Source organism: Salvelinus fontinalis, chromosome 35, assembly GCF_029448725.1.
Source record: "Salvelinus fontinalis isolate EN_2023a chromosome 35, ASM2944872v1, whole genome shotgun sequence".
In the NCBI taxonomy this organism is placed as follows: domain Eukaryota; kingdom Metazoa; phylum Chordata; class Actinopteri; order Salmoniformes; family Salmonidae; genus Salvelinus; species Salvelinus fontinalis.
The window spans coordinates 12079191-12223369 of NC_074699.1; positions in this window are offsets into that span (position 1 = coordinate 12079191).

The following is a 144179-nucleotide window of genomic DNA, read 5'->3' on the forward strand; positions in this document are numbered from 1 at the left end:
AGAGATAAAATGAATCACTAACCTTTGATGATCTTCATCAGATAACACTCATAAGACTTCATGTTACACAATACATATATGTTTTGTTCGATAAAGTTCATATTTATATCCAAAAACCTCAGTTTACATTGGCGCCATGTTCAGAAATGCCTCCAAAGTATCCGGATAAATTGGAGAGAGCCACGTCAAATAACAGAAAAACTCATCATATACTTTGATGAAAGATACATGATTTACATATAATTAAAGATAAACTTGTTCTTAATGCAACCGCTGTGTCAGATTTCAAAAAAGCTTTACGGAAAAAGCAAACCATGCAATAATCTGTGGTCGGCACTCAGAGCCCAATCAAGACAAAAATACATTCGCCATATTGTGCAGTCAACAGAAGTCAGAAATAACATTATAAATATTCCCTTACCTTTGATGATCTTCATCAGAATGCACTCCCAGGAATCCCAGTTCCACAATAAATGTTTGATTTGTTCGGTAATGTCCATCATTTATGTCCAAATAGCTACTTTTGTTAGCGCGTTTGGCAAACAAATCCAAAGTTACGAAGCGCGTTCATGAAAAGCAGACGAAATGTCAAAAAGTACAACATGATTGTCAGCAGTAGGCTACAGGACTGGAGGATTCTAAATTGTTTGCCTTCATTAGACAACTTTGTTGCAATATTTCTGCAAATCCGTGATATTTATTCCCATAGTAATTCATTATGGATCCATAACTAAATCAACATCTGCATTTTGAAAGAAGTTTTTTTATCGTTATTTTATTAACCAAATGTGGTTATTTGTTAATTAGGCTACTGTGTAGTCTACAGTACATACTGTAGTAAACATGGGAACGTGCCTAATTCCTTACATAAGGGAGAGCAGGCCACGTCTGTACTACAGAATGCAGAGCATGCGAGTTACGAGTTATTTCAAAGTTGTGATGTCTTCACTATTATTCTACAATGTAGAAAATAGTAAAAGAAAAATCCTGGAATGATTAGGTGTGTCCAAACTTTTGACTGGTAATTGCTTAATTCATTTGATTAATATTATGGTGTTTCTACTGCATGAAAAATGAAAAACCCTCTGGGTTTCTGTTAGGATGGAACAGAAAATATGGCGCTGTATAACGTGACGGTCATAAATTCAGAGTGTTGTCAGATTGTCAGTTTGTAAATTCAGACCGTTTCGCTCTAGGAGTACACACTGGATGTTCGGGCCGAGGAGTAGGGTTAATTTCAGCGTTCTGGCCTTACAACAGCAGTCAAGCAACCAAGCAAAAGTTGGCTAGCTACTTCCAGACACAAATGAGACCACTCTGACCCTTTTACTCGGCCTAGCATAGCTGGCAAGGCAGTTTTCGTGTTAACCAGAGCGTTGGTGACTGTAAATGTGCTGTTGGAAACAATTTAATTACACATTTTTTCCGTCATTTACTGACAATGGCCATATTCATTGGGTGTTGAGAGCTCGTAAAGTAATTAGTCTGCGCTCCGGTACACTCAGACGAGAGTGCTCTGAAATCCGTGTAGACACAGTTGAAGTTGGAAGTTTACATACACTTAGGTTGGAATCATTAAAACTAATTTCTTCAACCACTCCACAAATTTCTTGTTAACAAACAATAGTTTTGGCAAGTCGGTTAGGACATCTACATTGTGCATGACACAAGTAATTTTTCCAACAAATGTTAACAGACAGATTATTTCACTACATACACTAAATTGACTGTGCCTTCAAACAGCTTGGAAAATGCCAGAAAATTATGTCATGGCTTTAGAAGCTTCTGATAGGCTAATTGACATCATTTGAGTCAATTGGAGATGTACCTGTGGATGTATTTCAAGGCCTACCTTCAAACGCAGTGCCTCTTTGCTTGACATCATGGGAAAATCAAAAGAAATCAGTCAAGACCTCAGAATAAAAATTGTAGACCTCCACAAGTCTGATTCATCCTTGGGAGCAATTTCCAAGCGCCTGAAGGTACCACGTTCATCTGTACAGACAATACTACGCAAGTATAAATACCATGGGACCACGCATCCGTCATACCGCTCAGGAAGGAGACACATTCTGTCTCCTAGAGATGAACATACTTTGGTGCAAAAAGTGCAAATCAATCCCAGAACAACAGCAAAGGATCTTGTGAAGATAATGGAGGAAACAGGTACAAAAGTATCTATATCCACATTATAACGAGTCCTATATCGACATAACCTGAAAGGCCGCTCAGCAAGGAAAAAGCCACTGCTCCAAAACCACCATCAAAAAGCCAGACTACGGTTTGCAACTGCACATGGGGACAAAGATTGTACTTTTTGGAGAAATGTCCTCTGGTCTGATGAAACAAAAATACAACTGTTTGGCCATAATGACCATCATTATGTTTGGAGGAAAAAGGGGGAGGCTTGCAAGCCGAAAGAAAACACCATCCCAACCGTGAAGCACGGGGGTGGCAGCATCATGTTGTGGGGTGCTTTGCTACAGGAGGGACTGGTGCACTTCACAAAATAGATGGCATCATGAGGCAGGACAATTATGTGGGTGTATTGAAGCAACATCTCAAGACATCAGTCAGGAAGTTAAACCTTGGTCGCAAACGTACCATTACACGGGTGTGATCGTTCTACACTGGTCCCTGAAGCGTACGATCACACCCGTGTGATGAGAATGCTCAATTAGAACGCTTATTTAGAACGGCCAGTTTGGAATGACGCAACAATCAGCATTTGAGCTGGACACAGTTTTCAGAAACTATTTACACAAACACAGTCCTTACAAAGTTATGTCCAGAATGTGAGCAGTTTATTTTTGGATGCAATGTTCAGATATTCATAGAAGTATCTATAGCATAACACAATCATCCTAACCGGGAAAATGTAGGCTACATTTGTCCTAGCGCTAACTGAGGAAAGATTTACGCAACACAAGCGGTCAAATTTTCTAACTCTCGGCTGACATAAACTACAATATGAATTAGCTAATAGCAATTACTATGTATAATTAATCACATCACGGGTGAGCTCGCCGTTGATCAAAATAATTGAGTAAAACACTTTCTAGAAATCGTAAAAGTAAACCGACGATTAGTTTCAGAGCGCAGTCGTGCTGTTTTCCCTCACAGAAACCAAAGATAATAAGAGAAGACAACATGATTTTGGTCTGTTTATAGTATGCATGTTGAATGGGGTGTGTCACGCCCTGACCTTAGAGATCCTTTTTATGTCTCTATTTTGGTTTGGTCAGGGTGTGAGTTGGGGTGGGTATTCTATGTTCTATTATTTGTATTTCTATGTTTTGGCCGGGTAGGGTTCTCAATCAGGGACAGCTGTCTAAAGTTGTCTCTGATTGAGAACCATACTTAGGTAGCCCTTTTTCCCACCTGTCTTGGTGGGAAGTTGACTTTGTTTATGGCACATAGCCTTTAGCTTCACGGTTTGTTTTGTAGTGTTTATTGTTTTGTCAGCATCATTTTTTCAAATAAAAGAATATGTACGCTCACCACACTGCACCTTGGTCCTCTTCCTTCAACAGCCGTGACAGAGTGTGTCGTCTACCATCGTTCACATCCCACCATTCACTTCCTGAAGTTCTCAAAAAATGAGTAACCCTTACTCACCTCATTTTGTTATAGCATCTTTGATCCGACAGACGATCACCTGAAACCCAGAATGCATTGTATGTCAACAAACATGGCTCCATACACATAGCTGGAATTAGCTTAGCTCATCATAATCAGTACAAAAAAATATTTTACACACATACTATGTGCCCATTACAATCTATGCAAAAATCGGAATATATGATTTATCATCGGTAATTGAAAAAGGTGAATAAAATAGTAAATATATCAATAATACCACACAAAACATTTTCTGATAGTGATTTATTGATACAAATGTCACGTGCAGGCAGTCAATCACGTAACCTTTCACTCCAACTCTGAGACATTCAGTGTTGTTGTTTATGTATGTAGCTGGTGAGCATAGCTGTAGCATTAGTAATGTCTTTCAAAAGGAGACAACTCACAAATGTGGAAATTCTGGAGATTTAAAAAAATTCTGACAATGAGTCTGAGTCTGAAGGTCAGGAATCAGATTCTGACAGTGACAGTGAGGAGCTGCATTGAGAACCCTGAATCTGAGGACTCCTTGTCCACTGACAAAGTCCTAGTTCCATTTGAAGATGCTGGTGGTGATGGAGGCAGACCGATAGTGGATGAAGTACAGGAGTTCTGTGGTAGCTGGAAGGCTGCCAGCCATTTCACCCCTCCTGGCCCTGCTGTTTGCGTTGATGAGTCCCAGTCTGAGGTGCAACCGCCCGTGGGAGACATAGCAGAGACCAATCGCTATGCCTTGGAGCTACAGGAGAAGAGAGAGACGGGGGACAACCACAATTAGTGAAATGTATACCTTCCTGGTGACAGTTCTTCTCATGGGGATAGTAAAGAAGAACTCCCTAAGAGAACACTGGAACAGAGATCCTATGTTTGCAACTCCCTTCTTTGACACCCTCTTCTCCCAAGACTGCTTTCTAGTTCTGCTGCTATGACTGCATTTCATTAACAACGCTACTGCCATCCTAAATGACCCGTTATACAAAATAAATATGTCAACAGCTGGCAGTAAAGTGCCATGACAAACGAGACGTCCATGTCCTCTACACTGTCCATACAGCAACCACGTCGGCCACAGTGAAGGTGGACCACCTGGCGGGAGAGAGAAACATCAAACCAGACAGAGAGAAACATCAAACCAGACTGCGTGCTTGACTGTCACACCCTGATCTGTTTCACTTTTCTTTGTGCTTGTCTCCAGCCCCCTCCAAGTGTAGCCCATCTTCCCATTATCCCTTGTTTATTTATACATGTGTTCTCTGTTTGTCTGTTGCCAGTTTGTCTTGTCTTACCAGCGTACTTTCCCACCTTCCTTATTTCAAGTTCTGTTACCTAGTTTTCTCTGTTCTGATTATTCTGATTATTATTCTGATTATTCTGCCTGCCTGCCGTCCTGTACCTGCCTGACTCTGACCTGATCACGAACCCCTGCCTGTCCTTGAACTGCCCTTTGCCTGTCCCGTGTTTACAATAAATCATCTGAGAACTGTACTATCCAGCTGTGTCTGCGTTGTGATACATTATGATTTCCCTGGTGGTGTGTTTTCTGTTGTCCTTTGCTGAAGTTTGAATTTGTTACTGTGTGCGTTCGTTTCCTGAGTGAGTTTTCGAGACTTAGTGTTTGTTGTTTTTCAAGTGTACTGTGATCCTGTTGCTACCGTTTCTCAGTAAAGTATTCTGTTTATCCTTAACCACTGATTCCTCGTCTGGTCTCTTTTCTGCACCTGGGTCCAACCTTACCACATCACACTTTCTAACTCTGCCCATAACTTTTGGACTTTATAGCACTCCCAGAAGGCATGAATTATTGAGTCATTGTTAGTTTTACACTTAAGACATGACTCTGCCGTTGTGCTGTAGAATTTGGGAATTTTGTCTCTCGTATAATACATTTCATACATTATATTATGCTGGACTAAGCGTACATTTTAGTTACCTGTAATTTCGTTAGTTATGATCCAACACTCTCTCCATCTTGTGCCAATAGCAGTTATTTTTAAGTCTTGGTTCCAATAGTTCATACTTTTTGGTTCCAATTTTTTTCTAAGAGATTGTCAGTTGGCAAGGCTCTCTGAAAGGTTTTGTATATCTTATAGAGAAGAAGAAGAAGTAGAGGTAGAGTGATACATGGTGTCACGGCTTCAAAAAGTGGTGAGTGAAGGAGTCCGGCGCAGAGAGCAGGGTAGTTCCAAAAGACGTGGATTTTTAATATTCCAAATACAACCAGAAAGACGGTCACGCCACACACACAAGGGCGCGTAAAGTCCCAGTCCAACAAACAGGACAAAACTGAGCAGGAACAAGAAGACACCACAAGAATAAACGAACACCACAAACAGAAAAACAAGCCCGCACAAAAGCCGGCGGGCCAACTGGGTTGAAATAGCCCACAACCAAACCTAAACACGAAACAGGTGCAACAAATCAGACAAAACTAAATGAAACAGAAAAGGGGATCGGTGGCAGCTAGTAGGCCGGCGACGACGACCGCCGAGTGCCGCCCGAACAGGAAGAGGCACCATCTTCGGCGGGATTCGTGACACATGGCAGATATGTGAGAGCAGAACTAATAAACAGGCTCTGCCCTCTCACTAAAATGGCCACCCGATCAGAACTGCAGATCACTAAATGGCCGACCATCAAAAATACAATTCACAGAAGCAAGGGGAACGCTCAGAAGGTGGGGCCGACCCACAGATAAGGAGTCACGACAAACCAGGAAGAGAGAGAGGAGGGGCTGGAAGGATCTATGAACCATAGAGAAAGAGACAATATATATCGGCTAGATTTACCGTGTATGAGCTGGATTGTTTGAACATACATGTTGGCGTTTGGACCTGGACCTAGCGAGAACCCGATTCGTGTACCAAACCCTGCTATCCTTGACCTCGCCTGCGGCCTGCGTGGACCAGGACGGAGAAACAAACACACAGGTACTGTCCTGTTCGAAAGAACTCTCATTCTGGGGTGATTTTGGTGACGGTTTCCCACTTAATTTGCGACAAACTCTCCTAATCTTGAAGAGGTTTGTCACACTTACCAATCATATTATTTTCCTTTTCTAACTCAAATAGGATTCCCTTAACATTGTTTTGGTCTCCAAAAGATAAAAGCATTGACATTTTGTGATATGAAACTTTTAAGTTGCATGTATTTGTATTTCGTATTCATTCAAGTCATTCTATGCATTAGTTTTCTATGTGGATTAATTTAGGATTGCTCCATGGTGGTGTGGTTTTTTTGGAAGCGATATTGTTTTTTGTAGAATCCGTTTCATTTGATTCCATATTGTTATAGTGTTCTTAACTATGAAGTTGTTCATGTTGTTTGCTTTATTCTTCGAAAATGGACACGTGAAAATATTTCTGGGATGAGCATGTGCATCTTCAATATGTACCCATATGTCTCAAGTAAACTCGCCTTGGCTGGAGAGTGGATACAATTCCTAGTCTGGAAGGTTAAACCAACCCTCAGGCGTAGGGAGATTGAAACTTTCCTTTTTATTGTATGAGTTTTATTTGCCCATATAAAGCCTGTTGTGGCAGAGTACACATTTTTAAAGAATGTCTTCGGTGGGGTTATTGGTATTACTGAGGATAAATATAAAAACTTTCCGGGCCATACCATTCTGAAGATGTTTATTCTACCTGTAAGATTGATGGGAAGATGGTTCCATTTAATTAGATCTGCTTTCATATTGTTGAGTAATGGGATAAAGTTATATTTATAAATGTGTTTGTCACTTAAGCACTTCTATATTTTTTTTGTGGTCCACTTTAAAGGATTGCTGTAGATTAGTTATTGTTTTTACTTTCCTATTGCCATTATTTCTGGGGGGTAAATATTTTTATTCTTTCATTTACGTATTTGTGACCCACCACCTGGATTCGGTCCTATGTAGTTACATTTGGAATGGTGTTTTCTTTTACATTGGATAAAAGTAGAGACTCAGTGCTAGAAAATTGTATATCATACACTGCAGTTGAAGAACAATGGCAAAGTATGAACTTGTAACCCCACTTTTGAGAAAATAGCCTGTGAATGTTTTGGTACAGATACTGGAGAGCTCTTCTTTGTCTACACCCACTCAGCATCGTTCACACCCTTTTAAGCCTTCGCCCCACCCATGTCTTTCAGGATTCACATGTGAGGCCATGTGCTAAACAGTGAATAGGGTAGTGTAGCAAGCAACCAAAGATTTTCAAAACTAAAAGTGTTGAAAGTAGAAGCAAAAAAAACACTTAATCTTGTCCTTGGCCTATATCCCAATCTGACTTTGGTGTAAGCCATGTTGTTCTTCACATTACCGTCTCAGATAAACACTTTATATCAAATAAAATACAGAAGGTGTAAATAGTTTAGTCAAATGGTTACTTGCATAGTGGACTTTGTTTAGACGTGTAGCTCATACTACCATGCACCATGCATGAATCTGCAGGTAGGTAAAGCTAACCAACTAGGTTCATTATTAGCTAGCTAGTTAACATTAGGCTATAACTAGCAATGCAAATGGATTTCTGAGACACAAATAATATTACTACACAGATCAAACACGTAATGTTAGCTAGCGAGCCAGCCAGCCAGCTAACGCTAGCTAACTAGAGAACAGTACACTTTACCTTGCAATGAAAACAACTTTCTAACAAAATTAGTAACCTATAATATCTGAAAATATAGCTTGACTCTTACCGATATACATGGATGAACACTTCTCCCTCTCTATTGCAAGGTGTAATGGTTTCACTTAGTTTGAAGATGTAATCCGGAGACAGGTGTTTTATATATCAGCCTTCTGTGTTCTATTTTTGACTCTCTCCGCATTTGGCAATCATCTCTCTCCTTCCACCGGGCATTCCACTGATTTCAATTTCTTCCAAGACAACAACACTGTTGATCGCCATTTGTTCCCCATCCCTGTCATCAGAAGACTCTACAATATCTGGATCAATGAAAATGTTTTTACCTTAATCAGGAATTTCCTCATCGTCTGATACATTTTCAGAATCAAAGACAAGGGGCCGCAACCGGGAGTCCCATGGGGCGGCTTACATTTTGCCCAGCGTCATCCAGGTTAGGGGAGGGTTTGTCACGCAGGGATGTTCTTGTCCCATCACGCACTAGCGACTCCTGTGGCAGGCCGGATGCAGTGCACGGTGTCCGACACATTGGTGTGGCTGGCTTCTGGGTTAAGTGGGCCTTGTGTCAATAAGCAGTGCGGCTTGGTTGGGTTGTGTTTCGGAGGACGCACGGCTCTCGACCTTCGCCTCTCCCGAGTCCGTACGGGAGTTGCAGCGATGAGACAAGACTGAAACTACCAATTGGATACCACGAAATTGGGGAGAAAACGAGGTATAAAAAAAGATAAGGATGGCATGATCGTCCTCCAAAAAGTAGTCCATCACAGCATTTCCCACTGATCTTTGTCAATAGTGCCTATTAACATGGAAGACCAATCTGAACTCATCTCTCGGCATATCCAGCCTATCCATTATTTAAGTGGGAATGATCTTGTGTTTTTCCATGGCTAAACCAACTAGGCTCATAATTTAAATGTTATATTCATATTTACAGATGGCATACACGTTTGTTATTAAGGCACATGAAAGTTCACATGTTCCAGAAGGTATTTCAGCCCCCAAAAAAACACATTTTACATTCAAATGCCTCTCTTCTGCCCAAAAAAGCATTCAGGTGCCTCTCTTGTGAAGTAGTGACGTGTGACATTCGCCTAGCTTCTTGAAACGGGTTACATTTAATACATTCCGGGTCTTGAAGATGCGCCTTGATCAGTCTCTATATTCTGTCGCTAAGTGTATTTTCTGTTGGCGTAACTTTGAGAAAAAAAGGAGTAGTCTTTTGTAGTTGGGAGTAGTAATCTCCAGGTGTCCTGTAAATTGTTTGTAGATATGACATTTTTATGGAGGCTGCTTAAATTTGCCTTTTTTATTGATGTGTCTGTCTAACTTGTCGAATGTGTGATTAAGGTCACCTGCTAAAATAATAGTTCCTGTCTAGATTTGATCTAACATAGCCTGAATTCTATCTAAAAACACCAGATATGCCCCTGGGGGTATAAACAATAAAATCAATGTATATTTTTAACCTTGTAAGGTACAATTCCATATTAGAAAACAGCCTTCATGGTCCTTGTGCTGGGATATACGGGAACATGGTGTATTCTTATTTAGCAGGATGCCTACACCTCTTCTGTTACTACAGTGGGTGGCAGCATAGGCCTCTCCAACCCAGCTCCTCATTAAATATTATATTTCCAATTTTTTGAAATGTAACTCTTGCACGAAAACTACATATGCTGACAATCTCTTTAAAAACGTTATGCTTTTTTTGCGAACATGGAGCCATGCCCATTCCATGTAATATATTGGATTTTGTTGGTTTTTACTTTAAAGTTAACCTTATCTGTTCTGTCTATCATTGAAGAACCAGCTAAAACATTTTAGCAGACATGTCATGTGAAGGCTGTGGACACTCCATGGAATGAGTCATAGTATGAATACATTGTTATTATATTATTATATTACATATATAAAACTTGTGAACATGTTGGTTGAGCAGACATTTAACAGAGAACACACAAACATAAAGAAAATAACTTCTTTGTATTTCGAAGCGCTATGCCTTTTTAAGGCTTTTAATAATAAAGAAATAAAATAGTCTAGATAAATGCTTCCTTGCCTCTCTCCCAGTCCAAACGTATGCCTCTCCTTGCCCACCCTTAATGGCACTGCATGGTCAATCTGACATCTGAAGTGGCCATACAGCATTTACTCCGATGCAGCCTCTGCAGAAGAATGGGCTTTCATACTTCTTGCACTTAGCAGAGCAGAGCTATTGTTCAGGAAGTTGTCAAGGAAGTGAGTTTGTGTTTATACTGGACCTCCCGCCCCACCTACCGTTAACCTATCATGTCAATGCGGAGGTATACGGAGCCCTCCGCATTGTCACAACATTTTAGAGGTGCACGGTGATGCGGTACGGAGCTTGATTTGGACTCTGCATGCCTCCGGGGGGCTCCGAAATTGTGTCACCCTCTATATGAAGCCTCTGACCACATTTTCGGATCAATCAAAAATGGGCTTTTACCCAACCAAACCAAGTTTGTCCAAACCTCCCGTGTTTTTGCCACCCTCCCTTCCTCTGACACACCTACACCCATCCATCCATTGACTTACTCATCCGCTCTCATTATATTCCCACACAACATATACCCTATGTATCCACACACGCATTCTCTCCCACCCTCCTACACATAATCATATTCATACTCCCATTCATATACACAGACACACACACACACACTGGTTTAGCCTTTAACTGTTTATTACTCTCGTTTGCATCTCCAAGTTGCTCCTTGTCTATTCCTCTGGGGGAAGCCATGGCTTGTTGGATTTGTGTCCCTGCGCCGCTTTACCAACTGATTGATTCGCTGTTGTACATAACTGATCGCTCACAGTCTCCCAGTTCCTTGGGGTTATGCTGATTTATCAATTTTAGAGGCTTGATTTAAACTTTGTTGTCTAGTTTCTACATCTAACATATTCATCCAATCGGTACGCGCATGAGCCTCCCTCTCCAAACGTCACATCCCAAAACATACAGTATATTAACCTTCTCTGTCATTCTGTTTTGTGTGATGATGTAGGCTTGTCTTTATAGTTGCTAACATATCGTAGTTCCTGAAAAAAGAACACTACTTGACTGTCTGCCTGCCTGTCTGCCTCTTGGGCAACATCGCCAATGTTTGCAATGATGATGAAAAAATAACATGAAATAGCTAATTAAACTGCATGTCTGTGTCTTGCTACGTTCCACCTCTGGGCAGCCGAACGTTCTTGGCAGCCGAGCTTGTATCCAGACCGGTGAAAAGAGTCTGTCAATGGGTGAGTTTGTTTTTCCATAGCTATGCCATACAGTTCCTTCAGAAAGTATTTTGTTGTGTTACAGCCTGAATTCAATATTTTTTCTCTCTCACCCATCTACACACAATACCCCATAATGACAAAGTGAAAAGCAAAGTTATTGATCATGAAATACAGAAATATCTAATTTACATAAGTATTCACACCCCTAAGGCAATACTTTGTAGAAGCACCTTTGGCAACGATTACAGCTGTGAATCTTTCTGTAATCTTTCAGTAATTCTCTAAGAGCTTTCCAGACCTGGATTGTGCAAATTTTGCCTATTTTTCTTTTCAGAATTATTCAAGCTCTGTCAAATTGCTAGACAACCATTTTCAGCTCCTGACATAAATTTTCAAGCAGATTTAAATCAAAACTGTAACTCGGGCCATTCAGGAACATTCACTGTCTTCTTGGTAAACTACTCCAGTGTAGATTTGGGCTTGTGTTTAACATTTTTGAAAAAATACCCCAGTCCTTACTGATTACAAGCATAACCATAACATGATGCAGCCACCACTATGCTTGAAAATATGGTGAGTGGTGCTCAGTACTTTGCAGTATTACTTTAGTGCCTTGTTGCAAACAGGATGCATGTTTTGGAAATATTTTAATTCTGTACATGATTCATTTTTTTCACTCTGTCAATTAGGTTAATATTGTGGAGTATCTACAATGTTGTAGATCCATCCTCAGTTTTATCCTATCACAGCTATTAAACTCTGTAACTATTTTTAAGTCACCATTGGCATCATGGTGAAATCTCTGAGCGGTTTCCTGCCTCTCCGGCAACTGAGTTAGGAAGGATGCCTGTATCTTGGTATTGACTGGGTGTATTGATACACCATCCAAAGTGTAATTAATAGCTTTACCATGCTCAAAGGGATATTCAATGTCAGTTTTTTCCCCATCAATCTATCAATAGGTGCCCTTCTTTGCTGTCTTTGTGGTTGAATATGATTTTGAAATTCACTAATCAACTGAGGGACTGTACATATAATTGTATGTGTGGTACAGCGATGAGGCAGTCATTCAGAAATCATGTTATTATTGCACACAGAGTTCTTATGTGATTTGTTAAGCAATTCTTTACTCCTGAACTTATTTAGGCTTGTCATAACAAAACGGTTGAAACTTTGTAAAAAATCGAACATAATTCCACTTTGACATCTTGAAGTATTGTGCAGGCCAGTGACACAACATCTCAAATCTCTGCATTCAGGCTGTAACACAATAACATTTGGAAAAAGTCAAGGGCTGTGAATACTTTCTGAATACACCGTATGTGCTGAAATCGTGCTGAGAGTAAACAGCTGCATGTGTCTAAGCAATCTATGAAGAACATGACATGTCTAGACCGCCTGTTTGTGTCAAGCTTACGTTTGCAATAGTAACAACAAAGTTTGTACAAACATGGCGATAAAGTTTTTCGGGTAAAACATGTTAATAGCTGAATGTACCCTAACTAGACTTCTGAAGAATAACATGAAATCAAGCTCATGCTTAATAACCTACTGAGGCATAGAATGCAGTAGTTTGAACAGTTTTGTGTACAACAAGAAGTTTGTAGGCTACAGCATTGATCAGACAAAGGCGGTCTAGGAGGGGGGTGCGGCAGCAGAGCACTCAGCACAGCAGCTACTGTAGGCAACTGAGTGGGCACTCAACTACCTAAAAGAAAATCCAGAAACTTCGTATCAGTACCTATATTACTATACACTACCGGTCAAACGTTTTAGAACACCTATTCATTCAAGGGTTTTTCTTTATTTTGACGATTTTCTACATTGTAGAATAATAGTGAAGACGTCAAAACTGTTAAATAACACATATGGAATTATGTAGTAACCAAAAAAGTGTTAAACAAATCAAAATATATTTTATATTTGAGATTCTTCAAATAGCCACACTTTGCCTTGATGACAGCTTTGCACACTCTTGGCATTCTTTCAACCAGCTTCACCTGGAAGGCTTTTCCAACAGTCTTGAAGAAGTTCCCACATATGCTGAGCACTTCTTGGCTGCTTTTCCTTCACTCTGCGGTCCGACTCATCCCAGATGACTCAGGTCGGGGAATTGTGGAGGCCAGGTCATCTGATGCAGCACTCCATCACTCTCCCGAGCTGACAAGGTAAAAATCAGTTGTTCCGCCCCTGAGCAAGGCAGTTAACCCACTGTTCCCTGGGCACCGAAGACGTGGATGTTGATTAGGGCAGCCCCCGCACCTCTCTGATTCAAAGGGGTTGGTTTAAATGCAGAAGACACATTTCAGTTGAATGCATTCAGTTGTAAAACTGACTAGGTATCCCACATTCCCTTTCCTTCTTGGTAAAATAGCCCTTACACATCCTGGAGGTGTGTTGGGTCATTGTCCTGTTGAAAACAAATGATATTCCCACTAAGCCCAAACCCGGTGGCATGGCATACCGCTGCAGAATGCTGTGGTTGGTTAAGTGTGCCTTGAATTCTAAATAAATCACAGACAGTGTCACCAGCAAAGCACCCCCACACCATAACATCTCCTTCTCCATGATCCATGGTGGGAACCACACATGCAGAGATCATCAGTTCACCTACTCTGCATCTCACAAAGACACTGCGGTTGGAACCAAAAATCTCCAATTTGGACTCCAGACCAAAGGACACATTTCCACCGGTTTAATGTCCATTGCTCGTGCTTCTTGGCCCAAGCAAGTCTCTTCTTCTTTTTGGTGTCCTTTAGTAGTGGTTTCTTTGCAGCAATTCAACCATGAAGGCCTGATTCACACAGTCTCCTCTGAACAGTTGATGCTAGGATGTGTCTGTTACTAGAACTCTGTGAAGCATTTATTTGGGCTGCAATTTCTGAGGTGCAGTTAACTCTAATGAACGTATCCTCTGCAGCAGAGGTAACTCTGGGTCTTCCTTTCCTGTGGCGGTCCTCATGAGAGCCAGTTTCATCATAGCGCTAGATGGTTTTTGCAACTGCACTTGAAGAAACGTTCAAAGTTCTTGAACTTTTCCGTATTGACCTACGTGTCTTAAAGTAATGATGGACTGTTGTTTTTCTTTGCTTATTTGAGCTGTTCTTGCCATAATATGGACTTGGTATTTTACCAAATAGGGCTATCTTCTGTATACCACCCATACCTTGTCACAACACAACTGATTGGCTCAAACGCATTAGGAAGGAAAGAAATTCCACAAATTGAACTTTTAAGAAGGCACACCTGTTAATTGAAATGCATTCATGAAGCTGGTTGAGAGAATGCAAAGAGTGTGCAAAGCTGTCATCAAGGCAAAGGGTGACTATTTGAAGAATCTCAAATATAAAATATATTTGGATTTGTTTAACACTTTTTTGGTTACTACATGATTCCATATGTGTTATGTCATAGTTGTGATGTCTTCACAGTTATTCTACAATGTAGAAAATAGTAAAAATAAAGAAAAACCCTTGAATGAATGAGTGTTCTAAAACTTTTGACCGGTAGTGTAGGTGTTATGTTAAAGCAAAATTTGTACTTGCAGTGTCAAGTCATGAAGAGAAGTTACACACATACTTTAGCAGAGATTCTATACTGTAACTATTCAAGGTGATAGGAAAGTTGAGACAGTGACGAGGTTATAATTGGTGAGAGATACCACCTTTTGTCCCACTTACACCTTGTCATAAGTCTATCTGTATGTCCTTCCATTATGGGCACCTTTATGCTCTCAAATGACACCCAGATGAACTGTCTCACTGAAAATGTCTCTTTCCTGTATGTCATCCACTTTCTCCCAGCACTACTCATTCTGACCACATTGACCCTCTCGAACAATGAAACGTGGACGTCCTTGAATAATCAGCTTGACAATGCCTAGCAAGATGTGCAAATTCAAACACAAGCAAGGCAAAGGAAGACCTTTTATTTATCCACTTTTTATTTAACTACTGCCTGTCTCTCTTGTCCCTCCGTGTGTGCGCTGTGTTTAGATGCATAGCGCGGTTTTTCTTTCATCTTCTTTCTCTTATTCCCCCGGATTACCTATGTGGCCAGCTGTGTCGGATCAAAGCGCTCACCAGGCACACAGACTGAGGGCCATTAATGTCTCTACCAGATATAATATTGTGCTCATCAGGCTCGTCAGCTGTGACACACAGGCCATGCCAAAGCCAATGGACGGTAGATGAAAGGACAGTTGGAGAGGGGTGCAGGAGAGGAGAACCCTCCCTGGGTGTTTAAAGAGGGATGAGTTTATCATCCTTCGCCATGGTCTCTGAGTCAATGCGCCATTCAATCCCTCTACTTTCATTTCAGTGTGTGGCTCCTTTACCTCTATTAGACGTCCACATCTCAAAGTGTCATAGGCAGGAGAAGGAAACTGAAGAAAACAGAGGATGATTATTTATCTATGTCGTGAACTTGTTTTATACAGTATTTGTTTGCGTGCAATTATTGAACAATATCCTGAAACTGGCCCAACATAGTGTTGACATTCTGAACCACAACAAACCCAAGCTTCTGTTTTAGTTGATAGTCAAGGTATTCTTCGTTTTATAGATGATTTGCAATCTGTTAGCTGCTAGCTTCCACAACCTCACTTAATTGAAAGACATCTGGGGTTGTCATACTGCAAAGATGCACAGCCATTGAAAATGGCATGTTTATGCCTAATAATTTTACAGTTGCTTGAGTTTGCGACTTACCCATAACACTATGGATAATATCCACACAACAACAAAAAAGAAACGGCGTGATGTTAAGGAACAGTATATGGAGGAAACGTTGAATGCAGACAGTCTGCACACTGTCTCGTTTGCTCTGCCTGCCTCAACGCCTTAGTGACAAGAGGGGATTCAAAGTAATAAATAAAGATCCTTGACTTAAAGTGAGAGTCTTGAGAGTATGTAAAGTCACAATTGCCAAAAGATATGACAGATTGGCATGTTTCGGTCCTCCCACTCATGTCAGAATTGAAACCAATGAAAAGGTAAACAAAATAATTGGAATAAATAATGGTGGAGCAGAAGGGGAAAGAAAAGGAGAACTCGATATAAAGGTTTGTAGACAGCTATTACCCACATGCATCGCTACAATGGCCTAGAGAATGTCAGGCTTCTATTACTGTAGATGCATCTAAATGCTCTCCATTCATCTTAAGGATTTAAATGACCTACCAATGTCAGGATAACTCTCTCTTTATTTGTTGAAGAAAAAAGAGAATGTAAGAGGCGGAGTGGCCTTCTTGCCAAGTGTGTTTTATCTGACCCTGACCACTGTACTGCCAGCTGAGCAGCTCAGCTCACCTCCATTTATAAGGGTAGTAAGCTGTAATATATGCCATTTAGCAGAAGCCTTTATCCAAATAAATTTCAAACAGTCAAACGTGCATACATTTTACATATGGGTGGTCCCAGGAATTGAACACACCACCCTGGCATTACAAGCACCATACTCAACAAACTGCCCTACAAAGGACCACAAGATGTGATGCCTTAGCCAACCAACCCATCTTAGCTCTCTCACTCTAATCACCTCAGCCATGGACAAACATACTGCCGGAACTGCATAGCTCACGTGCCAGACCCAGCCTCCTTTATATGGAAGGCCCTCACTGTCCAAACTGAATTTGTCAGGCTATTGTTGCAACTCACTAAGGATATTTCCCTCCCTTTCACTCTGTCCGTGGGTGCATAGTTAGCTCTGGGACACATAGCAAAAACATTTCTAAGTGTATCTACAACCTAAAAGGTTCTTCAGCTGTCCCCATAGGAGAACCCTATGAAGAACTATTTTTGGTTCCAGGTAGAACCCTTTTGGTTCCAGGTAGAACCCTTTCGAGTTCAATGTAGAACCCTTGCCACAGAGGGTTCTACATGGAACCCAAAAAAGTTCTATCTGGAACCAAAAAGGGTTTTACCTGGAACCAAAAATAGTTATCCTATGGGGACAGCCTAAGAACCCTTTTGGAACCCTGTTTTTCTGAGAGTGTAGAGCTATTCCTTCTCAGGAAAGGGTTCTACGTGGAACTCAAAAAGGTTCTACCAGTGTTAAACCTGCAGTTAACTAAATGTATTCTGAAGAATCATAGACACCACATACACATTATTCAACAATCTGCAGAATGGGTTTTTTCTTTCTTTGGGGCAGTTATATCTGCCTGATGCAATATCCAGAACTTTTGCACAAGTAACACAATTTGAATGCACTTGTTTTTAGCTTTCGGTGCAAATCCATTGAGTCCAATTAGTTTTGGACTATGTTGAAATGCTTTAGTTGGGTCAATGTCAAAACAATTATTATATAGTGCCAAAGCTGATGTGGCAGCCCTGATAAGCACAGTGTGTATGTGGCGTCTATGACTCTTCAGCATCCATTTAATTCACTGCAGGTTTGACACCGATATGCGTGGAGATTGCCTTGCTGCACACCAGCTGACACTGAAAAATCTGCCATTAACCCATAATATACATGAGTGAAGTTCTGATGAGCACTTTAGAATGTAAATGAATGCTCATCAATTATGTCTGCCTCTCACTGTTGTTCTTTCCAATATATCTTACTTTAATATTGGTTATTGTATGATATATGATCGTATCAGATCTGGGCTTTCCTAGATTCTAGTATATCTGTAGATCACTCTTCCTATTCTCGTTCTTCCTGAGCACTGAGGCTGATGTCCTAGTAGGGACAGGGAGGTATTAGGGGATTTCCAGAGCAAGGAGAAACATATGGTTGGAGGTGTTCTGTTTTGGGCATTATACTGAGCTGATCCTGTAAGCTGCTTTCATCGTGGCCGAGGCTCAGCTGGAAGAAGCATCAGTGCTTTTCTAATGCGTGGTGTGCCCACAAAGGTGCCAGTCTTGTCTCAGCACAACTGCTGCTGGACGCACAGGACTTAGGACGGAGTCGAGCTGGACAGGAACCATAGCTGGCATTTAACTAAATGAAATGAGTTGTTGCCAGTGTCTGAGGGTTGTTGCCAGTGTCTGTATTTACTGAACAGGCTATTAAGTCCACTTGAGTCTTGAGGTGCTGTTGATTACGGTGAGAAGGAGCCATGATGACTAGTCTACTCATTGGCCATTTGGTGTGTGAAACATGGAGGCTTTGTCACCCACTAAATGTCAGTCAGTACCGATTCAATTATTGCACGTACACGATTGGAATATCTTGGCGATTAAATGCAATAAGAATCACTACATTAATATTCATTGATAGTTGCTGTTTACGTACGATTCCCATCAATCCATATTTTGAATCCACATTGAAGAAGTTTATAGTCTAAAAATGAAATGCTGATGTCTGACAGTGAGTGTCATTTCTGACAACCAGGCAACTGTCATAAATACTTCCTCTCCCCATAGAAGCTGTTAAAGAAAGACAACAGGGAGCAGATCCTTTCGGATCAAAGGGCAGAGACAGTGTTCCATCAAGCTTTCCACCTCCACATTCACCTTCCACTGTCTTCTCCATCATAGCAGTGAAAGCTAAAAAGAAGCTGTTACAGATAATGTACAGATATTACCCTTCCAACTGCAGATTCCTAATGATCAATACTTCCAGATAAAATATACAACTCATTTCTCTCAATATAAAGCTGCCAGTATGCACTTCCACCTATTCCTTACCATTGCATTATTCAACATTGATTGTTCCCGGACATGTCCATTTGTTGGCAATGGACACACACATCAATACAATAGTTTATCCAAGTAATTCCACCCACCTAAACTTTGATGAGTTTAGGCCATAAGAATGTCCTTCACTGTATGAGGGAGGGAACATTGCACAGCATCTGTACAATGTACAGTTTGGAGAACTGTAAGGTTACCTACAGGAAGTGATATTTCATTGCAGCCTCATATGTCAGATCTTGACCTCTTTCAACAAAAGTCGTCATGTTTCAACAAAAATACAAACCAATGGAGAAAACTAATGGAAGAATAAAAACTATTGCACGTGGCAGGTGCTTCTCACACGGCATTATTTTGTGAAATAAGAACACGTCTTGCCATTTAATCAACACTTAGCTGCCAATGAAACATAACACGGTTGTTCTTTCCCCACACTGCTGAGAGAGACACAAGAAAGCCTGATTGAACCTTGAACCTTGAACGCAAAAACCCCCACCTAAACAAGCCTAAATCCTGGGCAAATAATCAGTGCTATGTTCACAATCAAACATGAGGGAGGTTTGATAATGCTGTGGGATTGTTTTGCCTCCTTTGATACTGGGGGCCTTGAACGTGTATAAGGCATCATGAAATCAGCAGATGATCAGTGTATTTTGGAGTCCAATATTCAACCCAGTGTCAAAAAACTGGGTCTCTGTTAAAGGTCATGGTTCTTCAAGCAGGACAACGACCCCAAATATGAGTCAAAAAGCACCCAGGAATGGTTCAAGGAGAAACACTGGACTGTTCTGGAGTGGCCAGCAATGAGTCCAGATCTGAATCCCATCCAAAACCTACTGTATGACGAGATCTTAAAACAGCAGTTGATCGAAGGCATCCCTTAAACATTGAAGAATTGGAGCAGTTTGCAGCTGAATAATTTGCCAAATTGCCAGTCGAAAGGTGCAGCAAGCTCATTGTCTGCAGTTATCTTGGCCAAAGGCTCAGCAAGCCAAGTACTAGATCCAGGGTGCCAATAATGTTGTCAATACCATTGTTTTTATTTATTTAAAAAAATGTTTTACTTAAGTTTCCCCCATATTAAGTTTCAATAACAAAATGTGGAGATCTTTCTTTTTTCCCCAAAGTATTTTAGAAGAAATAAAAAGTGCAAGGGTGACAATATATATGGCCGTGACTGTCTTTGATGTCAAACAGGGAGAGATATACACCATAATAATTATACAGAATAAATTAATGCAATTTAGCTGACAGAAAAAGGAATCCCCCTTAACGAGATATAATCAATCCCCCCTATAGACTCGAGCCAAATGCAAATTATGTTTTTTCTATTGTACTTCAACCTATTAACTACAATATATATAGAATATACTAGAAAATAGAGGGAGAAAACAAATATACAAGACAGGCAGACACATCATACATTGTATTTTATTACCAGTATTTAGTCAAATTAAATCATCAACACTTATATAGACTGTGCCTTGTTTCACTTCTTTTTTTGTTGTGGGAATGTTGGTTCAAAGCTGTCTGTTTTCATTTGTTAGATGTGTTAGTGACCCTCTGTATCTACAGAGTGGTCTTCTCTACCCTGAACTCAAGATTGATTCTCAGCCTGACTAACCAGAGGTGTGATTCCTGAGGAGTTGTGGTAATTTCTCCTCCTCCATTTATCAGATGACCTCTCCCTGTCTCTAGCTGCTCCTCTGTGGGTCACTGCTCCACCCAGCCATGCCTGCTCTCACTTCTCTGGCTGTCTGCTCACCTTTGATATCCCCCACCGCCTCACTCCTGTGTTCACAGGCATCAAAGCTTCCACGCCGTTGCCCAGCTGTGATGGAACCTCTCAGAAGTGGGACCTGGTGCCATGGTCCTGGAGCCACAGGTACTGCAGCCCCAGAGCAGGCCAACCCAAACACCCACAACCCTCTCTGTCTCTGTGCTGTAGCTGAACGAATCTGACTCACTGACACTGAAGAACAACAACAGAAAAGTTTATGGAGTAAACAATTCCGCCAAAGTTTCTATAAAGAAGATCAAAATGGCTGTCATTGTGGGAGAGGAATGCTGTATTACCCTGTGAGGAATAGGGGCACAAAAACATTTAAATCAGATTCAGAATAAAATAGACTATTTGTTTACATTCACATCACACACCACCTCCTTAGTCCAATGAAAGGATAATTCATTTGGGTTTTGGAGTATTTTGTTAATCAGTGACTCAGGCGTAGCCACATTGCCAGTGACATTTATGTTGCAATGCGGAATGAGACCACCTTAGCTATAACTAATTAGCGCTTCAAAGTAGTGAGAGGATACACTGTGCTTCCAAAGGCAAAGGCCTTATTATCATCTTGTTTATTCTCAGTGGGACTTTGCAAATTACTTCTTGTCTTCCTCTATCACTCCACCTAGATAGCAGTGCCTTCATTGGAAAATTACAAGCCAACGGACAACCAGGTCACTAATGTATCAGATGCAATCCAATCGAGTTGTGTATATATACAAAAAAATATATATATATTCACAAGGAAACCATCTCAACGACATGCTGAGTTCACAACAGAGCTGTTGCTGTGTTTATGAGATGTTATTATCACCCGATGTTGCTGGTTAAATTCTTTGAAATGGTTCCCAGACCTTTTTCCCTCTAGATAATGTGCTGTTTATTTCCTGAGCTATAATGAACCTGTTTCTCTTCTCTCCCCACAATATATTCTCTTCCCCAGCACAGTGCTGTGAACTCTGTCTGGTATCAGCAGTGGCGAAGGCTGGGGTGAGCTCCATGACTGGTCTGAATCTGTCAGCGGGCATCTCCTTCACAGGGGACCAATGGGCCCACGCCCAGGCTCTCCCGCTGGTCCCTCTGTCTTTAGTAAATATACTGCCAGAGTTGGGCTGGGCCAATATTTTACACAACTGGGTGGGAGATCAGCTAGTGCCTTGTTCAATTTATTTTCTTTCTCCCAACAATGGCAATGCAGTGTTTTTGTGATGTGCCCAGTGTGGACATGAACATTATTGATGCTCTGCGCTTTGTGCTTTGTGGGGGGGCTTACAGCCCACAAAGTCATCATGCTGTCAGTGGTGTTGTCCTTGGTGGGACGTTAAGAGTTAATCTGGGATCCAGGATCAGGCTCCTGTGACAACAGCCATCCTTTACAGTACATCACACAGGGAGGCAGTGTTAGATACTGGTTACCGGGGCTCTATACATATCACTATTGAAGCTTACGCAATACTAAAAGATGACAGGAAAAGTCCAGTGTTTTAAAACTTGATCCCCAACAAGATGAGTTAATATACAGATTGATCTCAAATAGGCTACAATAAAGAGTACAGGGATTCTTCAACTTCATTTTAATCCATCTCTGTCTTCAATCCATCTTCAGAAATGTATCAAACATAGCATTGAAGCGGAGGTTATAGCTAACCAAAGGGGTTTTATGCAAGTTTCCAGCTACTGGTTCTGATTCAACTTTGCTAGCCTCTCAGGAGACCTAACTGAAAACCTGGCTATCACTCATTCTACCTGGGAAATAAACATCATAGGTTCCACATGTTCATCATCATTTGATGTATAAATGATTCCGTCTATGAGACAAGGTGTCCACTTTTGACGACAACTTTATATTATGCTCATGCAAAATAGGTTATTTTCTCTTCGCTTTTGTTATTTTCCTCCAAATAGCTGTGTGAGAAATAGTATGACCTTACCCCCAAAACAGACACAGTTTGTTTAACTCACATATCAGCTAGTTCCACACATAGCTTGTATAACACATGTACTGTAGCCCAGATAGTGTACACCAGAGGTGGGACCAAGTCATTGCTTTACAAGTCACAAGTGCGTCTCAAGTCTTAGCACTCAAGTCCCAAGTCAAGACAGGCAAGTCCGAGTCAAGTCTCAAGACAAGACCGTCAAGTATCAAGTCAAGTCTCAAGCCGTAAACTTATGAGTTTTGTGTCCTTAACAAGTCATAATGCCCTCTTCACCAAATGTAATACATTTCATATTTAACAGGAGTAATAGTATATTCAATTTACGCAAATCATGAATGATTTTAAAAATATATATATTTATTACTTTCCAAATAAACGTTATATTTCCATGTAAATACATGGGTAGCAATGAGAAAGACACATCAATATGACAACAAAAACTAAATTTTGTAGTGCTCTCTCCAGATATACTCTAGACACCTAAAACAATCCTGCCATAAAGTTACAATCATGTATTAAAAGGTACATCAAAACAACTGATACTGAACTTCTAGAAGACCTACAATTTTGAACACTGGCCTGAATGTCTGAGAAAAAAAATACAGATCCCAAAGATGGGAGATAAAACCTGAACATGGAGACTATGTGAGTGTGTGTGTAATGCATAAACAGTTTCATTTTTTCTCTTATCTCAGGGCCCTATGATGCATTGCATTTGCAAAAGACCAAATTCGATAAAAGTCTGTCAGTCATTTGTGCACGATGAGGCCGCAGTATGATGCCACCATGGCTGAAGACACGCTCCACCGGAGCACTGGAGGCACTGCCAAGACCCTGATGGCCACTCGGGACAGTGAAGGAAGAGCCTTCCTGTTCATTGCCCAGAACAAGAGGGCATTCTGTCCTTCGCATATGGCAAGGTAGTGACTTAGCTGTAGTGCTGGAGTGGTCCCAACAGCTTTCTTCTGCCTCTTACAGTATGCTGCAAACAGCCCTTCTTCTTGTCCAAGACTATGGTCCTCTCGCTCTTCCTCATCAACAAGAGGCACAGCTTGCTCAGTCCCTGTAGCATCTTGCAGAATCAGTTCTGGCAAAACATGTAAAGGCATAGCAGAAACAAAAAGGCCGGTATTGGCGATGCAGTGGGTTAAACTGAAAAAATATTATTGTTGCAGTCAATTGGATTAAATTATGAGAAGTCACATTAAACTCAATAATATTTACCTTTCACTCTTGGTGCCACCTCCTCCTTGAACTCCTCCTTGACCAGCACATGGTGCTCCACCCACATCAGAGAAAAAGCCTGATCCAAGGCAGCTGCTTTGAGGTAGACTGGATCTGAAAAGGGGGCAGTGATTGCATCTTGTGTCCTGGCCATTTTCACTGATGAAAATTCCAAGAAATCTTTTGTTCAGGGATGCCTGGAGACTTCTGACCAGGCCGCTCAGGAAATGGACTTGAGGCTTCTGCTGCTCCAGCTGGTGATTCAGGGACAGTACCGAGGGAACAACAGAACTGATTTGTGACTATCTTCTTCTCCTGTGTCATATCTGTTTCTTCTCCAAATGGCTTCAGGATGTTCACCAACTCCTTCAACTTATTCCACTCCCGTACTGTGAACAACAACTTCTTGTGCCCAGCCTTTTCTAGAACATGACTGAGCTTTAGATGGTCACGTTGGATAACTGCCTTCACTTGTCTCAGTGTTGAGTTCCATCTTGTGTTGACAGCAGCAGGGATGCCTCTTTCCCAAATTCAGCCTCAACCACCTCTTTGAATGTTGTGCTTGTATGCAGCAGGGAGGTGATTTTTGATAACTTTGAAAGAGAAGGAGTCATCCCTATTGTTTCTTTCAAGCCGTCTCCCACCAGCAGCTGGAGAGTGTGGGCAAAACACTGCAAGAGCTGCTTTTTTGCAATAGCAGCATCTACTGTTTGCTGGTCTTCCCGGGTTAGGTCATTCCAGAGCTCTGGGTCATCAAGGTGATCTTCATCATGTACTTCATCTTCTTGTTCAACGGGGAAGCACACCGTGAATGCTTTTCTCATGTTGGCAGCATTGTCACTAATGATATAGTCCAATTTATCTTTAATGCTGTACTCACCACATATGGCCTCAAATTACTCACAGATTCTTTCGGCCATGTGTGGGCCTTTGAAGCGGTCACAGGCCAAGAGATTGGACTTGAGCCTTATCCTCTCTCCATCTTTCTCCATACAGTGCACAGTTACACCAAGGAACCCCCTCATCTTTCGCTTGGACCAAATGTCCACTGTGACGGAAACATGGTCTGTGTTGCTCAACTGAGTTTTCAGTTTTGAACGTCTCTCTGTAGCGAGGTTCTCTACCTTTGATGTCAATGTTCTATGACACACTGGGCTGTACTTCCTGTCAACCACTGACAGAGAGTGACGAAAACTCTTGTTTTCCACAATAGACAGAGGCAAGTTGCAATTGATAACCAGGTCGGACAGTATTGCATTGTTGATAGCTTTCTGCTGTAGATGATTCATGCTGTACTGCCCTACACGGGTCTCCATGAACTGTGAGATTGGAGACTGTTGTGGTTCACTTGTGACACTTTTGTTAATCTGGTATTGTTCAAATCTGTAAACGTATAAAAAAAAATATTGAGCGGGGCAGTAGCACAATCTTGCCCGGTCTCAATCTTGGGTGTGATGATCACGTTCTCGCCCTGGCTGACTGTGTGGAGGCTCATTGATTTAACATTATGTTAGCCTACATGCTATACTAGCAAAGTTAAATATAGCTGTCGGCTATATTAGCCACAATTTACCGTTCTTTGGTGCAGCTTCAAATATCGAACAAAGTTGGAAGTTGTTGCGCCTCCGTCTGTAATTTTCTCCCTGCATGTTTTGCAAGTTGAAATCCGTTTTTTGTTGACTACAACATAGTCTGTCAATCCGAAAATAATTATTTTGGGTATAATCTTTCCGATGGCTCAATCTGAATTCACCCGCCGACGTTCCTCTGCACTGACGTTCCTCTGCACTGACGTTCCTCTGCACTGACGTTCCTCTGCACTGACGTTCCTCTGCACTGCCACGCGCAACTTTTTCTCCGCTGGCACAATTTGATTGGCTGCTGTCCAATTCAAACTTTAATCCGTTAAATGAAGAGTTGATGCGCTGCACACTTTTTTAATAGCATCATTTTTTATATTTGGGCTTGGGGAGGGTATCAAGTCAGGTCGAGTCATAAGGCTCAAGGTCAAGTCACGAGTCATTGTGTCACGTTCCTGATTTATTTCTGTTAGTTTGTTGTATGTGTTAGTTGGTCAGGACGTGAGTTTGGGTGGGCATTCTATGTTGTCTGTTTCTATGTTGGTTTAGGGTTGCCTGGTATGGCTCTCAATTAGAGGCAGGTGCTTGGCGTTCCTCTAATTGAGAGTCATATTTAGGCAGGTTGTTTCACAGTGTTCGTTGTGGGTGGTTGTCTCCTGTGTCAGTGTTTGTCGCACCATACGGGACTGTTCGGTTTGTTTTGTACATCGTTCTTTTGTGTAGTCTATTTTCCCTGTTCGTGCGTTCTTCGTGTTTTATGTAAGTTCGTAATATTCAGGTCTGTCTACACATTCGTTTTGTTATTTTGTTAGTTAATTCAAGTATAGTTCGTTTTCTGTCTTCGTTGTTTTGTCGTGTCTTTATTAAATATGTCATTTCACAACGCTGCGCCTTGGTTCCATCAATACTCCTCCTCTTCGGATGAAGAGGAAGAGGATTACCGTCACACATTGGTGTTAAAGTCAAAGTTGAGTTGCAAGTCATCATATTTGTGACTCGAGTCTGACTTGAGTCCAAATCATGTGACTCGAGTCCACACCTCTGGTGTACACACTCCAACACATAAGAGTGTAGGAGTTAATATAATCAGAGAAAATGGAGTATAGAAGGATTATTGTGGATTTTATTAGTGTGGTTTTATCTATGCCTACTTAGGTATCTACTGTACTAAACAGTATTATTTGATATGGACACATCTCTATTATTTGAAAACCCACTTGATATTTGTATGAACAAATAGCACATATTCAATTTGTTTCGCATTATTTCCTTATCCTTGCTTTGAGAGAGAGTGAAGATAAGTGCCACAAGAACCAAATGGGAGAAAAGCCTTTAAAATCTTTAAAGTCACATGAGTATCCTGTTGAATGTCTGAGTGCGCCCTCTTCTTTCGCCATCTCTCCAGCTCCAGCCTTGATGGTCGTTTTATATTCATGCTCAGTTTCAGATGTACATAATTGAGGAGCATGCGTCTTGGGGGAAAGGTTTTGCCCATCTACAAAACACAAATGGATGAATATTACAGGACTATACAGGTTCCGGCTGAATACACAAAACATCCTGTTCCATCCCACTTTTTGCCGCCTTCTCTCCTGCAATAAAACATAGCAAGTGCACGCGACTGCAGTCACAACCTCACAGTCAACACTACACCTACTACACCTTTCACTATGTGCAGTGAGAGCATATGCATCCAAGTCTTCTTTGCCAATATGTGTTATGAGTAGGGTGGCAAAAGGTCGGAAACTTAATTTTTTCTGATATTTTCCATGGGAAGTTAAGCCCTGGCATTTGGGGAATTTTGCTTAAGTTCATCAAAAAGGTTAGCTTATAACAGTGAACCTTTTTTGTGGGATACACATAAGGCAATTCTAGGTTTTGTGGCATATTTTGGTTACATTTTCCCCAATTCAATGGAATTGCAACCCTCTACATGCACAGTGCATTCTTCCATCACATGTACAGCTGATTCTCAAGATCTTGCACACTAATGAGATGCTATTGAACCCACACTACTACAGTGTCTGAGCCAAAGACTACATGCTTTCTGGTAAGTTTTGATTACAATACTGGGTGTGGTGAATATATTTTATATGACATGCATGATTTTTTGTTAACTAGTAAATAGTAGCCTACAGCAAAGTATGTTTAAATAATTTCTAAAGTGTTAACAATTTCTGCAAGTTAGTTTTTGCTACCATGTGGGTTTTAGCTTAATTGAGCCTGCTAACTGAGGAGTGTTAATACATCTGTCTCCATACATGTTTAATTAAAAAAATATATATCTTAGAAAGGAGTTGTTTATTCTATCTGCTTAACTATTTATCTGTATATGTAATTGTTTTTTGTTTTTTTACAGGAATATGCCACGGGCACTATCTGGTATGTAGAGACATTTCACTGCAGCTAATGTAGAATGAAAAGTTGTGTGAGTTTGTGAACAATGTGCCAAATCATATGTGAAGAATGCAACAAAGATGCTGAATCATCTGGCCAAGTGCATAAAGTTCCCTCAGCGCTTACAACAAGCAACCTCTGACAAAAGTCCCTCTACTTATATATGAGGTGAAAATGATGAATCAGTCACCTTATTGATAGCAACAGATAATGGTCCTCCTGGAATCAGAAGTTTTTTTGACTCAATGGAGGAAAGTAGTCAGAGAAATGCTGATTCATGTCTTGCTTGAGCTGTGTATGCAACTGGTTCACCTCTGATGCTCACAGGCAATGTGTATTGGAAGAGATTTCTGAATGTTCTTCGCCCAGCATACACCTCTCCAACCAGACATGCTTTATCTACTCATTTGCTGGATGCAGAGTTCAACAGAGTTCAAGTTAAGGCCAAGCAAATCATAGAGGAAGCAGACTGTGTTGCAATCATCTCTGAAGGGTGGTCAAATGTTTGTGAGCAAAGAATAATTAACTACATCTCCACCCCTCAACCAGTATTCTACAAGAGCACAGACACAAGGGACAACAGACACACCGGTCTCTACATTGCAGATGAGCTGAAGGCAGGCATCAATGAGCTTAGACCACAGAAGGTATTTGCACTGGTGACAGACAGTGCTGTGAACATGAAGGCTGCTTGGTCTAAAGTGGAGGAGTCCTACCCTCACATCACACCCATTGGCTGTGCTGCTTATGCATTGAATCTGCTCCTCAAGGACATCATGGCACTGAAAACAATGGATACATTCTATAAGAGAGCCAGGGAAATGGTTAGGCATGTGAAGGGTCATCAAGTTATAGCAGCAATCTACCTCACCAAGCAAAGTGAGAAGAATAAGAGCACCACATTGAAGCTGCCCAGCAACACCCATTGGGCTGTTGTTGTCATCATGTTTGACAGTCTCCTGGAGGGGAAGGAGTCTCTCCAAGAAATGGCCATATCACAATCTGCTGATCTGGACAGCCCCATCAAGAGGATCCTCCTGGATGATGTATTTTGGGAGAGAGTGGTAAGCAGCCTGAAACTCCTGAAACCTTTAGCAGTAGCCATTGCATGGATTGAGGGAGACAATGCCAACCTGTCTGATGTTCAGACTCTGCTTGCAGATGTAAGAGAAGAAAACTGTACTGCCCTGCCCACTTCACTGTTGCTCCAAGCAGAGGAAACTGCAGTTCTGAAATACATCAAAAACCGTGAAGTCTTCTGCCTGAAGCCCATACATGCAGCAGCGTACATGTTGGACCCAAAGTATGTTGGCAAGAGCATCCTGTCTGGTGCAGAGATCATCAAGGCCTATGGGGTCATCATTACCGTGTCTCGCCACCTCGGCCTGGATGAGGGCAAGGTTCTTGGCAGTCTGGCAAAGTACACTTCCAAGCAATGGCTTTGGGATGGAGATGCAATATGGCAGTTGTGCCAACATATCTCATCAGCCACCTGGTGGAAGGCTCTTTCCCCAGTTGTCTCCATCATCCTCCAAATCCCACCAACATCAGCTGCCTCAGAGTGCAACTGGTCCTTGTTTGGGAACACACACACCAAAGCACGGAACAAGCTGACCAATACAAGGGTTGAAAAGTTGGTGGCCATCTGGACAAATCTGAGGCTTTTTGAGCCTGACAACGAGCCATCCTAAACAAGGTTGGAAAGTGACAGTGAAGATGAGGCCTCAGAGTCTGATGTTCAAGAGTTGGGATATTGAGGAGGTCCAGGGAGAAGACATGGAGTCTGATGTTCAAGAGGTGGACATTGAGGAGGTCCAGGGAGAAGACATGGAAGCCTGAGGGGAAGACAACCAAAGCTTTAGTTTCTAGACTATCATTTTACAGATGTATGTTGAAAACGTTTTTGGGAGATGCGATGGATCATTGGGGATCATTCAATATTCCCTTTCTTTTGCGGTTCAGTGAAATCATCCCATGTGAAGAGTCAACTCATTTAATTAAAGTTCTATTCATAATTAAATTGTTTTTTTATTTCTATTGAAAGGATTTAATAATTTGCAATTTTGTCTACTTATGATAAAGTAAAAGGTTTATGTTTCTGTCTCCATATGTTATGGTAAATATATCCAATGCAAAAAACATCTATAATTAAATTGTACTAATATTCATTTGTATATATTTCTGATAATTCCCATATATTCCCGTTAATTCGCACAGAAAGTTTCCACCTCTGAATATTCCCCAAAATATGCAATCCTAGTTATGAGAGATTTGTCTTCAGTGTTGAACAAATCCCAAAAATGTAAGCTACTTAGGGAACATACAGTGGGGCAAAAAAGTATTTCGTCAGCCACCAATTGTGCAAGTTCTCCCACTTAAAAAGATGAGAGGCCTGTAATTTTCATCATAGGTACACTTCAACTATGACAGACAAAATTAGAAAAAAAATCCAGAAAATCACATATTAGGATTTTTTATGAATTTATTTGCAAATTATGGTGGAAAATAAGTATTTGGTCACCTACAAACAAGAAAGATTTCTGGCTCTCACAGACCTGTAACTTCTTCTTTAAGAGGCTCCTCTGTCCTCCACTCGTTACCTGTATTAACGGCACCTGTTTGAACTTGTTATCAGTATAAAAGACACCTGTCCACAACCTCAAACAGTCACACTCCAAAAAAAATCCAGAAAATCACATTGTAGGATTTTTTATGAATTTATTTGCAAATTATGGTGGAAAATAAGTATTTGGTCAATAACAAACGTTTATCTCAATACTTTGTTATATACCCTTTGTTGGCAATGACAGAGGTCAAACGTTTTCTGTAAATCTTCACAAGGTTTTCACACACTGTTGCTGGTATTTTGGCCCATTCCTCCATGCAGATCTCTTCTAGAGCAGTGATGTTTTGGGGCTGTTGCTGGGCAACACGGACTTTCAACTCCCTCCAAAGATTTTCTATGGGGTTGAGATCTGGAGACTGGCTAGGCCACTCCAGGACCTTGAAATGCTTCTTACGAAGCCACTCCTTCGTTGCCCGGGCGATGTGTTTGGGATCATTGTCATGCTGAAAGACCCAGCCACGTTTCATCTTCAATGCCCTTGCTGATGGAAGGAGGTTTTCACTCAAAATCTCACGATACATGGCCCCATTCATTCTTTCCTTTACACGGATCAGTCGTCCTGGTCCCTTTGCAGAAAAACAGCCCCAAAGCATGATGTTTCCACCCCCATGCTTCACAGTAGGTATGGTGTTCTTTGGATGCAACTCAGCATTCTTTGTCCTCCAAACACGACGAGTTGAGTTTTTACCAAAAAGTTATATTTTGGTTTCATCTGACCATATGACATTCTCCCAATCTTCTTCTGGATCATCCAAATGCTCTCTAGCAAACTTCAGACGGGCCTGGACATGTACTGGCTTAAGCAGGGGGACACGTCTGGCACTGCAGGATTTGAGTCCCTGGTGGCGTAGTGTGTTACTGATGGTAGGCTTTGTTACTTTGGTCCCAGCTCTCTGCAGGTCATTCACTAGGTCCCCCCGTGTGGTTCTGGGATTTTTGCTCACCGTTCTTGTGATCATTTTGACCCCACGGGGTGAGATCTTGCGTGGAGCCCCAGATCGTGGGAGATTATCAGTGGTCTTGTATGTCTTCCATTTCCTAATAATTGCTCCCACAGTTGATTTCTTCAAACCAAGCTGCTTACCTATTGCAGATTCAGTCTTCCCAGCCTGGTGCAGGTCTACAATTTTGTTTCTGATGTTCTTTGACAGCTCTTTGGTCTTGGCCATAGTGGAGTTTGGAGTGTGACTGTTTGAGGTTGTGGACAGGTGTCTTTTATACTGATAACAAGTTCAAACAGGTGCCGTTAATACAGGTAACGAGTGGAGGACAGAGGAGCCTCTTAAAGAAGAAGTTACAGGTCTGTGAGAGCCAGAAATCTTTCTTGTTTGTAGGTGACCAAATACTTATTTTCCACCATAATTTGCAAATAAATTCATAAAAATCCTAATATGTGATTTTCTGGATTTTTTTTCTAATTTTGTCTGTCATAGTTGAAGTGTACCTATGATGAAAATTACAGGCCTCTCTCATCTTTTTAAGTGGGAGAACTTGCACAATTGGTGGCTGACTAAATACTTTTTTGCCCCACTGTAGCTTGAATTCAGTGTTGGGTTCTGATGTTGCATTGAATAAAGCCGGTCGGAAAACTCTTAGAAATGTCAGAATCGTGCTGGGAAGGAAGCAGTACTTTTAGAATAGATAAAGGTGCAGAGTGAAACAGCATCATTAAGATAAGAGGCTGGTGACGCAGATGGGGAGGCAGGGAGGTTTGTGTTGATGTCTACATTGCAGACCATGGAGACAGAGACACAGATCTGGAAGAGAGCGGGCTATCACCTTATTGTGGGAACCATAACAGTGGCCTCTGCTTACGAGGAAGTGGCATGTACTAATCGTTGTTCAAATCCCATCTGAAGCAGAGCTTGGATATAGGTGTGGACGTGGGAGGGCTATGTAGAGGTGTTGCTGGACTGGTGCCATGGTGTGATATGGCTCAAGAGCTTCTTCCTGCTTCATGAGAGTGCTATTTATCCTCTAGTGGATTCAACACCTCTGCTCAGACAAGCACTTTCCAAAGGGGTACTGACTCAACCTCGGCCGGCAGTTCTGATAAAACAGAGTAGGGCCAAGTTAATGGGGGTCTGTCTCAGCTATTTTTAAATTGTCACGTTCCTGACCTGTTTTCTGTTGTTTGGTATGTGTTTAATTGGTCAGGGCGTGAGTTGGGGTGGGTAGTCTATGTTATGTGTTTTCTATGTTGGGTTAATGGGTTGCCTGGTATGGCTCTCAATTAGAGGCAGGTGTTTGACGTTTCCTCTGATTGAGAGCCATATTAAGGTAGGTTGTTTTCACTGTTTGTTTGTGGGTGATTGTTCCTGTGTCTGTGTAATCCACATGGGACTGTTTCGTTTGTTCGTTCGTTTTAGGTAGTCTGTTCCTGTTCTTGCGTCCTTCGTCTATATGTAAGTTCGTTTGTTTCAGGTCTGTTGCCTTCGTTTATTGTTTTGTAGTTTGTTCTAGTGTTTTGTCAGTGTTTTGTCTGTTTGAAATAAATCGTTATGTATTCATCACCCGCTGCACCTTGGTCCGTTCATACACCACCAGACGAACGTTACAGAAATGGGAGCCTGGTAAACCTCGATATTCATTTATTTTATTTAACCTTAATTAAACAAGGCAAGTCAGTTAAGAACAAATTCTTATTTACAATGACGGCCTACCCCGGCCAAACCCGGACGATGCCGGGCCAATTGTGCGCCGCCCTGTGGGACTCCCAATCACGGCCGGATGTGATACAGCCTGGATTCGAACCAGGGTGTCTGTAGTGACACCTCAAGCACTGAGTTGCAGTGCCTTAGACCGCTGTGCGATGAGCTGCTCATTCATACATCATTTGTTTAGCCAGCAAGGGGGAAGTGTTTTAACGATCCCCACAAAATACAAAATAACATGTTCTAAACGCCTCTTACAGTTATGAGATACCATTGTCCTCTACATTTATTTTCTGTCCTCTGATACAGAGTAAATATTGCTTTCGCTGAGGGCAATTTACCAAGTGTGAATTGAAATGCCATGGTATCCAATTATTTTGTCACAAGACATCTCAAAAATTGGCCGAGTAACGGTTGACTCTCCAGAAGCCGATGAATGGTTATTGTGCTAGCAGTGGATTGTCTGAGAGGCCCTTCCTTCTAAGATAGAGAAGGCCACTGAGGATCAGCGTAGAGCCCCATGAATAAAACTCATCACTTTCTTCAGCTCATTACCCTGTCATCCCAAATAAGGAGCTCTCATTTCCCCTCAATGATAAACTAATACCGGAGCGGGGAGGGGGCTGCCGGGAAGATGTATGGCTAAGCAATTAGTTAGCCTCAGACTTACAACACATCCTCTCTACTGTATGTATAAAAAAGCAATCCCAAACAAAGGGCATTGGCCCTGCATTTTAATATTTTAGACGTTTTATGGTATGACATTACTGTCCCGGGACAAAATCCCTCTCCATTCTTTGTCGACAGTCTATAAAATGTGGAATCATGTTCCATTTAGCTAAACAACCTATAAATCTTCAGCAACAGCCCCCATTAGTCCACTCCTACATTCTACAGCAACCTCTTATCGTAGTGTACCGAGGTTAAGCCGCATGAGACCAGAGCATGTGGCTGTGTACTGAAACATTTGTTAGGATCCTCACTACATCCTTACACAATGGAACACGTTTTATTTTCTTTATTTTTAACTGGCAGAGTTCTTAAAAAGCATAGTTCATTGTGAGACGCCCTCGATACTGTTCTGTGAATCTTTATTGTCACATTTTCTTTTCAGTATCTGAAAAGGTAAAAATGCCTACAGTGATACTACAGTGTAGTATCCAAAGACCTGTCACAAATACACCATGACAGCGCAACACACAAGGGGTGGAACAGTGGCAAAGGTACCCACAGTTGCGAGTTTTCTGGCAATTGTGGATACCATTTGTATGTCTCTGCGTGCAGTATGAAGGATGTCAGGGGTAGTTTCGCAAGCCAATGTTGAGTAGCATTAGTGCAATGACTGGAAGTCTACAGGAACGCCAGCGTATGTTAGTGAGCTATCCACAAGTTCATCTGACTCTGGGTACAGTATGTAGAAAAACGGCTTAATTGACACAATCTCACAGTATCCCTTTATGCAACTGATGTAAATAAAGCAACTACTACACAATTGCAATATTTTAATGGGGAAACACAGTGCGTTCTACTATATTTCTTGTTAGTATGAGAGTGTGAATTTGTACCAACAAACAAATGTGGTGAATAACTACTTTGAGCCTTTGTTTGCCCAGATCCAAGCGTTTATGTTCTCTTATGAGAGTGATGTCAGAAAGAATGCTCCGGAGAAGCATCCGTTGGCTCTACCATCCGAACAATAAAGGCCACCTTGTGCCTAAAACATCAGGGGAAATCTTGCTCTCCATCCTTTGACATGTACTCGGCTTCAGTGTGATGAATAAACAGCTGCTACTGTGTGTTTCTTCAAAATTGCTTAATACCTTTAAGGCCTTCTAAATCAGATGTTCTTCATTGCCTCCATATCTTTTTAATATGCTGTACAAAGTTTACAGCAGTTTTCAATGCCTGATGAAATATGGATGTGTGTTCCTATAGGGCCATTAAAGGAAAACGTCTTCTTGTGCATGTCCTTCTACAGTACCGGACCCTTGCCTTTAGCCTGTCGTGATTGAAGTGCATCAAGTGCCTTGAGGCTAAGATAGGCATCGCTCCTCTCCACTAAAGCATCTCTGACGATAGCCAAGTAGAGGCTACTGCATGTGAATTGTCACTCTCTGTGACAACACTGAAAACAGATGAAATATTAAATACAAAATGGCCTACAACATTCTTCCCTTGGTCCAAAGGGGATTGTCGCTATTTCATTATATATACAAAAAAAAGATAAAGTGCCACTTCTAAATCATTGCACAACGTATAACAAGCCCCTTTGCTCATCCAAAGACCTGTCACGTCAGCAGTCCAGGCGAGGGGAGAGTCGCCATTAAGCCAGCTTTTAAGGTTGTTTTGTTGTTTTCCTCCCCTGCAGAACTAACAAGGTGACATAAAATGATATACATTATTCAGCCATATGTACTTAGTGTAATGGAACAAAGTGAGTGTCTTCTTGTTCCCTTCCTTACCTCCATGTAAAAGCGGACCATATGATGCAGTCACAGGGACTCCAACAAGTGTGACGTTCACAAAAGTGAGGTTCCAAAGAATGTCAGCTACACATTTCCCCCTTTCTGCCAGAATCAGCACATTCCAAAGTCCATTAGAGTTGCCTCTGAAAGGTAAAGATATGAACTTTTGCTGATGGGACCCAACATTGTGCTTTATCTCCATCACTAATGGAGCCATGGGTTCAGTCAATGGATTATATTTTTAAATATATATATATTATCCACTGAAAAGATAGTATCATTCTTTGGACATCAACATTTATCTTAATTAATCTACTACTTTAAGACTGACTTTGCACAATACAGTTGGATAATGTGTTTTATAAGGAGGAAAGCACTGTTCTCTATGCTCAGTATTTCTGATGCTGTGTCTATGCTGTAATCTAATTCAATGCTTGTTACAGAATCTAACCACCACAGGTGAGATCCTGTATCAACTAAAAGCCTCACCTCATTATGTAAGATGCTAATTGTGTTGAATTGTACAGTATACTAGGTGATACTTCAGGGGATTTGTTTCATTTCTATTATTCCCTTTGCTGTTGCACAGGTTGACAGGTTTGTTTTGTTAGGTTAATATTGCGTGTGTGTGTGATGATAAGCTAAATTCCCACTGAGCTAAAGATTGTGTGACTATTATGGCTTCATTCAGTGTGTGTTTGTGTCACCAAGGCTGAAGGATTTTACAGATAGATAACCTTGATTAAGGACAGACACTGAGAGACGAGAAGCAAGTACAGGGAATGAACATTTAATAAACAACGGACAAGAAACAAACTAGGACAGCATCTAGATAGGGGAAAACACAACGACAATAGTGCTGACATCGGGATGAAACTGAGGAATTGACGGATATAGGGGAGGGAATCAATAAGTGATGGAGTCCAGGTGAGTCCAATGAGGCGCTGATGCGCGTAACGATGGTGACAGGTGTGCGTAATGATGGACCGCCTGGCGCCAGAGAGGGGGAGCGGGAGCAGGCGTGACATTTTGTGTGAGATGTGTTCTTTATTAGTATAGTTCTGGGATCTTAATATCCTATTATCACCCATAATGCCCCTAAATGCAGATTAATACATTTTATGCAGTCTTCATCATTCATACATTACAGTAATGTGTTACATAGGCATAAAGGACAAGATGTGTGTACTTTACTCAATTCTAGAGACATGTCTTCATCAAAGACATTCATTGAAATTCATATTATTTATTTTTAATAAAAATGTTGAATTATTTGGTTTACTCATTTCCTGCCCTTCTTACCAAATAGTTTAACTATTTTCCTCCCAGTGGGACACCAATGATAATGATAGCCTAGATAAGTATGCAAGTTGACAATTGACAATACAGGCAACTGACTGTACAGTTTTTATGGGCACATCGTTATTATTATTTGATTTCTTTAGATTAACTCTGTGGTCTGTGGATGAACCCAAAATGATATATTGGTTAAACAAACACTTTGGAGTGAACTTGACGAGGAAACTGAAATCCAATACAAATCCTGTATTTAAATAGCACTGGTCACACACACACACACACACACACACACACACACACACACACACACACACACACACACACACACACACACACACACACACACACACACACACACACACACACACACACACACACACACACACACACACACACACAAGAAAGAGAGAGGGCAAGAAACCAAGCCAGAGTATGCATGGGGACAGGTAATGGTCCATAGGCCCTGTGGCCTCCCCCCCCCCAGCTGTACAGGTCTAATCACCTCGAGCACAGAGCACCCTTCACACTCTTATCAGAGGAGATCAGAAATTACGTTCCGTTAGCAATTCGGAGCGCTGTGGCTCATTCCAGTTATCACTTTATTTCTCTAGCTTGGCTGTCATTGTCAGATTTGGACTCCTTTATTAGCCTGGTATTAACAGGTGGAGGGATTCACATCACTACTCAGTTTTCTGACAATTTGATTCCAACTTTCTATATAGTGAATTCCCCTCTGCTTGTGTTGATTTTTCATCTATAGAATGACATGGAAAAAATCCTCACTGCACAGTTATTTTGCTGTGTAGAAATAGGGCAATGTAATGTCCCTGAGTGACATATAGGTAGGCTACAGTTTGAGTATATAGTGGCGCATGTTTAGTGGTTCACACACGTCCCTGTGTATTAAACAGAAGCACAACATGAGAAATTAATGTGTATCTGTGTGTCATTCAGTATTGATAAGTGTGTGCGTGTGTGCGTGTGTCCATGTGTTGAAGGCATAGGGAGAAGGGAGCTATTGGAGTGTGACGGCCTTCCAACCAGGCAGGACGACATGCAGGGCCTGTCGACCGGTCATCTCTATGGAAGGCTCGGTGGGAAGGCCAACACCTCTGTGTTAGAGAAGGGAAGGGCAAAACAGCCCTGAGAAATGTAATTGTAAGAATCCATAATTTCAGGACTGGTTGCATCCATTAAACCACAAATTGGATGTTACAGCTTGTCTAACTTGTTTAGTGAATGCTGACAACAAAAATAAATAGGAAAGAAAAACACACATGACCCTTGATTTTTGCTTAACCTCCCCCATGCCTTGGTGGATGTTTGAGAGAAATGTATTAGATTCAGAACCTATGTGTGGCCTAGCCACCTCAAGGCACACTTCATTTTGTGTCACATTCTAATTGGTAAACAGTATAGTGAGATATTGATCAGGCTTAAACTGCCTTCATTTATTACGTTGATTTGTAACTCAGGCGATCTGTGCTGCTCTATGACCGGGAGGAAATCTATTGAAAATACCCCCTCTGACAGGACAACAAATGTGTGTTACTTTTTGGTAATTGCCTCCTTATTGATAAATGAAAGAGAAATAGTTTAGTACAGGTAATACCTTCCAACATATGAACCCTTGCAACGAAGAACCACATACGTGTGAGCGTTTTGAAAAATTATGATATTGTCAAATATATATATATATATATATTACTTTTGGAATGTGTTTATCACATCAGTAGTGTCATTATTAAAAGATCATGCCTTCACACTTCACAATTATACTTGCTAGTTTTTGATTTCATACTTATTTTCCATACTGTTTTATAAACATTCATGAGGTCTACAATTTTTTTTTTATCTAAACGCACATATGGTTCTCCGTCTGTGGGATGCATACAGTATGTTCTCTGATTTCATTCAACACTACAGTTATGGCTCAGTGTTTTTTAGAACGAGGCTTTGACAAAAGAAAACTGTCACGGTTATCTGAGATCCATATTATCTCTAGTTCTCAGAAATACAACATTCTTCACTTTTCCAGTAAGACTGAAGTGTAATTTTTTACAACTGCGTTAGTGCTCAGTACTGTACAGATGTGTAACGTCTTCATTCGTTGTGCTATTCCTTTACCCAACAAAACCTTGTCCTTAGAGTGTGCTGTCCAACCCTTATGAAGAAAAGTCTCAGAGCAGCTGCAAGGTTGTGTTTCAATATCCTTTCAGAGGCGACAGAAAGGGAGGGGGTGACTATGGTGAGTGACTAGCAGGCTATAGATCACTCTGCCACATTCAGATACTGAGCCTAGCCTGCTAGCATCATAAAAAATGAAGTTACCTTCCAATTACACCCGGGCCAAAATGATTTATGTTTCTAAGTTTTAATTTCAATTACCCAAACTGTTTAGCGAATGTCCTGTTGTATACTCAAGTTAACAGCCAAGGAGAAAAACTCAATTACAGCTTACAACATGTTGATTTGGTATACAACAAATTGGCTAATTCATTCTTGTCTGGACACATTTCTTCCTCGCTCTCGCTTACAGCTCATCTGAAAATCTACTTACAATTTCCACTGGGTATTGCAGGTTCCTTTCACCAACAAATAATTATCTTTTGGAATAGAGGTTTTTATTTACTAAATTAAACACTTTATGTATTGAAAAGAGAGAGGAACATAATGAGTGAAATAAAAAATGAAATTGTCTTCCTATGGGACACGTGGCTATTAAAGAGAATGATAGTAAGCAATTGAGTTATCTGATCCTCTGCACGTTGTGGAGAGTGAAATTGTTTTTCTCTTTTATGTGGAAGCCAAGAGTATCAAATAATGCTGAGCCAATAGTGATGTGCATAATTGTAATCCAAAAGGCTATCAGCCAAGGAAATTATATTATTGAGTAGGTACCATTGGGAGTCATGTAATCAACTGAATTCAGCTTTTTCACTTACCGTAGGAAAAGGAAAACATGGATGAAATGATAGATTTACTTCCTGTATTTGTGTCCCAATCATTTACAGACACTACTTCCCTGGAAATATGACAGGAATATAGTCATATTTAGATACACTTCACAGAAGTGTGTGTTTACGTAGGTGACTGAAACAGTTACAACAGAAGTATTCAAGACATGATCAATCATCTCTCTGTCAGGCACCAGCAGGTGACAGTGATGAAGTCCACCAAGCCATGTACAGTTGAAGTCGGAAGATTACATACACTTAGGTTGGAGTCATTAAAACTAGTTTTTCAACCACTCCACAAACTTCTTGTTAACCTGTTGGGGATGGGGGCGCTGTTTAGACTATTTATGCTAATTTGGCTAATTTTTTAAACGGCTTCCCACAAAATCCTTGATCGTACAATATGCATATTATTATTATTATTGGATAGAAAACAGTCTATAGTTTCTATAGGAGTTGAAATTTTGTCTCTAAGTGGAACAGAGCCCATTCTACAGCAATTTCCCTGACATGGAGTCAGATTTGAGAAATGTTGGCCACTTTTCTGAAGTCAGTTAAAAGGGCACTGTCGTTGCTATGACTATACGGACACTTCTTACGTCTTCCCCTGGATGCCTTTACGTGATGACGATTCCAACGGGGTCGATTGCGCGTTCACAGGCCCTACAAATGAAAAAAACCTTTAGCTAGCAAGTCTTTTCTTGCTGCGTAACGCGCGTGGAAGACACCGACCCTCTCCTGTTCCAAGCGTTAGTTTAGCCTGTTATATTTCTCCGGTCATCTTTTCACTCGTTATAGGAGTTACAAACATCATAAAGTAGTTAATTTAAAGCGTTTTATAGCAATTTATATCCGTTTAGTGCGATTTTGGGACATTTATTTTTGCAACGATGTGAAAAGTTGGGCACGCTTTTCAGTTCATCCCGAACGCAGTTGACATTTCCACATGGCAAGAGGACAGCTTTCCACCAAAAGACGATTTCTCCCAAGAAAGGATCCTTTGCCCAAGATACTGATGGAAGAACAGCTCAAGGTAGGACATTTTTATTATGATAAATCGTGTTTCTGTCGAAACATTTTAGTGGCTTAGGACGCCATGTTTTTTGACGTAGCTTCGCTTGGCGCAAACTGTATTGAAAAGTAAGGATAAATTAAAAAATGTAATAACGCAATTGTATTAAGAATTAAATTGTCTATCAATCCCTGTCCACCCTATATTTTTTAGTCACGTTTATGAGTATTTATGTATAAGAGTAGATCACTGTCTAAGTGGCGCAAGGACAAATTCTGACCAGCTGAGTTACATTTCACATTGTCTAACCATGATTTTGGTGGCTAAATATAAACATTTTCGATCAAACTGTATATGCATGTTGTAATGTGATGTTACAGGAGTGTCATCGGAAGAATTCTGAGAAGGTTAGTGAAAAAATTAATATCTTTTGGCGATGTTGACTTTTATCGCTCACTTTGGCTAGAATCAATGCTGGGCTGCTAATTGCTATGTGCTAAGCTAATATAACGATTTATTGTGTTTTCGCTGTAAGACACTTAGAAAATCTGAAATATTGTCTGTATTCACAGGATCTGTGTCTTTCGATTCGTGTATGCTGTGTATTTTTACGAAATGTTTGATGATTAGTAGTTAGGTAAACACGTTGCTCATTGTAATTATTCTAGTCCATTTGTGATGGTGGGTGCAATTGTAAACTATGCCATCTACCTGAAATATGCACTTTTTTCTAACAAAACCTATCCCATACCATAAATATGTTATCAGACTGTCATCTAATGAGTTTTTTTGTTGGTTAGGGGCTATAAATATCTTAGTTTAGCCGAATTGGTGATGGCTACTGGTGTTGGTGGACAAATAAAAGATGGTGGATTATGCTAATGTGTTTTTAGGTAATAGATGTACATCTTTACATATTGTGTCTTCCCTGTAAAACATTTTAAAAATCGGAAATGTTGACTGGATTCACAAGATCTGTGTCTTTCATTAGCTGTATTGGACTTTAATGTGTGAAAGTTAAATATTTAAAAAAAAATTTTTTTTTGAATTTCGCGGCACTGGTTTTTCAGTGGGGGGGGGGGGGGTGTGCCGCTAGCGCCACGCTGATCCTAGACAGGTTAACAAACTATAGGTTTGGCAAGTCATTTAGGACATTTGTGCATGACACAAGTCATTTTGGTTTACAGACAGACTATTTCACTTATAATTCACTGTATCACAATTCCAGTGGGTCAGAAGTTTACATACATTACGTTGACTGTGCCTTCAAACAGCTTGGAAAATGCTAGAAAATGATGTCATGGCTTTAGAAGCTTCTGATAGGCTAATTGACATCATTTGAGTCAATTGGAGGTGTACCTGTGGATGTATTTCAAGGCCTACCTTCAAACTCAGTGCCTCTTTGCTTGACACCATAGGAAAATCAAAAGAAATCAGCCAAGACCCCCATAAAAAATTATAGACCTCCACAAGTCTGGTTCATCCTTGGGAGCAATTTCCAAATGCCTGAAGGTACCACGTTCATCTGTACAAACAATAGTACGCAAGTATAAACACCATGGGACCATGCAGCCGTCATACTGCTCAGGAAGGAGACTGTCTCTTAGAGATGAACATACTTTGGTGCGAAAAGTGAAAATCAATCCCAGAACAACAGCAAAGGACCTTGTGAAGATGCTGGCGGAAACAGGTACAAAAGTATCGATATCCACAGTAAAACGAGTCCTAAATCGACATAACCTGAAAGGCCGCTCAGCAAGGAAGAAGCCACTGCTCCAGAACTGCCAGACTACAGTTTGCAACTGCACATGGGGACAAAGATCTTACTTTTTGGAGAAATGTCCTCTGGTCTAATGAAACACAAAAAGAAATGACCATCGTTCTGTTTGAAGGAAAAAGGGGGATGCTTGCAAGCTGAAGAACACCATCCCAACCGTGAATCACGGGAGTGGCAGCATCATGTTGTGGGGGTGCTTTACTGCAGGAGGGACTGTTGCACTTCACAAAATAATGGCAACATGAGGCAGGATAATTATGTGGATATATTGAAGCAACATCTCAAGACATCAGTCAGCAAGTCTTCCAAATGGACAACGACCCCAAGCATACTTCCAAAGTTGTGGCAAAATGGATTAAGGACAACAAAGTTAACCTGTTGGGGATGGGGGCGCTGTTTAGACTATTTATGCTAATGTGGCTAATTTTTTAAACGGCTTCCCACAAAATCCTTGATCGTACAATATGCATATTATTATTATTATTGGATAGAAAACAGTCTATAGTTTCTATAGGAGTTGAAATTTTGTCTCTAAGTGGAACAGAGCCCATTCTACAGCAATTTCCCTGACATGGAGTCAGATTTGAGAAACGTTGGCCACTTTTCTGAAGTCATTTAAAAGGGCTCTGTCGTTGCTATGACTATACGGACACTTCTTACGTCTTCCCCTGGATGCCTTTACGTGATGACGATTCCAACGGGCTCGATTGCTCGTTCACAGGCCCTACAAATGAAAAAAACCTTTAGCTAGCAAGTCTTTTCTTGCTGCGTAACGCGCGTGGAAGACACCGACCCTCTCCTGTTCCAAGCGTTAGTTTAGCCTGTTATATTTCTCCGGTCATCTTTTCACTCGTTATAGGAGTTACAAACATCACAAAGTAGTTAATTTAAAGCGTTTTATAGCAATTTATATCCGTTTAGTGCGATTTTGGGACATTTATTTTTGCAACGATGTGAAAAGTTGGGCACGCTTTTCAGTTCATCCCGAACGTAGTTGACATTTCCACATGGCAAGAGGACAGCTTTCCACCAAAAGACGATTTCTCCCAAGAAAGGATCCTTTTGCCCAAGATACTGATGGAAGAACAGCTCAAGGTAGGACATTTTTATTATGATAAATCGTGTTTCTGTCGAAACATTTTAGTGGCTTAGGACGCCATGTTTTTTGACGTAGCTTCGCTTGGCGCAAACTGTATTGAAAAGTAAGGATAAATTAAAAAATGTAATAACGCAATTGTATTAAGAATTAAATTGTCTATCAATCCCTGTCCACCCTATATTTTTTAGTCACGTTTATGAGTATTTATGTATAAGAGTAGATCACTGTCTAAGTGGCGCAAGGACGTTTTCTTTACCAGCTTGTCTACATTTCACATTGTCTAACCATGATTTTGGTGGCTAAATATAAACATTTTCGATCAAACTGTATATGCATGTTGTAATGTGATGTTACAGGAGTGTCATCGGAAGAATTCTGAGAAGGTTAGTGAAAAAATTAATATCTTTTGGCGATGTTGACTTTTATCGCTCACTTTGGCTAGAATCAATGCTGGGCTGCTAATTGCTATGTGCTAAGCTAATATAACGATTTATTGTGTTTTCGCTGTAAGACACTTAGAAAATCTGAAATATTGTCTGTATTCACAGGATCTGTGTCTTTCGATTCGTGTATGCTGTGTATTTTTACGAAATGTTTGATGATTAGTAGTTAGGTAAACACGTTGCTCATTGTAATTATTCTAGTCCATTTGTGATGGTGGGTGCAATTGTAAACTATGCCATATACCTGAAATATGCACTTTTTTCTAACAAAACCTATCCCATACCATAAATATGTTATCAGACTGTCATCTAATGAGTTTTTTTGTTGGTTAGGGGCTATAAATATCTTAGTTTAGCCGAATTGGTGATGGCTACTGGTGTTGGTGGACAAATAAAAGATGGTGGATTATGCTAATGTGTTTTTAGGTAATAGATGTACATCTTTACATATTGTGTCTTCCCTGTAAAACATTTTAAAAATCGGAAATGTTGACTGGATTCATAAGATCTGTGTCTTTCATTAGCTGTATTGGACTTTAATGTGTGAAAGTTAAATATTTTAAAAAAATATTTTTTTTGAATTTCGCGGCACTGGTTTTTCAGTGGGGGGGGGGGGGGGGTGCCGCTAGCGCCACGCTGATCCTAGACAGGTTAAGGTATTGGAGTGGCCATCACAAAGCCCTGACCTCAATCCTATGGAAAATGTGTGGGCAGAACTGAAAAAGCATGTGCGAGCAAGGAGGCCTACAATCCTGACTCAGTTACACCAGCTCTGTCAGGAGGAATGGGCCAAAATTCACCCAATTTATTGTGGGAAGCTTGTGGAAGGCTACCCGAAACGTTTGACCCAAGTTAAACCATTCAAAGGAAATGCTACCAAATACTAATTGAGTGTATGTAAACTTCTGACCCACTGGGAATGTGATGAAAGAAATAAAAGCTGAAATAAATCATTCTTTCTACTATTATTCTGACATTTCACATTCTTAAAATAAAGTGGTGATCCTATGCTGACCTAAGACAGGGAATTTTTCCTAGAATTAAATGTCAGGAATTGTGAAGAACTGAGTTTAAATGTATTTGGCTAAGGTGTATGTAAACTTCTGACTTCAACTGTAAATCACGATAGCCATCAGGAGAACCAAGGCACTAGGTTTAAGGTTTAAAGGAATACAAATTTAAATTATAATATCCAGAGGAGATGGGGCGTGTGAATGATTATACAATGGGTGGGACTGATCCTGGATGCTGATTGGTGAAAACCAAAGTTCAGCCGGTGTCTATTCCACAAGTTACCACCGGCTAAAGCTATGATATTGAAATGCCTATTTACTCTGGTCCATCTTACTGCGCAATCCACTGTCTCATCAGCCCAGCCAGACAATTTATAAACTAGATATTCACTATGAAAATCATCTAGACATTATCTTCCATTTCTTTCAGACTAGCATTTGGTTTTCAACAGCGGAGATTTGTATAAACCTTGCTGTCTGTCTCTCCGACATTTGCAACATTGTTTCAATATTGAAATTCGATCTCCAGCCTGTCCCATAGTAATATACGTGTCGGGAATCGTGTCGAGACAGACTGGCAGACAGCTTTTCTCAGCCAGTCGAAATCATGAAACAGCTGGCATCATTTGTATGGATATATACAAAGAAATGTAAATAGAAAACAGGTCAAATTTTATGAAATGTTGCTAGTTTGCAGTCTTTCCAGCTTCAGATTGAAGTAATTGTGTTAGCTGTGTTGTTGGCTAGCTCCTCTGAACAACAGGGTCTTGATGAGAGAGCACATTTTCTGCGACAGGAGAAATCGTGCATCATTAGCTCATTGTTATGGATGTGTCCAAATAAATGCCACTAGAAAACAACTTAAACAAATGCAAACCCCGCTACTCTGCTGTTATTCTGGCTGCACTGTATGATGTGACTGTAAGTTAGCCGTAGTTGGCTGGCTAGCAAGCAAGGGATAATAATGTTACCCAGTATGGCAATGGAATATTTCGAACAAACAACTGTCCATAAATACAGAACAAAAAGACTGAACGACTGGGTCGCGTCTCTGGCAACCAAATCCATAGAACAAACGACCAGCCGGCTTGGGTGGCAACCTTAGATTTGTGTCGGGACTATATCTCGTGGAAGGATGAAATAGTATGAATACATTCGTCAAAATAACGTTTTTAATGAAAATATGTAAATCATTATTTGAATATGTTGGTAACCGGTTGTATGAAAGTGATAATCCCCTCGGAAACTGGTGTTTGGAGGATATATTTGCACGGTTTTCCGGCCCTCAACTTCATCTTGGGCCTAACAACACCCGTGCCACTTTATATCCTCCAAACACCCGCTTCTCGGACCTTATCACTTAAGTAAGTGAGTGTGAGTGAGAGAGAGAGTGAGAGAGTGTGTGAGTGAGACCCAAGGGCTGAAAAATACCTGTCATCCTATTGCAGTTTTGCGCAGGCACATGATGAAATGCCATAAAAAGGACAGCGGGAAAAATAAGTCAGACACATTGAGCTCTTGGCTTCATTCGCCAACATGTCATCACCTAAGGAGGAAAATGAAGAAAAATTGCCCCAACTAAATAGATGCTTCAGGATTATTCTGGCTGCATTCTGTTTTCAAGCCATCTGTGGCTGCGCTTCATGGCCTCCTCCTCCAAGCTCAAGATGTAAATTCAAGTGTTAGAGATTGTAGTCATATGGGACATTCATTACATTCTAGTCATTTAGCAGACACTCTTATCCAGAGCAATTTACAGTGGTGAGCGCATAGATTGTCGTACTTTTTTGGCCCCGTACTGGCCCCCTGGCGGGAAACGAACTCACGAACCTGGCGTTGCAAGCACCTTGTCTACCAACTGAGCCACACAGGACCCATGATTTATGAATCCTGTAGGTGGGTGGGTAGGGGGCTAAAGGACTGTTTTGCATTACATCTGAGGGATTGTGAGTCATGAGATCAGAACGTAAGAGAGCTGCTTTGTTCCTACAGCTTCTCTCGCTTCTCGCTACCTACACAAATAAATGAGGTGGCAATTCAGACAAATCCATCTGCTGTCTGTGACTCAGGTCAGACACAAAGCACACACTGCTTGGATTAATAAACACACATGCACACACATAGAACACACAGACACAGAAACAGATAAGGGAACAAACATGAGAACACACCACAGGCATTTATCCTATAAAATGCAAATGAAGACTCACACTACATGTGCAACAAAACAGAAGAAGAAGAAGGCTCCCAAATAGGGCATTCTCCAAGTCTCCACCTGTGCACCGAGCAGGCTTACTTGTGCTAGTTCACATTTGAATCGAACTCCCACTGCAGTCTTACCCCACCCAGGTCCAACATCAATTTGCTCTTTCATTAATTTCCCTCAGAACAAGAAATAAGAAAGTGTGTGAGTTCAGAGGACTGCCCTGGGGGTTGTTATTTCAACACCGGCCCAATCCCCTCGCTGACGTCGTCCCACTCTGTATCACCTTCCCCATGTGGAATTCCATTTACTATCCATTAAACATCACAGCACCGCTATGTAGAGAGAGCACCGCCCGGGATTCCACCAGCACATCCAACTGTGTCAACAATTATTGGGACTTTCTAAGCAAAGGGCCCTGTCTCATAAAGTCAATAGATATTTTACTGAAGGCCTTGTCGGTGTATAAAAAAAAAGAGCAAGTGAAGGAAAAGCATGGTCTTGGTGTAGTGAATCATCTAATTGACGGTGGGTTTCAACTGCTCTAAGTATCAAACTGCAGGAAATGGTGTAGTCTCTGCCGTCACATTTAATCCTCTTGAAACCTGTCAATAATAACTGTTTATGAGCAGACAGTGAAGGGCTGAGCAGACAGGGGATGTTATCTCTCTCAGAGAGTTGAAGCATGAAAGATGACTGACAGGTCTCTGGCTCTTGGTATCTACATCTCCCAGAGGGTGATCTGGCATAGCAATAACAACCATAAATACATTGTATGGAGGAGGTGCCAGGCAAAGGATGGGTCCCTCAGGAGTTTCTCCCTACTCCCATTGTACTGTAGTTTACCTCTCCCTCTATCTATTGGAAAATAAAGGCAAATGTTGCATTACTGCGGGGCCATGGCAAGAGAATAGGTTCACTGAGGTCTGACTAACCCAATAGAATCTGGGTCACCTCCCATGCCCCTGCCACACAAAGATACACAGCCCAATGAGGGAAACACACTTTTGTCAGTCACACTTAAGTGCACTTTAGTGATAGTCGGCCTACGAGGTGAGGGCCTTGCGCCACTCTCTCTGTGTTATTTTTGTTGTTTGGTTTTAAACATATCTGCCGATTTTTGACACATTTTAAGTGCACTTAACCTGTCTAGGATCAGCGTGGCGCTAGCGGCACACCCCCCCCCCCCCCACTGAAAAACCAGTGCCGCGAAATTCAAAAAAAATATTTTTTTAAAATATTTAACTTTCACACATTAAAGTCCAATACAGCTAATGAAAGACACAGATCTTATGAATCCAGTCAACATTTCCGATTTTTAAAATGTTTTACAGGGAAGACACAATATGTAAAGATGTACATCTATTACCTAAAAACACATTAGCATATTCCACCATCTTTTATTTGTCCACCAACACCAGTAGCCATCACCAATTCGGCTAAACTAAGATATTTATAGCCCCTAACCAACAAAAAAACTCATTAGATGACAGTCTGATAACATATTTATGGTATGGGATAGGTTTTGTTAGAAAAAAGTGCATATTTCAGGTATATGGCATAGTTTACAATTGCACCCACCATCACAAATGGACTAGAATAATTACAATGAGCAACGTGTTTACCTAACTACTAATCATCAAACATTTCGTAAAAATACACAGCATACACGAATCGAAAGACACAGATCCTGTGAATACAGACAATATTTCAGATTTTCTAAGTGTCTTACAGCGAAAACACAATAAATCGTTATATTAGCGTAGCACATAGCACATAGCAGCCCAGCATTGATTCTAGCCAAAGTGAGCGATAAAAGTCAACATCGCCAAAAGATATTAATTTTTTCACTAACCTTCTCAGAATTCTTCCGATGACACTCCTGTAACATCACATTACAACATGCATATACAGTTTGATCGAAAATGTTTATATTTAGCCACCAAAATCATGGTTAGACAATGTGAAATGTAGACAAGCTGGTAAAGAAAACGTCCTTGCGCCACTTAGACAGTGATCTACTCTTATACATAAATACTCATAAACGTGACTAAAAAATATAGGGTGGACAGGGATTGATAGACAATTTAATTCTTAATACAATTGCGTTATTACATTTTTTAATTTATCCTTACTTTTCAATACAGTTTGCGCCAAGCGAAGCTACGTCAAAAAACATGGCGTCCTAAGCCACTAAAATGTTTCGACAGAAACACGATTTATCATAATAAAAATGTCCTACCTTGAGCTGTTCTTCCATCAGTATCTTGGGCAAAGGATCCTTTCTTGGGAGAAATCGTCTTTTGGTGGAAAGCTGTCCTCTTGCCATGTGGAAATGTCAACTACGTTCGGGATGAACTGAAAAGCGTTCCCAACTTTTCACATCGTTGCAAAAATAAATGTCCCAAAATCGCACTAAACGGATATAAATTGCTATAAAACGCTTTAAATTAACTACTTTGTGATGTTTGTAACTCCTATAACGAGTGAAAAGATGACCGGAGAAATATAACAGGCTAAACTAATGCTTGGAACAGGAGAGGGTCGGTGTCTTCCACGCGCGTTACGCAGCAAGAAAAGACTTGCTAGCTAAAGGTTTTTTTCATTTGTAGTGCCTGTGAACGAGCAATCGAGCCCGTTGGAATCGTCATCACGTAAAGGCATCCAGGGGAAGACGTAAGAAGTGTCCGTATAGTCATAGCAACGACAGTGCCCGTTTAAATGACTTCAGAAAAGTGGCCAACGTTTCTCAAATCTGACTCCATGTCAGGGAAATTGCTGTAGAATGGGCTCTGTTCCACTTAGAGACAAAATTTCAACTCCTATAGAAACTATAGACTGTTTTCTATCCAATAATAATAATAATATGCATATTGTACGATCAAGGATTTTGTGGGAAGCCGTTTAAAAAATTAGCCACATTAGCATAAATAGTCTAAACAGCGCCCCCATCCCCAACAGGTTAACCACAGACCCCTAAAACAGATTGTCGCTGTGTGATAAATAAGATATCGACATATTTGAAAAAGACCGAGACATACAAATCTAATTAATACCATGTCGGTTAAAGCTGTGCATCACTAAAAGGTTCATTCAAGATGAGCTTTTGGGATTAGTAAACGGTGATCAGATTTACATTATTGACAGCTTTTTCATTCAATTGATCAGATTTATTTGAAATATCTACCTTTACACAGTCCCCATGTTACTAATGTGCAGCATCGATCATTAGATCTTTGGCGCCTATCTCATTATCTGGCCTAACTCAAATGTTCTACTGATTGGGTTTAACGTATTGTAAGGGAGATCATCTGTTTTAATGAACCTGTATGCCGGTGGCCGAGGAGAGGAAAATCAAAAAGGTGTTCTCCACTCACAGCTGGAGGGAGGCAGCAATTAGATTCCCTGTGTCAGATTGTGTTAGTGGCATCCCACAAAGGAAACAGGCAACAGAGGGAGGAGCTCCTTGCTGCTCTGTTCAAATGAGAATCTCCGTGTTCCAAGTGTAACGTGTCACCCTGATGGCTGGTAGTGATAGGTTGGGAGGAGCTGCTCACAATAGTATTAAAACATCTCCTGCAGCAGTCTCTTCAAATGGAGAGTCATTCACAGTAATGCTTGTTGACCAGGGATGGCCTCTCTACACTGACTGCAAACTATTTGCTCCGTTCTCCACACAAATAATACACATTCAGAACAAGTCAATCCATCAACAAATCAGCATGTACTTGGCTTCCCGGGATGTATTGGCCATTTGGCAATTCTGGCAGATGCCAGATGGGCTGGACAATTTTTTTGTTGGGTGGGCTGGTCAAAATTAAGACACACAAAAATAAAAAGTGTTTTTTAAAAAGGCCTGTTAAGATAAAAAAATAAAAAAAGATTTTTGTGCAATTTCTCTTTTATACTAATCTGTATTGAGCTTCCCCCCCCCCCCCCGAACAAGATGGGCAGGCCAGTTTTTCTGATAGCCTGAGCTGAGGTCACACAAACTCACATTCAAAGTCAAACGCGGCCTCGGCAAAGAGACCAGCTCTGACTCTGTCAGACAGCCAAGATCATGGATCGTAAAAACGGAAAGGGTGCCTATAAACGTAGAAATAGCATATTCACCTCACTCAAAACGTCCTATTTTTGGGGCGGCTAAAACCATGATTTGGTCAAATAGTAAATTGCATTATTCTCATGATTCCTGTGATAAAAGTGTCTACCCTGCCCCTGTGTATGTTTTGCTGGGGCCTGTGATGAGGAAGCTACTCTCCTCTCCCCCATGCACTTGAGAAAAACGTGTTCTGATCGTATAACATTTAAAAAATGCAACTGGGAAAAACACAGCTTTGGATGCCTCATTCCCTTATCCCTGTCAAAGAGAGGATGGTTTCAGCATTTTTATTTCTCAACTCTCAATATTCAGCTCAATAGCAACGTTTTTTTACAACCGAGATGTTTGATATGGCTTTGAGATATGGAAAGTGGTAATTTTGAGGGCATATGCCTAAGGGTCTCATGGGTAGTACAACTACAGTTTTTTTAGGACATGAAATGTACTGTTGGATGAATATATGGCTACCAGCAGTGGGTATTACGTTTTGAGTTAACCATCTATTTAATGTGTTTTCAGTTTCCACTTCCTCAGGTGTTGAACTCCAAATGAATGAGCCTTTGATTAGACAGGACAAACCCGTTTTCACATTTTCTGATATATCATCAAAATAAATAAATCACAGCACGTTTTTGGACTCATTCAGCAGTTTTGACCTGATTAATTCGAATACTATTGGAAATTAATGTTGAAAGTTCAATTTTACTCCTAAAACACGTTGAAAATGATGTTGTCGCCGCTTCCTGTTGACAATAACTTTTGATAAACACCGTTTTGAAGTGTCCAAATCAATAATCAATATGCCGAAAATTGTATCAAATCAAATTGTATTTGTCACATGCTTTGTAGACAACAGGTGTAGACTAACGGTGAAACGCTAATTTACAGGTCCATTTCCAACAATGCAGAGCTAAAGATAAGATAAAAAAAGTATTAAAAATGGTGACAGTTTGTGATATATTGAAAACCTAAACATAACATTTACTACCTATACATACAGTATATGCCTGGGGAACAAGGTAATCAACCATCAATGGTTTACATCTTGAATTGTCATCATCTACCTGTCCCTCAGCGTATTTCTCCACATGCTTTGGCACAAACGGCCTTGACAATCCCATTACACAACATAAACATCATTAATGAAAGAGACTTGTATGAAACGAGCGGTGCTTTTCTATTGTTTGTGTGTTTTTCTCTACAGACAGGCACATGTATGATTAAGGTCACTTGTAATGATAACACCTCCCCCAACGCCACCTCTGCCCCCACTCTGTGGCTGTTTAACTTTCATACATTATCCATTCTGCATTATTTATATTCCTCAAACAGCGCCCAGCCATCATGCACCAGTGTACTGTAGCAGTGCTCCAATGCCACTGTAACCTTGACTAGCGTTGAGGACACAGAGACGGAGTGAGAGGAGGAGGAGGGGGCTCTCCACTGAAGCTGTAAAAGCCAAATCCCAGCTGCCCTCTTGTGAACTGGGTCGCTTAATGCATTTTGAGTGTTTCTCCATGCCTACAAGTCCACATGGCGGAGAATGCTCACAATGGGCAGGTCAGAAGCCTCAGCTGACATCCTTGAAAGAGTCTTCACTGATTTGATCGCACCGGGGATAAGAGGGGTGCAGCTATATCACTTTGGTTTGCTTTTCCCACTCTGTACCACAGAAATCTAAATCCATATACGGCCAATTCAATAATCATTCACTGTTATAAACTACATCATTTCGAGACAATTCCATCACAACTGTAGCATAGAATTGTATCACCATCTATCAGTGCCCAATGCCCATTACTTTACATGTGGATTTTTTGTAATCCATGAATTCAATGTCCAATACATGAATTCACGGTGAAAATGCGTTACCCCAACCCTGAAACTAAACATTCTGAAAGTCTGCATTGTTTTCTTTACAGTTTTTTATTGTTGTTGGAGTTGATAACATTGGCCATGCTTGGAAAGAAAATGAAAACACTTTGACTCCTAACCACGCTTCTACTTTATACTCTCATAATGAACCTGCTCATAATCTCATCAGTCATCTTTAATCCTGCAGGAAGGGAATAAGGCGCTTTATTATCTTTCATCATATAGTCCGACACTGTTCAGAAGTCCTGGGTCTTTGTGTCCTGTCTTAGTCAGATATGAGTCATGCTGCATTCTGGTTGGCTGTTGTCTTGTGGTGACTCACAGGGTCACAGATCAGAGCGATTATGAGTTGGCCTGATTTCAAGAGGCAGATCGTCCTCTAATCTGCCGCTTTGTGAAAAGCCTTAAGATAAAAATTAATCAAATGCATTTAATGTTACCTTAATCCACTCGCATTTTCCCAACCAGAGACTGACCTGATGGTTAGCATTTGAACTGGTGTCCTTACGTGTATCTGCACTGTGCCTGTCGAACAAAATATCAATGACGTGCCCGTGCAGTTCACTGGGTGTGACAACAACAAAAAAAGCATTTGACAGAATGAAGCGTTTGCAAAGTAATTACTTAAATCCTTCATGGAAAAATGAGTTGCCACAAGCCCTAATACAGCAGCATATTTGGGAGATCAACAGATTTAATCATGCTGTTAGTTACAGCAAACCTTGACTTAGGGTCATGCAAAAAGTTCAGAATTAAAAGAGAGGCCGGAGTCTATGATCAAACATGTTAGACAATTGGGTTGCAGATACTCTGTCTGTTGTGGCCCAATTCATACCATAAACAAGAGGTCAGTGTCATTTTGAGAACAGAATTATTGAGGAATCAGTTAGGATAATGTCCTCATGTATTTGGTACCTCACATGGCGCAAAGATAAGGCATTTTTTCCCTCATTCAAATGTAAACTGCACGCTGTTGTTTGATGTTCTAAAATCAGGCAGCAGTGTTTTGCACTGAAAATGACAAGCCATATTACTCACAATACACGTGTTACCCATACTGAATGTTCTATTTTAATTTTGGTGCTGCTCTTTGTGTGTGTTATTGTCAGTTGCATATATCAGAATGGGAAAAGAGCCAGACAGAGGGCAAAAGCCATAGAGAAAAATAAAATATTTTTATTTTTAATGTTATAATTGCTTTGTACATGCTCAGGTCATTGAACCTCTCATCTGGTTCGCCAGCTTCCCTCCAATCAGGTTGATGGTTTCTGTGTCTGAAAGGCAAACTTTTGGCCTCCATGTGGAGAGACATTATCTGCACCTCAATGTGACCTTTCCCCCACACCTTTCCTCTCAATGCTGCCTCCAAACAGGAGGGCAGCACAGTTTGAGGCCGGAACGTTAATAGAATCAGGCACAGGCTGAAGAAAACTGCATCCGCCCACACCACTCAGGTCCTCACAAGGTTAAAGTGAAAAGAAGTTAACTTTTGCATTTGTTGTTACAGCTCTGTATGAAATGTTGCATGCAAATAACAACCATAATGAAAGATGATCTAATTCACCCAATTGAGTAAGTAGTTTAGTAAGTCAACTAATAATTGGATGATAATGGCTATCCATGCATGTGGTCAGAAACGTATCATTTGTTTTCAATCTGCTTGTTTCAGTATCCAGTCAGTATCATAGCTAGGATGAACATTCAGAAGTAGAGCTAGTCAACTCTTCTTTAGTTAACTTGTAGAATGAAAAGGCTAAATGCATACACTCGCCTGTTTAGTTTGAACTGTTGGTTTTGATAAGACTATATGTTCCCCCAGCAGGTAACAAGGAAAAGGTTATCATAAACTGCCTGTAAGTGCAAAGAGAAAAAGCAGTAGGGGAAGTGAAAGATCGATGTGCGCTATTGAGTTTTTCTATTTCTGTCAGAAAAGCAAGGCAATATTTTGACATCCTCCTCAACACATGGCCGAGGAAAGGGGGAAAGCAATTGAAGGTCTCCTTCAAGCACTGGGCATTGCTTTTGTGTGTTTGTTAGTTTGTAAAGGGGGTCCAAATGAAATTGTACTAATGTTTACTGCAATGATGGCTTAAAATGCAATACTGGGGCCATGCAATAGAAAGGTGAGCGCTAACAGTATTGTAGGTTTGAGGGGTTGTGATTCTTATGCCAGTGGGGGATCATTAATATCATGGACATTTTCCCACTATGTTCCAATCAATCAACACCTTTTTCCCGCAGCTTTCATCCACAGGCCTCCCATTAATCGAAGGATATTTTTCCTTCTTCTTTTGTAAGACAACTTTTCACTTTTTCCCTCTTCCCTTTCACTAAACACTTTCTTTCAAACGTATACAAAGCCATGTCTATTGTATTGTACTCAGAAACCTGCGTGGCTAACGCTGTTCTTGTGGTACAACACAGTAAGTATCCATACCTGCGAAGTGGGTAGTGTAAACACTGACGTTTCATTACAGATTGCAGGGAAGAGTTTTACACTAAATCAATGGTTTGGTTTACTCAGCTGAGAAGCAAAAGTTTTGTGCACGATCAGCAACGGCGAGCCCTCTGGAACTAAATGTTTGTCTTTTGTTTGCAAGTTGTGCTGTCTAACAAGCAGAATAACTGTGAAATTGGCATGGCCCGTGTTAGACTGGACAGGTACCATTTGTCATGCTACACCCAACAAAAGCACAAAATCAATTGGGTCCAGCACTAAACACAGCTAATGAAGAGGCTGTACATACACCGTGTTGACCTCTACTATACAGTCATTTTACAGGAGCATGTCTTTTTACAGGCCTCACCCCTTACACACGATGTTGCATGTGAGCATGCTAACCATTACATGTATTCATATCAGTTCAGAACATACTGTATAGCAAAGTGCATGACAATTAAGTATGATGATGATTGTTGTTGTAAATGGTCCTGAGTGCTCTTTTTGACATGACGGTATCGTACTGTCTATCTCCTTTAGTCATTACTGCCAGCTAGATGTGAGGTAAGTAATGGCTGTATATATGACTGGACAAAGCCTTTGATCACATGACACCATTCATTCCTATTTGAAGACTCAATAGCGCATTGAAGTCGGTTCAGATGGTGTTTCATCGAGACACCACGTGCGCAGTTTGAGCTACTCCAGGAAGTGACATTGCAGGCTGGCTCAGTGAGTTTTCAGCTGTTACCGTGACTGTTGTAAACATTCCACTTCAGGACAAGAAAAATAACAAGCTGGCATTTAAAGAACTATATGAGGCTATAAACAAGCAAGAAAACTTACATCTGGAGGCTGCTTTTCTAGTTGCTGTCAATTTTAGTTCAACGTCATTAAGACACGTGATGCCCAACTTCAATCAACAAGTCTCCCTCGCCACCAGATAAAGTCCTGGAACACTGTTTATTCTACCCACAAGCAAGCATACAAGGACCTCCTTCGTCCGCCATTCGGCAAATCAAATCATGACTCTGTACTCCTGTTAACATGCAGAAGCTCAAACAGGAAATACCTGTGACTCGCGCCGATGAGAAATGGTCACCAGAATCAGAGATAATGTTACAGGATTGCTTTGCTAGCGCTGATTGGAATATGTTTTGACACTCCGGCGATAACATCGACGAGCTAACCACCTCCGTCACCGGTAAACTAAAGGACAGGGCTACCACACAGAGGGCTACAGCTGAGGACAGGAAGAAACACAAGACGTCCCGTTACGACCTCTGCAGAGTCATCAAACGACCAAAAGGGCAATATAGGAATAAGGAGGATCGTATTACACAGGCTCCAACGCCTGCAGCATATGGCAGGGGCTACAGTCCATTACTAACTACAAAGGAAGACCCAGCCGTGATCTGCCCAACGATGCCTCTCTACCAAACGAACTCAATGCATTTTATCCCCGCTTTGACAATAACAACATTGTACTGGGTGTGAGGGCCGCCACCGACCCAGATGACTGGGTGATCTCGCTCTCTGAGGCCGACGTGAGCAAGGTCTTTAATCAGGTCAACACCCCCAGGGCCCAACGGTATTCCAGTGCGCGTTCTCAGCGCATGTGCAGAACAGCTGACAGGAATATTTACAGTCTTTTTCAACCTCTCCTTGTCTCAGTCTGTAATCCCCACGTTTTAAGATGCCCACCATCATTCCTGTTCCCAAGATCTCTAAGGCTTCATGCCACAATGACTACTGTCCTGTAGCACTCACATCTGTAATCATGAAGTGCTTTGATGATGACACAATGAGACGGTGAGCACGCCCACATCGACGGGGCTGCAGGGGAGTGGGTCGAGAGATCCAAGTTCCTCTGTGTCCAAATCACTAAAGACTTAAAATGGTCCACACACACACGCACAGTCGTGAATAACCCTTCAGGAGGTTGAAAAGGTTTGGCATGGGCCCTCAAATCCTCAAAATGTTCTACAGCTGTACCATTGAGAGCATCTTGACTGGCTGCATCACTGCTTGGTATGGCAATAGCACACCCGCAATCGCATGGCGCTACAGAGGATGGTGTGGACAGCCCAGTACATCACTGGGGCCGAGCTCCCTTCCATCCAGGACCTCTATATCAGGTGGTGTGAAAGGAAGTAACGGAAAATTGTTAAAGACTCCAGCCACCCAAGCCATAGACTGTTCTCTCTGCTTCCGCACGGCAAGCGGTACCTGTGCATCAAGTCTGACACCAACAGGCTCCTGAACAGCTTCTATCGACAAGCCATAAAACTGTTAAATAGCTAACTAAATCGCTAACATATTGGCTACACCGACTGAGTTGATCCTGACTGACCCTCTATATGGTATACTTACTTACTTTCTCGTGTTCTTCTTACTTCTAATTTTTATATCGCATGTGTTATTGTTCTACCTTATGTTATTTTTAGTATTACATTGTTATTTATTACTGCATTGTTGGTTTTAGAGTGTTCAATAAAGGTATTCCAATGTACTTATGCACGTGACACTAATACTTGAAACTTGCTGCCCCCTCAAATGAAAGGCTGACCGGGGTACTGCAGGCTGCCATTAGCAACTCAATTATCCTTATAACATCTTCTGAGTGCAATTTTTAAATAATACATTCAAGGACATACATCTGGTGTATTATAAGCAATTATTGGCACGATAATTGTCTTAGAATGTTTTATTTACTTACATGAAGATTGCCATTTTTCCATTCACTATCCTGTTTTCTTTTAGCAATGCCTGCAGTACTGCAGTCGGCCTTGAACTTCAGTGGTTTCAATGAGAGTGGGCACTCATTCTCCCCTGGAGGTAAGGCTGCTAAACCTTTACCTGTTGTAAAGATTTTTAAAGTCTCTACGTTAGCTGTATAAACATGTCCTGTGCAGATTCTCTCTGTTATTTAACAGCAGGTGTTTTACAGTCCCTTTACACATGTTCACCTATCAAGACAGCAGTGGTAGTGCATCTGTGATGTTTTAGTTATATCATTCTCTGTGGGCAGGCTGGGCAGGGGTGAAGCTTTGGTCCGCAGCTGGATTTCTTGCAAGTTCAGCAGGGCCTATAGGACGGATAGGAGAGGCTCTCAGAGCTCATATGAAAGGCAGCCTGTCCTTCTGACATTTCACATTTTGCACTCAAATCACCAACAGTTCTGCTGACATACACTACCCCAGCCAGTTAGCCACTAGGAGACCAGAGGGCATCGCTCAAAGGACAACTCCCTGCTACCAACAACAGACATGTTTTCAGCGTGAATTCTTTTGTATAATATTTCATATTCAAGGGGTTAAAGTGTCCAAACTTCTATTCTACAGGTGTTGATTAGTTCCAAAATAATTAGGTCCACAGGAAAAGGACTCGATTCCAAAAATCATGTTCAAGCCTGGCTATTCAAACCAGGATCCATCAGAATAGTAGAAGTATAAATGTATCACATCGAAGATATCAATTTAGTTCTGTTATTCTGTTCCATTCCAGATTGCCTGTACACTTATGTCCCTCCTAGACCGACAGCAATCAGTAAGATTCTTGTCATAAGCATAAATTACAGCACCTCACCCAGTATTTTGATGTATATCGAATTGTCTGTGTCTAAATCCATCACTATGCGTGGCTCTGTATGGGTGCAACAACTCACATTACGGCTGCAGCTGTTTATACAATAGTGTCAATTTATCAGTGCTGTTTACTGGGGGATGCAACTTGCACCCATTTAGTCAAATGAAGATACATGAGCAAAATAGAAAAGTGAAAATACCACAGAAGGACAGAGGTCAGAAGTGAAGTTCCAGTTCAAGGGCTTTCTCCACTCTCACTTTCTCCTGTGAACCAATTGGAGAAAAGGTACGTGACATTTCATTTGTAGAAGATTAAACATTTCTGACACACTGGTTTCCCTAGGAATCTTGTGGCATCTAGGGACCCAAAGACAAGTTGTTTACTCCGTGTCTTACAGCTACTGCAATAAAACTGTCTGGTTTTTCATAACACACTTTACAGAATCCAACCGTCAGAGTTCCCTTTGCTGTGCAATTATTCTGGCCACATATGCATCTTTAATAACATACAATGAAAAGCAATCAAGCCGTGTGGTTTTCCTATGAAAAGCTAATATTACCATATGAGAGAGGACTTTTCATTGGTATTCTTTAAAACACATTTTAAAGAGTCTCTAGCATGTGTTGCCAAAATGTGCAATGCAAGATTTAGATATTCTGCATTCAACATTTTTCTCAAAAGTGTCAAAAAAGTGCCTTTCAACAGTATATAAATAACACAATACCTTTGTACTAACGCACACACGCACACACACACACAAACACACACACATTCAAGCAGTCCAACAGATAAACATTATACATTCACGTATGGGCTGAGAGAAATGACACAGACAGAAATGATGATGTTGGGTGAGACTTCTGAGTGCACCGGGGGCTTTTTGAAGTGAGAACCACAGTGAAGGTTCCAAAGTCCATCTGGGCCCAATCAGGGTTGCGGGTCCAGGCTGTCGCCAGGGAGATCAGAAGCACAAGCCCACAAGACATCTCACGATCACCCAACTCAGGTTGCATTCTGAGAGAGAGACTGTGGGAGAGAGGAAGGAGGGGGGCAGAACGACAAGCAGCCTTGCTAGTGTCTCGTGTTTTACAGCGGCGTTTCAGTACGTGTTATTCATGTTCTGGGGATCCAAGGCCAAAAATATCACAGGCAAAAGCACTGAATGAACAGCTTGACCATTGTGCCCCACGGAAAAGGTGGCAATTAATCAAAATCTGTAATTTTTTCCCTTTATTCCCTTTCGTCTGCTTTTTCTTATTTTAACATAAAGTTGAGCGCCATGTAACAGTCTAAACACTGCATTTGTAGAATAATAATGTGGATCATTGTTAAATGACTAATAACTGTCAAACTTAGCTCTGAATCGCTTTCTTCTCCCTGCAGCTGTTAGCAAAGATAAAGTGGTGGTCTTCTATAGAAACATATGGAAACTTGAATTGAAAAATGTCCCTCATTAAGCCTTTAGCCAACTGCTGTCAGAGTCAGACTGGCCCCGTGCTGGTGACCTAGGAGTTTGACAGCAGTCCGCTTTACTCAGACACTCTATATATCACTCACTTTGAGGCAATAGGCTGTGTGCTGGCAGGAATCGGCAGAGATTCAGCACTCGTGTGGATTCATTAATTACTCCAGAAATGTTAACAAGGTCATCGCAGTCCTCTGTCGGGAACTGTTGAAGAGGTCAGAGCTTGTCATTAAAATACCTCGGTCGATGCTGTCTTTTAGATTCAAACATTGAGTAACATTGAGCAGGGCTGTATTATATCACCAACATACAAAACAGTATACAACAACAAACCAACATACAGTGCCTTGCAAAAGTATTCACCCCTTTGCTGTTTTTCCTATTTTATTGCATTCCAACCTGTAATTTATATGGATTTATATTTGGATTTCATGTAATGGACATACACAAAATAGTCCAAATTGGTGAAGTGAAAAAATTCCAAAAAAGAAAAAACGGAAAAGTGGTGCGTGCATATGTATTCACCCCTTTCGCTATGAAGCCCCTAAATAAGATCTGGTGCAACCAATTACCTTCAGAAGTCACATAATTTGTTAAATAAAGTCCACCTGTCTGCAATCTAAGTGTCACATGATCTGTCACATGATCTCAGTATATATACACTTCTTCTGAAAGACCCCAGAGTCTGCAACACCCCTAAGCAAGGGGCACCACCAAGCAAGTGGCACCATGAAGACCAAGGACCTCTCCAAACAGGTCAGAGACAAAGTTTTAGAAAAGTACAGATCAGGGTTGGGTTATAAAAAAATATCAGAAACTTTGAACATCCCACAGAGCACCATTAAATCCATTAATAAAAAATTGAAAGAATATGGCACCACAACAAACCTGCCAAGAGAGGGCCGCCCGCTAAAACTCACAGACCAGACAAGGAGGGCATTAATTAGAGAGGCAACAAAGAGACCAAAGATAATCCTGAAGGAGCTGCAAAGCTCCACAGCGGAGATTGAGGTTTCTGTTCATAGGACCACTTTAAGCCATACACTCCACGGAGCTGGGCTTTACGGAAAAGTGGACAGAAAAAATGCCATTGCTTAAAGAAATAAATAAACAAACACGTTTGGTGTATGCCAAAAGGCATGTGGGAGACTCCCCAAACATATTGAAGAAGGTACTCTGGTCAGATGAGACAAACATTTTGCTTTTTGGCCATCAAGGAAAATGCTATGTCTGACACAAACCCAACACCTCTCATCACCCTGAGAACACCATCCCCACAGAAAAGCATGGCGGTGGCAGCATCATGCCGATGTTTTTCATCGGCAGGGACTGGGAAACTGGTCAGAATTAAAGGAATGATGGATGGCGCTAAATACAGGGAAATTCTTGAGGGAAGCCTGTTTCAGTCTTCGAAGAAATTTGAGACTGGGACGGATGTTCACCTTCCAGCAGGACAATGACCCTAATTGTGCTGCTAAAGCACACTTGAGTGGTTTAAGGGGAAACATTTAAATATCTTGGAATGGCCTAGTCAAAGCCCAGACCTCAATCCAATTGAGAATCTGTGGTATGACTTAAAGATTGCTGTACACCAGCGGAACCCATCCAACTTGAAGCAGCTTTAGCAGTTTTGCCTTGAAGAATGGGCAAAAATCCCAGTGGCTAGATGTGCCAAGCTTATAGAGACATACCCCAAGAGGCTTGCAGCTGTAATTGCTGCAAAAGGTGGCTCTACAAAGTATTGCCTTTGGGGGGGGTGAATAGTTATGCACGCTCAAGTTCTGTTGTTGTCTTATTTCTTGTTTGTTTCACACAAAAAAAAGGAGTTTTCATCTTCAAAGTGCTTGGCATGTTGTGTGAATCAAATGATACAAACCCCCCAAAAAGCCATTTTAATTCCAGGTTGTAAGGCAACAAAACAGGCAAAATGCCAATGGGGTGAATACTTTCACAAGCCACTGTAAATGGCAAACAGGCATCAAGGGTGTTGTTGTCTAGTAGTCTAAATTCAAAGGACTGTCCGTTCCATGATCTCGCCATCACGGTTGACAACTCCATTGTGTCCTCCTCCCAGAGCGCTAAGAACCTTGGCGTGATCCTGGACAACACCCTGTCGTTCTCCACCAACATCAAGGCGGTGGCCCGTTCCTGTAGGTTCATGCTCTACAACATCCGCAGAGTACGACCCTGCCTCACACAGGAAGCGGCGCAGGTCCTAATCCAGGTACTTGTCATCTCCCGTCTGGATTACTGCAACTCGCTGTTGGCTGGGCTCCCTGCCTGTGCCATTAAACCCCTACAACTCATCCAGAACGCCGCAGCCCGTCTGGTGTTCAACCTTCCCAAGTTCTCTCACGTCACCCCGCTCCTCCGCTCTCTCCACTGGCTTCCAGTTGAAGCTCGCATCCGCTACAAGACCATGGTGCTTGCCTACGGAGCTGTGAGGGGAACGGCACCTCAGTACCTTCAGGCTCTGATCAGGCCCTACACCCAAACAAGGGCACTGCGTTCATCCACCTCTGGCCTGCTCGCCTCCCTACCACTGAGGAAGTACAGTTCCCGCTCAGCCCAGTCAAAACTGTTCGCTGCTCTGGCACCCCAATGGTGGAACAAACTCCCTCACGATGCCAGGACAGCGGAGTCAATCACCACCTTCCGGAGACACCTGAAACCCCACCTCTTCAAGGAATACCTAGGATAAAGCAATCCTTCTGCCCCCCCCCCCCCCCCCCCCTTAAAAGATCTAGATGCACTATTGTAAAGTGGCTGTTCCACTGGATGTCATAAGGTGAATGCACCAATTTGTAAGTCGCTCTGGATAAGAGCGTCTGCTAAATGACTTAAATGTAAATGTAAAAGTGACGAAGCTCTGGAAATGACAAGGCTCCCAGTCTGGCCTCCAACCACTAAACCCATAACACATTACACAAATTCCTTTCAATCATTGCATGTCGCCTCTCGGTTTCAGAAAAGTTATTCTGTTTACAAAAAGCAATTCATGTCATTGCTTTGCCCTCAGTTTCATGTTGTGCCAATACAAAGGATATCACGGAAAGTGCAAAGAGCAATGAAGCTACATATTCAAAATAACATAAATCAATTTCAAATCCAACAATCTAATTGAAGAACAATGTGTTAATTTGAACTGAAATGCAAAAACATCTACTGGAAATGTCTTTGTTCAATGTGTGCTGATTGTATTTATAAATGATGCCGGATGTATTGTTTTCAGTATGAAATAGGCAAAGGCCTTTAACTTTTTTTAAAGTTAGATGTGTTTGCACAAGGTCATCTATACGTAACTGTCGCTGGAGGGTGTGCATGCTCTCCTTCTATGTTCTTATTATTGAGCATGTGTGGGACCTTCACACCCACTAAGCAAGCTACAGAGGAGAGAGGGCTGCACGCTCTGCAGAATCTTGGAGTGAAGCAGGACAGGCTCATTGGCAGAAGGTGGCGAAACCAGCCAGACCTTTGAGGAAACATCTGTCCTGTGAGTGTGTGTCAGATTGAGCTGGAGACCCCCACGGCCCAATGGATCACTGTAAAAGCTAACAGGCCCAGAGATACTGTGTTAATTCTCCCCACATTGATGTGGTGAGGAGGAGGAGAAGGACGTCTTAGGAACATGTGGGATACTGGGGATTGGGGGAGGGAATAGCAGCAGTGAATATGGAGATGTTCTCAAGGACAAAGACTTCTAGTTCTTCTATGCTGTACTTCTGAATACAGCGTGTTCTATTCACATTGGTATGGCCTTTTGTTATGTTCAATTCACATTGCAATTGTTTTTTCATGTCTGGCATCTTGTTGGGCAGAGGTACTTTATGCTTACAGCATCTCTGATGTGGTGTGTGTTTGTGTATGTACATGTACATGTACGTATGTTTCCGTTTTGGCAGCGTTCTGGGAGTGTCCAGGTCAGGGACTGGCAACCACCAGACTGTGTTGAGCGGGAACTTTTAAACTGCACCTGATGTCTGATGGGAACCCAGCAGAGCAAAAGTGATGATCTCTGTGTTTTTATGTAAGCGGGGTGTGAGGTCAGCTGACAGGAGACTGGCCCTCTTGACATGACAAGGTCAAACATATGAATGCTGTCTGGGATTTGAAAGGGAATGACCTGGACTGAGAGTTAAAAAAAAAAAAGCTGCACTAGAGGTGAGGTGGGAGAGAGATTGGCTAGGCTATATACAATGTTTTTCTCCAGGGTGAATGTATCACCTGTACACAGAACAGCAACGTAGACAGGGTTATTTTTTATTTACGTCAATAAAAGGTGAAAAAGTCCAGTGTGATATTTTTACAGTCAACTGTGCTGCTGTGTGCACGCTTTTTAAATTTAAACCAGACTTTAATTGTGATTGATCCTCTGTAGCTCAGTTGGCAGAGTGTGGCACTTGCAATGTCAGGATAGTGGGTTCAATTCCTGGAACCAACTGCATGTAGAATGTATGACTGTAAGTAGCTTTGAATAAAAGTGTCTGCTAAATATATATTATTATAATGAATAGCACTCAATGAGAAATCCTTAACACGATTTCTACGACAACAATAAACAGCTATAAGCTAACGCCTGAAAAAATACAATCAGACTGGTTTCCAAACTGATCCTATCTTTGTTTGACCTGGTCAACATCGGCTACTGGCAGGTGTAAACCTGGCCGACACAGCGCAGGAATGACTCTGAAAAAGACATTATTTCCGTTGCCGGTTCATGTTCCATGACACCCATGGCTGTTGAATCTTCTCCCCAGAAAGGAGTAGTTTGAGATTCCATAACAATGTGAAAAATTGTGATTTCCAGAGCCAGTCCAGCGGCACTCTTAAAGGCGCTAAACGGGCCCATCACTCTGATGTACTTAGCCCGTCCTCCAACAACACAAGTTGACAGTGGAGCCTTGAATCTTGAAATATGCCCTTTCACACAGCTCCGGCTGAGGAGGGGTCCAAGGATTTGCACATTTCCCTGTTTACTTGGTCGCAACAAACCTTGCCGCTCTCTCTGGGGAAAAAGCAGAAACACGATTGAGCTGTTTGTCATTTCCATTCCCCACATCAATCCCAGCCGATCTAGGGCTCAGTAAGGAGAGGAACAGGGGTCCGGGCTGCCAGATCGCTGCAGTGAAGGTGGCACAGCTCTCTGAGTCATTATAGAGAGAGGCATCCTGAGGGCTACAGCGAGGAGACAGATGGCTGCTGAAGCCATGCCCAAGCCAGGCTGAAATCTGCTTAAATGAGTTCTGGAAATGAAATGTAATAGGACCTAAAACCCCATGCACTGGATGGTCTGTGCATCCACAGTAATGACTTAAGAAGGACTTAGAAGTACAGCATATAAGAATTAATTTAATCTAAAGTAATGTCTTAGCAACACTGTGCTTGTAAAAAGTACATACAATTCAAGGCACAACTTAAATGATAACGTATCAAGTTATTATTGATGACTTATAATAAATAATACCAACTCTCATTGATCAGCCACCAGTAAGCAAACTATAAACACAGTTGTTTTCTGGTAATTGCCACAATGTTTTGACTTTTAGAAAATGCACCCAACAATGGAGGTAATAACACAATGTTAACTGAGCAAAGTCATAAGACGTATTTGGAAGAAAGTTCCAAATGAATTCAAATGGATTGGGTTAAACAAGGCAAGGCTGATAGTTCCATTCCTTGTCCCTTTTCCCTATCCAGTTGGAGAGACATTGGGATGTCTTGGAGCATGAAATTAAATATTAGAGACTGCCATCATTGACTTGTATCCCATTCTCTGGGAAAACCATGATGACTTAAACAGGAAAAGGGCAGGGAGGATTAACAGTTTAAGTCTTATTTACAGGAAGACAAAATGAGCCATAAAATGGCCTGAGTCTCTGATGGGTTTATCAATGTAAAGTTTGCATTTTACTGACAGACTTTTAGCAACATGAAGTCTTGAAAGCATATACACCCCCAGGAAGAATATGACACCTTTTCTTTCATTTTCAGACAAGCTAGCACTTAGATATGGTCATTAAATTCATAGAATGTTTGGGAATTATGTAGAGCAAGGCATTTGTGAAAGTTCTAAAGCAACATAGAGTGGGAAAGTGCCCGTGCGTTTGGACAATTAATAGACACTGCAGCAAATAATAACCTGTCTCATCCACGACCAGAGTCTACATAGACCGGTTTTCCATAGCCAATCAGAGCTACAGTAGGTCGTTACGCAAATAAGCCATTTGCCACACGGGCCTGCCATCATTCAATTTGAACTGGACTGTTTACAGCCAGTAGCAACAGCGTGACTTTGGATCATTCGAACGCATTTGCCAAAAGCAACAAAATAGACCCGAATGGATTTCTGCAAATACTTAAATACAATGGGAGTCCTCTTACATTTGGGAACTTTGCAGTCCTATTGATCAAACAACCATGAAAAGGTAGGCTCTCCCTCAGTTATGCACACCAACAACAACAAGATCAACAACTAATGCTAACTGGAGCTAGATGAGCTAAAATCTAACGAGGGAACATTAGATAAACCCTCTCAAACTTATTCAGCTAGTTGGTTGTTGAAAAATGCACTTATAAACGATGGGGAATAGTAGCGTGCTCGTCCTCCTGCAGCTTGCCTGCCAATGCATACTTGTCCCAACCCATGTTTTGACAACTGAATGGGAACTTGCCTGCCTGCCTGCCCACCCATTTGATCGATGCCACATTTGATTGACAACTAAGGGTGTGTTCGTAAACTCCCTCTGCAGCCTCTCAGTCATCAGGCTGCTGATTATCCCGCACACCTGTCACCATCGTCAAGCGCGCCAGTGCCTCATGACACTCACCTGGACTCCATCATCTCCTTGATTTTCTTCACTATATCTGTCACTCTCCTTGGTTCTTTCCTCAGGTGTTATTGACTCTGTTTCATGTCGGTAAGTTGTTTATTTATTAAAACACTCTCGCCCTGTGCTTCCTTCTTGACTCTGTGGCCCATTGGCCTACTTTCCATCCCAACCTTTACAATGAGCTCAGACCAAACTGACTGGAAGAAACATCCATCAGAATGCATTAAAACATTAGCTACTGCATGTAGCTAAAGCTTCTCTCAATTGCCTACAGTGTGTTAGAGTGCACTCTGCGTTCGTCAATACAGAGCATTGTCTGTTTGTAAATTCAGAGCGTTTCACTCTCCTAGCGTTTTAGAACGCACGCTGCACTATTGACACTGGATGCTATAGCTGAGGAGTAGGGTTGATCTGAGCGTTCCTCACAATGGCAGTCAAGCACCCAAGCTAACTGGCTAAAGTTGGCTAACTTGCTAGCTACTCCCAGACACAAATGAGAGAACACCTCACTTTGACCATTTTACTCGCCCTAGCAGAGCTGTTTACATGTTATCTGGAGCGTTAGTGACTAACTGTGCTGTTGGCAACAATTGAATTACTTTTTTCCTCAAACTTTTCATGACACTGGTCATATTCAGTGGGTGTTGCTCATTTTGTAATTTCATCAGTTATTCTGTGCTCTGGCACACCCAGACGAGAGTTCTCTGAAATCGGAGTAGATAGCCAGAGTGAATTTACAAACGCAAGAGATATGCCAACTGGATAAGTCATTCAAGTTCAGCATAGCTAGCCAGCAAAGTGATTCACATTTCTTGCTAGCTAACCAAATGACACCTTCATCTCTAGCTGTTGTCACCAAAAAATGAAGGGAAAACGTTGGTCACTCACCCACTCCTCCAAGGACATGACATCCTCCCAGCAGCTAGCTAACTTTAGGCTCTATTTTTTTTACCGTTTTTTTTTTTTTACCTTGCTACATAAATAGATATGCTACCCTGATCATTTCTGATCATTTCCCTCGCTAGTTTGATCGTCTTGACATACCCAGCCTTAGTTACATTCGTCCGTTTTTGTCCAAAATATTGAGTCACTGAAACGGTGCATCCTGAATGGGTGGAGGCAGCAAACAATGTACCAGGCCAGCTGTGATTTACAACCTGAGAGCACATTTTTGGGGACTACCAAGAAATGTATTGGTGAATTGTACTAATGCATTGAAATACATCCATTTATTCTGCCAACGGTGCCTTACTGTACGTAATGGAAGTTTGAGTCAAATCTAATAAAACACTTTTTAAACCTCTTAAAGTTGGTTTTGTAGTATAAACTGTGAATTTGATGTTTTTGACTGATATTATGATTGTCTGTTTCATATCTGGAAATCAATTAAAACGCTGCCAGTTCCACTTTAAATTGTCTTTTATTAGGCCAATTTTTTGGGGGAACTTTCTTCCCAATAACTTTATTTCCTTATCTGAGTCTCATGACTATGCTCAGTTAACGTTGGGTTACTACCTCTGTTGTCTGCATTTTGTAAAAGTCAAAACATTGTGGCAATTGCCAGAAAAACACTGGGTTTATAGTTTGCTTACTGGTAGTTGATCAGAGTTGGTATTTATAAATCAACAACTTCATAACTTATCTTCAAAGTAGTGCCTTGAATTGTATGTACTTTTTACAAGCAACACTGTGCTAAGACATTACATTGGATTCACTGAATGTATTCTTCAATCAGGGAAGGTATGCTGTATTTCTAAGTCATTACTGTTGATTCTCAGTCTTGAGCAGGGCACAAGCCCTTCAGTGCATGGGGTTTTATGGCATGATGTAAATTGCACTCTGCCTAAGAGGGAAAGAAACCATTTTGTATGTGACTTTGGTTAGAGATTTTTTTCCGATAACTTTTTCTGGGCCAAGTGTTTGGACTGTTATTATTCATGTCGTAACTTATACCACAGGAATTCCCACTCATACACCATCAACTTCCTGATTGGAAGGTGACCAGAGCGACCCCTTCTGTGAGGGAGAGCGTTCACAGAAAAGGCTAAAAGTGCACAGGCTAAGCTATATAGCCCCTTGAGTGTGCCTTGTCCATCCCCATGTGGCTCTTACTCAATGTGTTTAACTTCCACACTGTGGCTGTCATGTATACTCCCACTCCGGCCTCTAGGTATCAGGCTGCTGATTATCCCGCACACCTGTCACCATCGGCCAGCGCCTCATGACACTCACCTGGACTCCATCACCTCCTTGATTATCTTCCCAATATCTGTCACTCCCCTTGGTACTTTCCTCAGGTGTTATTGACTCTGTTTCATGTCGGTGCCTTGTCTGTGTTTCACGTTTGTTTTATTTAGTTAAACACTCACTCCCTGTACTTGCTTCCCGACTCTCAGAGCACTTGTTACAGTGGCCCATTGGCCTACTTTCCATCCCAACCTTTACAATGAGCTCAGACCAGACTGACTGGGAAGAAACCTCCATCAGAATGCATTAAAATATGAGCTACTGCATATAGCTTCTCTCATTTGTCTATTCAGTTTAATCTCTCCACTCAAGACTTTTGACAGTTCTCATTTGTTGTGTTTATTTATTTATTTTTCTAATATTTAACTAACTGTCACTCATTTTTGCCCATTGATCACACAGCTTTCTGTCCAGTTAAGCATGATATACATACTGTAGGTCACTTCCACTTTTTGAAAAACACCTTGATGTCATTGAGCAGCCAATTAGAATGCCAGTGTGGCGCCGGTCCTTTGGAGACTAAGGTCATGCCAGCGTGCACCATGGGAGCTCTCATCAGAATGCATATCGCTCCAATCATCTTATTTAACCTTAATTTAAAATTCCAAAATGCCATCATTTGTTTCCCAAGTGGATGTGATTGTCTACCCACTGGGCAAAAACTGGTTGCATCAATGTTGTTTCTACATGACTTCAAACGAAACATTTAATGTGATGTTGAATCAACATGGAAAACTGATTGGATTTGCCAAAAGACATCAACATAAGGGATTTTTTTTTTTCACCCTACTTTTAACCTAAATCCAACAACACTGATTTTTTTGATTTCATGATGAATCCATGTTAGCTGGCAACTCAACCATATCTAAATCAGAACTAGACGTGGAACTGTCTGTGTCCAGTGGGTATTCTCCACAGACTCCAGAGGATGCAACAAAGCCCCTGCATCTGCCCTTTAGGAACTTTGTATTTCTGGGGTCGTGTTTCCTTCCTAACATGATTTGCAATGAAACATTTTCCCAGCACAAAGTGACATGAGTGCAGTTTTTGTGTTGCTCTGTCTGTCAAGACGAGTTAGCTGGAAAAATGTGAACGGCAAGCTCATCGAAAGGGAAAACGATGTTACTGAGCATTTTGTTGAACAAAATCACTTTTCCTTCATTTGCATAATAATCAAATTAATGCAATGGATTTCATGTAAATTACTGGAGACAAATATTAATCATTGAAATATATTCTGTACATGTATATCAGTGCAAAGTGTATATTTGCTAGACCCATGGTGTTCTCTGCAGAGGATTGTTAATGACTAGACTGCCCCTCCATGCTATTCTATCATAGAATACTTTAAGACAAAGTAACCCATCCACATCATTTTAAAACACATTACTCATGATAAATGTACTTTTCCTTTTTGGAATCCATTTGCTATCCATGCCCTTTTCTGGGAATAAACTTAAATATGTGGTTTAATATATTTAAACAGGTTGGGAGTGTCAAACATGATTGTAGGCACTGGGTGGGCAGAGCTTGGAAGTGGTAAGGGAAAAGCACCTTTGTTTGCCTGAGCTATGCAGGCTGTGAGAGCCCAATAAACCCCTAGACTCCTGGGTCTGATCACTGGAGCTCACAAATACAGTTACGATGACGGAACGCAGGAAATACAGACAAGGCTTTCCCTATCTCTGGCCCCACTGCAGAATGTCTGGGAAAGCCATCAGTGTCTCCACGTGAGTTCCCAACACTGGAGTCTGTTACGGGGCAACCAGAAAAGGCCAGCATTTTACCAGATTTCAAGATAACACCGATTAAATTATCATACAGGGCGGAGACTAGATACTGTTTAATCAACGAAGCAGATTATTGTTGTGCATCTAACTAATTATATTATGTTCCTCTCGTTGTCAGGGTTTACTAGGAGTGGTGGGTAGGAGTCAGGCGCAGAGAGCAGAGGGTTCGGTGAAATGTAATTATTTATTCTCCGGCACAAACGGTCACGCCAAATACAGGGCGCATAACACTGACCAGCCCAAACACAGGACAACCAGTCAGGAGAAAACAAAACGAAAACACATCTACAACCAACAGAGGAACAAATAATCCCGCACAAACCTAGGCGGACCTAACAGGTTTAAGTAGACAAAAATCAAGAAACACAAAAAGGAACAGGTGCAACTAAATAAGACTAAACCAAAAGGGATCGGTGGCGGCTAGTAGACCGACGACCGCCGAGCACCGCCCGAACAGGCAGGGGAGCCACCTTCGGTGGGAGTCGTGACACTCAGGTGCTTAGGGAATAAACCTGATTATGGATACAGAGAAAATGACCCTTTAAGCTAAAAAGATGTGTTCTTTTAAAATGGCAATTGCGAAAACGCAATGCACGCTGACAAAGTGTTTCCTCTGACACATTGGTGGCTTCCGGGTTAAGTGGGCATTGTGTCAAGAAGCAGTGTGGCTTGGCTGGGTTGTGTTTCGGAGGACACACGGGTCTCGACCTTCGCCTCTCCCGAGTCCGTACGGGAGTTGCAGCGATGAGACAAGACTGTAACTAGCAATTGGAAACCATGAAATTGGGTAGAAAAAAAGGGTACAAGTAAAAAATATATATTTTTGAAATATTTTAAAAAATGGCAGACAGGAGAAAAACATGAACTTGAGTATACTGTAGGTTCTCATCACAGGAACGTTTTATAAAGATGACCCATAATTGTCTTATAACTTAAATTGTTGTTGTTCATTTTATATATCACTCGAGTATAACTACGTCAATATTCAACTGTATGAACAGTGGTCATTAATTGTGACGTTTTATTTTGGAGATTCTGCCCCGAGGCTTACAACATTGATTTGTTAATTCAGGCTAGGGTCCTTTTATCTCAATTTCCGCCTGACTGACATGCCCAAAGTAAACTGCCTGTTCCTCAGGCCCTGAAGCCAGGATATGCATATAATTGGTACCATTGGAAAGAAGACACTTTGGCGTTTTTAGAAATGTTAAAATAATGTAGGAGACTATAAGACAATAGATATGGTAGGAAAAAATCCCCAAAAAATCCAACCAGAATATTATTTTTTTGTGAGCCCATGCTCTTATAATGGAATGTATAGGGAAATGATTAAATCTAGCTCCCAGTATGCAATTCCTATGGTTTCCACTGGGTGTCAGTAGTCTATGTTCAATGTTTCAGGCTTGTTTCTTCCAAAACGAGTAAGAATAATGAGTTTTACTACAGGCACACAGACTTGGAAATTCGTGTATGCGCGCCATGAATTGGACACACACCTGCTAATATTGGACTCCTTTCCACATTAAATATTATAGTTTAATGACATTTTACGGTATCTGAGGATTTTATAGAAATGTATTTTGACTTGTTGAAACAAAGTTTAGTGGTAGATTTTCGGATTCCTATCTTGGCATGTTGAACGAGTCGATTACTCAAACCGATGGCGTCAACTAAACAGACTTTTTGGGACATAAAGAAAGATTTTATCAAACAAAACGATACTACATATTATAGCTGGGACCCTTTGGATGACAAATCAGAGGAAGATTTTCAAAAAGTAAGTGAATATTTAATCACTATTTGTGAATTTATGAAACCTGTGCCGGTGGAAAAATATTTTGATGTGGGGCGCTCAAACAATCGCATGGCATGCTTTTGCTGTAAAACCTACTGTGACAGTACAGTTAGATTAACAAGAATGTAAGCTTTCAACCGATATAAGACACTTGTATGTACCTAAATGTTTAATATCCATAATCTTTGATTATTTATTTGAATTGCGCGCCCTCCAGTTTCACCTGAAGTTGTCCCGCTAGCGAGATGCCTAGCCTTTAAGAAGTTTTAACATGCAGTATACTGTAGTACAATAGACTACTACAAAGACATTCACATCTACAAGATATGAACCATTAAGAAAAGCGAGACAAATGGAAAAAAGGTTGAAAAGACAACTGCAGTGTTTGCCTGTCAACCAAAGAGAGCACCGTGATGGATCATATAATATCCTTCCTTTTTGTTTGATATGTTTACTGCCTGTAATAAGCTCAGAATCATGTTATAAACTGGGACACAATCACTCCATGAATCTGTAATGGGTATAAATAATCTGAGACAGACACACATCAAGACATTCTGTCTCAAGTTCCAATACACAGTACTTGAATCACCTTCAACAGTGAAACACATCATGTTCTGCCTATTCCATCAGGATTAGATCAGGTGTTTGTTTGACCTACATGAACCAGAGCAGACAAGAGACATGAAGGAAGACAGGAGAGTTCAGAACTCCAAGGCAAGGGCCAGAGTCAGAGTGTGGACATCTCTACAGCTCTACAAGGCTCTAGGGGGCTAACATCCACAACAAACAACTTTAGTGCATCAGTTGACCTACAAGAAAATGAAAAACATGCATAAACCAACATGGAATTCAGGGGTCAGAGGAAGGCTCTTTACACTTCTTCAATGTGGGAAAAGCCATCAGGGATCGAATGCCTTGTAACTGGCGGTTATCAGAATGGTAAAATCAAGTAATCCACTAGGCTGGAGACTAACCATTATTGCCATACTATAAGAATTGATCTGAAGCTAAACAATATACGAACAATACCGATTCTTACTCGGTTTTGGAAAGATTCTGAAAAAATGTAAGGTTATTGTTACCGTACAATATATACAGAATACACTGAACAAAAATATATACACAACAGGTAAAGTGTTGGTCCCATGTTTCAAGAGCTTGAAAATTGGTTTAACATTATTTTTAGTGAGAATTTCTCCTTTGCCAAGATAATCCATACCAAGAAGCTGATTAAACAGCATGATCATTACACAGGTGCACCTTGTGCTGGGGACAATAAAAGGCCACTTTAAAATGTGCAGTTTTGTCAATGAAACAATTCCACAGATTGGCATGCTGGCTGCAGGAATGTCCACCAGAGCAGTTGCCAGAGAATTTTATGTTAACCTGTTGGGGATGGGGGCGCTGTTGAGACTATTTATGCTAATTGGGTAATTTTTGAAACGGCTTCCCACAAAATCCTTGATCGTACAATATGCATATTATTATTATTATTGGATAGAAAACAGTCTATAGTTTCTATAGGAGTTGAAATTTTGTCTCTAAGTGGAACAGAGCCCATTCTACAGCAATTTCCCTGACATGGAGTCAGATTTCAGAAATGTTGGCCACTGTTCTGAAGTCAGTTAAAAGGGCACTGTTATTGCTATGACTATACGGACACTTCTTACGTCTTCCCCTGGATGCCTTTACGTGATGACGATTCCAATGGGGTCGATTGCGCGTTCACAGGCCCTATAAATGAAAAAACCCTGTAGCTAGCAAGTCTTTTCTTGCTGCGTAACGCGCGTGGAGGACACCGACCCCCTCCTGTTCCAAGCGTTAGTTTAGCCTGTTATATTTCTCCGGTCATCTTTTCACTCGTTATAGGAGTTAAAAACATCATAAGGTAGTTAATTTAAAGCGTTTTATAGCAATTTATATCCGTTTAGTGCGATTTTGGGACATTTATTTTTGAAACGATGTGAATAGTTGGGCACGCTTTTCAGTTCATCCCGAACGCAGTTGGCATTTCCACATGGCAAGAGGACAGCTTTCCACCAAAAGACGATTACTCCCAAGAAAGGATCCTTTGCCCAAGATACTGATGGAAGAACAGCTCAAGGTAGGACATTTTTATTATGATAAATCGTGTTTCTGTCGAAACATTTTAGTGGCTTAGGACGCCATGTTTTTTGACGTAGCTTCGCTTGGCGCAAACTGTATTGAAAAGTAAGGATAAATTAAAAAATGTAATTCCGCAATTGTATTAAGAATTAAATTGTCTATCAATCCCTGTCCACCCTATATTTTTTAGTCACGTTTATGAGAATTTATGTATAAGAGTAGATCACTGTCTAAGTGGCGCAAGGACATATTCTGACCAGCTGAGTTACATTTCACATTGTCTAACCATGATTTTGGTGGCTAAATATAAACGTTTTCGATCAAACTCTATATGCATTGTGTAATATGATGTTACAGGAGTGTCATCTGAAGAATTCTGAGAAGGTTAGTGAAAATATTAATATATTTTTGGCGATGTTGACGTTATCGCTCACTTTGGCTAGAATCAATGCTGGGCTGCTATTGTGCTATGTGCTATGCTAATATAACGATTTATTGTGTTTTCGCTGTAAGACACTTAGAAAATCTGAAATATTGTCTGTATTCACAGGATCTGTGTCTTTCGATTCGTGTATGCTGTGTATTTTTACGAAATGTTTGATGATTAGTAAGTAGGTAAACACGTTGCTCTAAGTAGTTTTTCTAGTCCATTTGTGACGGTGGGTGCAATTGTAACCTATGCCATCTACCTGAAATATGCACTTTTTTCTAACAAAACCTATCCCATACCATAAATATGTTATCAGACTGTCATCTGATGAGTTTTTTTTGTTGGTTAGGGGCTATAAATATCTTAGTTTAGCCAAATTGGTGATGGCTACTGGTGTTGGTGGACAAATAAAAGATGGTAGATTATGCTAATGTGTTTTTAGGTAATAGATGTACATCTTTACATATTGTGTCTTCCCTGTAAAACATTTTAAAAATCGGACATGTTGACTGGATTCACAAGATCTGTGTCTTTCATTAGCTGTATTGGACTTTAATGTGTGAAAGTTAAATATTTAAAAAAAATATTTTTTTTGAATTTCGCGGCACTGGTTTTTCAGTGGGGGGGGGGGGGGGGGGTGCCGCTAGCGCCACGCTGATCCTAGACAGGTTAATTTCTTTACCATAAGCTGCCTATAACGTCATTTTTGAGAATTAGGCAATACCGGCCTCACAACCGCAGACCACGTGTAACCACGGCAGCCCAGGACCTCCACATCCGGCTTCTTCACCTGCTGAGGAGTATTGTAATAAAGCCATTTTGTGTGGAAAAGTGGGTGGGCCTATGCCCTCCCAGGCCCACTCATGGCTGCACACCTGCCCAGTCATCTGAAATCCATAGATTTAGGGCCTAATTTATTTATATCTATCACATTTCAGGTAAGACCCAGATGCAGACAGTGTCAAAGTAACACAAGTTTATTACTAGAACAGGGGGCAGGCAAAACGACAGGACGAGGGCAGGCAGAGGTCAGTAATCCAGATCAGAGTCCAAAAGGTACAGTACAGCAGGCAGTCTCAGGGGCAGGGCAGGCAGAATGGTCAGAAGTGGCAAACCAGGAACTAGAAACAGCCAGGAGCAAGTGGAAAAACACTGGTAGGCTTGATGAACAAAACAAACTGGCAACATACTAAGAGAGAACACCGGTATAAATACACTGGGGATAATGGAGGGGGGTGGAGACATGCGACACCTGATGGGCGACACCTGGAGGGGGGTGGAGACAAGCACAAAGACAGGTGAAACAGATCAGGATGTGACAATTTCAATTGACTGATTTCCTTTAATGAGCTGTAACTCTGTAAAATAAATGAAATTTTTACATGTTGCATTTTATATTTTTGTTCAGTATAATTTTAACTCAACTGTGTGGAGATGTGCTCGCGGTTACATAATGGGTTTAAATTATGCATGTCTCCACTGGCATTTTACAATGGGATTTGTCTACCACTAAGTTCTCATCTTTTTAATCTTTGTCTTCAGAATATATGCATTATGGAAATTTAGCTGAGAACATCTTGGTGGGGGGAGTATCACATCTGCAAAGTGTCTCGATTCAGTGTTCCTGTAAGTACTAAACACAATAGAACAGATACTTTATACAGTACCTGTGGCTCCATCGTCATCTCACTAATCAAACGCTTTCTATCATTTACTCCCATTTCATTCTCACTACTTAACATTTTAAATAAACAAATAAAACTACCTCTGTAGTGTGTGGGATTCTACCAGCCCGTGGAAGTGTTTTTGATGAGTAGCAATCTCTAGTTACGATGCTGTGCTTTTTTGTTTACTGGTAGCCTACCACATCATAAAACTTGGCTCTGAATATAATTATAGTCCATAAAAATGCTATGAGGATTAGAATTTCACACAGAGGATTTGTTTTTCAAACGGTCGTTTTTTCAAAATGTGAAAGAGGTTGAGTAGGAGAGCAGAAAACCCCACATAGGTTCCACGTACACTGTACATCTGCAGCCAGACTTTCTTTTTTTGGTGGGGGGGGACTCCAGGGACAAATTATGCCTCCCAAGCCTGCTTGAATTGCTCAGCTGCTACAACAAAAATAAAGAAAGCACAATTTTCCACCCAGGGCTGTTTCCAAAAGTAACAAATAAGCCAGGGGCCTTGCATTGGGCAGGCAGTGGACTGCTTGACTCTGAAGATTTGGTTTTCACAGAGTCTGGCAGGACGGGCCCCAATGCGTTTGTTTCATATTAGTCTGCATTGTGGCTTGCGGGCACTGTGCTCTTCCAGGAAAAAGGCTGCTTTTTAATCTTGCTTCTGACCATACCCTTTGTGCCTCGTCCAGCTTTTACATTTTGTGCCTGGTAGTTAGAATTTCAGAAAACGGCATTGGGGGTTTTGGTCTTTGTGGAACAGTTTACTCTTCATCGTCTTGATGTGAGTCAGTGTCTCATCTACTGACAATACAACATGACTGACGTGATATATCGAGACATAAAGCAACACAGTAACTTTGAATCATCTAATCCCCAGCTTTCACACTGTGCTGTTCCCAGTCCTCTGCCTTTGATGCTGCAGTTGGAAGCAGGGAGTGATAGCCCAGCTGGCTTGTGGGTAATAGATATGGTTGTTTTATAAATGTGTCAGGGGGAGCGCGTTAACATTTAGAGTCTTCATCTGAACACAAACTGACAGGCGTTGCTGCTCCATCTCCCCCACCTCCTCTCTGTAACATGCTCCCTAACAACGCAGCAGGTTCTCTGTGCTTCACTTCCAGACCACAATAAAGTCTGTCGAATCTAATGCGATATGCCACATGGCACAATATCAAATCTGAGACGACTGGAACTTGTCACTGAACACCTACAGCATATTGCCATGTTGTGCTATTGTTACCAGTCGACTAAACTGAATACTATCATCCCTGCCATACGTAATTACCCACAATCCCCCATCGCCTTTAAAAATATTTATCCTGTGTCACGAAAGGGTCAGACACTCTTTTAAATGTTGTCGCTGGCAATTTTTGGACGGAATCTTCAAGACCAGTATGCTATCAAGGGCCAACCATGAGAGATGTTTTGAAAGACGTGGGTAGCTAAAAAGTAGTGCTTTATTGCACTCACTCATGTACAAAGAGACAGATACACACACCTCCCCTTATACTGTCATCCGCAGCAAGTAGCAAAGCAAAACGGACTCAATACTACTGCAGATACAGCCCACCTGATTGTCAGATAAACAGATAAGACCCTCTACAATGTAATCCAACAATTCAGTATCTTTCTGCTTCAAGGTCGAAACATATTTCCTGCCTTCCCCTTGAAGATAGAGACTGAGGACCCCTCATTCAGTTAGTGTTTCTAAGATAGATTGGGGGCTGAACACAGGTACTGCTCAATACTGCATTACCTGGGTTTTTTCTCCCCTGCTTCCCTCTGCCAGACAGGTCTCATCGGATCAGTGACAAAGTGACTCCGGACATGATCTTTCTCTAAAGACTCTGTGGGTGAAAGATGAGCTCTAGGAGTCAAATGGACATGCCGCATGCAGACTGACTGCGGTTCTCTCTCTCTCTCTCTCTCTTTCTCTTTCTCTGTGGGGTGCTGCAACTTCTAACAAGGGAATCGATGACATGGATGTCTATTAATCATTTTTCTTAGTCAGCTTGTATATGTTTTTAAACAGGTCTACTTACGAAAGAGTTCCCTCTTGTCCATATCAAATCAAATCAAATTTTATTTGTCACATACACATGGTTAGCAGATGTTCATGCGAGTGTAGCGAAATGGTTGTGCTTCTAGTTCTGACAATGCAGTAACAACCAACGAGTAATCTAACCTAACAATTCCACAACTACTACCTTATACACACAAGTGTAAAGGGATAAAGAATATGTACATAAAGATATATGAATAAGTGATGGTACAGAACGGCATAGGCAAGATGCAGTAGATGGTATCGAGTACAGTATATACATATGAGATGAGTAATGTAGGGTATGTAAACATAAAAGTGGCATAGTTTAAAGTGGCTAGGGATACATTTTTGATCAATTCCCATTATTAAAGTGAGCTGGAGTTGAGTCAGTATGTTGGCAGCAGCCACTGAATGTTAGTGGTAGCTGTTTAACAGTCTGATGGCCTTGAGATAGAAGCTGTTTTTCAGTCTCTCGGTCCCTGCTTTGATGCACCTGTACTGACCTCGCCTTCTGGATGATAGCGGGGTGAACAGGCAGTGGCTCGGGTGGTTGTTGTCCTTGATGATCTTTATGGCCTTCCTGTGACATCGGGTGGTATAGGTGTCCTGGAGGGCAGGTAGTTTGCCCCCAGTGATGCGTTGTGCAGACCTCACTACCCTCTGGAGAGCCTTCCGGTTGTGGGCGGAGCAGTTGCCGTACCAGGCGGTGATACAGCCCAACAGGATGCTCTCGATTGTGCATCTGTAGAAGTTTGTGAGTGCTTTTGGTGACAAGCCGAATTTCTTCAGCCTCCTGAGGTTGAAGAGGCGCTGCTGCGCCTTCTTCACAACGCTGTCTGTGTGGGTGGACCAATTCAGTTTGTCCGTGATGTGTACGCCGAGGAACTTAAAACTTACTACCCTCTCCACTACACTATGAACACGGCCAAAGAAAAACAAGGGCAAGTTCATTTGGAACTTAAAAAACACACACACACAAACGAATAGAGGACGCACAGGAATTTAGTCCAGGCACGCACAGTCCTCTGCTGTGCAGGAACCAAAGACCACATCTCTGAATTTAAAAAAGACAAGAGGCGCGGTGTTTCTGGGCAGCCTACAGGGGCCTTATCAGTGCCTCTGAACTAAATAATCAGGGTATGTAATTGCACGCTCCAGCTGTAACCTGGTGACTCCTCCACTGTCTGATCAGCACTGTGGCCCCCACGGGAAGTGGGGCTTAGTCCAAGGAGAGGCCCCAGACTTACTGCCCAAGCAGTGGAAACAGATGTGTCCCACCCCTCCTCCTCCCTTCTTCTCCTCTCATTCTCCCCCTTCACCCCTTGCAGTAGAGCAGTCCTCCCCATAACCTCTAAAGCGAGTAACCCTCACATTCCAAGATTCCTCCCTGAAATCACACACTGCTATATATGGACATGGATAAGACTGTCACTCGAAAAAAATCCTCTCACAACTAGCCAGGGGTTGTCTCTCATTAGGAATGTTCCTAGGAGCACATGTCGCCATGGACCGCATTTCGCCAAATATATCTGTAACGCTGAATATTTATAGACGATGAACTGAATGGAAATAAGAGAGCATCATATTTCTCAGTATAGCAGGAGAAGCAATATTTCTTTTTAAAGCAAGAAAGAAACGTCTCAGTATCTGCCACTTATTTTACATGAAAGCCACAGAGGACAAGGGCAGTGCCTTTTTATCAAAATGTGAGTTTCCAATCTATTGAGGGATCCAGCCAGAGGCATAGGGGGGAGGGTACTGTGTGAGTATTTCAATGTAAATTCCCATCCATCCCTGAACCTAATGGTAGCTCATCTATATCAATGAGTCTGCTATTCGCTCAGCCTGAGAGATTTCTCCATTTTCCAGGGAAGGGGATGCTGTGGGAATCTTGATTGGAGAGTGACCTTCCATTGATTCATTGTCCTGGGAAATATCTATTTGGAAGGCAAAGGACAACATTGTTTTTTCCCACCAAAACCCAACATTGAGGTAATATGTTGAAATGAGGTTGTAGGTTTTGTTGATCTTGGCTATACCACTCCCAGACATTTTTAAGGAGGGGAAATCATTCCGTATTTCCCGGCGGCTAATAAATTCAATCATCTTTAGCAAAGCCAGTGCCAAATACCAAAAAGATTGTACCAACGAAATTACAGGAAAAGCCTCATTAAGTGTGGATGTTTATTTTTTTTCTCCCATAGCCGGGTTGAACCCTGACCCCTTGGCATACCAAGATCATTCCCACTGATTTCTAATGATGGTAAACTCCTATTGCACTCCACAGTTATCTGTCAGTCTCCAGAATCATTCTTCTTCCTCAGTCTACAGGGTGATTCATAAAGGGGGCTATACTCCCACATTAAGAACAACGCTTGTTGTATGGGGAGTAATGACTCATGCTACAAGTCATAATTCAATCATCATTAGTGTAACTTTTATTACACTGACAATGAACCCAGTGCCAATGATGTACTGTGGTGTGAGCTGATGAAATCTCTAAACCACATTGAAAAGGGCAGGAGTTTGTTCATAGAGAGGTAGCCTCCAGGTATAACTCCCCACACAGTGAAACACAGGACTATGCTAGCCAGAGTAGCTTAATGACCTTGCCTGGGTCTGGATTGTGATGGTAACGTATGTCAATGCTAGATGTGTGGGGTCATTTTAGCCACGATACTGCATTGTGTAGAAGCTGTTACTTGCCCAAACATGAACAAGTGAAATATGGAAACATAAAAGTAAGTGCAGTGGCACGACCTGAAACCTCCCTTCGACTGCATACCATCTGTCTCTCTCTCTCTCAAGCCCTCTTCTCCCTTTCAAAGCTCAACCAACTGTTTTGTTTTGCTGTTTGTTTTTTATATTTAGCTATCCTCATTTGAATGTCATATCAGATCTTATTCTGTATAGTCATGATAACTTCACACATACTGATGTACTCTAATATGCTGGTATATCCTGTGGAATGTACATTGTGTGATGTTTGTGTCAAGGTTATCGTTCGAAGTGTCCTCTGTTTTAGAGGGGGGTGTGTGATGTCAGCGTGTATGATGGGATGTGTTAGAGGACACTGAGCTACCGCTGGTTACTGGTTAGTACTGATGAAAGGGGACGGCAGGGATCAGGCTGCAGGCAGACCCAGCGTTAATGGGGCTGTGTGCTCCAGCCCCTCATTCCCCTCTCTCTCTCTCTCTCTCTCTCCCTCATTAGCCGCCAACACATGGGGACATACATCAAATCAATACCCTTCCACTGGAGCCCCTGAGTATCTGCCCTCTCGCAGACCCTCTCTGCCCCGTTACAGACCCTCTCCGACCCCTCACAGACCCTCTCTGACCACTCACATCCCTGGCTAAAAATACAGCAGCTGGGTGTAAGGCGGGGGTACGGTGAAAGTCCTAGCTCAGCGTCACAGCGGGGGTCACCAGCACAGAGACAAAACAACAGCCCAAACAAAGCAGCCTCTCACACACTCAGAACACCAGGCAGGCTGTTAATTGTTCATGTGGGTGTACAGGTAGCACTGGAGGGGAGAACAGAGCAGTGCCAACTCCAGAGGCTGACGAGATCTTAGTACGGTTACTACTGTAGTTTCGTGTCATTGCAGTTGACCCATAATCAAATTATACCTGGACTGATCTCCCCCGATACGAGCGTTCAGGTGATAATGGTTTCCTACAGATCACCGGCACAGACACATTCTAGGGATCAGATGTTCATCTTAAGACAAAAGGTGAAGAAGAGAATGATTAAGAAGTCAACACATATCTTAATTGGTCTCCTGTGCGTATGGCAACATATACATTAGGCTATTCAATATCCAATTAAAATGCCCACGAGATACAATGTAACGCCGAAAAAAGTAGAGGTAGGTGACACTAAAGTACTTTGTTTACTGATTTTATCTCACTGAATTTGTATTTCCATCACCCTGAACCAGCCACAGGTTATAGCAACTGTCTGTGCCGATGCAGTTCCACAAATCAAGAAGACGTGGTTTTATAGTGTGTGTTCCTCTGTGCATCACGATGAGGGCTTAGTATTAACAAAAGGCCTGCATGTCCTCTTTGTTGTGCAGGAATGGCAGAGGACTGCTTCCTCTGCTGGTAATCAAATAGTTCCTACTGGATGACAGCGGGTGTGTGGACGTCTACAGGAGGAAATGGCTTCTGTTTACCACCAACAGCCTTCTAAGGCCGTGTGTAAACATCTGCATTAAAATTGCCTCATTGTACATGGATTAGTGTTGCCAGAATTGAATTCTGATTCAATTCTTTCACCCTCTGGGAATACCATGACAATCTCTAGATTTAAGGAGACAGTGTACCATAACGACGACAGAGCTTAAACGAACACATTATGAACAAAGCATAATATCAAATCAGAAAAGAAACACAACGTGTATGTTTAACCATTTATTAGAAGAGATGAATGTGAAGTCTCTGCGTTAGGCTCTGCTCCTTCAGGGTAGCTCACCGCCAGAGTGAAGTGTCATATAAAGATGATAAAAGAACTACAGGCAGTGAGCACTGTATGCTCTACCAATCCCCTGCAGGAAGAAACACAGAACCCAGAAAACAGCAAGCATACCGAGTAACCGCTAGTTACAGCAGCGGCGGCCATGCCAGCAAGAGACACCAGCACATGCGCGCGCGTGACATCGACGAGCATTTACAGAACTGGTCAACTTAAATAGACCGCAATGTAAAGTAAAGAGTGTGAATCCAATTTGGTGCGATAACAGCTAATGGGATCAGCTGATGCCAACACTCAAGGTTCCCTTCTGAACTGGCTTTATTTGTCAGCACATAGGGTACTTGTTAGTCCCATCCCAGCTCTACTGCGCACCTGCTTTACTATACACGACCTTGAGGATGTTTGTAGCTCATGACGACATAAAGTGAAACAAGCCCAAGTACCTTAGCTCTTGAAAGATTGGTCCTGTGGAGAAGACTGTGGCACTCATTGTATGTCTTTACTCTTTCAGAGCAGAGCAACTCCTTTGAGAGGTCTGTCAAAGTTCCTGCACAATATTTTTTGTCATGTTAACCCTCCAGGATAGCTATATGAAGACCTAAAAAATTGTCTGTGACTGCCATCCCCAAAAAACGATCAACTGTGAAGATTTAGGATACCGGTAGATATGCTCTGGTACAGTATGCCCACTAACGCTGTCTTCCTCTATGTTATAATACAATAATGACAGGACTGAGAAAGGATGCAATGTTGTTTCCATATCCAATGGAAGGGGTGATGCATTTAGATGGACGTTGAGTTGCATATCGGGGGATGTAGGCCCTGTGAAAATGATTCATAATCTGTCTCGAAACTTTCAGCCTCAACTATGGGTGCAAGGACGCTATCTTTTGAGTTGCCACTAGAAATGACAAATGAAAACATAAAGGAACCGTAAAAGGCTTAATCTGTGTGGACTGCAGCCAAATACTGTGGGTAGGCTCTGCTGCAGTGGTGGAATCAGGAGAGCACTGCTTTGACTCCCACCGACAGAATTGTCAGAATTACTAAATCTGCATTATGTTCATTCAGATTCACACAAGCTCACAACAAAACAAATATTTTGCTCAACTATTTTCTGCTTAAACAGACTCTGGTTGGCGAATTGATTTAAAAAATAATATTTGCGTAGTTGGTGGCCATAGATGAAATGTAAAAATGTGTATGCTCTGGGTATGATTTGTACTCCAATTTTGTGATATCCAATTTGTATTTACAGTCTTGTCCCGGGAGACTCGGGAGAGGAGAAGGTCGAGAGCCAAGCGTCCTCCGAAACATGACCCTGCCAAGCCGCACTACTTCTTGACACACTGCTCGCTTAACGCGGAGGAAACACCATACAACTGGCGACCGAAGTCAGCCCACCACAAGGAGTCGCTAGAGCGCGATGGGACAACAACATCCCGCCTGGCCAAACCCTCCCCTAACCCGAACGACGCTGGGCCAATTGCGCGCCGCCTCATGTGTCTCCCGGTCACAGCTGGCTGTGACACAGCCTGGGATCGAACCCGGGGCTGTAGAGACGCCTCAAGCACTGCAGAACTGGCCTTAGACCGCTACACCACACGGGAGGCCAGAGTATTTATTTTAACCATCAATAATAAATAACTGTATTAAAGCCCGCTATCTCATTATGACCATGTGACCCGCGCCATACAGGGGAAGGATGACTGACAACCGGTATTAAAGCCATTGGTCGCAGTTTATCATAGCACACTATGGCCGATATGTTCAGTACACATCACTGCATTCTGTTTCAGAAAGTAGGCTCGTCCTCTATGAAGTCTTGTAGATCGATGCATTGCACTCTTTTTGTTTATAAAGCCCTCCTTCATAAACTTCCTCCGTACCTTATTTCATTGTTAACTTATAGACGTACGAGATACCAGACCCGGTCTCGGGGATGGCTAACTCTGGAGATCTCTTCCATTTCCACTGAGTTAGGAAGATCTGCTTTTAGTTTTGTGTGGAATGACCTCGAATGCACTTTAACATTGGAGGAATTGGTGCCTCTATGGCATTTCAGATGGCTGTTAGGGGACCTTTTTACTGAAGAATATGTCTGTTTTTTTTAATGAGTGTGTTTTGCTTTTCATGTATTGTTGTGTATAATAACATGTATTTTGATGTATATATGGATGTGTAGTTTAATGTGTTGTAATTTGATGTGTATTGTTGTGCTAAACAGGGCTCGTCTGGAACAGAGACGTTGGTCTCAACATTGACTCCCTGTCAACATAGTGGTTAAATAAAATAGAATCATTATTTTGTGGACGTGATACTGGCTTTGTTCCTATGCTGTCTGATGGGGGACAAACATCAGTAACTCCCACATTGAACCACACCCCTAAGACTGAAATCTCGTTTTTCTTCATGAGCAACAGAGAAACCCATGTGGAATCGGTGCGTTCGGTCGCTCTTTCAAATACCAGTACACAAATACAAATACATATAATTCGAAAGAATATAGCCTTGTCCATAGTGCCAACATGTTGCATCAGTAGAACATTGTAACAGCTTTTTTATAACAAGAGGCTGCTGGTCTGCCTGGGTGTCAGGAGAGTAGTAGGGAGATGGTACCGTAGTAATGAGGGATTCATTCATTTAGCACTCTTAACGAGGTTGATCATGACAACAACTTCTTACCCCAGAAGGAGTTTATTCCCAGCCTGTTATGGTAAGTGATAGTCTGGCGTTGTTACTGTTGTGGCTAATATGCTAGCTCTGGTTTCAAGTGCCTCGGAGGAAATTTAAGTGAGATTAAGGCTGTTTTCTTTCCATTGCCCCACTCCTAGAGGAATAAGTTTGAGCCGCCAGCCACACGGATGACTAGATAAGCAAAGATCCTAACCCCCTGAAGTTTTGGAATCAGATTCCAATTTGACCTTAGACCTGTTGAAATAGGCTTTGGGCTGTGTTTAACCTCTTCTAACGCAGAGTGAAATACACTCTGACCTAAACAAAGCCCTAGTTGGTCTAGTCTGTCTTCTGATTGCACCCTCATTAGAGGAACGAGCAGAGGAAGGAGAAGGGTTGGAGAGAAGGGAAGTGGAAGCCCTGGCATGAGAATTTATACAATTATGAATTGATCTATCAAGTTGAGCTTAGAATTATTCTGTGATTTTGTGTCAGTGAAACGCAGTGCTGGTGTTTCCTTTTGTTACATTTAAATTATGTTTGATACAGAACATGGCACCGGGAACAGAAATCAGCAGCTGTTTTTCAGGTGAATTGTTAATTGATTTGAAAGGAAAGGGTAAAAGTGTCCCTAGTTATGCCAAATGTTTCTTTCCTCACAGCCCATGTGACGCATCATTAGCAAGAGACTGCACGTTCAAGCAGACGCCAGCAGACCAAGATGTATGTGTAGACGACGTCCCCTTCGAGGCGATGGCCTAGCATACAGTGCGCGTGTGTTTCTTGCAATCACTGCTCACCACATTTCATCCCCTACCTTGAGAGCAGCATGACATCACTTGTTTATTACTGTAGGACATTATTCCCTACTTCCTTCCGTTTATTCTTTTGTTACTATACACAACAGACCCTGTTCATGAATCTAAATATAGTCAAACACCTCCCAGGCCATATTTGATTTTTAATTGGGTCTTCTCTACTCACTGCGGAGATGAAGGCACAAAGCAATTAACGGCCTGTGCTGGAATGCAGGTAGTACAGCAAGCTGCTCACGCAGCTACTTGTCTGCTGCTCACTGCTGGCACTCTGACTGCTTCTAAGGCTCACACAAACATCTGCAGCACTTGCTACAGATACACGGTCTCTCCCCCCCCCCCCCCACAAAAAAAGTGAAGAAAAGTTGTCAGATGTCTTTCGCACGTCCATTTCCATCTATTCTATCTTTTCATTTTACATCCACGCTCTGTGTCTTGTGACATCACAGCCCCGGCTGTCATTGTCTGTACACAGCCCAGTTTTTATGTTGTCGTTATTTATCTCCTCGTTTATTGATCTGTCTTCCGATGCATCAAGAAAGGGTCCTTAGAGAGGGGAACTATAAGTGAAGCTATGCGTTTTTCCTGTCTCTGACTGACTCCTCACGCTTTCCATCTTTCTCCTTCTTTCCTTCCTTTCCGTCCTTCTGTCCTTCCCCGCTGAGAGATGTTTTGTTCACAGGCAGAGCTGTAAGCTCTAGCCGTGACTCCATAAAACAATCACGCAGCGCATTCCCTTCCAAATGCAAATTGCCTGGCGCTGACAAACACACTCAGGTAAAGAGTGGGTTCCTCAGCAGCCAATGGAATTATACAGGGCTCTTTGATTTGCAGAGATCAAAGACATCTCGTCTTTATTTGAGTTGAGATGAGAGAGGATTTCAGGAAATGATTCTTACCAAACTGCACATTCCATAGCTTGACATTTCGTAGGGATATTTACCATTAAAACTCCAATCAATGGATGTGGAATTTACATTGTCATTCGTAAAAAAAAAACTTTGAAAAGTTTGTGTTTATCGTTTCTCATGTAGAAAATATGCAACTTAATTCCCTGGTGGGTTATGCTAAAAATGTGAATAAAAAACCTTGAGAACACAATTTACACTACATCCATCTGTTCTGTGGGCTACAGGTATTTTCTCTAACCTTTATTCTCCTCACATTACTAGACTGCAGCAGTCGGCTGCTCAGTGCTCAGTGCTCCCACTTCCTTTATTCTGACCTTTCTTCAAGTTAATCTTAGGTCATTACTCAGCCATTTGTCATGATGTTCATGTAAGGGACTTCAATTCATCTGCTCCCCCCCTCCCTGTTTTGTGTCTGTGTCTCTCCTCAGTCTGTGGGCCACAAGGCCCCAAAACATTTCATCTTTCTCTCAGAAGTGCTGATGGGCAGCAAATCTACAGGGCTGCTGAGAACAGAGAAAGAGAAGAAGAATGCCGCCAGAGAATGTTGCCAGAAGCAGGCAGGTGAATGTTGAATGTCACCTTGCCCTCAGGGGTGCCCGGCTCTCCCTCCTCTCCTGTCCCTCATCTACCTCCCTCCTCACCTCCTGTCCCTCTTTCTCCCACTAGAGGATGGATGGGCTAAACAATAGAGTCAGCCGGAAATTCAAATTTGACGACTGTTTGGCTGCAGAGACAGAATGCTCGGATGTCCAGCATACGCTCAGAGATTTGGTTAATAAATTATTCAATTAAATTAGTCCCATCTGCTCTTGATGCTGCAGCAGACAGTGAGAGGAGGGGAAGGAACCAGTATACCCGTACAGCTGTGTCTCCTAAACCCCAAATAAACCCACTACTCACCCCGCTATCTCATTATGACCATGTGACCCGCGCCATACAGGGGAAGGATGACTGACAACCGGAAATAAAGTCCTGCTTGAATTATTCATCCATAACCTTTGGCTGACAAAATAAGATCGCATACTTAACAACCCTGTCCACCTCTCCGCTCCATTTTGAGCTTAGCCAGGGTTAATTTGCACGCTAATGAATTCGATATAATGAACTTGGCTCAACAGAGATTCATTCAAATTGTCCTTAAATGTTAACTTTTTCCCTCACTCTTACTCTTCTGCCTCTCAAGGCCCCACAGTAATTCAGCTTCCAAAATGTGTTTTATGCTCTCATTGCTTTATAAGAGACCCACAAAAGATTACCAAGCTGTAACAGGTAATTGTGAAGCCCCAGAGAGAGAAGCAATTGAAATTCAGCTACAAAATGTCCTTCCCTCACTCATTATTTATCAGAATTGTTCATGTCTACGGGAAATATTTTGCAGTCCTTTGAAGATAAAACTACGTTAGTACATCAAACATAGTGATGATACATGTTGACACTGTATATGACATGGGTTTTATGATATGGAAATGTGAAGTGCACATTTGGACTCACGGGTGTTTGGCTTGTATGTCATCAATGCAGTATTTAATATAATCCACAATGTCTCATAATTGAAAACACATTCAGTCCTCTTCATTTCACAAAAAACTTGCTTCACTTCACAAAAAACTTGCTAAAATTTCCCAATTAGTGGATGGATAGGGGCAACTTCTTGACCCATGCAGTACTCAAGTTCAGAACGTCTGTCAGTCAAAACCCATTCAGCTCTATGAAGCGCAGATCCGGACCTCTGATGTAATTTATAGCATGTTACTGTACAGCCACTGCATTCCAATTTAGATTCTTATCAGTGCCAAAATCTGCCATTTTCAAACCGTATACAGGTACGAGGGTAAAGGATTAATACAAAAAGCATCTCACAAGACTCACAAAATTCAATGTTTTAAGCATTGTTGAGTGACTCATCCATTGAAACAGTGTTATTTTATTTAACCATGCAAGTCAGAACAAATTCTTGTTTACAATGATGGCCTACCCCGGCCAAACCCGGACGATGCTGGGCCAATTGTGCACCGCCCAATCACGGTCGGTTGTGATTCAGCCTGGAATCAAACCAGGGTCTGTAGTGACGCCTCTAGCACTGAGATGCAGTGCCTTAGACCACTGTGCCATTCGGGAGCCCCATGCCTGCAGAGCCAGTTCAAACCGGTGCTCTGAGATTGAATATGTTACTCTTATAGTCGTGTCAGTTATGGGAGAGGCTGAGTTTTGACAGGTTCCATCTGAAATATGGTTTGATGTATTGGGTTGGTTATTGAAGACTGGGTTGACTTGACGCTTGGGCTCAATTTTCACCCTCTCGCTCCATTGTCAGCCACTGGCACCCAATTCAGCTCTGTGCCAACGATAATGCACCAAGATGTCATCATGTTAACAGATTAGGCTTTTCTGGAAGTGAAGGCTATATATTAGAGACCATCGAAACAGGCGCAGGATGCCCATGACCACTTGAGCATGATGCTTCTGGGGTCCTGTCTGACAGTTCTCCTAGACAAAATATATCTGTTTGACAGTGTGAAATGAGTAAAGCCCACAGATCCCTGGTACGTGCCTTGTGTTTTGGGTATTACATTTCACCCCACACCAGATCACTACTCTTCACTATGACCCAGACATTTGGTCTAAAGAATATTAAACAGCAGATAAAAGCCAATGGACAAAAAGTTGTACATCTGTGAAGATAAAATGCATGTGTGTTGTACTGTACTGTAACTACCTGGGTAACAAATGAGAATCAAATGCAGGAACAAGGTATTCATTTCAAGATGTTGCCATGTGTCATCCTGTTTGTCAATTGTTAATGGTGCTGTAGTACGGTAGACCAGTGACATGTGATGAGGTCAATATGCCAAGGAAAAATGCTACCGGATCTTCATTTAACATTAAGCAGTGTTAAACATTTTCTTCATACATGATTTTACTGTTGGCTGCGTATTAGAATGGAAGCCTAAACTGTCCAGAATTCTGATTGGCTACTCTTTAACCCCAATGCCCTCTATGAGTCATGGTGTGGAGAGAGTAAGCTTTTCCAATTACCTTGATGAGTAAGAGTATGAGGTAAGAGGTATGGATGAAAACCTATAGTTACCCCACCCAGAGCTAACAGACGGAAGACAGACATTGCTTATTGTAGCACATAGTAATCATTCACACATCATATACAACTGGATACCACGGATGATTTACTTTATATCGAGGCTCGAGAATTGCCCTGGGAAATTTGAGTTGGATAAGTTGTTTGACCTAAGGATGTATAGGTGTACCTACCTGTATTAAAGCTGAAAATGAAAAATGAAAAGATCTGACATAACTGATGGGTGCATTGAGCACAGGGACAGCACTCTGCCTCTCTCACCCAATATTGACGCAATGATATAAATATCCTACATGGTTTCAAAATGTTCTCAGTATATGCCATCCACCACCCCCCTTTCCCATCCTCTGTCCTCTGACTGTGCTGTCTATGCTGTCTGTCCCTAATTGAGCACTTACTGTACGGAACCATCCGCCATACCTGCCTCTCTCGCTGTCTCTCTCTCTCACGCACGCACGCACACACACACACACACGCGCATATTGATTTAAACAAAGGTGACTCGTCATCACTGCTGCAATGCCACCTGAGCTAATGAGAAAAAAAAAGCTGTTTCTATTTCTAACAGGAATCTAACAGGAATCCATTCCCTTTCCCTCTGTTTTCACAGAGAAAATGCCTGTTTCCCCCCCCCCACTGTTTCTTCCCTCTCCTTTCATTTCTGAGGTTGTTTTTTCCAGACGTTTTACTGCCCCCTTCCTCTCTCCTCTGAAAGACCTGCAGTATCTTTGTCGGCAGGTCATTTCTCTCATGATAAAATATTAATATTGTTCTGTAGTGAGCAGCATGCTTTGGACAAATGGGCTTAACTATGACTTCCATGGAAATGAAACTGGAGGCCCGTAAATAAACATTTAGTATGAATAACAAGGCAGGGGTCAATTCAAATTAAAGGCAGTCAATTGAAGTGATTAGAAATAAATAGCTTTTATTGAGAAGTATTTGAAAATGTTTTCAATCATTTAATTGTAATTTCAGTTTACTTCCTGAATTGACTGCCTTCAATTCGAATTTACCTCAGCTCTGATGTATAAATACATTTGGAAAGAGGTGCAGTAGAGAAAATAAGGTATGAAAAACATGCCATTTTTTTGGGTATACATATCTTTCATTTCACATTGAGATACAATTAGGACTAAAAGTGTGCTATCAATTAATTAAAAGGTGCCAGACGTTCTTCACAATGTCTCATTTGCACCCTAGTAGCCCTACTAATTCAAATGCATAATGTATGCAGTAATATCAAAATCAGTCAGTCAGACTTCTTTTAAATCAAACTTCGTCATTATTCCGGATCCGTAACCCCTCACTTCCGTCCAGTGAGAGCTAACAGTTACCATTCTCAAGGTGTCTGTCAGGTGCTGGGGGTGAAAAGTTAAAGACGTCACGCCTGTTGGCATCAATATAAACTGTGTCCTCTGATTCCTCTCATCATTAGAGGCATCCTGGCAGATCTTATGCATAGCAATCAAGATGGTGACGCCTTGAATTTTAAACACTATACTCTGGGATTCTTCTCTGGTCACCGCTCAGTCCCCGCGTGACATCTGCTCTCACAAACAATAGAAAGGTGAAAGGAAAATCACAGAGTTGTCATCCTTTTGAAATCTGAATTCTGATTTCTGTAAAAATGGCGGAAGTGCAAGCTACACTCCTACTGCAAAGGAGAGTAGTGAAGTGTGTATTTCGGCTTATACTGACTTAGAGGTGCGAAGCACAGGAAATTGGCGAGTTGGTTGGTACAAACACTGTCTTTTACCTGGTTATCAGAAAACACCAACATACATACATTTGTGAAATGAGGCACCGAGCATGAAGCGCCATAACCAAAAGAGGCATCAGAAGTCACCTTGGTAACTGTGTCTGCTAGGCAAATGAATTCATCTGAAATGCAATCCCAGTCTGTAACTGCTATACCGGAGTGGTCTTTCCCATCCATTTCCACTCACAGCAGACGGATAGATAGATGGGTGAAGGGATGATAAGGTGAGATTGTGTGTGACCACCGAATTTACAGACGATGGTGGTGGAATTTGGTGTCGGCGCCAACGTAAATGTCTGTTTTCCCACCTGACAGAACGAGAAAAATAGAGTGACGTGCGAAGGAGAGACGTGGTGTTAGAACACTCAGTCCGCATGTAATGACATCCCACTCAGCAGGAGGAACGATGGGGGATCATTTACCAAGAGCATGTGCAGTCAAGATGAACAAATGACAGGTACCGAATAGAAACAACACCTGGTAGTGAAGGTTGACACATATTTGAATCGCAAACAAGAAAAGCCACGTCAAAAACAAAGAAGACGATCTCATCTATGGCTATACGCCCGTATGGAGAGTTGGTCCACACAGAACAGAAATAAAGAACCTCACCTACAGTATACAGTACAAAGGGGTAAGTACTCTCTCACACACACACAGATACATTTATACCGTCAACACACCGATCCAGGGGGACTCTTCTCTACCTCAGGTTATTTTCACACGTTTACCATGGGCCATCTCTCAAGGGCAGTGTGGGAGGGAATCGACCACCGCCTGCCCCTTCCCTCTCACTGTGAGATGAGAGGAGCTCAGCTCTCCACCTCCGTAAAGAGCATTCAGCCTCCCTGCCCCTTTCTATCTGAGCAATACCTGCTTTAGCCTTCCTGTACTCCTCTTGAGCCCTCCTTCCCTGCCGCCCCTCATCATGCCTCTGTTTTTGTTTCCACTCAGCACAATGTTTGTGCACTGTCCGGTTCTGTCTCATCCGCTCTGCCTCAAACTCAAGATCAGGGATTGTGAGCAAGGTGAGCAGGAAGGCCATTGACGTCTGTCTCCCCCACGGGCCTGCGTTCCGACTGTCACAAAGGATTACCCAGCAGCCCTGGAAGCCCAGGTGGCAGTGCAGCCGACGGCAGGGCGGGGACTGTGTGACCTTTCCCCTCTGACTCCCACTGTCAGAGCAGATGTCTCTGCCCACTGCTTACAGCTCGGTGATGGGCCGAACCACTGAAGCTCTGTGTCTCTAAAGGCTGTCCCTGCTCAGCCGGAGAGCCGCAGAGCTGGGTGTAAGATCATCTGTACATGTAGGCTATCGCGGCTGCAGCTCCACCAGCCACCAGTTAGCAATTAGCAATTAGCTCGTATTGAACTCAGAGAGGCTGTGACGTTTCCACACTGACTCAAGTTTTAATGTCACAGGCACAAGTAGAGTGAAATGCCTTTCTTGCAAACTCAACCAATGTGTGGTTATATACCAATTCTAATGTTGTTCTGAGGAAGCATATTCCAGATAGATGGAACATCTGTGAAGTCTCATACAGTGGTTGCTCAATTAAAAGTTTTGAGATTATGCTGCGGGACTTAGAAGTAATTTGTGCTGCAGTACGGTACCCTGCGTCACTGCTTCATTGCGCCAGACCAGCGCAAGGGGGAGTTTACAGCACTGATTATGCTTTTGGGTCCCAAGGGGCTAATGTGTCACTGACAATGAATGGGCAACATAAACCAAATAAAAACGGATAATTCTGGCCTCCCGGGTGGCGCAGTGGTCTAGGGCACTGCATCGCAGCGCTAGCTGTGCTACCAGACTCCGGGCTCGCGCCCAGCCTCTGTCGCAGCCGGCCGCGACCGGGAGGTCCGTGGGGCGACGCACAATTGGCCTAGCGTCGTCCGGGTTAGGGAAGGTTTGGCCGGTAGGGATATCCTTGTCTCATCGCGCACCAGCGACTCCCGTGGCGGGCCGGGCGCAGTGCGCGCTAACCAAGGGAGCCAGGTGCACAGTGTTTCCTCCGACACATTGGTGAGGCTGGCTTCCGGGTTGGAGGCGCGCTGTGTTAAGAAGCAGTGCGGCTTGGTTGGGTTGTGTTTCGGAGGACGTATGGCTTTCGACCTTCGTCTCTCCCGAGCCCGTACGGGAGTTGTAGCGATGAGACAAGATAGTATTTACTAGCAATTGGATACCACGAAAAGGGGGTAAAAAATGTTTTTAAAGAAAAGAAAAACGGATAATTCTGCACGACTTCAAAATTGAATGATGAGGATGAATAAAGTGATTGAGTCTAGAACTATAGTGTAAGAATTGCTCTACCTCTGTTCTGCACACACACCTGGAAAAATACACTTATTTTTTTGTTTCTACTTGTCAGTATTACTTACTTAAACTTTTTATTTTTATTCTAAGAGAAACTAAAATGTTAAATTATATTCCATGATATTCTTAATTAAGATATATGTGTTGACCGAATATAAGCAGGTGATGTCTGCTAATAATCAAGTTGATGGCGCAGTCATATAGCCTCGGCACCTACATAAGGTTGAGAGACTCACTCATTCATGACTTGGATCAAAATAAATAAGTAGCAACAGTCTTTCTGATAGTCTTTAATAAAGACATGTTTTGGTTATCCTGACCTGTACACCTTGTATTATAGTCTCTAAAAGGAAAAATATTACCACTGTGTCTTGCGCATGTCATTTCCAGATTTGCCTTAATGAAAAATGCCCCTTAGATATTAATTTAGAATCCTCCAATCCCCTAAATTTAATTATTGGCGGAGAGCCATGTAGATTGTGAAATAGTTGGGAAGAGATTGTCGATAGCACATGGTTTATGAACTGACACACAATTGTTTCTGCTTGATCAGAACAGGCTGTAACTGGACTGAAGTGGGAAAACACATCATTGAGGTTAAGACAGCGCTGCTCTGAGACAAGCATGGAGACTGATCTTGATAAATCAATTAGATTTTTATTTTCACTGAATCTCTGTTTGTATATTGGTTAGACTACAATTAGGGTGTGAAAATGTTAGGATTATTTTGCTCTTACTGTAGTACTGTAGCCTACTCCCAACCAGTCACATTGTACAGTGCCATTATGGACTATTAGCAGGACAATAGACTCTTGCCAAGAAGGAGGGTAGGGGGAGAATTGTATCGTCAAATGTATTTCTTAGTTAAGTTGGCTGTATCACAACTGGCCATGATTGGGCCAGCGTCATCCAGGTTTGGCTGGTGTAGGCCATCATTGTAAATAAGAATTTGTTCTTAACTGACATGCCTAGTTAAATAAAGGTCATGTTGTACAGCACCATATTTTCCAATTGAAACCCTGAGGGTTTTGTTTTTTGTTTTCAATGGAATAGAAACACATTATATTAATCAAGTTAATTAAGCTACATTTCTTAAAATCAATCCCACTTACTATGTTCTTGTAACGATACTCTAAATCCTCCTCCTCCTCAGACGAGGAGAGGAGAGAGGGATCTGAAGACCAATGTGCAGCGAGGTATGATGACATGATTTATTTAAGACACGACAAAACAACAAACACGACGTAGACAGAAAACGAACTATACTTGAATCAACTACAAAACAAATAAACGATGAAAACAGACCTGGACACGAACTTACATATAACGTGAAGAACGCACGAACAGGTACACGACTACAAACAAACGCTACAGTCCCGTGTGGCACGAACATACATACTGACACAGGAGACAACCACCCACAAACAAACAGTGTGAAAACACCTACCTTAATATGGCTCTCAAGCAGAGGAAATGAAAACCACCTGCCTCTAATTGAGAGCCATATCAGGTCACCCTTAAACCAACATAGAAACAGAAAACATAGACTGCCCACCCAAACTCACGTCCTGACCAGCTAACACATACACACACTAACAGAAAACAGGTCAGGAACGTGACATAACCCCCCCCTCAAGGTGCGTACTCCGAACGCACCACCAAAAGTCTAGGGGAGGGTCTGGGTGGGCATCTGACCACGGTGGTGGCTCCGGCTCCGGACGCTGTCCCAATCCCACCATAATAAATCCCCGCTTCTGTGTCTTCCTCAAGGTGGCGACCCTCGCCACCGACCTTGGACTGGGAACCCTAGACATGGGTCCCGCTGGATTTAGGGACCGCCCCGGACTGAGGGACGGCAGCTCCGGACTGAGGGACAACACCGGACTGGCTGGCGGATCCTGGCTGGCTGGCTCTGGCGGATCCTGGCTGGATGACGGCTCTGGCTGGTCATGGCTCGCTGACGGCTCTGAAGGCTGGTCCTGGCTGGACGGCTCTGAAGGCTGGTCCTGGCTGGACGGCTCTGAAGGCTGGTCCTGGCTGGACGGCTCTGAAGGCTGGTCCTGGCTGGACGGCTCTGAAGGCTGGTCCTGGCTGGACGGCTCTGAAGGCTGATCCGGTCTGGCGGAAGGCTCTGAAGGCTGATCCGGTCTGGCGGAAGGCTCTGAAGGCTGATCCGGTCTGGCGGAAGGCTCTGAAGGCTGATCCGGTCTGGCGGAAGGCTCTGAAGGCGGCTCCTGTCTGGCGGACGGCTCTGTAGGCTCTTGGCAGACGGGCGGCTTTGCAGGCTCATGGCAGACGGGCGGCTTTGCAGGCTCATGGCAGACGGGCAGCTTTGCAGGCTCATGGCAGACGGGCAGTTCAGGCGCCCCTGGGCAGACGGGCAGTTCAGGCACCGCTGGGCAGACGGGCAGTTCAGGCACCGCTGGGCAGACGGGCAGTTCAGGCACCGCTGGGCAGACGGGCAGTTCAGGCACCGCTGGGCAGACGGGCACACCTGTAGGGAGGAGACGGAGAGACAGCCTGGTGTGTGGGGCTGCCACAGGACCCACCAGGCTGGAGAGACCTACAGGAGGCTTGATGTTAAAAGGCACCTGAAGGACCGGGCTGTGGGGGAGCACTGGAGCTCTGGTGCGCAGCCTTGGCACCACTCCCCCAGGCTGGCATACTACTCCAGCCCGTACCCTCCAGAGTGCAGGCACAGGTTGAACCGGGCTGTGGATGAGCACTGGAGATCTAGTGCCTACTACGCGCACTTCTCCCTTAGGCTCCACTCCCACATTTGCCCGGTACGAGCGGAGCGTAGGCATAGGACGCACTGCACCCTCCCAGCGCCCCGGAGACACAGCACGCAGAGCCGGCGCAGGATACCCAGGACCGAAACTGCGTACCGGAGACCAGACGCGCTGAGCAGGCACAATACGCCCCGGCTGGATGCCCACACTCACTTGACACTTTCGGGGGGCTGCCCTATAGCGCACCAGGCTATGGGCACGCACTGGCGACACCGTGCGCTTAACCGCATAACACGGTGCCTGACCAGTGACGCGTTGCTTATAATAAGCACGAGGAGTGCGCTCAGGTCTGCTACCTGGCTTAGCCACACTCCTCTCTATCCCCACCCCAAAAAATTTCTGGGGTTGCCTCTCGTACCTGTCCCGCTGCCGTGCTGCCTCCTCATATCGCCGCCGCTCAGCTTTCGCTTCCTCCAGCTCAGCTTTGGGGCGGCGATACTCCCCAGCCTGTGCCCAGGGTCCTTCTCCGTTCAACTCTTCCTCCCAAGTCCACAAGTCCTGGGATTTCTGCGGTTGCTGTCCTCTTCCCCGCTGCTTGGTTCTGGTAATTTGGTGGGTGGTTCTGTAACGATACTCTAAATCCTCCTCCTCCTCAGACGAGGAGAGGAGAGAGGGATCTGAAGACCAATGTGCAGCGAGGTATGATGACATGATTTATTTAAGACACGACAAAACAACAAACACGACGTAGACAGAAAACGAACTATACTTGAATCAACTACAAAACAAATAAACGATGAAAACAGACCTGGACACGGACTTACATATAACGTGAAGAACGCACGAACAGGTACACGACTACAAACAAACGCTACAGTCCCGTGTGGCACGAACATACATACTGACACAGGAGACAACCACCCACAAACAAACAGTGTGAAAACACCTACCTTAATATGGCTCTCAATCAGAGGAAATGAAAACCACCTGCCTCTAATTGAGAGCCATATCAGGTCACCCTTAAACCAACATAGAAACAGAAAACATAGACTGCCCACCCAAACTCACGTCCTGACCAGCTAACACATACACAAACTAACAGAAAACAGGTCAGGAACGTGACAGTTCTTACAAAAAAATGTAATTCTCTAGTACAGCCAATAACTTTCGGCTATTTTAAAACAAAATAATCTCAAAAATATCATTAATGTTTTCAAACACTATTTTTTTCACAAGGGCTATTAGCAGGACAATAGACACGATGTGGTCCCAAAAACACCTCTGACATAGGGTCCAACATATCTCTTGATTATGTCATTGAATGTCTCTGTTGGCCCAGCGGGGTTTGGCCGGTGTATACTAAAACTTAGGGGTTCAACAAGGGTTCTTCTAAGATCCTCAAAGTTCTTCAAAGAACCTTGGGATTCTTGACACTGAAAATGGCCCCCAAAAGGTTCTTCTAAGAACCCCATATGAGGTGGGGTTCATTGAGGAACCTCCTTAGTTGGTGGGGGTTCTTGCAGGAACCTAACAGCCTAACTGAAACATTTGGATTTGAATTTGAAAGGACGGCAGGTGAAGACACTTAACTGAAAAATGTAAAGATTAAGGTAAGGTTTGTTCATTGTATGATCATGATACTATCTATCTTTTCATATTTGTGCAAATCTTTCTAAAACAGAAAATGGACAGAATTCAATGGATATCAATCAACACAGAGGTAAGAATATGTATGCTATAAGAATATGTTGAAGGATAGCTGTTTTGGGTGCAGATGACTGAACTGCTCACTTTTGTGCCTGTGTCTGCAGGTATACAGTCAAGGAGGCATACAAAGGTATGTCAGTTGGTATTGGTATGTTATACAGATCACGAGGCCCATAGGCCTCTACATTATGGACAAGGTATGAGTATAAAAACCATTATCAAAACAGTTTTTTTCATTCACATTCACCACAAAAACCAAGGTATGAATACTGTCGTGTGCATATTTTGTTACTCATCTGTAAAATTACAATTTTTTGTATTCATAGACTTCACCCTCCCTACCCCTCTGATGAATATAACGGGTAACCTGTTCGATCACCACACACTGCAAAATCATTCTGGCTATGGATTCGGAGAACATCAACACATTAACAACAACACGCCAGAGGATATACATATTGGACTTGGGGCTCTGCTGGTAGTTAAAGGGTTCTTTGAAGAACTTATAGGGGTTCCCCAACAGTTCAATTTGAAGAACTCCAAAAGGATACTCCAGGAACCTTTTCTTTTTAGTGTGTAGGCCGTCATTGTAAATAAGAAATTGTTCTTAACTGACTTGCCTGGTTAAATAAAGGTTCAATTTAAATTTAAAAACAACTGGCGGCAATGTTATTTGTCCCCCTAAAATAATAAGGAAAATTGATATCCTAATTTTCTTTCTAAATACTCCCAAATGCAATGTCCCAAGAAGGTAGTCACCGTACATAAATAAAAAATATAGCTAACCTGTTATGCAAGTCTTGCACACCAACAGATGGAGAAAACCTAAATCAGTCGAGCAATTCATTTAAACAATAACCTTAATTTTGAAGTCGGAAGTTTACGGAAGTTTACATACCATAGCCAAATACATTTAAACTCAGTTTTTTACAATTCCTGACATTTAATCAGAGTAAATACTCCCTGTTTTAGGTCAGTTAGGATCACCACTTTATTATAAGAATGTGAAATGTCAGAATAATAGTAGAGAGAATGTTTTATTTCAGCTTCTATTTCTATCACATTCCCAGTGGGTCAGAAGTTTACATACATTCAATTTAGTATTTGGTGGCATTGCCTTTAAATTGTTTAACTTGGGTCAAACGTTTCAGGTAGCCTTCCACAAGCTTCCCACAATAAATTTGGGTGAATTTTGGCCAATTCCTCCTGACAGAGCTCGTGTAACTGAGTCAGGTTTGTTGGCCTCCTTGCTCGCACACGCTTTTTCATTTCTGCCCACACATTTTCTATAAGATTGAGGTCAGGGCTTTGTGATGGCCACTGCAATACCTTAACTTTGTTGTCCTTAAGCCATTTTGCCACAACTTTGGAAGTATGCTTGGAGTCATTGTCCATTTGGAAAACTCATTTGCGACCAAGCTTTAACTTCCTGACTGATGTCTTGAGATGTTTCTTCAATATATACACATCATTTCTACCTCATGATGCCATCTATTTTGTGAAGTGCATCAGTCCCTCCTGTAAGCAAAGCACCCCCACAACATGTTGCTACCACATCCGTGCTTCATGTTTGGGATGGTGTTCTTTGGCTTGCAAGCCTCCCCTTTTTTCCTCCAAACATAACGATGGTCATTATGGCCAAACAGTTCTATTTTTGTTTCATCAGACCAGAGGACATTTCTCCAAAAAGTATGATATTTGGCTTTTTTATGGCGGTTTTAGAGCAGTGGCTTCTTCCATGCTGAGCGGCCTTTCAGGTTATGTCGATATAGGACTTGTTTTACTATGAATATAGATACTTTTGTACCTGTTTCCTCCAGCATCTTCACAAGGTCCTTTGCTGTTGTTCTGGGATTGGTTTGCACTTTTCGCACCAAAGCACGTTCATCTCTAAGAGACAGAATGCGTCTCCTTCCTGTGTGGTATGACGGCTGCTTGGACCCATGGTGTTTATACTTGCCTACTATTGTTTGTACAGATGAACAGGGTACCTTCAAACATTTGGAAATTGCTCCCAAGGATGAACCAGACTTGTGGACGTCTGCAATTTTTCTTTTCTGAGGTCTTGGCTGATTTCTTTTGATTTTCCCATGATGTCAAGAAGAGGCACTGAGTTTGAACGTAGGCCTTGAAATACATCCACAGGTACACCTCCAATTGACTCAAATGATGTCAATTAGCCTATCAGAATCAGAAAGCCATGACATTATTTTCTGTAATTTTCCAAGCTGTTTACAGGCACAGTCAACTTCTGATGTATGTAAACTTCTGACCTACTGGAATTGTGATACAGTGAATTATAAGTGAAATAATCTGTCTGTAAACAATTGTTGGAAAAATGACTTGTGTCATGCACAAAGTAGATGTCCTAACCAACTTGTCAAAACTATAGTTTGTTAACAAAACATTTGTGGAGTGGTTGAAAAACGAGTTTTAACCTGTTGGGGATGGGGGCGCTGTTTAGACTATTTATGCTAATTTGGCTAATTTTTGAAACGGCTTCCCACAAAATCCTTGATCGTACAATATGCATATTATTATTATTATTGGATAGAAAACAGTCTATAGTTTCTATAGGAGTTGAAATTTTGTCTCTAAGTGGAACAGAGCCCATTCTACAGCAATTTCCCTGACATGGAGTCAGATTTGAGAAATGTTGGCCACTCTTCTGAAGTCAGTTAAAAGGGCACTGTCATTGCTATGACTATACGGACACTTCTTACGTCTTCCCCTGGATGCCTTTACGTGATGACGATTCCAATGGGGTCGATTGCGCGTTCACAGGCCCTATAAATCAAAAAACCCTGTAGCTAGCAAGTCTTTCCTTGCTGCGTAACGCGCGTGCTGGACACCGACCCGCTCCTGTTCCAAGCATTAGTTTAGCCTGTTATATTTCTCCGGTCATCTTTTCACTCGTTATAGGAGTTAAAAACATCATAAGGTAGTTAATTTAAAGCGTTTTATAGCAATTTATATCCGTTTAGTGCGATTTTGGGACATTTATTTTTGCAACGATGTGAAAAGTTGGGCACGCTTTTCAGTTCATCCCGAACGCAGTTGACATTTCCACATGGCAAGAGGACAGCTTTCCACCAAAAGACGATTTCTCCCAAGAAAGGATCCTTTGCCCAAGATACTGATGGAAGAACAGCTCAAGGTAGGACATTTTTATTATGATAAATCGTGTTTCTGTCGAAACATTTTAGTGGCTTAGGACGCCATGTTTTTTGACGTAGCTTCGCTTGGCGCAAACTGTATTGAAAAGTAAGGATAAATTAAAAAATGTAATAACGCAATTGTATTAAGAATTAAATTGTCTATCAATCCCTGTCCACCCTATATTTTTTAGTCACGTTTATGAGTATTTATGTATAAGAGTAGATCACTGTCTAAGTGGCGCAAGGACTTTTTCTTTACCAGCTTGTCTACATTTCACATTGTCTAACCATGATTTTGGTGGCTAAATATAAACATTTTCGATCAAACTGTATATGCATGTTGTAATGTGATGTTACAGGAGTGTCATCGGAAGAATTCTGAGAAGGTTAGTGAAAAAATTAATATCTTTTGGCGATGTTGACTTTTATCGCTCACTTTGGCTAGAATCAATGCTGGGCTGCTAATTGCTATGTGCTAAGCTAATATAACGATTTATTGTGTTTTCGCTGTAAGACACTTAGAAAATCTGAAATATTGTCTGTATTCACAGGATCTGTGTCTTTCGATTCGTGTATGCTGTGTATTTTTACGAAATGTTTGATGATTAGTAGTTAGGTAAACACGTTGCTCATTGTAATTATTCTAGTCCATTTGTGACGGTGGGTGCAATTGTAAACTATGCCATCTACCTGAAATATGCACTTTTTTCTAACAAAACCTATCCCATACCATAAATATGTTATCAGACTGTCATCTAATGAGTTTTTTTGTTGGTTAGGGGCTATAAATATCTTAGTTTAGCCGAATTGGTGATGGCTACTGGTGTTGGTGGACAAATAAAAGATGGTGGATTATGCTAATGTGTTTTTAGGTAATAGATGTACATCTTTACATATTGTGTCTTCCCTGTAAAACATTTTAAAAATCGGAAATGTTGACTGGATTCACAAGATCTGTGTCTTTCATTAGCTGTATTGGACTTTAACCTGTCTAGGATCAGCGTGGCGCTAGCGGCACACCCCCCCCCCCCCCCACTGAAAAACCAGTGCCGCGAAATTCAAAAAAAATATTTTTTTAAAATATTTAACTTTCACACATTAAAGTCCAATACAGCTAATGAAAGACACAGATCTTATGAATCCAGTCAACATTTCCGATTTTTAAAATGTTTTACAGGGAAGACACAATATGTAAAGATGTACATCTATTACCTAAAAACACATTAGCATATTCCACCATCTTTTATTTGTCCACCAACACCAGTAGCCATCACCAATTCGGCTAAACTAAGATATTTATAGCCCCTAACCAACAAAAAAACTCATTAGATGACAGTCTGATAACATATTTATGGTATGGGATAGGTTTTGTTAGAAAAAAGTGCATATTTCAGGTATATGGCATAGTTTACAATTGCACCCACCATCACAAATGGACTAGAATAATTACAATGAGCAACGTGTTTACCTAACTACTAATCATCAAACATTTCGTAAAAATACACAGCATACACGAATCGAAAGACACAGATCCTGTGAATACAGACAATATTTCAGATTTTCTAAGTGTCTTACAGCGAAAACACAATAAATCGTTATATTAGCTTAGCACATAGCAATTAGCAGCCCAGCATTGATTCTAGCCAAAGTGAGCGATAAAAGTCAACATCGCCAAAAGATATTAATTTTTTCACTAACCTTCTCAGAATTCTTCCGATGACACTCCTGTAACATCACATTACAACATGCATATACAGTTTGATCGAAAATGTTTATATTTAGCCACCAAAATCATGGTTAGACAATGTGAAATGTAACTCGGCTGGTCAGAATTTGTCCTTGCGCCACTTAGACAGTGATCTACTCTTATACATAAATACTCATAAACGTGACTAAAAAATATAGGGTGGACAGGGATTGATAGACAATTTAATTCTTAATACAATTGCGTTATTACATTTTTTAATTTATCCTTACTTTTCAATACAGTTTGCGCCAAGCGAAGCTACGTCAAAAAACATGGCGTCCTAAGCCACTAAAATGTTTCGACAGAAACACGATTTATCATAATAAAAATGTCCTACCTTGAGCTGTTCTTCCATCAGTATCTTGGGCAAAGGATCCTTTCTTGGGAGAAATCGTCTTTTGGTGGAAAGCTGTCCTCTTGCCATGTGGAAATGTCAACTACGTTCGGGATGAACTGAAAAGCGTGTCCAACTTTTCACATCGTTGCAAAAATAAATGTCACAAAATCGCACTAAACGGATATAAATTGCTATAAAACGCTTTAAATTAACTACTTTGTGATGTTTGTAACTCCTATAACGAGTGAAAAGATGACCGGAGAAATATAACAGGCTAAACTAATGCTTGGAACAGGAGAGGGTCGGTGTCTTCCACGCGCGTTACGCAGCAAGAAAAGACTTGCTAGCTAAAGGTTTTTTTCATTTGTAGGGCCTGTGAACGAGCAATCGAGCCCGTTGGAATCGTCATCACGTAAAGGCATCCAGGGGAAGACGTAAGAAGTGTCCGTATAGTCATAGCAACGACAGTGCCCGTTTAAATGACTTCAGAAAAGTGGCCAACGTTTCTCAAATCTGACTCCATGTCAGGGAAATTGCTGTAGAATGGGCTCTGTTCCACTTAGAGACAAAATTTCAACTCCTATAGAAACTATAGACTGTTTTCTATCCAATAATAATAATAATATGCATATTGTACGATCAAGGATTTTGTGGGAAGCCGTTTAAAAAATTAGCCACATTAGCATAAATAGTCTAAACAGCGCCCCCATCCCCAACAGGTTAATGTGTGAAAGTTAAATATTTAAAAAAATATTTTTTTTGAATTTCGCGGCACTGGTTTTTCAGTGGGGGGGGGGGGGGGGGTGTGCCGCTAGCGCCACGCTGATCCTAGACAGGTTAATGACGCCAACCTAAGTGGATGTAAACTTCCGACTTCAACTGTATATAAAATGACTTAACTTCTCTAGGGTAGGGGGCAGCATTCGGAATTTTGGATGAAAAGCATGCCCAAATTAAACTGCCTGCTTTTCGGCCCAGAAGATACGATATGCATATAACTGGTACATTTGGATAGAAAACACTCTAAAGTTTCCAAAACTGTTAAAATAGTGTCTGTGAGTATAACAGAACTGATTGGCCAGGCGAAAACCTGAAAAAAATCCATTCGGGAAGTAGTTTTTTGAGGGTTTTGTAGTTTTCTATTCAATGCCATTACAGTATCCATTGACTTAGGACTCATTCAATGCAGTTCATATGCCTTCCACTAGATGTCAACAGTCTTTAGAAATTGTTTCAGGCTTGTATTATGAAAAATGAGGAAGTAAGAGCAGTCTAAATTAGTGGACCCTAAAGTGTCACGGAGCTTTTTCATGCGCACGACCGAGAGAGTGCCTTTCTTGTTTAGTGTTTGAAACGTTTTTGTCCGGTTAAAATATTATCGATTATTTAGGCTAAAAACAACCTGAGGATTGAATTTAAACATGTTTCTATGAATTTTAAGGATACAATTTGGATTTTTTGTCTGCCTGTTTTGACTGCGTGCAACCATATAAAGATCATCAAAGGTAAGGGATTAATTTTATCTCTATTTCTGACTTGTGTAACTCTTCTACTTGGCTGGTTACTGTTTGTAATGATTTGTCTGCTGGGCTATGTTCTCAAATAAAGGTATGCTTTCGCCGTGAAGTATTTTTTAAATCTGACACCGTGGTTGGATTCACAAGAAGTTAATCTTCAAACCTATGTAAAATATGTTTTGTTTTCTGAATTTTTATAATGAGTATTTCTGTATTTGAATTTGGTGCCCAGCAGTTTCACTGGCTATTGAAGAGGTGGGACGCTAACGTCTCACGTACCCAAGAGAGGTTAACTGGCTGAGGTAGGCTATGACGCTTAACAGCCTTAACACCCTAATAGGAGTAGGATTTTTTTTATTAGGCCTACTTACAATTGCAACTGGTCAAAAATGTAGCATCCTACAAAAAACAATAATTTAAAGAAAAAAAGTCTGTCAGGATAGCCTTCTCTTCTAACGACATAACAAACAGAACATACTGTCAGCTTGAGACGTAAATATCCCTGGATATGCACTCACAATAATATTAGTATTTACTAAATACAGTAATATAGGCTACTAAGTTACTTATTCAATGAGAAAAGTTGCATTTCCCCTCGGACACAATCGATCAAATCGGGTTTGATCGATTAATGTGTTTTTGATGTGCAGGCAGTCTATTGACTTATGTGAAAGCCTGTTCCTGTCGTGAGTCTATACTGCGTTCATAGAGGAAAATCAGGACTCGCAGGTAAGTCGATCCAAACATTGCTAGCACATAAAATGCAAGTTTCTTTACAGTGCTGTATTCCTCTGAGCATTCCACCCACAACGCACACAGGAACTCAGCACTCCTGAGAGCATCCCTGATTTGGCTTGATGTCTGGAATTCAGTCAGTTCAGTTTGAATTGCAGCTTCATCCAGTGAGGGTATCGTTTTCTTAGCAAGGGAGGAAAATTCTCCACCTGGGCAGACTATGAGAGGATCACATACAAACGCAATGATATCCTTGGGCATGCTGTAGTCTTCAAATCTGGTTGATAAGTTGTCCCTCAGCTGCTTGGTGAAATCTTCCATCACCTCTGTGACAAGGCTGCGGCCTGGTCCCTCTGTCTGTTGTTTCTTCAGTGTACTGAAGTGTAGCAGTCTTCCAGATGACATGTCCAAACCGAACAACTCAAGCTTCCTAGTAAAGGCCTCAAATTTCTCCACCTTGTCCACGACTGTTTCTCTCTTCCTTGTAACTGCAGATTAAACCAGTTTAAGTTCCAGAATATGTCTGCAAAAAAAGCTGTGTGTGCAGCTTGCAGTTAACGGTTCAATGCTTCTGCGTCGGGCCTCTATATGAGGCGGGAAGGCCACTGAAAGTTCTATGCATAGGTTCATAACTACATCTGAGATTGAATTGAATTATTTGCAAACAGCGATGTTTTCATTGCAAATAAGACACACTAGCTTGGCATTGGGGAAAGATTGAGAGATTAATGCATATCTCTCTGTACATTCTTCTCTGAAACTTAGATTTTCATGATCCACCTTTTTTCTTGATACTTTTTGAGAGCGACATTATATCTTGCTATGAAGCAAATTGTTCTGAACAAATTTTGACGCAATTTTTTTTTTGCGTTGCCTACAGTAGGCTACGTAAACTTGATTTTCCCCACCAATCAACGCACAGAGAAATAGACAAAAATAATAATTGAATAGAGACATAGTGCTTTTATGAGCGTAATCAGATCAAAATGATTATCTTATTGTCACTGAATTTATGATGTACTAATCATATGTGTTAAACATGTTACATTTGTAGTGTGGGCCAAATAATTGTGCTAATATTGTATACTTATTACGTTCTGGCCCGCCGTCATCCAATTGCTATAATTGGACTTGAAGCAATAGCCTACTCGGGTGTGGTCAACTATTTCAGCACCGTTTCGCGCTGCTCTCAGACTGGCATGGAGACTTGTCTTGATGAATCAATGAGATATTTATTTTCACTGAATCTCCATTTGGATATTGGTTAGCCTATAATTAGGGTGTGGAAACGGTCACGTTGTACAGCGCCACATTATCCTAACGGAAACACTGAGGGTTTTGTTTTTTTGTTTTTCTTGGAATAGAAACATCTTAATATTAAGAAAAATAATTAAGCAAAATTTCAAATCAATCCCATATACCATGTTCTTTAAAAAAAAAAATGTTTTCAATTCTCGTCCGGCTCTCTTCTGGTGTGCCCTGACGTCTGTTGCCACTAGTTATTGGGGTGGTGGAGGTTGAGCATGGATTTTCTCCTCCATTCGTGTAGCTCCATCCAGTAAGGTGAATAAGTTAGGGCTATTGTCAAGCTGCTCAAAGGTACTGTGCTGTGTGGAGTGAAACGTGCAGCATTCAATTGCTATACCTTCTGATTAGTGGAACACAGAGCACACAGCTGCCTTGACTCAGAGCTCTCTTTCCCTTTCTCTCTCTCGTACGTGGCTAAAGGTCACTCAGGAGACAGTGGCTCTGTGGGAGGGGAAGGGAGAGGAAGGAAAGGGAGGAGGGGAGGAGGTTAGGCGACTGCTGCCCTGCATGCTCCAGAGCAACGCGACCTTCCGAGTGGCAGTCAGTCAGGTGCGTCGCAACTGACAACGAGGCCAATCCAAAGACAGAGACAGGAAACCGGATCCCAGGTTCACCTGAGTTACAATCTGACTTTCACATCCTTTCTCTGTGTGGATGACCACAGGAAGCATTATGTCTAACCTTGAGCTCTGCACAGCTGTGGGTGCAGGTGCACAGAAACTCTGCCCATACACATTCAGGAGGGAGGGCACTATCAAATGACTGACCTCAGACATTGGCACACACTTGCACATCCTAATTCCTTCAGCTATAAATATGACTTTGAAATAGTTATTGGTTATAAAGTATATGTACATTTCACTATGCAGTATACAGTACATGAAATGACATTCAATCTGTCAATGATGCTGTCCATGGTATGCTTCATTCACTTCCTACAGTATATGTATGTAAATAATGTTTTTTTATGTTAGCTCAAGTGTATATGTACACTTGAAATGTAACTGCGCAGTACACATGAAATGACATGCAATCTGTCAATGATGCTGTCTATGAAATGCATCATTCACTTCCTACATTATAGGTAAATAAAGCTTTTATGTTAGCTCAACGGTAACCGAGTGTGAGTGATAAATGTGAGCCTCTGCATCATCTGAAACGTGGTCAAAGGAGCACCTATCATGTGATGAACAAAATAGAAGAAAAGCAGCGGGGAAAAGTGAGAAAAAATGGCTGCATTTGCTCGCTTTCAGCAGGTAGATTGTCCTTCACAGTTTGATGAGTTGTGAAAGAACTTGTTATAAATTGGGAGAGTACCACAAGGAGCGAGATTCACAACAGAGCGGGCCTCATAAATAACACACACCTGAGACAGGGGTGGGAGGGAGGGAGGGAGGGAGGGAGGGAGGGAGGGAGAACCAGGACACCTGACTGCTGCATATACATGGACTTTACAGGCTGTGCATGACTTCCAATAAACAGAGCCCAGGTTGGGGAGCAATCGATAAAGCACCACACCAGAACCGACTCCTGTCACATTGTCTCAGCCCATCTTCAGGGTATGAAAGCCATTATCATAAACTCTGTTTCCGCGGCAGCAGAACTGTGGACCCCCTGCTTCCCTAGCCACAGACATTAGGCTGACTGGCAGTTCACATCATATACTATATGTTGAACCAATAGAGACATGGGTCTAGTGAACAGCATTGTGTTATGTTGTTGCCAAAACAGGTCTATCACAGTGGTGTTTCTAACTCTGCACAGGGCAAGGCGGCTGGATGGGGGGGACGGGGGGGGACAACAATTCTCATGTCTGGGTTGTAAATGTAGCTGACAGCTATATTGTCCCCACTCCACTTCTCCATTTCTACCCCATCAAAATGTTTAGACTTGCAGCCAAATAAGGAGAATGGAATAGTTGAAATATGGGGCACCGGATCGTCTCCTGACTCCATTCCAGAGGTGGGAGGTCCATCTGGCACAGATGTGACACACATTCGTCTGTGTGGGAGACACTGCTTTGCTCTGGGGCTCAGTACATGTTTTACTAGTCGGTCTGACTGTCTGACCTGTGCCATCAACCTCGTACCAACACAGTATGTGAACCACCAAGGGGCTATGAGTCATACTGGGTGATTATGAGTCTACATTCTCCTTTCTTTTCCATGTGCGTCTATATAAAGACAGGAACAAAAATGAAAAACTCCACACTCTTGCCACAGTATGAAAGGGAGCAATTAAAGCCCTTTCTGGTGCTATTCACCTGCCTGAACTCTGTTATTCTTACTTCTCTCGCTCTCTCTCTCTCTCTCTCTCTCTCTCTCTCTCTCTCTCTCTCTCTCTCTCTCTCTCTCTCTCTCTCTCTCTCTCTCTCTCTCTCTCTCTCTCTCTCTCTCTCTCTCTCTCTCTCTCTCTCTCTCTCTCTCTCTCTCTCTCTCTCTCTCTCTCTCTCTCTCTCTCTCTCTCTCTCTCTCGCTATCTCTCAATAAAGGCCACGAAGGAAGCATACAAAGAAATAATCAGGAAGGCTCTTCAAACCAGCACATCACAATGAGTTCCACCAGACAGACAGATAGCACCCTTCCTGATGACACTGGCTTTATTATTTTGGCATCACGTATTGTAAAACACCTATGTTAGGTGGCTCTATTCACTTTACCTCTTATCCAAGGGACCAACAGGGACATGGACAAGGACAACAGGGACTCAGATGGAGCTTGAATGACGGAGGCAGGCAGTTTCCACAGCCAGCCAGGGTGGCGGTGCCTCCGAGAGATCCACTGCTCATTTTGTCCTTGGGCTAGATGACATCTGCCTGCTGGCTGCCACTGGCTGTCACTACTAACAGAGTGCTGATGGGGAAGGGGAAGGGGTTGGGTGGAGGGGATCTAGGGGGCGAGAAGGGGAGAGGAGGGATGGAGGCAGCGGGGAGAGAGGCTGTTCCCCAGCTGTGTTTCCACACCCAGTGATCTCTCAACCCCCACCAGTCTACCCCACAGGCTTGTGTGTGTTTTTAATAAGCGGACCAACGCTTCACAGCCCTCAGATAAACAACTAATGAAATCGCTCTTTGCCTCTTAATCTAAATACCAGCGTGCACCTTGGGCTCTGGAGCAGACTCCTGGCAGGAGCCTAACCTGCTACTAGGAGCCCTGCTATTACCTCTCTCAGCACGGCTCTGCTCAGCACAGCCCAGCACTTCACACAGAGGATAGGCATGTAAAAGAACTAACACAACAACAGTCATCTCAGCCTTTACCCCGAGCCACCATAACAAGGCTGACCAAGTACCATTGATAGAATAAGGAAGTCTCCCATAAACCTATAGGGAACACTGTGGCGATAAAACAATTTTATGGCTAGCTGCGAGAGCTTGCTTTGTTAGTAATGGAGAAAGAGATGAAATAAGTATGTCAAGTCTAACAAAGGCATAAAGGGGCTGTATATGTTTGCATGAATGACAGGTAGCGTGGCCTTAAATAATTCAGATGCACCCTCTCTCTAACATATTGAAATACACCCACCTGAAGTCCCTGCTCACTTCTCCAGCTCACTCTGTTCCCTACTCTGTGCTGGAATCACTATTGGCAAATCGAGCGAGGCAGGATTAATTGTAATTCAAGGTCTATTACCATCGGCACTGCCTGGTTTGGGTGCTGCACACTGTAGGTGGGTGTGGGGAGAGGGAGAGGGGCTGCACTGCAGGCTGCTCTAGCACTCTGATTGTTGAATAGCTTTTAGATCGAATTGATAAATCACTGGAACCTGTCTCACTGTATCTCACCAAATATATATTTTTAAACTGATAGAAATGAGTGAAAGGAAAGAAAAATGGTGGGAAAAACAAAAGGATTTAGAAATGGGTTAGGTGACAGTAAATTATGGAGATATGCTGCCCCCATGAGGAGTGATGAGGAACAGAGTATTTAACATGTTACTAAGAGAACGTTATTCAATTGTGCATGGCCGTGTTGATTCCAGCTGTCTCCCTGCCAGAATTCCTGGAATGGCTCTGACAACTCTCCCCTCTCTTAAATGTCACACTTCACATGGGCTATGTAATCCACTATGATTTGTATTTACAAACAACAACAAAAAAATCCTTCTTAGGATTAGCATTGCAAAGGCAGCTGGCTATTTGACCTCTGTTAAAGGGAAAGGGCAAGGCTGGCTAGAGTGTGACAGTATATCTGGCCACTAAGAGAGTAACTGTGTGAGTAGATTAGGTTCAGCTCTTTGAGTCCCACAGCCCACAGAGACAGTGTTGGGGATGTGCCATGGCTATTCAATGGCATCATACTGTATCTCTGCCTCATCTGGGCCCCTTAGTTCACTCTGATTGAGTCAAGGGGGTTCTCAGGAGAGTTACAGACAGTCTGACTATGTATTGTAGTCAGATAGGCATGGTGATAGACCTGTGGATCTGAGCTTGCTAATAGGGAAGGTTTTACAGATGATGACAGCTTTCATGGCACAATGACATCATCATTCTGAGCCACATTTCATATTGTTGATACAGGATCAAGGCTGAACTTTCAAACTCTCTTGTCCATGGTGTTTCAAAAGGTGAAGCAAAATACACTGTGGTTACACTTGGAGCTGTAAAATACCTCTAATATTTCAGCTGCTCTATTTGCTTTGAAGTACTAAGGAAAAGCTTAAATATTTGTTGTGTGTCTGAAGGATTGCACTGTTGGGTTCTCTGAAGTATTTCAAAGACCAAAATAGATTTTGAAAAGCAACGCCAAAATGAAATTCCTTTCTGAAATGAGTCTGTTTTTGGATCTCAAACAGTCTCGAATCAAACGCTTGCCTTGTGGTAAAAAAAAACAAAGCTTGCAGTGTGTGCTGTGCCATTGCAATTTGTAAGATTCCGTTGCCTTTTGGGGCTCCATATTCTGTCCACAAAACAGCCTTAGCAATGCCTAATCCCAGAAGCAGAAACTATTTTTGTATTGCTGGGCTGATTACCTGCATTGCACAGATAAGACCAAAGAGTATTTTGGTGTATAGGGAATATACCTGGTGGAGTTTTTGTCTTCGGGGTGTGATGAACACTGAGATGAACACGCCATAACTCATTTTCATTACAATAAAGACGGCAGAGACGACCAGATCTAAAATATGAACAATAAGCAACATGGACGATGACTAAAATACAAATCTCAAAACTAGGTTACTGTACATCCAGTACAAAATGGCTGGCATTGCTATATTCATATAGTTTCTCAAGCATTTGCAGAGGCATTATTATTATGGTCATTTCCGAATGGAGTTCCCTCCACTCTTTTATTGTGGAAGGCAACCCATTAGTCATTGGTTGTCTAGACGCCTTTCTCCTGACTCGATTAATACATTAAACGAATGAAACCTTGGAGCCAAATTTCAGTTTACACAAAAGCATATGAGAGTAAGTGGGGAAAGTAGCACAATTCCAAAGCCTTGCCAGCAGATAACACATCTGTAAGAGCTGCTCTATGTGTTGGTTTAAATGCATGTTGTACATGGAATGATTCATTCATGGATGAATAAATGAGACTCCATCTCCTTCTAACTCAGTTTAACAGTGTTCTTACCTAGGGGATTGGTGTCTTCACCGTAGATTTGCAGATAACACGCTTAGAATTCACTTACTAGAATATCTACATCCTCCTGTGTGAGGAATTGAGTTTATTACTGCTCCTCTGTGCAACACGTGTGTTGCCACATGCAACATTAAAGGCACACCCACTGGGGTTATATTGAAATCCTGATTGGCTAGGAGAAAGAAACACCTTCACCATTGTCGTGTCTGAACTATCATTAAAAGTGAAGACTATACATTATCAAATCAATTCTCTAGGTTTAATTATTACATGATTAAACTAATCATGTAAACATTAATTAACTAGGAAGTCAGGGCACCACGGGAAAATGTTTAGAGTTACAGAGTTATAATTTACCGAATATAACTCTTCAGATATTTTAATATCTTATCAATTAATCTTCCATTAATGATTATTAATTGTTACCTTCATTAGTCTCATTCCAAACGTCGTCAAATTCTTGGTTATCTACATGAACCCTAGCCAAGATCATGAATCAGCGATATACTGGCTTAATTATTGGCTTAATTATTTATTTACTAACTAACTCATTAATCACACAGAATTACATAAACAAGCCGTAGATATTGGTTACTAACATGATACAAAGAAAAATTCCCTAGCGGACGAAGCCAATATGACGGCTTGGTAGACAAAGAACAGGGGTGGGGACTGAGAAAGAGCGGGAAAGACCAAATGGATTCACTACACACAGTGGATAATTGTAGTCATGGACATGCTAAAAGAAAAGAAATTGCAATGTACATATTTACGCTTGGATGTCGTTGTTGTCTCTCCATTGAAAACACTAGATCGTCCAGTGGAGTTCATCTGGTTAACTTTCCCAGAAGTAACAATGTCTTCCATGGTTATAGGCGGTTAGAATGGGTACTTCAGAGCACCATTCAGAAATAGAATAGATTCTTCGGTGGTTGTCGGTATTCTCGTTCTAGACTTACGTAATTTTTAGCTGCAGACTAGTAAGTATACGTCTAAGATTTGCTCTTATTCTGTAGTGATCGATAGTCACTACTGCAATGTACATATTTACGCTTGGATGTCATTGTTGTCTCTCCGTTGAAAACACTCGATCGTCCAGTGGAGTTCATCAGAATCTCTGGTTAACTTTCCCAGAAGTCTTAATGTCTTTCGTGGTTGTAGATGGTTAGAATGGATACTTCAGAGTACCATTCGGAAATGTTCTCATAGATAGATGCTTCGGCAGTTGTCGGTATTCTCGATCTAGACTTACGTAATTTCTAGCTGCAGACTAGTAATTATACGTCTAAGATTTGCTCTTATTCTGTAGTGATCAATAGTCTCAGAGTTTAACCATTTACAGCCGTGTAGCTCAAACTACAGCTGTATGGTCTCCTATGGCCTATAGAATTGTAGCCATCCCAACGTGGGAACGCCGTCCCGGCGTTCTCTGACTCGTCCTTTGGTAGAGTTGTAGTTTAAACCATTTCACATGAAGCGTCAACTGCATGTTTCCTAGTCTAATGTGAATTTCGTCAGGAGTGGGTTTTATACACTTCATAGAAAAGGGCGGTCCATGACGCCGACGTAATGTCTATGCTCACGTGGGCGTGGTTACTGACTTGGTTAACTTTATATGAAAACCCATATTTTGTCATTTACAAGGTTAACGTCACATTACATCTTTTCACAAGTAATTTTATGTTTAATTACATACATTTCACAATATTTAGATGTAAACCTGAAAGCTGGGAAATGTACACTTGAAGAGATACAATTATGTGTGTTTCCTGTAGAGTACTTCATGAGATCACCAAATGAAACACACGTGTCATGACTGCCCCTTGAGTGTCCACAGACCATTACCACATTCTGAAAAGTAGAAATATTGTTTAGTTCTCCCATTTTGGGGATTAGGAGCTTTGTTCTGGTAGACTCTTTCCCTCAATACTGCATGGCAGTTTCGACCAGGTATTTATGACCTGTCATAAAGTCATAAAACTGGGGAGAGAGAGGGGAGGGGCTATGATCCTCTCCCCAGGGCACGTCATGACAGTCCCCCTCTGGTGGGTTGAATCTTGTGATTATCCTGCAAGTTGCAAGCAAACATAAAAATAATGACCAAGTGATGTCCTGGTTGTGGATCATCGTTGCGGTCCCCCTCTGGTGGTTGACTGTGGTAGGCTCTCTGAAAGCAGAGCAGTCCACCACAAGGATGGGCGATGGATGTCCGGTTGATGATCGCCGTTCCGGACCCGTCATCTGGTCGTCCAGACTGCAAGATCTGGGCAGTAACTTAGGCAGATGTTAATAACGCACACAAACTCACTAAATATATAATTAAATTTCTTCCCAAATGAGTGACGTTGTGGCACTAACTGATGGTTGTATGGGGACTTTGTTTATGGCTCTATCACTTCTTAAGTGTCAAAGGAAATGAAACGAAAAGGAATGAAAGATTAAACAAAAGATATACAAAATATAGTTATCACACCTTCATCTAATTGGACTGTATTCTATATACGTCCAACGTCTTGGCAAAATGACCCTATCATGGCATTGTCTAATGTCATGTCAGGGCGTTCCAAATTTGTGGTGTGTTGCTGAGGGCACTATCCTAAGTTGATAACTACATGATACGTCTACAGCTGTAAGGCACCAGCTTCGGGCAGTCTACATGGATGACCTATGGACCTCTGTGGAGAACTAGTGAGTACTGTAGCTGTAGAGTCAAAGGCTTCATAGTAAATTTTCAACTTTACTAAGGCTGGTATTTTGTTCGGAACCTTATGTGGAAAGGCTCTGGAACAACGAACCGCCCTTGCTGTCTCTGCCTGGCCGGTTCCCCTCTCTCCACTGGGATTCTCTGCCTCTAACCCTATTACAGGGGCTGAGTCACTGGCTTACTGGTGCTCTTTCATGCCGTCCCTAGGAGGGGTGCGTCACTTGAGTGGGTTGAGTTACTGACGTGATCTTCCTGTCTGGGTTGGCGCCCCCCCTTGGTTTGTGCTGTGGTGGAGATCTTTGTTGGCTATACTCGGCCTTGTCTCAGGATTGTAAGTTGGTGGTTGAAGATATCCCTCTAGTGGTGCGGGGGCTGTGCTTTGGCAAAGTGGGTGGGGATATATCCTTCCTGTTTGGCCCTGTAAGGGGATTTCTTCGGATGGGGCCACAGTGTCTCCTGACCGCTCCTGTCTCAGCCTCCAGTATTTATGCTGCCGTAGTTTGTGTCGGGAGGCTAGGGTCAGTTGGTTATACCTGGAGTACTTCTCCTGTCTTATCCAGTGTCCTGTGTGAATTTAAGTATGCTCTCTCTAATTCTCTCGTTCTCTCTTTCTTTCTCTCTCTCTGAGAACCTGAGCCCTAGGACCATACGTCAGGACTACCGGGCATGATGACTCCTTGCTGTCCCCAGTCCGCCTGGCCTTGCTGCTATTCCAGTTTCAACTGTTCTGCCTGCGGTTACGGAACCCCTACCTGTCCCAGACCTGCTGTTTTCAACTCTTAATGATCGGCTATGAAAAGCCAACTGAGATTTATTCCTGATTATTATTTGACCATGCTTGTCATTTATGAACATTTTGAAAATATTGGCTCTCTCTAATTTTCTCCTTCTCTCTTTCTTTCTCTCGGAGGACCTGAGCCCTAGGACCATACGTCGGGACTACCGGGCGTGGTGACTCCTTGCTGTCCCCAGTCCGCCTGGCCTTGCTGCTATTCCAGTTTCAACTGTTCTGCCTGCGGTTATGGAACCGCCACCTGTCCCAGACCTGTTGTTTTTCAACTCTTAATGATCGGCTATGAAAAGCCAACTGAAAATTATTCATGATTATTATTTGACCATGCTTGTCACTTATGAACATTTTTGAACATCTTGGCATAGTTCTGTTATAATCTCCACCCGGCACAGCCAGAAGAGGACTGGCCACCCCTCATAGCCTGGTTCCTCTCTAGGTTTCTTCCTAGGTTTTGGCCTTTCTAGGGAGTTTTTCCTAGCCACCGTGCTTCTACACCTGCATTACTAGCTGTTTGGGGTTTTAGGCTGGGTTTCTGTACAGCACTTCGAGATATTAGCTGATGTACGAAGGGCTATATAAAATAAACTTGATTGATTGATTGATTGATGTGATCCGAACATAAATCTTCATTAAATGTTCCGTTGTACCTGTGAGTTTATGCTTACATAAGCGCACATGCCAAGGGAAAGAACCAAGTATCCTGGTAGGTTGCAACCTGTTCAGAATGAGTCTGACGTCATCAGATCATTTCCAGGTCGATGCCTGGAGATCAGTAAGAATTGATGTCGACCTCAAGACATATGTTAAGGGGACCTGTAGTAATTTTACTACACGTCACTGTGTCTTACACCATTGTAGTGGTGATAGGTATGAAGGGGTCTATCTCATAGCTATGTCATCCACGGAGGAGCTAACCTCATGACGGAAGTACTCTCTAAGCACTGAACCAGTCATACGCGGTGTGATCATGGTTCATGACTGTCACGATCGTGTGGAGGATTGACGGACCAAAACGCAGCTTTAGGAAAATAAGCCATCTCCTTTTTATTGAAGAAGAAGGCAAACGAAACAAACACTTAAACACTAAACAAAACAAGAAAACGATCGTGAAGCTAAACAACGATGTGCACACACTGGCTACAAACGTATCACATAGACAACTACTCACAACAAATGAAAGCCTATGGCTACCCTAAATAAGGCTCCCAATCAGAGACAACCGAAATCAGCTGTCTCTAATTGGGAACTCATTCCGGTAACCATAGACTCTCCTAGACAACTAAACATACATAGACAACGCTAGACACATGTACTCAACACAAACCCATATACTACACCTAACAACCCCTTTACCATAGAAACACCCAATACCAACAAAACACAAACATTCCCCATGTCACACCCTGACCTAACTAAAATAATAAAGAAAACAAAGAATACTAAGGCCAGGGCGTGACATAACCCCCCCCTTAAGGTGCGAACTCCGGGCGCACCATTACACAGTCTAGGGGAGGGTCTGGGTGGGCTTCCATCCACGGTGGCGGCTCCGGCTCTAGTCGTGGTCCCCACGTCACCACAGTCCCTAACCGCCTCCTTAGCTTCCTCCAAATGACCCCCCTCCACATTAACCCCACTGCATTAAGGGGCAGTTCCGGACTAAGGGGCAGCTCCGGACTAAGGGGCAGTACCAGGGTAAGGGACAGTACCAGGGTCAGGGGCAGCTCCGAACTAAGGGGCAGTACCAGGGTAAGGGACAGCACCAGGATAAGGGACAGCACCAGGATAAGGGGCAGCACCAGGATAAGGGGCAGCTCCGGACTGAGGGACTGCAGCTCCGGACTGAGGGACGGCCCATGGCTGGCTGACGGATCTGGCTGCTCATGGCTAGCTGACGGATCTGGCTGCTCATGGCTGGCTGACGGATCTGGCTGCTCATGGCTGGCTGACGGATCTGGCTGCTCATGGCTGGCTGACGGATCTGGCTGCTCATGGCTGGCTGACGGATCTGGCTGCTCATGGCTGACGGATCTGGCTGCTCATGGCTGACGGATCTGGCTGCTCATGGCTGGCTGACGGATCTGGCTGCTCATGGCTAGCTGACGGATCTGGCTGCTCATGGCTGGCTGACGGATCTGGCTGCTCATGGCTGGCTGACGGATCTGGCTGCTCATGGCTAGCTGACGGATCTGGCTGCTCATGGCTGGCTGACGGATCTGGCTGCTCATGGCTGGCTGACGGATCTGGCTGCTCATGGCTGGCTGACGGATCTGGCTGCTCATGGCTAGCTGACGGATCTGGCTGCTCATGGCTGGCTGACGGATCTGGCTGCTCATGGCTGGCTGACGGATCTGGCTGCTCATGGCTGGCTGACGGATCTGGCTGCTCATGGCTAGCTGACGGATCTGGCTGCTCATGGCTGGCTGACGGATCTGGCTGCTCATGGCTGGCTGACGGATCTGGCTGCTCATGGCTAGCTGGCGGCTCTGGCAGATCCTGTCTGGTTGGCGGCTCTGGCAGATCCTGTCTGGTTGGCGGCTCTGGCAGATCCTGTCTGGTTGGCGGCTCTGGCAGATCCTGTCTGGTTGGCGGCTCTGGCAGATCCTGTCTGGTTGGCGGCTCTGGCAGATCCTGTCTGGTTGGCGGCTCTGGCAGATCCTGTCTGGTTGGCGGCTCTGGCAGATCCTGTCTGGTTGGCGGCTCTGGCAGATCCTGTCTGGCGGGCGGCTCTGGCAGATCCTGTCTGGCGGGCGGCTCTAGCGGCTCCTGTCTGGCGGGCGACTCTAGCGGCTCCTGTCTGGCGGGCGACTCTAGCGGCTCCTGTCTGGCGGACGGCTCTGTAGGCTCATGGCAGACGGGCGGCTCTGCAGGCTCATGGCAGACGGGCGGCTTTGCAGGCTCATGGCAGACGGATGGCTCAGACGGCGCTGGGGAGACGGATGGCTCAGACGGCGCTGGGGAGACGGATGGCTCAGACGGCGCTGGGGAGACGGATGGCTCAGATGGCGCTGGGGAGACGGATGGCTCAGATGGCGCTGGGGAGACGGATGGCTCAGATGGCGCTGGGGAGACGGATGGCTCAGATGGCGCTGGGGAGACGGATGGCTCAGATGGCGCTTGGCAGACGGGCAGTTCAGGCATCGCTGTGCAGATGGCAGACTCCTGCCGGCTGAGGCGCACTGTAGGCCTGGTGCGTGGTGCCGGGACTGGTGGCACCGGGCTGGGGACACGCATCTCAGGGCTAGTGCGGGGAGCAGCAACAGGACGCACAGGACTCTGGGGACACACAGGAGGCTTGGTGCATGGTTTAGGCACTGGTGGTAAAGGGCTGGAGACACGCACCATATAGCTAGTGCGTGGAGGAGGCACTGGTGGTACTGGGTTGGGGCGGGGAGGTAGCGCCGGAAATACCGGACCGTGCAGGCGTACTGGCTCCCTTGAGCGCCGAGCCTGCCCAACCTTACCTGGTTGTATGCTCCCCGTCGCCTGACCAGTGCGGGGAGGTGGAATAACCCGCACCGGCCTATGTAGGCGAACCGGGGACACCATGCGTAAGGCTGGTGCCATGTACGCCGGCCCGAGGAGACGCACTGGTGACCAGATGCGTTGGGCCGGCTTCATGACATACGGCTCAACGCTCAGTCTAGCCCGGCCGATACGTGGAGCTGAAATGTACCGAACCGGGCTATGCACGCGTACAGGAGACACCGTGCGCTCTACTGCGTAACACGGTGTCTGCCCGTACTCTCGCTCTCCACGGTAAGTACAGGGAGTAGGCGCAGGTTTCCTACCTGACTTCGCCACACTCCCTTTAAGGCCCCCCCCAAGAAATTTTTGGGTTGTACTCACGGGCTTCCAGCCTTGTCTCCGTGCTGCCTCCTCATATCGCCTCCTCTCGGCTTTAGCTGCCTCCAGCTCTTCACGAGGAAGGCGATATTCTCCCGGTTGTGCCCACGGCCCCTTACCATCCAGTATCTCCTCCCATGTCCACGAATCCTGTGTAGGTGGGTCCTGTTGCCGCTTTCCATGCCGCTTGGTCCTGTATTGGTGAGTAGTTCTGTCACGATCGTGTGGAGGATTGACGGACCAAAACGCAGCTTTAGGAAAATAAGCCATCTCCTTTTTATTGAAGAAGAAGGCAAACGAAACAAAAACACTTAAACACTAAACAAAACAAGAAAACGATCGTGAAGCTAAACAACGATGTGCACACACTGGCTACAAACGTATCACATAGACAACTACTCACAACAAATGAAAGCCTATGGCTACCCTAAATAAGGCTCCCAATCAGAGACAACCGAAATCAGCTGTCTCTAATTGGGAACTCATTCAGGTAACCATAGACTCTCCTAGACAACTAAACATACATAGACAACGCTAGACACATGCACTCAACACAAACCCATATACTACACCTAACAACCCCTTTACCATAGAAACACCCAATACCAACAAAACGCAAACATTCCCCATGTCACACCCTGACCTAACTAAAATAATAAAGAAAACAAAGAATACTAAGGCCAGGGCGTGACAATGACTTCTAATAACTTTTCTCCTGAATGGAGGGTTCTATTTATTATTGGCATGTGTGTTGACCATCAGAAAAGTGTTCTGGAGATTCCATTACACGTATTGCAATCTGAGTGACTACTAACTCCTCTGTCGCTATTATCAATAGCAATTTGACTTGGTAGGCCTCTTACTGACTGTTGCTGGACTGACTGTGGTAGCATTGGTACTGGTACTCAAGGGGACCAGTTATCCTACTGATTTATTCTGAAATATTATCCTACTAGAACACATGAATAAAGCATTTTACTAGTTGTATTGTAGTTTAACCTACACATGGCATGGCATGACTATTTTTGCCATTTGTTTTGGAGGGGGGAGTCTACTGGACTTCTTTTACAACCAGTGTTGTACACCTATATGTAATATATAAGATCTGTTCTACGATTATCCATATCTAGGGGCCTGTTTGCGCCTCACTGTTATCATAGGAGAGTTTACAACTAGATTTGTTTTCTGCTCTGGCTGCCTCATACGGTGTTGCACGTAGTCTTGACCCCCCCCCCCACCAGCCCCCCCCCCCCCCCCACCACCACCACCAGCGGTTGGTGTTGGTATCCGAGACACAAACGAAAAGGTAGGACCCTATGTACGAGTTGTCAGCGGCCGCTTTGTTATGAGAATGGCTGTAACCTTTCAACCAAATCTCCTCATATTTGTACTTTAGAACGCTCCGTGTCTGTCGAGGACTGTCAGTCACCACAGCGTCCGCGTGTGGCAACCTCTTCAGTACCTGCGAACTGAGACGAGGATACCTGTCTGTGATATTGCAGTGTTTCACCAGTGGGAGTCATCGAGTCAGTTGCTGGACTGATGCCAGTAGTGTCATTGTAAGAAAGTGACAGTCCCCCACAAAGCGGAAGATGTATCATCGGGAGCAGAGTACACTGCTCATGGATGTTTTTCTTGCTGAGACGGCCGCAGGGCTTGTGAAAGTGTCCGAAGAGCAAGAGAAGTTCATCTCAACTACAGTATTGCACGACTTCAAGGAGGAGGGAAGTTGCTCATTCACAGAGATAGCTGGCTCAAAATCATGAAAAGAATGGTCAATCAGGTTTACTGATGGAATGTGTCGAGATAATGTAATATCTCCTTGGATCGGATTCTGCACCAAGAGGTTTCGAAACGTCTTTTTCCCAAGGGGTGCTTTCGACAGATACCCCTCGTGGATGACTGCGTTACAGCTAGCGTTAGTGGAAGACGGCGTGGTCAGTGGAGAAGGCACTGTGACCTGTGACCATACATGGTTGGTTTTCCAGTCTATCAGTGGTAACCCTCAAGTCTGCTCCAAGTAGCAGGGGTTCAGATTCGAGGCTGGTAACATACACAGGATGAACGAGCGATACGTCCTGGAAGTGTAGTTTCAGCATGACTCTCAATGTGAGAGGCGAGGTAGTCTGAGTGAAACCTCGAAGTTTAGTGTCGTATCGTTCCACTTTTAACCAAGGTTTAGTTGGCTTCAAGGCCCTTTTGAGATCATCGAACAATGTTTGAGAGATGAGCGATATTGTCGAGCCTGAATCAATTAGTGCATGACAAGTTAAGCAGTCCTCCAGGACTGTTTCCAGGTATGGCCGTTTAGATTCGCGCTTAGTGGACATATTCCCCACAAAGTGGAGTGGTCGTTCGCAATGACGTGATGTGTCATTTCTGTTCAAAGTGAAAGCAGATCGACTTTTCGGATTTTGAGTGAGCTAGGCTTTAGCGAACTTTTGATCTTTTTCTTTGCAACCTTTGTGTTTATAGAGTCTATAGACAAAGCCTGTGGGCTTGTTTCTTGATTAAGCGGGCCCTGGATAGGGTCTCGAGTGATAGCTGGAGAAATTTGATTTTCAAAGTCCCTGCTAAGGGTGTTAATTCCTGCAGGCCTGGTGTTAGGCAATTCCCCGTCTAGTCCTTGTGACTTATCTTTTACCCTTTTCTCAACATTTTCTTGCGTTAGTTCTTCCCGTAGTGGAACTTCTATAGAACATCGGTCTACATTTTGATTGTCCTTTAACCCTTTGTTACCCTTGTGCTCTGACACATATTGTGTGGGTTGGGTGCAGGAACGTAGCGAACAGGTCGATTGAAGCGGTAGTCATTTCTATGGCGACGTACTTTACAGTTATTTCGACCTTTATTGGAATCGTGGTTTCGTGGTAGAAACCGTTGTGGTGCGTTACTTCTCAGCCCTCGAATACCTGATAATGCTCCCTCTAACTGGAGTGAGTGCTCCTGGTCAAACTTCAAAACCGAGAGACCAGGGCTCTTAGCGTGAGCTTTTGATGCCTCAAAAGCTGTGTTTGCAAGCTCTCTGAGTTGTAAGATAGGAAAGCCAATGTGGGCTGTAGGGCCCAAGAAGGTAATGAAGTTGGGATACATGTTCAACAGAAACATTTGTTTGAATGGTAACAGCTCTTCCATTCCTGTTTCAGTGAGAAGCCAAAGTAAGCTGAACAAAGCCTATGATAGTAAGCTTGTAGGTGTTCATTCCGAGCTTGTTTGACAGTGTTAGCCAGTGAGCTATCGTGTTTGCGAGTCGCAGAAACACTGAATTCTAATTTCAAAGCTGTGGCAAGTTTAGTGTAGTCAAGTCTGCTGTTGTAGACGAATTAACCTCGTCGCGTGTCTATTCGACATTCGCTTCAACAGGTAAACCCTGTTAGAACCCGTAGCATTCGGGTAGCCATCCAATGCGCCCTCAATGTCTGGAATGGGGTCAAAGGTGGGGAAATTCTGGACGAGTTTATCAAGGCGTTCCACGCCAAGCGGGCGGGGAGGGTTGGCTTCATCCTGTGGGGAAATTGGGGCCAAAAGTCCAAGAGGAGAAGACTGAGGGACACATGAGGGAGGCAAAGTCTGAAACCTTCTATCATCTTCACTCCTTTGAGTACTGGACTCCGGTTGCTTGGTTGGGTAGTCACGCTGTAGTGAGTGATCGTTCTGGAATTCCACCAGATTGTACCTAAGGCTGGTATTCTGCTGCATTGCAGAGTCCACTTGAGTGCTTAGAGTACTGATTTTGGACAAGTGAGTGTCGCACTTGCTCCTTTCGGTCTCAAACTTATCTGTCATGGTTTGCAAATAGAGGTCTTGAGTACAGAGTGAGAGATTCAGTGATGATATTTCCTCCGCTTGCTTAAAAATCAATATTTCCATCTTCATCACCTGAGTTCTCTCATCATTAATTTGGTCAGCGACTTCAATGAGTTCTGCTGACCTGTCATCCAACTTAGGCATTGTGTTCATTAACTGATCGTCTTTGGTCTGCAACATTTGGAGTAGAACTTTGTTACGTTGAGTAACGTTCAACAAAACTGCATGCATGTTATCAAATTGCGCACTCCTGTTTGTAGATAACTCGTCAGATTTATCTAGTTTGGCGTGGACATCGTCGTATTTAGTTTTGGCTAAATCGTGTTGTTCCTGTAGAATGTGCCTGTAGAAGATGATTTTGTTGAAGAGTTTGTGCTCGTTCGTCGTCATAAGTTTTTGCAATTACATTTAATTGTTCCGTTTTTCAAATGCAGTTCCATAGCTAGCATAATTTTTCCCTTTTCTGCTTTTGTCATTAGTTTCCCGGTTCTCTCCACCTGTCCCTTTATGTCTACCGTTTCCTGCTAGTGCTTCAGCTGTGCATTCCGGTATTGGACCAATGCCAATCTTGGATAGCAAGACATCATGGCTAAACTGGAGAGAACCTTTACAGGGCCTGCGCCCGAAGGTTGATCTTGAAGAGCATTTGTCATGATTTCTACTGTTTTTCCGCGAATGGCATAGTTAGGGTTGGTATCGCTGCTGAGGTCAGAGACCAATCCTTTTATGGGTGAGGGGTTCACTAATTAGCGGGGATTGGGGACCACTCTCTCTGATAGCTTGCATTTTAAAATAAAACCTTCCTAAGTTTGGTTTTGGAATACGTTGGATGCTGCAAAGATGATTTTAATCTATTTATAGACGTTAATGAACCATCAGTACTGTATCAGTAACGTGGGAGTTGGACGTGAAAGAATTTGCAAGAGGAAATTGACTTGATTAATCAATGCTAATTATTAATCATACCTGTATAAGCAACTGGGAATTAAACTTTAATTAACCTGAGAAGTTGGTTCATCTAGGTTAATATAGGAAAGTTTAAAATGTCTCATTTAATTGGAAGAACCTGAAAAGGTATGTTCGACAATTTAACTTATTAAATTGAATGTGACAATGATATCCAATTAATTGAGATTGTCTGGATTATCATAAGTGTAACCAGTAGAGCAAATGTTACGGTACATTCACCACAAGGTTCACTTATCCCTAAGGCCGAAGCCTTAATGATAAATCAAACCTGTATAGGCTATTTGGGAATTAAACTTTAATTAACCTGACAACATTGTTGATCTAGGTTAATGTGGAAAAGTTTAAATTGTCTCATTTGTAGAAACCAATCACTTTGGATATTATCTCAAAGATCCACCTGAAAAGATTTGTTAAGCAATTTTAACTTCTTAGTTAAATTGAACGAGACATCAATATCCAACCAGTTGAGATTGGCTGGATATCATTAGTAACCACTTGTTAAATGTGATACACGTTTGGGTGTCACCTAAATAAAATAAAAAGTGTTTAAATGTACTGGCAATTCTTCACCCCCAGGGGTCACTTATCGCAGAAAGCTGAAATCAAACGGAAGTACAAAGGGCAGGACTTCCGTCGCCCAAGACGGAGGAATTTCAACGTGACACAGGAAAACCCAAATGGCTGCTCAACTTGTTAGCTCTAGCATCTCGTGCAAGCTAACCCTACTTTGTACACTTTCAAGCATAACATAGACAAGGGAACGGTTTTACTAGTAACGTTTTACGTTCAAACCCTTTTCATCGATCTTCTTTGCTAGCCCTAAGTTACAGGAACTCGTGGTAATTTTAGGAAAAAGTTACGCCTGTGCCCTACCCACGCTACTGAAAATGCGGGGGACTGAGATTTATCGCTTGGTCAAGCTAATATATCCTCAAATTTCAATCGGCTGGCCCTATGTCCTTGCTCAAGAAATTAATAATGACAGAGTCTACCCACTTCTGAAACATGAGAGACAGAAATAGCACATTTGGCCCAACGCGTTTATTTGTCAAATTTCTATAAGTAGCTGGATCGTGTCCTAGCACGATGTATTCACTAACTTCACCAACTCATAAGACACTCTGACGTTGTCAGATACGCGACACCGGGACAACTTCTATGAGCAACCACACACATAACCAATAAATTCCTGTCTATTGCTGTCTATTTGTCTGTTTGTACAGTAATCTGTTTGCACAACTAATATATATACTTAATTCAAACATGAAGACCTCATTCTATTTTAGATTCCTCACACTAAATAATCACACAGAATTACTTAACAAACAAACAATAGATATTGGTTATTAACATGATACAAAGAAAAAGTCCATAGCGGACGAAGCCGATATGACGGCTTGGTAGACAAAGGAAAGGGGTGGGAACCTAGAAAGAGCGGATGAGACCAAATGGATTTCACTACACACAGTTGATAATTGTACTCATGGACATGCTAATACCTTGCACATGAACGGCCTCTCATTCTGAAAGAAATTGCAATGTACATATTTACGCTTGGATATCGTTGTTGTCTCTCCGTTGAAAACACTCGATCGTCCAGTGGAGTTCATCAGAGTCTCTGGTTAACTTTCCCAGAAGTCTTAATGTCTTTCGTGGTTGTAGATGGTTAGAATGGATACTTCAGAGTACCATTCGGAAATGTTCTCATAGATAGATGCTTCGGCGGTTGTCGGTATTCTCGTTCTAGACTTACGTAATTTCTAGCTGCAGACTAGTAATTATACGTCTAAGATTTGCTCTTATTCTGTAGTGATCGATAGTCTCAGAGTTTAACCATTTACAGCCGTGTAGCTCAAACTACAGCTGTATGCTCTCCTATGGCCTATAGAATTGTAGCCATTCCAACGTGGGAACGCCGTCCCGGCATTCTCTGACTCGTCCTTTGGTAGAGTTGTAGTTTAAACCATTTCACATGAAGCGTCAACTGCATGGTTCCTAGTCTAATGTGAATTTCGTCAGGAGTGGGTTTTATACACTTCATAGAAAAGGGCGGTCCATGACGCCGACGTAATGTCTATACTCACGTGGTTACTGACTTGGTTAACTTTATAAGAAAACCCATATTTTCTAATTTACAAGGTTAACGTCATTTTACATCTTTTCACAAATAGTTTTATGTTTAATCACATACATTTCAAAATATTTAGATGTAAACCTGACAGCTGTAAAATGTACACTTTAAGAGACACAGTTATGTGTTTCCTGTCCATGTTTCCTGTCCATCATGAGATCACCTAATGAAACACACTCGTCATGACTTTCCCTTAAGTGTCCACAGACCAATCCCACATTCTCAAAAGTAGAAATATTGTTTAGTTCTCCCATTTTGGGGATTAGGAGATTTGAACTAAGAGAAGCGGGGGGGCTATGATCCTCCCCCCAGGGCACGTCATGACACCATATCATTGTATTATCCCCCAAACCATTTACTGCCACAGTCAAGCCCTCTCTATTATACATCTGTTACATTACATTGACATAATGCCATTTAACTACGTAAATGATATTATAATTTTTTTGCTGATTTACACCCTGCAGATTAGTTAGTTTTCACATTTCCATTAGTCCCTAGTAAAGGTCACAGGAAATGTTGAATCACTGTGCCCCATTAATTGACTGTACATTATTAAAGCACTGCTGAGCCTCTAAGCATTGTGTTTTCTATTATACTTCTCATGAAGAATGAATTGAGGCACATCAATATTGTGAACTATGACTCTCTCTTAAGCTACCGTCATTCACAGAATTTCTGAAAGGAGCACATCATGATATTCCCGTCTGGCTTTTGACAGAGTTTTCTGAATCTTGTTTCTGGTTCTGGACTTCAGTCTGTCTCCATCAGAACCGAGTTTTCTTTTCATTCTCTTTCTGAAACACCATCAGGGGGCATATCCATCCACTGTGAACCCAAATAGATATTCAAATAAATAAATAAGTAAAAGTGTTGCTTGGCAATGGCTCTATAAATTAGTAAGTGTGTGTCTGCCGAGGCTGGGTGTTAGTCAGGGAGTTGTGATAAGGAGGATCTGCTGGCTGTCTGCATGGTTGATGAATGGAGAGGAGGCCCCCAAGGGAGGAGGCCCTTAATCACAGAGTCAGTACAATTTGTGTCTAAGCCAGCCAATGACAGGCTGAATCTTCCCAATGTGTGTCTGGGCAGCCAATGGCAGCCCTCGTCTGCCTCTCTCTACACCTGAAGAGCTGATGAGGCGTTGGCGGATACGAGAATTCCGAGCGGGAAGCCACAGTGGTCGTGTATGAATGGTCTGTCATTATTCATCTGGCTTTTCATTTAATCACTGTCCAGCATCGCCTATACCTGTATCTCATTGTTGATTCTTGTTCCATTTATGCCTTTGATTTTGTAGAGGGGCAGGGATGCAACAAGAGAAGTTGTTGTTGTTTGTTTTCTCTCTGTGCAGCTGACAGGCGATACTGTGGATCAGGCACGGTTTGGACACTCTGTGGTGGCTACCACTGAGGCCCAGCAGGCGGCGCTCTCTAAACAGGCCCCACTGGATGACAGCTGATTAGGTGTTCCCCAGCAAGGAGCAGCACCACTGAGAAACCCCCCGGATCCCCTCCATCCGCTCTCTCCAACCCCCTCAAGAGGAGAGCTGCTGCCTCTCATTTGCGGTCCGATGTCAACACACCCACTGTTTCTGTACTGAGAGGGCCGGTGGGGATACTTCTTAGATCCTCTGCTCTACTGTCTGTATGAACAGCCCTGTCTTCAGTGGACATGCTAGTCCAGTGTAAAACTGCAAGGCCTACTTGCATCACAGAGACTACATGTCCGATTATGGGACTCACAACAACAACACACTTTAAAGTGCTAATGACGGCGCGGTAGTTGCCTGCTTTGGGGTGAGTGCTCAACTTGATCTCAGCCAGGCAGCTCAAGTGTTGGCACTTAAGACTGACCTTCTCTATGAAGGAAAATCACAAGCAATGTTTGCGAAGGAAACAAAAAACACTCAAGTGAATAAAAAGACATGACACGTTACTGACATAGAACAGGCTCTCTTAGCACAAGAGTCAGGTGTTCAAATCCATTTCGGAAATAGAACACGTCTGATTATCACCAAGATCAAAATGGATTTATGATCCCTACTGTAAGTATGCTTGTAGTTGATGAGAGAGTTGAAAGCAAGCAATGGCAGATAAAAAATATATATTCTCATTGATCTCTCGCGCACAGACAAGATAATGCATTTCAGCCCTTTGCATCATCTAATAGTAGCTCACATTTGTTCCTGTTTGGTAGGTAATTGAAATTATTCCCACTTTGAATTGACATTAATCTGAGAGCAAGCAGCAATTAAAAAGCACATAGGCCTTTTTGAGCATTGTACATAATGTATTATTGATGATTGGGCATTTGAAAACAAATTACCTCCATGACTCAAAAACGTTTGGGATGGGAAAGAAGAAATGAACAGTTTGCTGCTCTTCGCATCACTCAGAGTAGAAGATGTCATCACTGTCACTGTCACCAAGGTACTGGTGACCATCTTTGGAATGGTCATGGAATCTAAAAAGAACCAGATTTTGTTCCTATAAAGACGAGAACAAGGCAAATTGTTTTTGTGTGTCTTTTTAATTTGGTGACTGAAACATTCTCAATGATAGATGAGAATAAAAGAACAGCACCACTTGAACAAACGCAAGGGCGTCCAAGAACAAAGTGTGCCGTTGTTTTCCGAGGCTTGTTCCTCGTCTCTAAATGCATCATGCCACAGCAAGTTGAGGTCCCATTTGCAGGAACACGGGGCTTAATTGTATTTTAATGTGGGTTCCCTACAACAGGTCAAAGTTTCCCTCATTTCATCTCATCCAGCATAGTTAAACCATTAACCCTCATTAAGATCAATGGATACTGCTCAGGCAGGAAGGCAGCTAAGTGCTCTGCTTTAGCCTCTTAAAAAACTGCCTTGGGATCTTTTGAGAGACACAGTGGGAAGAATCACTCCTGCAATCACGTTGAACTAGTCAATCAGAGCAATATGCTCGGCACACAGTCCGCGGCCCACAGTCCGTACCCCCCTCCTTCCCACAAACCACCATCACAGTGCAATCTAGCTAGGCCAATCAATCTGGCCCAATTGAAATGGCTGCTGTCTCAGTGACTGTCAGTCTGGTGAACCTGCCTGGCACCAGAGCACTCACACTCAGGCAGAGAAGTGATATACTCTACTACAGGTGAGTGAGTCTAAAGGGAAGGATATGACACCAGGCCATAAAATACCACTTCATTGACTCAGGCGGTGACTTCTAAATAGGTTAAGTTGAATTTCATCTCCACCTCCCCCGGCTTCCCTTCTCTCTAAAGAGTTGCTGAGTTATCAAGGACGCCAGCATGTGCATGAAAGGGTCGCTAAAGATTTCGTCTTGCGGCATAGCGTCTGCCTGGACTTGGTGTTAGAGGAAGGCCAGCTCCATTAAGAAGCCATTGTCCACAGCCCAATGCCATTTCATTTGTCAGATACACTGGATAAGTGCAATGATATATCATCTCCCATTGCCTCCCTGATAACAGGAATGAAAACTAAGCACTTTAAATGCCCCTTTCCCAGAAGCCTCAGCTAAGGCCAATAACAAGCAGAGAATATTGAGCATACACAAACACATAAGTGCTCACAGCAGGGTTAGAAAACAAGTTAACCCTTTCACCGATAGCTTTCAAGTGAGAGAGCGTTATATATCGAGAGGATAACTGTCATTTACCTATATTTAAACACTAGTTTATGGCATTTTGTCTGTTTAGAAAGAGTCATAGCCTTGGGAAGTAGGGGTGCTAAAGGTGCTACAGCAATCTCTGATAAATCACAATAAAACATATATATATATATATATATTTTTTTTTTTAAAGAAAAATAAACTATTTCACCAAATGAGTGACAAAAACATTCACCACCCCCACCCCAAAACATCTTCCCTCAGCCATGGAAAGAGTGCAACAAATAAATAATTATTTTTAAAGCAAAATAAAACATTTCACCAAATTCGTGACAAAAACATTCAGCACCTCTACCCCCAAAACATCTTCCCTCGGCCATGGAAAGAGTGCAACAAATAAATAATGTATTTATAACCCTCCCGTTGTCTCGGCGGGTCAGAGCGACCCCGGGCAGTTCCGAGTTGATTGCCCGTGTCTGTGTGTGGGTCGGAGTGACCCCGGCAGCGTTAGCAAGGTGTATGTTGTAACCCTCCTGCCCCTGTGTGGGCGGGGTCATAGTGACGTCAGAGGGGTCAGAGTGACCCCGGCGGCGTTAGCAAGGTGTATGTTGTAACCCTCCTGCCCCTGCCCCTGTGTGGGCGGGGTCATAGTGACGTCAGAGGGGTCAGAGTGACCCTCGGCAGCGTCACCTGTCGCTTCCCCCGTGTCTGTGTGGGTCAGAGAGACCCCGGCAGGCCGGGGTCACAGTGACCCAACACCACCACCTGCTGGATACTAGTAAAAGGTCCTGCCCCAAAATTGACATTCTCAACATTCCGGGCAAGGGCCTGTGTCGAATACGGCGTGTCTGCCCCAACAACGGGCCCTTGGGCCCCGTGTGAGTTTGGATATCGAATCTAAAAACGCCCCCCTACAAACTACTTTCCCTTGGTTGTGGAAATTGTGCCTTTCGGGTATGGCTGTTGTTAGACAACCTTCCCCTTGCCTCGGCGGGACAGAGTGACCACCGGCCAGCGTTCCGAGTCGATTCCCAGTGTCTGTGTGGGTTAGAGAGACCCCGGCAGCGTTTAGCAAGGTGTATGTTGTAACCCTCCTACCCCTGTCTGGGCCAGGTCACATTGACCCGAGCCCTGTTGTAAGCCCTGCGTTATGAGTTGTTCCCCTCTGTTCCGGGGGCCTGGGGTCAGAGAGACCCCGGCGGCGTTAGCAAGGTGTTTGTTGTAAACCCTCCCCTCCTACCCCTGTCTGAGCCGGGTCGGAGTGACCCGGGGCCTGTGTTAGGAGTTGTTCCCCTCTGTCTGGGCCGGGTCGGAGTGACCCCGGCAGGGACCAGTTGTCCCCACCAACTCTGTGCACGACCTCGGTGCTATCACGCGGGTAGGCCAGCCGAGCGTCCCGGATGGGACCGAAGGGGCCAAGGGGCCGAAGGGGCGAAGGGTCGAAGGGCCGAAGGGCCGAAGGAGCAGGCAGGGCCGACCACGCGCCTCGTCCATTCGCGTGCCTCGTCCCATTCACGTGGCCACCGTAAGCAGGGCGTAGAGAGGCTACTAATATTGTCAGGAAGAAGAAGAAGAAGAAGAAGAAGAAGAAGAAGAAGAGGACGACGACGAGGACGACGACGAGGAGGAATACGACCCCGCCGAGCGTGAGCCCTCCGCCTACGACAGTAAGCAGGGCGTAGAGAGCCTACTAATATTGTCAGGAAGAAGAAGAAGAACAACAAGAAGAAGAAGAAGAAGAAGAAGAACAACAACAAGAACAACAACAACAACAACAACAACAAGAAGAACAAGATGAGGACGATGATGAGGACGACGACGAGGACGACGGCGACGAGGAATACGACCCCGTCGAGCGTGTTGCCTCCGCCTACGACGCCTCGCAGTCCCGGTTTCAGCGCGGCTCAGGTCCTGGAACAGATATCCTCCAGCGTCGACCAAGAAGACGAAGAAGACTACTGCGATTCCGAAGAGGGGGACGTTTCGGAAGATGAAGACGGTGAGGAATACAACCCCGAGCGCGACGCGGACGACTACGGAGACGACTCGGCCTCGCGGTCGTGCTCCTCTTCGGAGGAAGAGCCGGAGGAAGAGCCGGAGGAAGAGCCGGAGGGAGACGCGGCCGCTGCCCGAGAGCGAGACAGAGAGCCAGACAGAGCCAGAGAGCCAGAGCGAGAAAGGGAGACGTTGCTGTCGAAAAACGGCAAAATCAAATGGTCCTCCGCGGCCTATCGCGGCCCGGACCGACCCCGCGCCATCCGCCCGCCCTGCCCCGCCGTGACGCCGGGCCCCACGGCCTACGCCGCGTCGCGAGCGCTCGACATCGAGTCCGCCTTCCGGCTGTTTGTCACACCGGCGATAGAAAGGATCATCGTGGACATGACCAATCTGCAGGGGGTGAGAAAATACGGCGACGGCTGGCGACCCATGGACTCCACCGACCTGCGCGCCTACGTAGGGCTGCTGATCCTAGCCGGCGTCTACAGGTCCCGAGGCGAGGCCGCGGCCAGCCTGTGGGACGCCGAGAGCGGCAGGACCGTGTTCCGCGCCACCATGCCGCTCAAGGCGTTTCACAAGTACTCGAGGCTGCTGCGATTCGACGACCGCCAGTCGAGACCCGCGAGACTCGCCACCGACAGACTGGCGGCCGTGAGAGAGGTGTGGGACCTGTGGGAGGAGCGGCTGCAGGCCCTCTACAACCCGGGGCCCGAAGTGACGGTGGACGAACAACTGGTCCCGTTCAGAGGTACCGTCTATGCATCTGTGTACGTACGCGTAGCGTAGAGAGCACGGGCAGTCTATGTATCTGTGTACGTACGCGTAGCGTAGAGAGCACGGGCAGTCTATGTATCTGTGCATACAGAGCGGTAGCAGTCAATGTATCTGCGTATGTACGCGTGGCGTAGAGAGCACGGGCAGTCTATGTATCTGTGCATAGAGAGCGGTAGCAGTCAATGTATCTGTGTATGTACGTGTAGCGTAGAGAGCACGGGCAGTAGTAGCACGGGCAGCGGTAGCAATCGGCAGTAGTAGCAATGGGCAGCAGTAGCAATGGGCAGTGGCACGGGCGGCGGCGTCGGCGGCTGCGTGTAACGTAAACGCAGTGCGTCCCGATGGTGAGCCTGTAACTCATGACGCTGCTAATCTCCTGCTAATCTCCTCTCCCTCTCCTCTCCCTCTCCTCCCCCTCTCCTCTCCCTCCCCTCTCCCTCGCCTCAAGGACGCTGTCCTTTCCGACAGTACATTCCCAGCAAGCCGGCCAAATACGGCATCAAGTCGTGGGTGGCCTGCGACGCCAAGTCCAGCTACGCTTGGAAGATGCAAGTGTACACCGGCAAGGCGGCCGGCGGATGCCCCGAGAAGAACCAGGGCGCGCGCGTCGTCCTCGATCTGACCGAGGGACTGCCGGCCGGTCACAACGTCACGTGTGACAATTTCTTCACCTCCTACGAACTCGGGCAGCGGCTCCTCGAGAGGAACCTCACCATGGTGGGCACGGTGCGAAAGAACAAGCCCGAGCTCCCTCCCGCGCTGCTCCAGTCCAAGGGCAGACAGGTCTCGTCCTCCAGGTTCGCCTTCACGCCCACCGCCACTCTAGTGTCCTACCTGGCAAAGAGAAATAAGAACGTGCTGCTTCTGAGCACGCGGCACGCGGAGCCCGACGTCAGCGATCGCCGAGACCGGAAGCCGGCCCTCATCCTAGACTACAACTGCAACAAGGGCGGCGTGGACAACCTAGACAAGGTGGTCGGGACCTACAGCTGCAGACGGATGACCGCCCGCTGGCCCCTGGTCATCTTCCACAACATCCTCGACGTGTCCTCCTACAACGCCTTTGTCATATGGCGAGAGATCAACCCCGACTGGATGCCCGGGAAGCGGAACAAGAGGAGGGTGTTCCTGGAGCAGCTCGGAAAGGCGCTCGTGAAGCCCTTGATCCAAAGAAGGCAGCGTCTCCCCCGCACCGAAGCCGCGTCCGCACTTGTCAAAGTCATACGGGGCGAGCGTGTATCCGCCGAGGCTCGTCCGCAGGCCCGCGAGCGAGCCGCCGGCCCGGCCGCCGCCGCCGCCCCGGCCGCCCCGCTGGGGGCGAGTAAGAGGAAGAGGTGTCAGGTCTGCCCACCCAAGAAGGACGCCAAGACACACACAGCGTGCTGCAGGTGTAAGAAATACATCTGCAAAGGCTGTTCACACCCATACTGTCACACTTGTGCCCACTGGGCCTTTAGCCAAGACGGGACAGAGTGACCCGGGGGGGGGGGGGACACTGTGTGCTAGGCATAATAGAAGGACAACGGGAGGGTTATGTAACAACAACCATACCCAAAAGGCACAATATCCACAACCAAGGGAAGGTAGTGCAGGAGGGGGGGCGTTTTTAGAATCAATACCCAAACTCACACGGGGCCCAAGGGCAGTACGGGGGACAGCCTGTCACTTCGCACACAGGGCCCTTGGCCGTAATGTTGAATCTGTGAGTGTCCACCACAACCTCTCAGTTATCCAAAACTTTATGTTGTATCCTGTCTGTGGAATTTGGAGGCTGTGACAATAGATCCAGCTTTCAGTAGTGTAGCAAACCACGTATCAGTTATCCAACACTTGATGTTCTAGCCAACGCACTAATACAGGGAAGTACTTATAAGTCAGTTTGGGTTGTTACAAGAGTTTACATTTATCAACACTGGGGAAGAGGTATCAGCTATAACAAGTAGGACTATTATGGGTAACCTGTTCATCTTCGTTGCAACAATCCACTTGTCTCTATGTATGCATCTGTACGAAAAGCACAGTGTAATCAGTGATGGACCTGTGCTTGAAGAAGACTACCTGGGTGTGGATGGGGGACTTGACCTTGACGGAGAATATCGTGGTATGGATGGGGGGCCTGAGTTCTGAATCTGACACTGCTCCGAGAAAGTATGGGGGAGATGTAATTATCCTAACAGTTGAAATGTTATATTGTATTCATTTGGTACTATGGTGATGTGGACCTCTTTTATCAATAAAGTACAGTTGGTAACACTTGACAGTTGCTTGTCTGAGCATACTTTATTTTTTACTTGCATTCAACAGCATTATAAACTATAACAAGGCTACCCAAGCCCTCACAGTGAGCAAGCCTGGAAGCCTTCTAGGCTCCTGCGGCTTCTGTCAAGCTCTGTGTGTTTGATGAGGCTTTCCTTAGGCCCGCCCTATCATGACTCAGTCAGCAAGCATGGAAGCCTTATAGGCTCCTGTGGCTTCTGTTAAGCTTTGTGTGATTGATGACGCTTTCCTTAGGCCCGCCCTATTATGACTCAGTCAGCAAGCATGGAAGCCTTATAGGCTCCTGTGGCTTCTGTTAAGCTCTGTGTGATTGATGACGCTTTCCTTAGGCCCGCCCTATTATGACTCAGTCTGCAGAACTGTGGGTCTTTGACAATAGGGGCCAAAGCGATATATTAATGACCATACTGACGTCTCTCAGGAAGCAGAACAGAGTGTATAATGGCACATGGGAAATCAGAGTCTTTCTATACACTCAGATATTGTAATACAGCAAAGGAGAATGACAGTAGCGACGACTCGGACATTGACTTTGTTAGTGGCAGCACATGCAGAGAGCTGCAGTTCAACCCTGTTACAGTTGAAGATGCCCAGCTGCTGTGCACTAGGCTGAAGGTGCAGTGCAAGAAGAGGTCTCTCAGTCATACTGCGTCTGGTGTGTTAGGTGCTCCGTGTAAGAATGTGAAAATAAAAGGTGACGGAAATTGTTTCTTCAGAGCGGTCAGTGAAGCACTGTGTGGTACAGAGGAGTACCATGAGCCAATTCGAAATGCGGTGGTGCAGCAGCTACAGAGCAAACAACATATGTATAGGACCATCCTGAGAGTGTGTTACCGTTCAGTGTCAGAGTACATTACGGAGTCCAACATGAATTGTTTAGGTAGTTGGGCGACCGAAGTGGAGATTCAAGCAGCTGCAGACATGTTGGGGGTAAGCATATATACATACTATACCAACCGTTGGATTGAATACAGATCTAATGGTTTAGAGGTGTCTAAGCAGGGCATATATTTGGAGAATAGTCGGAACCATTACGAGACAGTCGTTTGTGTCAAGAGGCCTCAGACTCAGTCTTGTTACGGTTACTGCCAGGGTTATGAGATTGGGAACAGCCATATACCACAAGCAGTTAGGTCCTCAGGCTCCAAATCATCTGATTCCGAAAGCAGTTCGGGAGCGGACATGGCAGGTGACTACGAGGATTGGATGTGTGATGATTATCAGGACAATTGTCAAGAGGACTATACCCATAACCGAGATACTCCCGGTGCTGACATGGAGGATACCAGAGACCAAGAGGCTGAAACCAGTCCCCGTTCAACCGATAGTCTTGTGGACTACGACATTTACGATTCCGAGGAGTCAGACTACGAGGTCCACACCCAAGACGTCGACAGTGAACAGCTCTACAGTGAACAGGTTGACGACGAAGAGGTGGTCTACTGTGAAGAGGTCTATGGTGAAGAGGTTGACACCGGCGCTGTCGTGGAATGTGAAGAAGTCGATGATGACGAGGTGGTGGACTGTGACGACGTGTACGATGAAGAGGTTTACGACGACGAGGTGGTGGACTGTGAAGACGTGTACGATGAAGAGGTTGACGATGGCGAGGTGGTGGACAGCAACGAAGGCTACAGCGAAGAGGGTGGCGAGTTACAGGTTTACTGTGAAGATGGTCACGACTCGATTCCAGCTGTGGAAGATTCGAGAAAGCAACATTTGATGGAAAGCATGCTTAGTTGGTCTATACTGAACACATCATGGCATTCCTTCCTAGAATGGCTGGGGGAGCGCTGGTGGGGATCAGTCTCTAAAGAGCAGATTATCACATTCATGGATACATCTAACAGTCGCAAAGGGGACATTGTCGTCGCAGCACACTTCGGTGGCATGCAAGGAGGAGTGTGTTCGATTATGGTGAAGACACAGGATTCAGTCATGACCTTTACTGTTGTTATTAGTCGAGGCAGGTACATCTGTACCGATATGGTACAAGGTCTATTTTCAACTCCTATTGACATTATGAAAGTTCTGGTGCGTAAACTGGGAGAAGGACACTTGCTACGTAGACCCAGGTGGATGGCTCATAACCCCAAATACTTTGCTATGACACAAATTGTGGACGAGCTGCGTTATATTGTAAAGCTGATAAAAGGCTCATGGTGGGGAGCTGCATTTCTCAGTTTGGAAATGTCCCCACCACATGGTAAAGTGATAGAGCTTCTACGAATGAGGACAAACAAGCACACCAACCCAGCTGCCGCAATCCATTATATGAATGAGGACAGTTTGGGATACCTGTTTGATATTGTAACTGCCAAGGGAAAGAGATTCAAGGTGACGTTTGATAACTTGGGGTTTACGATTGGGACAGGTGTACACTTTCCATATATCACATCTATTCTTTCCCGCATCTGCTGCCTTGAAGATGCAACCTTTGTTGCCCGACCAAAGAACCACATCTTTGGGGATGAAGGCCTGCAACGTCACCCAGGTGTCACAGATGCCAGACACAATGTCTAGAGTAGGAAAGATATAGGTGGAGAGCATATGTAATCACTGTCATATCGCTTGGTAAATGTGCCATTACAAAGTGCTTGTGGTGTATTATTCAATGTCCATATCCTTCTGTGAATAAAGACAATAATATCCTGAGCAAGAATACCAGGTCACATTTATTTACAGAGTACATAACATTTACATACATCCATACCAAAAGTAGGACATAGTGGCAGCTCAAAAATGAATAAAATGGGTTCAGTGTAGTTAGATCTCAACACATTGCAACCTAGTCATCTCCATCATCATAATCTCCATCCGCATCAGCTCCATCCTCATCATCGGCCATATACTTGAGCGAAAGAGACATAACCACATTACCAACAAGTCATACACACAAGCAAAAGTGTCATCACAGTATACACTACCATATCTACCATTTCATCTTCTGCATTGTTCAACTGGGGAAGAGGAGGTAATGCTAGGTGAGGTTGAGGCCGGTTGACGACTTCTGGGGGCAACAGTGGAGGAGCTTGTTCCAAGACAAGGTTCCTAGGTCCCTCATCGTCAGACGATAGTATGTAATCACTCTCCTGAATGTGTATTAAAGACATGGGAAATGTATCACTTATACATGGTATACTTTACAACAGTGAATGAAAGGACATCAAACCGAGTACCTACAGAACGGGTCAGGATTATGGTAGATACCTGTGGAATAGAGACGAGTGTTAGAATCAGTACAAGTTAAATGCCTGTGATGAGTATGGTCTATGAAAGAGGTGTCTATAGAGTATGATATAACATGCGTCTCTCCTACCAGGCTCAGCTCGCTATTGTCAGTTTCTATACCACTCTCCTCTGACATGATTAGAGGTCGGAAATGCACAATTGCCTGAGGTAAGGAGATATAGGTCCATGATTAGCTGTTAAATGCGACAGTTGCAGTAGGTGTCACAGTTAAACACCTTTTCATGAGTGGGTTAAGTTACGGGTTAGGTGTGGTTGTACAGAGGTGAAAGCTGTTCGTAAGGCTGCATGTGATCATAATCATGATGAGCAACTAGCCACGTCTCTAGCAACAACAGTTAGAAAACATAAGGCCCTTTCCTGGGGTTGGTGAGAGTGTGCGGCTTTGGGGTATGGTTCCACTTTTCCTACTATTTACAATGGCTGAATCACAAGAACTATGATACCAATTACATACACATAGCAAAATAGGTAAGTGGTTGGAAGATGGCCTATATGGGGAGAAGACAATTCGACTCACTCCGTGTCGCTAAGCAAAGGAAATATGGCAACTGGCCTCTATTGAACAGATCCTGGCTTCCACTGGTAGAATGGCTGGGTGAGAGGTGGTGGGGCTCCGTCTCTAAAGAGCAGCTAGTGTCATCCCTAAATAGACCCGAAGTTACTGTAGGAGCTATTGCCATCACGGCCTACTTTGGTGACATGCAGGGAGGAGTGTGTTCCTGTATGGTGAAGAGCACTGACAATACTCTCATCCCATTTGATATACACGTCACCCAAGGCTATTACAAATGCACTGAGTTCCTAGACTGGGACAGAGGTGACCCTGTTCAGCTAATAACCGATGTGCTTAAAGCAGTCCCAAGCGGTTACTTGATGGCTAGACCAAGAGACATACCTGATGAACAGAACAATTGGTCTGGCAAATGTGTAGTGGAAGGGATGCGTGAAATGATACAGCTACTAGAGGGTGCATGGTGGGGACATTCGACGGGCAGTTCCCCAATGTCATCAAATCACATTGATGTTATACAGGACCTAAAAAGGATGGAAGATGAATACCCCAAGCCAGCTGCAGCGATCTGTTACATGGATGAAGAGGAATATGGATACCTCTTCGAAATTGTTACAGCAAAAGGACAACCATACAAGGTCACGTTTGATAAGTCTGGGTTTGTGCTTGATACAGATATACACTTTAACTCAATGACAAGTTTGCTGGACCATATGACAACGGTTGTAAAGGTTTCCTTTGTACCAAGACCCCTTTCTACAACACAGGACCTGTGCATGAGCAAGATGGATGTAACAGGAGGGAGAAGGAGGGGACCAGTGGAGACAAGTGGAGGCCTACCCAGTCTCAAACGTTCCATACAGACTAGCCCGTATGACCAGAGGTATAGGCCATGACCATTGTATTACTGTACATCTCAATTAATATTTGTGACAGTATATGTGTCAATGTAATATACATTACATATCATTGTTTTGACATGCAATCAATAAAGTGTATCACCAGTCATGTCAGAGCCTTGTTCTTTTTATTCACATACATTACAAAGAGCAGTACCGTTGCAACTACACATGTTTCACAAAGTCATTATAGCTGGGCTATCCACCCGGTACTGCTTCATCCAACCGTGTCTGTGCTATCCAAAAGGGCTCCATTCATGCCACAATGCCTTGGTTATTCATCCTTGGCCTGTTACTCAACCACTTGCGTGCATCCAACCTTGTCTCTAAATCCACACATTATCCATTCATCCAAGCTAAGGTGTTTAGCTACTCATCTACCACTCATCATACAGTGGCTGTTGTGTCCACACAGGCTTACTTTCTCCAGCCCTGTCTTGTGTATCTCCCCACCACCTGGGCAAGTCTCTACTTGTTTATCCAGCCCTTGGGCACTCGTCCAACTGTTTCTGTCCTGTCCACACAGGCTTACTTTCTCCAGCCCTGTCTTGTGTATCTTCCCACCACCTGGGCAAGTCTCTACTTGTTTATCCAGCCCTGGGCACTCATCCAACCTTATCTCTAAATCCACACATTATCCATTCATCCAAGCTAGGGTGTTTAGCTACTTGTCTACCACTCATCTTTAGGTGGCTGTTGTGTCCACACAGGCTTACTTTCTCCAGCCCTGTCTTGTGTATCTCCCCACCACCTGGGCAAGTCTCTACTTGTTTATCCAGACCTTGGGCACTCGTCCAACTGTTTCTGTGCTGTCCACACAGGCTTACTTTCTCCATCCCTGTCTGTTTATCTTCCCGTCACCTAGGCAACAGCTCTACTTGTTTATCCAGCCCTGGGCACTCATCCAACATTGTCTGTGATGTCCACACAGGCTCATCCAACCTTGTCTGTGCTGTCCACACATGCTCATCCAACCTTGTCTGTGCTGTCCACACAGGCTTACTTTCTCCATCCCTGTCTGTTTATCTTCCCGTCACCTGGGCACTCATCCAACCTTGTCTATGCTGTCCACACAGCCTCATCCAACCCTGTCTATGCTGTACACACAGGCTTACTTTCTCCAGCCCTGTCTGTTTATCTTCCCTTCACCTAGGCAACGGCTCTATTTGTTTATCCAGCTCTGGGCACTCGTCCAACTGTTTCTGTGCTGTCCACACAGGCTTACTTTCTCCATCCCTGTCTGTTTATCTTTCCATCACCTGGGCACTCATCCAACCTTGTCTGTGATGTCCACACAGGCTCATCCAACCTTGTCTGTGCTGTCCACACATGCTCATCCAACCTTGTCTGTGCTGTCCACACAAGCTTACTTTCTCCATCCCTGTCTGTTTATCTTCCCGTCACCTGGGCACTCATCCAACCTTGTCTATGCTGTCCACACAGCCTCATCCAACCCTGTCTATGCTGTACACACAGGCTTACTTTCTCCAGCCCTGTCTGTTTATCTTCCCTTCACCTAGGCAACGGCTCTATTTGTTTATCCAGCTCTGGGCACTCGTCCAACTGTTTCTGTGCTGTCCAACTCTCTGTGTTTACCCAACCGAGCATTACAGGGAGGCAGTTAAATAGCAAGGTCTGTTCTTAGGATCTGTTAACAGTTTGCCTCTCTCAGCACTGGGGAAGAAATATCAAGTGTGCATTCGAAATGACTGGGATGGAAGTGACCTAT